Source organism: Primulina eburnea, chromosome 14 (genome assembly GCF_022965805.1).
Source record: "Primulina eburnea isolate SZY01 chromosome 14, ASM2296580v1, whole genome shotgun sequence".
In the NCBI taxonomy this organism is placed as follows: Eukaryota; Viridiplantae; Streptophyta; class Magnoliopsida; order Lamiales; family Gesneriaceae; genus Primulina; species Primulina eburnea.
This window is the reverse complement of record NC_133114.1, coordinates 4,264,322-4,387,744: the sequence shown is the minus strand read 5'-3', so window position 1 is coordinate 4,387,744 and position 123,423 is coordinate 4,264,322. Positions and strand designations below refer to the sequence as shown.

At 34.8% G+C, this 123,423-nt stretch overlaps 7 protein-coding genes and 1 long non-coding RNA gene across 15 annotated transcripts; 4 read left to right on the top strand and 4 right to left on the bottom strand.

Annotated features, from left to right (window-relative positions):
- Positions 1-7,474: 7,474 nt before the first annotated feature.
- On the bottom strand, positions 7,475-19,617 carry LOC140813124 (protein DETOXIFICATION 47, chloroplastic-like). 4 transcript variants are annotated; one of them, XM_073171558.1, is made up of 4 exons: positions 19,097-19,617; positions 18,753-18,787; positions 18,509-18,564; positions 7,475-7,740 (listed from the first exon to the last, which is right to left on the bottom strand). In XM_073171558.1, exons 1-4 carry the CDS (start codon positions 19,225-19,227, stop codon positions 7,639-7,641), a joined length of 324 nt encoding a protein of 107 aa, XP_073027659.1. In that variant the 5' UTR covers positions 19,228-19,617; the 3' UTR covers positions 7,475-7,638. The 4 variants fall into 4 exon arrangements, 2 of the variants coding, with proteins under 2 accessions (XP_073027659.1, XP_073027660.1); XM_073171559.1 differs by lacking the exon at positions 18,753-18,787; XR_012113837.1 differs by lacking the exon at positions 7,475-7,740 and having other exon boundaries at positions 17,759-18,564; positions 18,753-18,923.
- Positions 19,618-47,344: 27,727 nt separating this feature from the next.
- On the bottom strand, positions 47,345-49,885 carry LOC140811107 (uncharacterized). Its single transcript, XM_073168982.1, has 3 exons — positions 49,732-49,885; positions 48,685-49,528; positions 47,345-47,867 (listed from the first exon to the last, which is right to left on the bottom strand). Exons 1-3 carry the CDS (start codon positions 49,883-49,885, stop codon positions 47,345-47,347), a joined length of 1,521 nt encoding a protein of 506 aa, XP_073025083.1.
- Positions 49,886-52,097: 2,212 nt separating this feature from the next.
- Positions 52,098-58,333, top strand: LOC140812438 (squalene synthase-like). Of its 2 annotated transcripts, none has more exons than XM_073170702.1 (15): positions 52,098-52,287; positions 52,559-52,764; positions 53,377-53,419; positions 53,544-53,633; positions 54,568-54,643; positions 55,114-55,183; positions 55,596-55,739; positions 55,824-55,928; positions 56,066-56,212; positions 56,417-56,492; positions 57,036-57,124; positions 57,536-57,627; positions 57,704-57,749; positions 57,836-57,905; positions 57,995-58,333. In XM_073170702.1, coding segments are annotated over exons 2-15 (1,245 nt in total). In that variant the 5' UTR covers positions 52,098-52,287; positions 52,559-52,569; the 3' UTR covers positions 57,997-58,333. The 2 variants fall into 2 exon arrangements, with proteins under 2 accessions (XP_073026803.1, XP_073026804.1); XM_073170703.1 differs by having other exon boundaries at positions 52,139-52,287; positions 52,562-52,764.
- Positions 58,334-68,832: 10,499 nt separating this feature from the next.
- LOC140812800 (subtilisin-like protease SBT3.6) lies at positions 68,833-72,614 on the top strand. Of its 2 annotated transcripts, none has more exons than XM_073171164.1 (11): positions 68,833-68,983; positions 69,270-69,361; positions 69,524-69,621; positions 69,706-69,858; positions 69,933-70,044; positions 70,136-70,679; positions 70,847-70,944; positions 71,020-71,259; positions 71,335-71,449; positions 71,532-71,757; positions 72,013-72,614. In XM_073171164.1, the coding sequence occupies exons 2-11, from the start codon at positions 69,285-69,287 to the stop codon at positions 72,567-72,569; spliced, it is 2,220 nt and encodes a 739-aa protein (XP_073027265.1). In that variant the 5' UTR covers positions 68,833-68,983; positions 69,270-69,284; the 3' UTR covers positions 72,570-72,614. The 2 variants fall into 2 exon arrangements, with proteins under 2 accessions (XP_073027265.1, XP_073027264.1); XM_073171163.1 differs by having other exon boundaries at positions 68,841-69,088.
- A 6,734-nt stretch (positions 72,615-79,348) lies between these two features.
- LOC140812501 (GATA transcription factor 7-like) lies at positions 79,349-80,949 on the top strand. Its single transcript, XM_073170777.1, has 2 exons — positions 79,349-79,825; positions 79,936-80,949. The coding sequence occupies exons 1-2, from the start codon at positions 79,523-79,525 to the stop codon at positions 80,614-80,616; spliced, it is 984 nt and encodes a 327-aa protein (XP_073026878.1). The 5' UTR covers positions 79,349-79,522; the 3' UTR covers positions 80,617-80,949.
- A 3,752-nt stretch (positions 80,950-84,701) lies between these two features.
- LOC140813273 (uncharacterized) lies at positions 84,702-89,261 on the bottom strand. Of its 2 annotated transcripts, XR_012113874.1 has the most exons (4): positions 89,176-89,261; positions 86,003-86,906; positions 85,681-85,800; positions 84,702-85,334 (listed from the first exon to the last, which is right to left on the bottom strand). It is a non-coding gene; the product is annotated as an uncharacterized lncRNA (long non-coding RNA). The 2 variants fall into 2 exon arrangements; XR_012113873.1 differs by lacking the exon at positions 89,176-89,261 and having other exon boundaries at positions 86,003-88,294.
- Positions 89,262-99,604: 10,343 nt separating this feature from the next.
- On the top strand, positions 99,605-102,373 carry LOC140811660 (fructose-bisphosphate aldolase 1, chloroplastic). Its single transcript, XM_073169690.1, has 6 exons — positions 99,605-99,872; positions 100,106-100,375; positions 100,595-100,704; positions 100,791-100,881; positions 101,319-101,588; positions 101,852-102,373. The coding sequence occupies exons 1-6, from the start codon at positions 99,690-99,692 to the stop codon at positions 102,128-102,130; spliced, it is 1,203 nt and encodes a 400-aa protein (XP_073025791.1). The 5' UTR covers positions 99,605-99,689; the 3' UTR covers positions 102,131-102,373.
- Positions 102,374-103,771: 1,398 nt separating this feature from the next.
- Positions 103,772-106,124, bottom strand: LOC140812480 (B-box zinc finger protein 19-like). Of its 2 annotated transcripts, XM_073170747.1 has the most exons (6): positions 105,963-106,124; positions 105,247-105,343; positions 105,043-105,158; positions 104,525-104,725; positions 104,313-104,400; positions 103,772-104,035 (listed from the first exon to the last, which is right to left on the bottom strand). In XM_073170747.1, the coding sequence occupies exons 1-6, from the start codon at positions 106,053-106,055 to the stop codon at positions 104,031-104,033; spliced, it is 600 nt and encodes a 199-aa protein (XP_073026848.1). In that variant the 5' UTR covers positions 106,056-106,124; the 3' UTR covers positions 103,772-104,030. The 2 variants fall into 2 exon arrangements, with proteins under 2 accessions (XP_073026848.1, XP_073026849.1); XM_073170748.1 differs by lacking the exon at positions 104,313-104,400.
- Positions 106,125-123,423: the final 17,299 nt, after the last annotated feature.

Sequence of the window (123,423 nt, the reverse complement as noted above, 5' to 3'; positions counted from 1 at the left end):
AGCTATTTTTCTTGGAAAAAAAATTAAATTAATTGAAACAAAAAAGTGTTAGTATTTTTAGTGGTTTTGTTTGGTTTAGGTTTTGGATTTGATTGAGGAATCTTAAAATTTTAAATTTCTTTTGTAGCATGAGTTGTTGGATTGCTTGGTGAATTAAATTGGCATACAAACTATAGAAAATTACGAGGTCATTTTCAACTATAAAATCTGTTTTAGTACAAATTTTATATTAAAAATATTGTGATTTCTGCACCAAGTACAACGTTCATCTCTAACACATTTAATTTTCTTTTTTATTTTACATATATTAATTATTAGAGTGGGTCTCATGTGAGACCGTCTCACGGATCATAATCTGTGAGACGGGTCAACCCTACTCATATTCACAATAAAAAGTAATACTTTTAGCATAAAAAGTAATACATTTTCATGGGTGACCCAAATAAAAATCCGTCTCACAAAATACGACTCGTGAGACCGTCTCATATAAGTTTTTGCCTAATTATTATATCTTATTTAATATATTTTTGTTGGTTACTCATGTTATGATAAATTGTTTTAAATATTTGGATATTTTTCTATAATGTTTAATTTACTAATTTTTATATTTTTTTATTATTGTTCTCGACAATATATTAAATATCCATAATTTACTCAAAATAATTCAAATTTGAGAAATACAACTATGAACGGTAATATGATGCTTGGAAATGGTATGAATATATAATCTTTCGACGGGTACAAAGATAAAGATGAATTGAAATACACGATGGGACGAGGATGAAGATAAATATGATAGATGAAGATAGAGACCGATGATATGTAATCATACTCAAACTCGGTCTATTGTCGTCCCTAATCTGGCTCATGTGAAACCACTAAGTGGCACTAAAGCACCCTTAGAGAATATATATATATATATATATATATATATATATATATATATATATATATATATATATATATATATATATATATATATATATATATATATATATGAAAACGAGAGGATCCCTGTCGAAAGGCCGCTATATCAAATAGTGACTTGAACCACTTTATATTTTAAAAAATTTAATTATTATTTTTGAATAAACAATAAATTAAAATAATAATATTATTAGTAATAACAATTTAATAAAGTAATACTGAAAATAAAAATAACAATAGTGAATTGTCTATTAATTAATATTTCTACATTATTCATATTATTATGATTAATTTATTTTTGCTACTCTTTTTAGAACCAAATGGTTTATAGATTATTCATTATTTTTCTTTCTCAAGTTTTTTATGCTACTTGGTAGTTTTACCGGATCAAAATGCTACAAAAAAAAAAAAAAAAAAAAAAAAAATCATTTCATAAACTAATATATCCTATAAAATTAAGTCTTCTTAATAATATTTTTATTTGGCCCAAATAGTTGCAAAGTTTTACCTTTGAACCCATATTTTATGAACAAAATTTTATGTGATACGATCAGAACTCAATTTTATGGCTCTGCTATCATTCAATAGACTAAACATATCAATCTGATAATCTGCAAATATCAATGCAATAAATAAAGTATATGATTTTGAGAAACTCAAGTCAAATCTAACTCGAGTTGTGCAATCCTGAATCAACATTTATTTATACATTTATCTTCTCGATCTGACGAAGACGATGTCTTGTATTCCAATCTGTCCATACCCAGTCTGGCAATTACAATCGCATAAATACAATATCAGTATATAATTCGATTCAAAACTTGTTCTGATCAATACTCAAATCATTACGTAATCTGATCAATGTTAATCGACATATGGTACAACAATACAATCTGAAGCAATACCGAATCTGATCAATATAAATCAACTGATGTTTCGACGGCATAACAATACAGTTTCGATAACCCCGTCAATCTCAACATCGCAAGTATAGTACCAGAACTCATAATCAGTATCAGTACAATTCATACTTTCAATATCTGTACATTCAAGATCAGTAACAACACCACTCTGATATCAAATCCCAACCAATATCTTTAAAAAATCATAACAATTGTATAAACCATCTATTCGTCAATCTGACTTCAATTATACAATGTCTACTGTAGCAGAAACACTATATCTGATTCATATTCCATTCTGACAATATCATAATTTCAACTCATGTCTAAACGTAACAAAACTTACGTCCAGTTGTAGCTGTCGTCGCTAGGAACTCAATACTGTAATCGGATTCAAAAGCAGACGGGCGGATTTCACGTAACTCACGATTCTTCGTATGGAACTTGAAGCTTCCCTCGGCTCTTTCTTTCCTTCATTCTGATGGATTTGCATGTAGGTATAATATATATATATATATATATATATATATATATATATATATATATATATATATATACACGTTCCTTAGGTAGGAGGCAAGTGGCGTCGTGCATGTTCTGCACGTTGCGCGCATATGCGCGACCTTGTTCGCGCATATGCGCCGGTAGTTGACCAGCATCTTCTGTTGGCTCGTGCATATGCGCCATCTACGTCGCGCATATGCGCCGATCATTCTTGATGTTCCGCGCATGTGCGCGCATTCAATTCGCGCATGTGCGCGCATGGTTCTGTCTTCCTCGCGCATGTGCGCCCAACACGTCGCGCATGTGCGCCAATCCTACTCTTCACACATAATGTGATTTCTTCTTTCAGCTCTCCCGATCTGATCCGTTCTCTCTATAATCATATCCATTATCACCAAGAGATTATAATAATCATCGCCAATTTATTTCGGATTAACAAGATAAATTTCTCGGGCCTTACACATATGAAAATAAAGTAGATTATTTATTAAATAGCTAGATAATAATAACAACAAATATTACTACTTTAATAGAAGCATCACTAAAAAAATATGTCTAATAAAATGTTGATTAGGGACGACAATTTCTTTTGAATTCGACGGATAATCTAATATTCGAATTGAATGAAGGAGGATATAGATGTGATTTTTTTATCTGATTAAATAAATGAATAATCGAGTTTTTTGGGTACAAGAATGGATGAGGATCTTAAAAAATCACACTCCCGACTCAAATACTTGATTAAATTAATATATATGTGATTTTTCGACTATGATGTTAATTTTAATATGTTTTTGTTGAATGATACTAGTTGAATAAAATGAAGAAAATTGTTAGTTTAGAGTTGTTGCTATTTTTGTTGGTTACTCATGTTATGATAAATTGTTTTAAATATTTGGATATTTTTCCATAATGTTTAATTTGTTAATTTTTATATTTTTTCATTATTGTTCTCGACAATATATTAAATATCCATAATTTACTAAAAACAATTCAAATTTGAGAAAATATAGCTATAAATGGTAATATGATGCTTGGAAATGGTATGAATATATAATACTTCTACAGGTACAAGGATAAAGATTAATTGAAATACACGATAGGACGACGATGAAGACGAATATGATAAACGAAAATAAAGACCGATGAGATGTAATCATACCCAAACTCGGCTTATTGTCGTCTCTAATCTGACTCATGTGAAACCACTAAATGGCACTAGAGCACCCTTAGAGAAACTAAAAAGCTAATAAATCTCAAATTTCCAAAAAAATAACTGAAAACTCCCCTGTGAAAATTTGTCATATTGTTTCACATAAAATGACAGAAAACACTTGCAAGCTCTTTAATAAAATATTTGTTGACGAGTTACTTTCTTCTTTGTTCATACATTAATACAGGGTTTTATGCGAAAATATTTTTAAAAAAATTATAATATTTTATATATATATATATATATATATATATATATATATATATATATATATATATACAGGGTTTTATGCGAAAATATTTTTTAAAAAAATTATAATATTTTATATATATATATATATATATATATATATATATATATATATATATATATATATATATATATATATATATATATGAAAACCAGAGGATCCCTGTCGAAAGGCCGCTATATGAAATAGTGACTTGAACCACTTGATATTTTAAAAAATTTAATTATTATTTTTGAATAAACAATAAAAATAAAATAATAATATTATTAGTAATAACAATTTAATAAAGTAATACTGAAAATAAAAATAATAATAGTGAATTGTCTATTAATTAATATTTCTACATTATTCATATTATTATGATTAATCTATTTTTGCTACTCTTTTTAGAACCAAATGGTTTATAGATTTTTCATTATTTTTCTCAACTGTTTTATGCTACTTGGTAGTTCCACCGGAGCATAATGCTACAAAAAAAATATCATTTCATAAACTAATATATCCTATAAAATTAAGTCTTCTTAATAATATTTTTATTAGGCCCTAATAATTGCAAAGTTTTACCTTTGAACCCATATTTTAAAAACAAAATTTTCTGTGAGACTATCTAACAAATCAATTTTGTGAGACGAATATTATATTGACAAAAATTTGTGTGAGACGGTCTCACAAGTCGTGTTTTGTAAGACGTATATCTTATTTGGGTAACCCATGAAAAAATATTATTTTTTATGCTAAGAGTATTACTTTTTATTGTGAATATCAGTAGGGTTGATCTGTCTCACATATAAAGATTCGTGAGACCGTCTCACAATAGACCTACTCCATTATATTTTGGTCACATATTCAAAAATATTACTTATTGTTGTAAATATGAACATTATTAACATGTTTTACAGATAACTATTCATCATACCGTCCCATACAAGATCTATTATATTTAACTATGTGATAGGGGCATAGCAACAACAATAATATTGAATTAGATCACATCCCCAGCAAGGTAAGGGCGACAAGTTTGTAAAAAAAAAAGGTGAGAGGTAATAATGAGTTGATAATTGGTATTTGGGAGCCTATGTTTTCACCAAGTAGCTCAAAACTAAGTACCTAACATGATTCTAGTATGGAAAGTTAGGTATATTTATTACGGATCACACGTACGAGCATATTAGTACTTCTGCCTGCATTTAATTTAATTTGTTGTTGATAAGTGTTTTTTTTTTTAAAAAAATTAGAGATCATGTTAAAATTGAAAACTATATTTTGAATTATATTTTATAAGTTTTTTTTTAAAAAAATTGATGTTCTATACTGAATTTACAGATGAGAAATTATATGCTTATTTAAATTCAAATAATATTTAGATAGTTGTATATGCTTTAAATAAAATAAAATAAAATAATTTTTGGAATTAAATAAAAAAGCAAACCATAACACCGAAGTTAACTTATATAATAAGCTTATGTTTAATAATATAACAACGTAGCGTATACATATATGCGTGTGGGTGTATATGTGTGTAATTTTGAAAATTGGTATTTAATTTATCACGAAATGCCATTAAGATTTTAATGATTTATTATTGGCAAAAACTTGTGTGAGATGGTCTCACGGGTCATATTTTGTTAAACGGATATCTTATTTAGGTCATCGACATCTATCAAAAAATATTAATTTTTATGTTAAAAATATTATTTTTTATTGTGAATATAGGAAGATTTGACAGATCTCACAAATCTTTATTTGTGAGACCGTCTCACAAGAAATCTACTATTTATTAATAACTTGTTTTGATTACTCGACACTTTTTATTGAATAAAATATTATAAACTAACTCAATTTGTATCACCGCATTTCAAGCATAGTTGCATCAACCGACTGATCTCATCGACATAAAATTGAAAAGAGACTCTTTATTCATACACGCAAATGCATGAATTCCCAGACTCTAGATTATAACTCTGACAAAAATTTAAGTATTATAATATTACACACAGCACAATACACACATACCTTTGTTCAATAATTTTTCCAATTTACTCTTCTTTTTCCTCAAAATTGTTTTGGTGTACCGTTTTCTTGCAATCAAGGCTCAACAGAAGTTTTAAAATTTTGTTTAGACGGTCAAAAAATTAGTGGTGTCGTAAGATCAAAAAGCATTCATAGAACATTTAGATTTGATTTACTTTTGTATTTAAGGATGCTGAACATTAAATCAGTTTGCGATTAGTGGAGATGATTCATCTTGTAAATCTCCTAGAACTTTCTTCAACCTTCTAATCAAGTGTAAGATCAGATATTTTGTTCCTCGTATAGATTGCACTAGACATCCACACGAAAATTGCGTTGAGATTTAGATCGTCGGAATTTCAGAAATCCGACGACGGCTTTCGGTGGCGTTGGGAAGTCTCGGCCGTGAGAGTTGTTTCCCAAGGTGGCCGATAGTTTTAGCGAAGGAATTTTTGTGGAAAAACTTATATGTAAATATTTGATTTTGAGTTCGACTCGAAATACTCGAACATATTCGTGAGATACTCGAAAATAAAGATTCAGAATATTTTTATATAATATATATATGAATTCGAATTTGATAATTTCAAATTAAAATCAACTATGTTTTGAATCAACTCGATTCGTATCTAGCACAACTTGGTCCCCTCCACACTCATAAGATTCATATGATTTTTTCAAGAGATGTTATCATGTATTATTATATTTCTATATATATAAAAAAAATCAAATGGTGGATGAGTAGAAGGCAAGAATAGATCCCAATTAATGATTGAGACTGAGCAAAGAGACCAAAGAGCACATGTCACTTTGCCTTCTTCTTCTTTTTTTTTTTTTGCTTATGATAGAATGGTCCTATCTGCACTCCATCTACACACATTCACTCACTCAATAATGAAAAAGTGGTCATAAGTCAATAGAGTAAGGCTGGAGGCTCAATTTATTTATTAATTAATTACCCTTTTCTTTTCCCTCAATGAGCGTGAGCTTCCAAAGAGTTAGCTGCTGTTGTTTACTCAATGGTCCTTTTTACACTCCACATGATTCTCATTTGTGACAAAGGGAAAGTCTTCCTCCTTCATTAAGGATATTTAATGTTATGGTCATACTAATTTAGCTCTTTAAAATACAATAAATTGGGTTTCGATTAAGTGCCAACAATGTCTCGGGGTTCGGTCTCATTCTTAGCAAAGTGGTCTCTCCATAAGTTATGATAAAGGGGCCAGGGGTAGAGTAGGAGGGAGCAACCTCTTAAATGAACAATTATTAAAATTGAAGTTCTGTTTGGTCCACTTCATTTTGGGGGTTCAAGAAAATGTTGTTGTCATTTCTTGTTTATTGAGCCCAGTTAATGGACAAGGGCCCGGCTTATAAGTTGTCAGAGCCCATTATAGAAAAAGGTTAAAATTTCCTCAACTAAGCTCCATTTTAGTAAAAAAAAAAAACAAAAAAAAAACAAAAAAGCTCAATTTTTGTCTGCACTCCTGTATTGGTAATTGTCTTACCAACTGCCATTACTTTCTTGGCTTGATGACGGACGTGAGTAATAAAGATTGTCACGTTCTGAGATCGCGGTTAGTTGACAATGACGTCGTTTCAAAATCACATAATTTATAAACAACAAGCCTCTTGGCTTGATGACGGACGTGAGTAATAAAGATTGTCACGTTCTGAGATCGCGGTTAGTTGACAATGACGTTGTTTCAAAATCACATAATTTATAAACAACAAGCCTCGTAGTAATCAAAATAACCAGTCTATTTCATAATTAAATAATCGTCTTTACAATGCTATTGAAACGAAATGCGAAACCGTAAAACCTGATAATATAACTAAAATACAGAATAACAAGACTGATCTTGGATTGAATTGGTTTCATCATCATCTCCAAAAATATTCTTGTTCTTCTTCCTCAATTTGGTCTTTGTTCTTATCTGAAGGGAGGAAGTAAGTGATGAGTATTTGGAGAAATACCCAGTAAATAGATGCCGATCGATCATAGTTGATAACAAATTCGTATATTATTTGAAGACAGATAGCATGTTCAAATCATATCATATCAACTCAAACAAATGTCACTGATAATCATCTTATTTTACACGGCTAACTGATCAGTACCCTAAGTTATATCCTCTAAGGAAGCGATGTCATGTATCTGTTATTTTATCTCACCGCATTAGGGTCATATCAAATCAAAGCACACGTCGGAATTTCCCGACCATTTCAAATATGAATCATAACAGTGCCTTCAAAAATATCTTCTCAAACATGCTTTCAAATATCATTTAACAAATCAAAAGAATAACATATGTCGATCAATTTCAAAACATACATACTTCTTTTTGTACAAAATGGACACAATTATGAATACCAAGCATGTCATTTTATATTTATAGCAAATAGTACACTTATGAAATGCGAGTGCACATAAAAGCATAGCAAAAATCCACTTAATTGAGAAATTGTTCCGAAAATCTTGAAATGAACAATTTGGAGTTTGACGCCAAAAACCAGTAACCTTGAAAAAAATGTTTGCACCTAATTGAACCGTTGGATCGATCTGAAACTTCGATATGTTGCTCAAAACACATATAGGTGTATTCTGAACGATGGAGATCAGATTTGGATGTTTAAAACGATGAGAAAATTTTTCTGAATTTGGGTACCCGAAAATTGATAGCAACTTGTAGTGGTATGTGGTGTGATTTCTCTAGCATTTGGCCACTATTTATAGGGTTGGTAAAGCATCTCACCACATGCCATGATCCCATGTTTGTTCATCCACTAAGCCACAACTCCATGAAACCATATCCCTTAAGCCAGGATCCCATGATTATTCATCAACTAAGCCACATTTTATGCCACTAAACCATGTTGATTTTCAAGGTCTTCACATCCCTCCCTTCTTATTGGAATTTTCGCTCTTGAAGCTTGAGTTCTTTTGCGTTTCAAAGAGGTAAGGGTATTGCTTGCACATGTTCTCTTCAAGTTCTCGAGTATCTTCTCTTTCGGTGTGATTAGACCATTGTACTTTGACATATGGAATGGTTCGTCGCCTAAGTACTTGGTGCTTGGTGTCCACAATTCGAATAGAAACTTCTTCGTACTTTAATTCTTCATTCAAGTTTCCTTCGATTAGAAGTGGTCCAACTTCAAGAATATGACTTGGATCCGGAATATATCTTCTCAGTTGCGAAACATGGAATACATTGTGAATTCTTGACATATCGGGTGGAAGTGCTAATCTGTAAGCAAATGTTCCCACTTTCTCTAGAATTTCAAAAGGTCCAACATATCTGGGATTCAGATTTCCAGCCTTATTGAATCGGATTACACCTTTCATGGGTGACACTTTCACATATGCCTTTTCGTCCACTTCAAATTCCACGTGTCTTTTTTTTCAGGTCAGCCCAGCTTTTCTATCGATCTTGTGCAGTTTTTAGTCTCTCCTTGATCATAGTAACTTTATCCACTGTTTCTTGGATCAGTTCGGGTCCAACGATATCTTTTTCTCCTACTTCATCCCAATATAGTGGTGATCGATACTTCCGTCCATACAGAGCTTCGTACGGTGCCATTCCAATACTACAGTGATAACTATTATTGTCAGCGAACTCGATTAAGAGCAAATGTTCACTCCAATTACCACTGAAGTCTAGAGCACATGCTCTCAGCACGTCCTCAAGAGTTTGTATTGTCCTCTCAGTTTGGCCATCATTTTGAGGGTGCTATGTCGTACTAAGAGTAACTTTAGTCCCCATAGCTTGTTGAAAGCTCTTCAAAAAACGAGATGCAAACCTAGGATCTCTATCTGATAGTATGCTAGCTGGAACTCCATGTAATCGTACGATATTATTCATGTATAAGGTGGTCAGTTTATCCATATTATAGTTCATGCAGACATGTAAGAAGTGCGCAGATTTCGTGAGTTTGTCTACAATTACCCATATTCCATCATGACCTTGTCTCGACTTTGGTAAACCGACTACAAAATCCATTGAAATATATTCTCATTTCTATTCTGGGATTTCTAATGGTTAAAGAAGTCCCATATGTCTCTGGTGCTCAGTTTTGACTTGTTGACACACGTGACACTTAGAGACAAACATTGCAATGTTCTTCTTAATTCCACTCCACCAGAGGTTTTTCTTCAAATCTCTGTACATTTTGGTACTGGTAGGGTGAACTGAAAATTTTGACTTGTGTGCCTCAGACATCACTTCTTGTCGAAGATTTTCAACTCTATTGTCATCTGTCTGGAGATTCGATGATTTTCCTTCTTCAGCTTGTTGTTTCCATTTCACCAAAGCGGATTCTCAATCTTGACTTATCTTGACCATTTCTCGGAGGCATGGTTGTGCTGAAAGTGATGCTAGGATTACTTTGCTTATATCATTCCGACTCAAAGCGTCGGTTACCTTGTTTGCCTTACCCGGATGATAGCTTATCGTCAAGTCGTAATCCTTCAGGAGTTCAATCCATCATCTCTACCGCATATTTAGTTCTTTTTGAGTGAACAAATATTTGAGGCTTTGATTAGCAGTGAAAATCTCACACTTGGCTCCATAAAGATAATGCCTCCAAATTTTTAGTGCGAACACAACTGCAGCTAGTTCGAGGTCATGCGTCAGATAGGTTTGCTCATATGGTTTTAGTTGTCTTGAAGCATAGGCAATTACTCTCCCATCTTGCATGAGCACACATCCTAAACCTCTTTTTGATACATCACTGTGGATGGTGAAATCTTTTCCTTCAGTTGGCAATACCAATACCTGAGTAGAGGTAAGTTTCTTCTTCAAAGTTTCGAAGCTTTACTCACATTCTTCGCTATATTGAAACTTAGAGTTCTTTTGGGTGAGTTTAGTGAGAGATATGACTATTGAAGATTTTGAAACAACGTCGGTGTCAACTAACCTCGGTCTCGGAGCGTGAGATTTAAGTAGTATCAGAGCCACTAGGTTCATAATCCAGGTGGGATTCTCCCGAAAAAAATGTGAGATTTCACATAGTGAAAGAAAAGTCTAATGTACTCCCCTCTGAAACGATCCAACGAATAACATTCATGCGAAGTCTTCTTCGCAAAGACCGAAGCCTTATTTCGGCCAAATTCCATCGTTTAGGCCTCCAAAATCGCGTTTTTGATATTTTTGGTACTAATCGTGAGGCCAATAACTACTTATAAAAAACTTGAAATCCAATTCCGTCAACGGTTACGTAATACTCCTTACTAAAGCTCAAAATCCATATAAATTTTTTCCGAACTTTTTATTGTGGGAAATTTTCTCGAAAAATCTCTCCTCACTCGTACCTTCTATCAAAATAATGTTTTTATCATTATTGATCTCTTTCTATTGTGCTAAGCCTTTCCATTTGTTTTATTTCAGGAAACGGCTCCCCGTACTCGTGCTGGAATACCCCAACGTATGCGCGACCTTGCTCTCAGCGAACACGATATTGCGATGACGAACCTTAGAGCTCAACTCTATGAAGAGAAACAAGAACACCAAGGGCAATTGTTGGCCAAAGACTTGGCATATGAAGACTTGAACAAGGAGAAACAAGAGTTAAAAGAACTCAAGTACCATCTTCAGGCTGACGTACAGAGGGTCGCATACTATCTCAACTCAGAAGAAATACAATATTAGATGACCAGGAACAAACTAGAGGCTTCCCAGACAATAGTCCATGAACTGCACGGATTACGTGAGCAAATGCTAAAGGAAGCCCAGACATTCTAGGCCCAAATTCAACAGATTATGCTGACAGAAAACGAACGCCGTCAGCAAGATGAAGTAACCATCCAAGAGCTACAGAGTTCAGTGCAGGCCTTGACTACTCAAAACAACTAGCTGCACAACCATGTTAATCATCTTCAGGATGCGTTGGCCAACTTGGTTGAGGATCCTGAGGAAGAGCCTGAATAAGAGCTTATGGAAGATGAAGAGGTGGGAGATAGAGAAATTTTAGACGATTAGACTAGATCCTGACATCGTACTCTTGTAATAAGGATTTATAGTACGTTTGCTTTCTTCTATATTTTCTTCCCTTTTGCGCTCCCTAAAACTTTGATTTGTATTTCTTGCCCTTGTTTGAATCAATAAAAAGTTTATTTGGTTTAATCATTTGTCGATTTCATTAATTTCATGTTTGAACCACTCGAATTTTGGTATCATTATGGACTCATTTATATATGTTAGCAAACAAATATGTTAGAAACTCGGACGCTTGTAGGACATGGACGGAAGACCCGTACGCAACAACCGCAACCCGCGCTATGGAAATTGCAACAACAATCAGAATAACGAGGACAACAATGGAAATCAACCTCCACCACCATCACCAGGATTGGGCCTAAGTCAAGCTGACTTAATGGCCATAACAACTATTGTGGACACCACAATCCAAGGGCTGGGAAACACAAACCCCAATGGCAATCCGCCACCACCACCAGGACCTCCAGCACATGAGGTCAAGTATCACTATGAGTCTCTCCGAAAAAATCGAGCTCAAACATTTAAATGAGACCCGGACCCCGAAGTTGCCCAAAATTGGCTCAAAAATATAGAGACCCAACTCCGCTTACTCGAGATTCCCAATGAGTTCAAGATAGATGTGGTGACACCATTTTTAGAGGAAAAAATAGCCAAATGGTGGGAGACCGTCTCACCAACTATGACAGCAACCGGACCAATTACATGGTAGCAGTTCCGAGAGGTATTCTTGAAACAGTACTACCCAGCTGAAGTGAGATTACAGAAGTTGAGTGAGTTCGAAAATTTCACACAAACTTTGGATATGTCTGTGGTGGAGTGTACTTCAAAGTTCAATTCCCTTGGAACCTATGCACCCACTATCATGACTGATGATACCTAGAAGATGCATTGGTTCAAGCGTGGTATGAGTAGCCGCTACGGGAAGCAGATAATAAGGATTCAAGTTTCTTGACTTTGCCATATTAAACAAATTCTTCTTGGTTTGGAGCCCGTAGTTTGACATTCTTCATGCGGCAATCTACTAATGCATGATTCTTTGATAGCCAATTCATTACTAGAATGACGTCGAACTCCACCATGTTTAGTTGAATCAATTCAGCTTGAAATAGGTGCTCCTTAATACAGATCTTACAATCTCTGTGCACCCTATGTGTTTCAATTGTCTTACTAGTGGGAGTTGCTACTCTAAAGGGTTCGAGAAATATCTCAGTTATAAGCCTTGATTTCTTATTGAACCTCTTAGATATGAAGAAATGAGTGGCACCACAATCAAACAATACATAAACCGACATTTCATTGATTAGAATGGTACATGCCACCACATCGTTCGTGTCATCCACTTCTTCCCGAGTCATCGCAAACACACGTGCATTGAGCTTATTCTCCTTCGGCTTGTTGGGGGTAGTATCAGTATTTGACCATGTCCCTTTCTTAGGCTCGGGAAAATCAGCAATTCGATGTCACAACTTCTCACAATTGAAACATGCACCAGACTTCCTACGACATTCCTCAGAATGGATGTTATTGTAGATGGGACATATCTTGACCTCTTGGTAGGTTGGGCTGGACGAAGTGCGAATGATCCGCTGGTATGGTTTGGTCTTTTGAATGGTTGTTTCCCTTGAGACGATTAGCCAGTTACAGATCGCTTATTCTTATTCTCGTCCTCCCGGCGCTTAATGTCCGTCTAGGCTCTTATTGTCGCGCCCATCAGATCAACAAAGCCCGTGGGTTGGTAAACTGCTAAAGTTGACTAGATACGGCTACTCAGACCACGCTTGAACCGATGCATCTTCAAAATATCATCAGCCATGATAGTAGGTGCATAGGTTCCAAGGGAATTCAAGTTTGAAGTATACTCCACCGTAGACATATCCAAAGTTTGTGTGAAATTTTCGAACTCACTCAACTTCTGTAAACTCACTTCAGCTGGGTAGTACTCTTTCAGGAATACCTCTCAGAATTGTTGTCATGTAATTGGTCTGGTTGCTGTCATAGCTGGTGAGACGGTCTCCCACCATTTGACTGCTTTTTCCTCTAAAAATGGTGTCACCACATCCATCTTGAACTCGTTGGGAATCTCGAGTAAGAGGCGTTGTGTCTCGATATTTTTGAGCCAATTTTGGGCAACTTCGGGGTCCGGGTCTCCTTTTAATGTTTGAGCTCGATTCTTTCGGAGAGACTCATAGTGATACTTGACCTCATGTGCTAAAGGTCCTAGTGGCGGAGGCGGATTGTCATTGACGTTTGTGTTTCCCAACCTTTGGATTGTGGCCACAATAGTTGCTATGGCCATTAAGTCAGCTTGACTTAGGCCCAATCCTGGTGGTGGTGGTGGGGGTTGATTTCCTTCTTTGTCGTTGTTATTCCATTTGTTGTTGCGATTTCCAAAGCGCGGGTTGCGGTTGTTGCATACAGATCTTCCGTCCATCTCCTACAATTGTACAAGTTTCTAAGATATTTGTTTGCTAACATATATAAATGAGTCAATAATGATCACGAAATTCGAGTGGTTCGAACATGAAATTAATGAAATCGACAAATGATTAAACCGAATAAACTTTTTATTGATTCAAACAAGGGCAAGAAATACAAATCAAAGTTTTAGGAAGCGCAAAAGGGAAGAAAATGTAGAAGAAAGCAAAAGGACTATAAATCCTTATTACAAGAGTACGATGTCAGGATCTAGTCTAATCGTCTAAAATTTCGCCATCTCCCACCGCTTCATCTTCCATAAGATCTTCTTCAGGCTCTTCCTCAAGATCCTCAACCAAGTTGGCCAACGCATCCTGAAGATGATTAACATGGTTGTGCAACTGGTTGTTTTGAGTAGTCAAGGCCTGCACTGAACTCTATAGCTCTTGGATGGTTGCCTCATCTTGCTGATGGTGTTCGTTTTCTGTCAGCATAATCTGTTGAATTTGGCCTACAGTGCCCAGGCTTTTTTTAGCATTTTCTGATGTAATCCGTGCAGTTCATGGACTATTGTCTGGGAAGCCTCTAGTTTGTTCTTGGTCATCTCATGATGTATTTCTTCTGAGTTGAGATAGTATGCAACCCTCTGTACGTCAGCCTGAAGATGGTCCTTGAGTTCTTTTAACTCTTTTTTCTCCTTGTTCAAGTCTTCATATGCCAAGTCTTTGGCCAACAATTGCTCTTGGTGTTCTTGTTTCTCTTCATAGAGTTGAGCTCTAAGGTTCGTCATCGCAATATCGTGTTCGCTGAGAGCAAGGTCGCGTTTTATCATTATTGATCTCTTTCTATTGTGTTAAGCCTTTCCATTTGTTTTATTTCAGGAAATGGCTCCCCGTACTCGTGCTTTAGTAAGGAGTATTACATAACCGTTGACGGAATTGAATTTCGAGTTTTCTATAAGAAGTTATTGGTCTCACGATTATTATCAGCAATGGAAAAAACGCGATTTTTGAGGCCTAAACGATGGAATTTGACCGAAATAAATCTTCGGTCTTTGCGAAGAGGATTTCACATGAATGTTGTTCGTTGGATCATTTCAGAGGGGAGTGCATTAGACTTTTCTATCACTATGTGAAATCTCACATTTTTTTTCGGTAGAATCCAGTTGGATTATAACCTTTCGGCTCTGATACCACTTAAATGTCACGTCTCGAGATCGGGGTTAGTTGACACCGACGTTGTTTCAAAATCACACAAGTTATAAAAAAAAGCCTCGTAGTAATCAAAATAACCAGGCTATTTCAGAATTAAATAATCGTATTTACAATGCTATTAAAACGAAATGCGGAAGCCTAAAATATGATAATATAACAAAAATACATAATAACAAGACTGATCTTAGATTGAATTTGCTTCATCACCATCTCCAAAAATATGCTTGTTCTTCTGGTCTTTGTTCTTATCTGAGGGGATGAAGTAAAGGATGTGAAGGATCGAGTGTGCTAGTGCTTTTGTAGGCATTTCGAACACTATATTCTCCAATGAGCTGCAATAGCTCGTGTTCTAAAAATGTTAACACCGATGAATTAAATCGAGTTTGGTTTAAAATCAAGCGGAAGAAACTCGAAATAATCATTGATGAAGAAGACTGTTATATTAGAAAACATTTTAACTCATGCAAACTGAATAACTGAAAAGGGATAGATTAGTTTTTGCATTCATCAGTTCAGTTATGGTGACAACTGAACTGACGGATACTCTAACTGATCCAAATAGTTTGAAAACGAAGGTTAATCAGTTAAATACACAATATATGTTTATGGATGTTCAGAGACTTCAACTGCTCTTACGTCACCCCTTCTACCTTAACGGGTAGGATCCACTAGAAGACTTTGATTTATACAACACCTTGTACAAACCCACTCAGCTAGGACTTACACTACTGCCTAAACTGAACTTCTAGCTACGACTGAAGGCAGCACCTTCCAGCCAACACTTCTTTAACGTCTATGTGTCAAAGACTACATACACGAGTTTAACGTCTTTGTGCAAGACTATATTTAAGTGGTGGTGATAGTGTTTGTGTGTCTGAGAACTGAACAATATGTTCTCACATACTAAGTTGATAACACGTTGGAGTGTCCCTCTGAGCTGATTGCTTCTGAAAGCTGATGTGCAATGTGCGTGCTCTTTCTTTTCTCTCGTATTTGCGTTGAAGCTTTTTGTCTCTGTATATTGAGTCTTCACTGATCTTCTCTTTATATAGGTGGGAAAACTGATCGTACAGTGAAACTCAATTATTGTATCAGTTGCATCTTGCATTCGTTTCTTGGACTTTGTGTCTCGACTTTCCGACCGCCCTTCTGAAACTTTTTGTCTTTAATGCTCTGATGCAAAGTTCATTATTGTCCTTTGACTGGACAATTACTTTGTACCTTTGTGTATAGCTGGAATCCACTGAAAGAGTTTGTCGTCATCTACAACTAAAAGATTCTGACTGATGCTCTGAACTGGTCAGCCGAACTGATCTTCAGTTGGGCTGGTGAAATCAGTTGACTCGTCAGTTGAACTGATTTCACTCTCGTTTAGTTGAACTGATTTCACTCTCGTTCAGTTGAACTGATCAGCTAGGTTTCTTCATTAGTTGAACACTGCTTCGGCTGGCCAGAATTCTGAGGTTCTCCTGCTGAACCACCTATCAACTAGACAATCAGCTGGACTGCTCAATTGACGTAACAATTAGACTGATTCAGTTTGTGCGATCCGTTGGGTCTTCAGTTTGCGATGTAAACAGCTCGTAACTGATCCTAGCTTCTGCATACTAAGGTAGATTATTAGTAACACAAAATAACAAATTTTGTTAACATCAAATCAAGATTGCGAACTTGAAAAATTCTAACAGAATGAGTATTTCGAGAAATACTCAGTAAATAGGGGCTGATCGATCATAGTTAATAACAAACTCGTATATTATTTGAAGACAGATAGCATGTTCAAATCATATCATATCAATTCAAACAAATAGCACTAATAATCATCTTATTTTACATGGCTAACTGGTCAGTTCCTTAAGTTATATTCTGTAAGGGGTGAGGCCATATTATCGGTTATTATATCACACCGCATCATGGCCATATCAAATCAAAGCAAACATCGGAATTTCCTGACCATTTCAAATATGAATCATAACAGTGCCTTCAAAAATATTTTCCTCGAACATGATTTCAAATATCATTTAACAAATCGAAGGAATAACAAATCTTCATCCGTGTCGTTGACATTTTTAGGGTTAACCAGTCGAATACATTTTGAACATGGTGAAAACACGTTTGACATTTTTTTGGCTTTTTTTTAAATCACTGCCCTGATGTTGTATATTGTATATATTTACATAAATATGTATATATATTTCTACAATATATTTATATAAATATTTATATCTCTAAATTTTTTAATTTTTAATACTATATATATATATATATATATATATATATATATATATATATATATATATATATATATATATATTTTAATAATTGTTGTATCCTAGTCGTATCGTGTCTTATATTTTTAAAATTTGTTGTATCATCATATCTCTATCGTATTCGATACGATACCCGTATCCATGCAACATAGCCTATCATACACACAACTTATTTTCCCAAAACATTTGCCAAATAAAGCATTCCTCCAGAACTCCCAAAACATCACCAAACAAGGACATTTTAGAGACATTAACAAACAAATGACTTCGGAAATATCAGTTAAGTCGTCACTACGTGGTCCTATATCGACTGAGCTTGCAAAAAACTTATTTGTAAATAACTCTATTGCAGAATATCTTGCTTGAACTACAACGAAAATTAAAGTGACAATCAAAAGTATTTCAACAGGTAAAACAAAGAGCTCAAAGAAAAATTTGACTATGCAGGACTCTACATCCTAAAGCCTTCATAATGTTGCTCTCCATGGTACCCCTTCCATCACCAAAACCACAATGAGACTACACATTAAATTGATCTTACATTTTTATGCTTAGAAAGTAACTGCAAGGGAAATATTTGACTCTTTTTTTTTTCTTTTTCGTAATTGAGAGGTTAATATCAGTATCACAACTATGATATCAGAATTACATGAACCCATGCCCCCGTCCTACAGAACACAAAGTACTCAGTCCAAAAGGACCAAACCTTAAAAAAAACAAATACAAAACAACTGTAATAACAGTTCATTTAGAACTCCTCTGATACTCAGTGCATCAACAAAATATTCAATCTGATCACCGAAAATATACCTGAACGTAAGTATTTGCTGCACTTATGATATCTGCATTAGTTGCCCCAGCAAACCCTGAACATTTATGTACATAAGCCAAATGCAATGCGAAACCACAGTAAAACAAGAAGGAAAAATGCTACTATATTAAAAGTATATAAAATCTAAAAAATTTGATAAATAGCCTCATTCAATCGACAGATCTGTTTAGCAAGAGATGTAGCAACCAAGTTGGAAGTAACAATCGAAAGGAACATGAAGACGTAGCAAGTATAATATCCAAACAATGTCCCCCGTCCTGCAGACACAAGAAACCAACCATGGAACTTCGATTGGCAATAGAAACTGGCCTATATGTATGCTGATAAACCCTCCACCCCTAAATTAAATGCACGTAAATCACCTGCCACTTTTTAAGGCTGAGAGATTTTTCCCTGCTATGGTTAAAAATTTGAAACAGACTTCGACAACTAAATTTCATACTCGAGAGCTCCATAATATCAAATTCGTCGAATGCAGCAAAGTACTTAAAACTGCCAACAATCAAACACGAACATCAGAAGCGGAGGAGTAGCAAACACGAACAAGGAAGGCAGAGTTTGCATACCTAAAGCAGCAAGCTCGATAGAGCTGCCTTGGCCAATAACAGCAGTAACAATCAAACACATCAACCGGCCACCAATCCAAAGTCCAACCGCCGGTCCAGAGAACCTGACGGTTTCCATCAACTGATTCCATAACCGGCGGTGCGGGTTTGGAATTTCATCCTCAATATCATCTCCGCTCTGATGTACGTCCCTCCTCCCAATCCTGGCTTTATCAGGTTCAAGGACAGTAATCTTGAACTGGATTTTAAAAAATCTCCATTTCAACTTATATTCACTAAAATCAAAGTCTAAACTTTGGAGAGAGATTTTTTCGATCCTCGTCCATATTTTTGATTTTTTCCAAAATTATCATCCCTAAATATTTGAATCCTCGTGAAAAAAATTATCATCCCTAAATGGAAATAATGGATGTTTTGAAAAAAATTATCATCCCTAAATGGAAAAAAAATTATCATCACACTTTTTTTTGAAACCTTAATCTAGAGATAGGGAAGAGATCGAACCTTGGTCATTTTTATGGGATCTACTCAATCAAACTTTTGAATCTCTAAATTTGTAAATATTTTATAAAAGTTCAATGATATTCAAAATAAACATTAATAAACTTTTAAAATTTCAAGAGATATTCAACATGGATTTTTAAAAACTCTATAAAAATTTATATATATTCAAATATTCAATAAACTTTTAATAATTTCATGATAATCATTAAAATACAAATATTAAACCATAAAGTTCAATTATAAATTGTCAAATATTTTCTTTAGTTCAACTCAAAGATTTAGATAGATTGTTAAAACTTCTAACTCATACACAACATCTTTCTTTCACCTCAAATAACTTATTTCTCTTCTCATCTGTCTCTATCACTCTCTCTAATTTGAAAATATTTCTCTATATATATTTTAATTTTTTATTTTCAGAATTTTCATTTTTTAGCTGATTGTTTTTTAATATTTTTTATTTTAATATCATAAGAAATTTCTAGTTCTAGATTTTTTTTTATTTTAAATTTATGATTTTTACGAATGAATATAATATTTAATAATAATAAAAGATGATCCAAAAAAATAATAACACTTAATTCTTATTAGTTGAATAGTCTCGCACAAACATGATAAAAAATAAAATAAAAATTAAGATTTTAATCTATAATTCATAAAAAAAATTATGATATAACTGACTAAACAATTTTTTTCCTTTGTTGTTTAAAAATTAAATTTTATTTATTTCTTTTATGAATTCTAATTTTAAAATTCTAAAAGGTTTATAAATTAGAATTATGAATTTGTAATAAAATTATTACACTATAAATAAGAAAATCATAAAATTGTATTGGCTCATAGAATTGAAAATAATAATACTTTTTTAATAAATAATATTAATTAATTTTATTAACTTTTTGACTAACAACTGATTTGTTTAAATTATTTGTAGTATTTTTAATTAATCTATAAACTACAATATTTTTATAAAAAATTATATTCACATAATGATAAATAATATTATTTTTACATGAATATATATAATGAATTTAAACACAATATTACATATTAATATATGTATGCATTTTTTAAAATTTACAAACATACATATAATCCACATACTCATATACATGTAATGTTTAAATTATTTAATTTTAAAATAAGTAAATGTATTTACTAATATACATTTTAAAAAATATTTCAAACTTAATATTTTATATATGCCAATTAATTATTAGTTCAAAAAAATTAATAAAAAAATATTATGTAATAATTAGGTACAAAATTTTATAATTTTTTTTTAATAAAACTCTGTAAAAATCTTGCAAAAAAATCTACTTGAATATACTGAAATCTGTTTGTAAATATGTGAGATTCTGTAACAGTCAATAAAAATCTATTAAATACATAAAAGTCTGTTATTTAAAAAAGTCATTAAAAGTTATCAAAACTCTGGATTTAATAAACCTCACTTATATAGCCATCCAAATTTTTGCGTTGAACTAAAGACAAATTTTGATAATTTGTAATTTTACTTTAGGTTTTAATGTTTATATGATAATGAATTACACGTAGTTATTAAAAGTCTATTGAAAATTTGATTTTTTTTTTAGAATTTTATAGAATCTTTAAAAGTCAATATCGAATATCATCTGATTTTTTAGAATTATATAAAAGTCTATTTTGAATTTCACTATACTTGTAGTGCCCAAATTCGGTACACGTATAACCCATGCATTTATTTAATTAGTAAATCATTTAATTAATTTTAAAATGAGTTTTAAGCCATGCATGGTTTATTCGAATGCATTATTTTAAATTATTTATATTTAAGTGATGCACGTTAAAATATTTTTCGAGTTTCATATTTCAGGCGATTATTCGAGGCGAGATCGAGGAAAAGACCCGGCGACGATTTGTGGCAATTTCAAAAGGTGATATTTTATTTTAAGTTAAAGATGAGACATTTTAAATAATTTATTTAGTTTTAGCATTTTAAAACCTTATTTATGTATTTAGTAATTTAAGAGTTTATAACTTTTAAAATTAGTGTGTAATTATTTTAAATGATGAGTTTGATTAAAGTAGTGTGTGTTAACTTTTAATTAGTTAATTTAGCACTATTTTATCCTAATTAAAAACCAACACACACGTTACACACACTCACACACACTTACATGTTTTTACACATACTAAAACACACAACACACCCTACACACCTTATTTTTTCAGATTTTAAAAGAGAGAAAAACCTAGGGTTCCCCAATCAAAACAGCCGCCCATTTTTCCTTTGTTCCCCAGCAAGTTTTCGGCGATTTTATTGCAAGATAATCGAGCCACCGTCGTCCCGGATCAACCTCGCTTCTATATCCGCTTCGGTAACGCCGTTTCGGTAACGTTTTGATATGAATCCTCGTACGAATGAAAGGCAAGCACGAATATAGAAATCGCACCCTCAATTCAATAACAAACAAGGAACGATTATTTTGTCCCGATCTTTTGAAACAAGTAAAAATTTGTGATATTCACCTCTAAGTTATTTAACTTAGCAACAAATATCAACGATAAAACAATTGAATCAAGAACGAACCTTCAAAGAAATAACACTCGCACTCAAATTTTTTTTTCACTCAAATTTGATAATTCTTTCAAAGGTGTGCTCAATCTTTTATATATATATATATATATATATATATATATATATATATTTATCAAACTAACAAGATTCAACTTGTGAACACTTGCAACTGTCTCACTTGGATTGCACAACAACAAGAACGATAGAATAACACTGAAACAAATATTTTTTTTTTTCGATTATTCTGGATTATCAAATGACAAAGGATGATAGAAATAACGTAGATCTTAAAATAGAACAAAGGATAACACAAAACTGAAACAGAATGAATTTTTGTTTTTGTTTTTGATAGATATGACGATAGAAAAAAAATACCACAGATCTGATAACAGAACAGAGGATAGTCAGATCTGAAAATAACAACAAAGATAACTTACTTGAATTCAATGAGCCAAAGCTCCGATACCAAATGATATGAATCCTCGTACGAATGAAAGGCAAGCACGAATATAGAAATCGCACCCTCAATTCAATAACAAACAAGGAACGATTATTTTGTCCCGATCTTTTGAAACAAGTAAAAATTTGTGATATTCACCTCTAAGTTATTTAACTTAGCAACAAATATCAACGATAAAACAATTGAATCAAGAACGAACCTTCAAAGAAATAACACTCGCACTCAAATTTTTTTTTCACTCAAATTTGATAATTCTTTCAAAGGTGTGCTCAATCTTTATATATATATATATATATATATATATATATATATATATATATATATATATATATATATATATATATATATATATATTTTTATCAAACTAACAAGATTCAACTTGTGAACACTTGAAACTGTCTCACTTGGATTGCACAACAACAAGAACGATAGAATAACACTGAAACAAATATTTTTTTTTTTTTGAAAATTTTTTTTTTTCCGAGACTGTACCGCACCCGCGGTCCAGTCTGCAGCGCACCCGCGGTCCTTTGGCGCACTTCCGTGTCAAAGTTGCTAATTAGCTCATTTAAGCTTTTCACACTACTTTTCTTGTATTTTAATGATTATATAATGCATGTATTATTGTTGAACGGATTACTATTGAAGATATATGAAATTGTATTGAGTTCTCTCAATCTTGCAAGGCTTGTGCTTTGTGTTTACTAAAAATCAAACTTATCAAAGATTTAATCTTTGTGGCGTTTGTCGATTGTTTCTCGCTCGGATTGTCATAGGCTTGTTCTTTGAAGGTTCGTTCTTGATTCAATTGTTTTATCGTTGATATTTGTTGCTAAGTTAAATAACTTAGAGGTGAATATCACAAATTTTTACTTGTTTCAAAAGATAGGGACAAAATAATCGTTCCTTGTTTGTTATTGAATTGAGGGTGCGATTTCTATATTCGTGCTTGCCTTTCATTCGTACGAGGATTCATATCACGTTTGATATCAAAAGGCACGTATATTCTGTTCTTGATGCATTGATCATGTCATATTATGCATGCGTTGTTATTTATGCGTAAAGCCATGTTTATGTTGTGTAGAAGTTTGAGCAATCATGTTTAAATCGCTTTTGAAACCCTCTTTAGATCTGAAATTTGCGTTTTTACTGTTCTGGTTCTAACTGCGATTTTTCAGTCGAGATTTCGAGAAAACTTTCCACTACAAAATTGTAAAAAATTTTGATGCCTTCGATTTGATATAAAATTCGAGATTTTTGGATGAAAATTGAGTGAGTTATGGCGTTTTTCGTGGGACTGCTCAAACTGCGACTTTTACGAAAATTGTGTTCTTGAAGTTATTTGTTGCAGGCTTCGTTGGGAATCAACGGGTGATTGTTGCTGCGTCTAGGTATGATCGGTATGATGTTGGGTCGTTATTTATCATGTCGTTCGGTGTTGATAGGCACTAGAATGCACAAGAAGTCGTAGGAACCAATTGGTGTCAATTGCCGCGTTTTCTCAAATTGTATGTGTCGTAGGGGAACATCGTTGTTTGGGTGTTTGTACGAGTTTAGGCCGATGCTATGGTGTCTTAGGAGGTGTCTTGAAGTATCGTTTCATAGCAATTCGGGTTGATTGAGAAGAATGAACTATTATGTCAAGCTTTCACGCAGGTTTCGACTTCCAGTGTCTAGCCGGACCCCCACACGGACCCTGTCACGGGGTCCGTGCCCTTTGTCCACCCGAAATGTCTTTTTCCAGAGACTAGACGGACCCCTACACCCCCTACACGGACCCTTACAAGGGGTCCGTGCCTTTGTTTAATTCCGGAGTGCATTTTTCCAGAGTCTACGTGGACCCCCACACGGACCCTGGCACGGGGTCCGTGTCCACCCTTCCTTTCGAGCCTTCACACCCGAGTCTACACGGACCCCTACACGGAGGTAGGCACGGGGTCCGTGTCCTTCATATTTGGGAAAATATTATAGCATGCTTTTAGGTTCGATGTCATGGTTTAGTGCAAGGGTTATCAAGGTCGGGTCATGGGAAATTATGGAATGTCCTAAGAAATGATTGAGCGGGAGAGTAAGTATTGTATTTACGTCTAAGTTATGCAAGTTACGTATGTGAATTCACGTTAGTATGAGCAGCAACGGCCCCGATTGAAGTCCAACGAATCCCTCAACGCCAAGTAAGTATGTTGACGTGCAAAGAAAATATTTTAAGTTTTTGGAGGTATGCTAAATGTCTTGTGACCAAATTATGTTAGGATTAGAAAGCGTTAAATTATGAACGGGGACCAATCCGCCCGTTAAATTATGAACGGGTTAGATCGTGGTTGGAAAGCGTTAAATTATGATCGGGGACCAACCAGCCTGTTAAATTATGAACGGGGATCTCATGTATGTGGCTGTGGATACGTCCTTGTCAGCCCAATACTGTGGTTTGTCTGATCAGACATTTATTATGTTATGAGTCACTTGCTTTGAAACATGCCTCTACGCAAAATGTTGAAGTTACGTGTGTTCTAGTATGCAGTATGTTTATGACAAGTTTTCACGTTATGGCACGTCTATGTTATGTACGTATGTTCAAGTTTTAGTATGTAAATTCAAGTTCAAGTATGTATGTTCTATTTTAAAGTTGCATGCGGTTTTATTATGTAGTACTCGTTATTTCCCAGTTTATACGTGTTGAGTCTTTAGACTCACTAGACTTGATCGATGCAGGTGAGTATGTTGATGAGGAGACAAGAGGTGGCGACCAAGGGGCAGGTTTGGACTGAGCGGGAGGCTAGACCCGAGGATCGCCCACGCTATTTTAACATTTTTATGCAAGTTGAAAATACTCTGATTTTATGTTGGATGTGAGATGCTTTGAGAAAACTTTACTTTTAACAAGATTTATATTGTGAATGGATGATGTAGTGACGACCGTATTGATTTTATTTTCGTATTTAAGAAAATTTTAATTTTTCCGCAAATTTTAAATAGTAAAAAGTACGGTTCGTTACAATACTTCTATCGAGTATGCAGAATTATTGATTGAATATATTTATATTTTTATTTTTTGAATTGCAATACATTTATACTTTTAAAACCTACAAAAGTAATTAAAAATCATTTTGAATATCCATATAAAATTTGTAACTAATAATGATAATGGTCGATTTTAAAATTTAAATCTTATAACAAGTCAAAATAAACATTTCATTATTCTCTTAATAAAGATAATTATTACGTACTAAAATTTCAATTATTTTTAATTCATAATAACAACTAGTCACTATGCAAATTAACACAATAGTTGCGGGTATTACGAATAAATGCGGCTAACATGTTATATTATGTAACATAATACAAAAATACTATAGTATATTGCATATCTAATACAAATTTATATATAATCAACATAGCTTGTGGTTACATACTCCATCATCGATTTGAACTTTAATAAAATTTCAAAAAATAAACTAATCGCCAAGGCAAAATACCATCTCAACCTATAACAACCCAATAGTTTTGGGCTCCAATAAAGAAACAACTAAATGAGCAGCCCACCAAGCCACAAAAATATTTTTTGACCCAAACAATCACCAACACACAACATAAAACTTATATATTATTGTAAGTATTTGTTTGAAGTCATATTTCAGGACAGAAGACAACTGTAAAAGATGAGATAATAGGGGAATGAGAATGATGATACCAAATTTCATTTACTCGGAGTTCGGTTTGGAGAGAAATATTACCCTTGATGGTTGGTCGAGACGAAGCATTCCGAGCAGAAACGTTCTGATCGGGAGATGCCAACTGAATGTGACTGCAGGGCCGGCTCTAAGGGTAGGCGCCCTAGGCAGACGCCTAGGGCCTCTCTTTTTGTTAGGGCCTCTAATATAATTAGGGCTTTAGTTTTGGGCTTTTAATTATCAGTTTTTATGTGATATTTGTATATTTAATTTTAAAAAAAATTATATAAAACATTCACCTAAACAAATAGTCTAGGGCCTCCAAATTTCTGAAAACGGCCCTGTGTGACTGAGCTGAGACAAACAAACGTTAGAGGGCGCTGAAAATGCTCCCGATGTAGTCTTTCTGTTGCTTAAGTCAGTTAAGAGAGCAAATTTAAGTGTGCGAGTATAGTAGTCTTAGTGATAGCAGTATGTATGTAACAACGAGGAATATCTATATTTATAAAGGAATGAGCTATGTATTTTGTATGGAAAGAACTCTATTCAATTCCATGAGATGATACGACATGTCCCAAAATAATTCCAGAAGTAATCATGTAATGACATTTTTCCCAATTTAAAATAAGACATTTTTTCTCGCATCTTTTTAAAACTTTTTCCAAATTTTCAAGACAATTATCAAATGTATTCCCAAAGACAGTTAAATCATTCATGAAAATTTCCAAACAATTTTCAACCATGTTGCAAAAAATGCTTAGTATACATCTTTGAAATGTTGCTGGGGCATTGCATAATCCAAATGGCATCCTTCTAAATGCAAGACAACACTACAAACTTAATTTTAACTACCTACAAAGATAATTTTACATTTTTGCCCTTTTATTATTTAAATAAATATATAATTTTATCCACCAAATTAATTGTGTGTTTTTCTATCTACCAAAATATTAGTACCTATTATGTGGTTTCAGATACTTGATTTTGTTATTTGAATACATCAAATGTGTAAAAAAAAATACTATATTTTCGAAAAATCACCATAAATTCAGTAGTTGTTGGTTTTCATTAAAAATACATTATGATGACTTATTCATGTCATTTTATTTTAAAAAAATATAATTCATCAATCATCATTAAAATAAGATTAAGTACTTATTTTGACATACAAAATATCTATTTTTAAGTTTCAGATACTTAATTTGGCTCTTTAAATACTCCAAATATGTAAGAAAATACCGGATCTTGAACGATCACCATAAATTCAGTCATGGTTTGTCTTTTCATGAAATGTGTATTTGGATGACATATTCATCTAATTTAATATTTCTTTGTAAAAAAAAAATCAAATTCCCAACTGAGCATGTAAATTTTAAAGTACTTAGTTTTACGTGAGAAATTCTTATTTTCAGTTTGTAAATACTTGATTCGTAAATGAGATACTCACAATATGTATTAAAATACTGGATATTCGAATAGACAACGTAAATTCATCAAGTATTGGTATTTCAATGAAAAATGCATTTGGATGACATATTAATCTCATTTAATATTTTTTTGTTAAAAAAACAAATTCTCAAATAAGTATGCAAATTTTAAAGTACTTAGTTTTACTTGAGAAGTACCTAATTTGAGTTCGCAAATACTTGATTTTGTAAATGAGATACTCACAATATGTATTAAAATATTGGATATTCGAATAAGCAACGTAAGTTCTCCAAGTGTTGGTATTTTCATGAAATATGCATGCATTTGGATGAGAAGTACCTAATTTGAGATTGCAAATACTCGATTTGGTATAAGAGATACTCATAATATTTAATAGAGTATTGGATATTCAAATATGCAACATAAGTTCACCAAGTGTTGTGTAAGGCCCGAGAATTTGATTATCGTAATCTGAAATGATTTGAGTATAATTACCGTAATCTGAGATTAATCTGAAATGATTTATTGATTAATCAAGGTAATTATAGACGGAACGGACTGGACCGGGAAAGGTGAGGAAAGATGCAAAATATATGTGCAAGGAGGTGTGCTCGCGCACATGCGTGACGGGAGGCGCGAGCCAATGCGCGGAGTGGACAGAAGACCCCGCGCATATGCGCGGCGTGTGGGCGCGCATATGCGCGAGGTGTCCAGTAGCCTAGTGGAGTGCTCGGCGCATATGCGCGATGTGAACGGCGCATATGCGCGAGCAGGGCAGTAGGTTCGGCGCACATTCGCGATGAAAGGCGCGCATATGTGCGAGAGATGCCGAGACACACGCGCCAAGAAATTGTGTCTCGCGCATATGCGCCGAAAGATGTCGCGCATATGCGCGAGACGTGTTTCCTAAAGGAACGAGCCACGGTTCCTTGAGCATGCATGGGATATATATATATATATATATATATATATATATGTGTGTGTATTACTTCGATTATTCCTTCAGAAACTGATAGAAGGAGCACCGAGGAATTTCGTGAAAATCCTTACGCCTTTTTCCACTTAGATTGTGATTTATGAACGATCCGTCCGTCTGATTTCTAATCCGATTTTAGTACTAAGTTCCTATCGACGCAGGCTATAACTGGACGTAAGTTTTGTTACGTTTAGACATAATTTGAAATTATGATATTGTCAGAATTGAATAAGATTCATATATGATGTTCTTGTAATGTTAGACATCATAGAATCAAAGTCAGATTGAAGAAAGGACTGATTATGGAATTGTTATGATCTTTGGAATCAATTTGACTGAGATTTCATATCAAATTTGTATTGTTATTGAGATTATGAGTTGAACTGATACTGATTATGAGTTCTGGTATTATATCTGTGATGTTGGGACTGACGGGGTTATCGAGACTGTATTGTTATGCCGTCAAAACATCAGTTGATTGATATTGATCAGTTTCAGTAGTGACTTTGATTATATCGGGATATTATCGATATGAATTAAATTGTATATGATCCGATATGGATCAGTTTATGTTTTGATTTGAGTAGTGATCAGAACAGATTCTGAATTGAGTTGTTTATTGATATTATATCTGTTCGGTATTGTTATTGTAAGGCCCGAGATAATAAAGATGATATTATTTTAATCCGAGAGTATATAATTGGAAACTTTTGGAGTGTTGAATTATATTACAAGATGTTTGCAATTATTTAGGATTGAAATTGAATTAAAAAGAGTTTTGAGGACCAATTTACAAATAGTGAAAAGTTGAGGGACTAAAGTGCAATTAATGGGATTTGAGTGGACACTTGTCTTGCCATGCTTGAGTGATATATATAAGTTTCAATTTCTTTCAATTGTCCAGAGAAGAATCGAGAAAGCTTAAAGGAATTTGTCAAGTTTTCTTTCAAGCTTTAAATTGGGATTTTGAATGATCCGTTTATCAGAATTTAAATCCAGACACAGTACCGTACTCCTCTCGACGAGAGCTACAACTGGACGTAAGTTTTATTGAGTTCGGTTATCATTTGAAAAGATGATGTTGTAGGAATTTGATATAATTCATATATGATGTTTTTGACATGTTAGACATCGTAGAACCGAAGTCAGATCAGGAAACAGATTGATTCTGGAATTGTTATGATTTTTCAGATTATATTAATTGAAATTGAATAGATTTGGATTATAGACTGATTACAAATCGTATCGAAATGGGTTATGATTTGTAATTAATATCTGGTGATATGGTATTGACGGGAATACTGAGATTGTGCCGTTATGCCGCTGATTTGAGTTAATTCAGATTAATCAGATTCAGAGTTGAATTGAGAATGAAATATTGATATTATGATTCTCGATATATCGTTTCAGATTTAAAGAGACAGTCTTGAGTTCAGAACTGATATTGATATTGTGCCTATTTTATATTGTCATTTCCAGATTGAGAATGGACCGAGATAGAGTCGGGACTTCTTCTTCTTCTGAGCGAGAAGATAAAGGTATAAATTAATGTTGAGTTGGGATTGCACAACTCGAGGGAGGTTTGACTCGAGTTTCCCTAAATCACATACTTTACCTTATTGCATTGATATTTGCATTAAGTTGATTGATGTACTTGTTCTCTTGATATTAGATGACAGGTATTAGACGAGTTATATCTTGTGACAGAAGTGCCGGATAGTGGTGGTATCGCCACGGCACATTGCACGATGTCTCAAGATAGGATATTGGCGATAGAGCTACAGTCCTTGACGGTTAGGTCAGGACACTGGATGTTTGGTTATATCGAGTAATGGAATCTATTACGGAATTCGATATAGGAACACCATATTTGGTTATATCGAGTAAAGGGTATTGGAATTCTTCTATTACGGAATTCGATATAGGAATACCAGGGCACTGGTTATATCGAGTAATAGAGATTATGGTTCCATCCTTTACGGAATTCGATATAGGAATACCACATCTGGAAACCGGGATCCCTAGACTAGGATTGAGTCTAGTCTAAAACGTAGAGTCACGAGCTTGAGTGACAGTTATATTGATTGATATTGATTGATGTTGATTATGTTCCTGAATATGGTTCATGTCCTTTTATGTTCCTGATATTGGTACATATTTAGAATAGAAGTTATTCTTGAGATTGATTATGTTCCTGATATTGGTACATGTTTAGAATAGGAATTATTCTTGATATTGATTTATGTTCCTGATATTGGTACATGCCGAGAATAGGATTTATTCTAGATATTGAATTATGTTCCTGATTAGGGTACATATTTAGAATATGATTTATTCTTGTTATTGATTTATATCATGATGTTGAGATAGGATATGATTTTTGTTATATGCTCTTATATGATTTATATGATTGCATGTATACATGATTTATACTGGGATATTTATATTTCACTGGAGTTATCCGGCTGTTGTCTTGTTTGTATGTGTGCATGGCAACAGGTGGGCTAGAATCAGGGTCGTGAAGAGAATGAGGCTGGACTAGATAGCGTGGAGATCCGGGCTTCAGAAGCAACTTAGGATTCAGTACTGATATGTAGTTGAACCTAGTTGAATTATGGTAGATCCTACAATAATTGTATATTATGTATGTTATGTAATTTGAATTTAATTACATTATGTTTCCGCTGTGTATTTTAGAAAAAAAAAAAAAAATTTAGACCATGTTTATTATGAATGATTAAATATTCCTAAAGATGATTAAGGAATGGATTAGCGTCCGGGTCCCCACAGTTATTACCAGATTGAGAATGGACAGAGGTGAATTCGAGACTTCGTCTTCGTCAGAGCAGGAAGATAAAGGTATAAGTCAATATGGTATTGGGAGATCGACTTGAGTCAATTTAGACTTGAGTTTCCCTAAATCACATACTTTATTTTATTGCATTGATATTTGCATGTATTTGATTGATATACTTGTTTTCTTGATATATAGATAGCAGGTATCCGATTACTTGTTCTCTTGATATATAGACAGCAAGTATTAGTCGAATAATCTTATGACAGAAGTGCCTAATAGTGGTGGTGTCGCCACGGGCACATTGCACGATGTCATGAGATAGTATGTTGGCAGTAGTGCCATAGTCTGTCACCGGATAATTGGCTGTCGATGTGGATAGAATTGGGTTTCTTCTATTACTGTTGATCGATGTCGTATCGGTGTTGATAGAATTGGAGCTTCTTCTATTACTGGTGATCGATATTATATCGGTGTGGATAGAATGAGAGTTCCTTCTATTACTGGTGATCGATACCATATCGGTGTGGATAGAATCAGACCTTTTTCTATTACTGGTGATCGATACCTTATCGACGTGGATATAACTGTAGTCTTTTCTATTACTGTTGGTCGATATAGGAATGCCAACTTCTGGAAAATCGGGATCCCTAGACTAGGATTGAGTCTAGTCTAAATTGTGCAGCTACGAGGATTGTCGACAGTTGATATTAGTTATGTTTCAGATTTTGATACTGAGTATTGTCACCTGTTACATGCTTTATATTGTTTATATGATTGCATGTTCGTTGATTTATACTGGGATTATATTCTCACCGGAATTATCCGGCTGTTGTCTTTTCTGTATGTGTACTTGACAACAGGTGGGACAGGTTCGGGGTCAAGAAGAGAACGAGGCTGGACTAGATAGCGTGGAGATCCGGGCTTTGAAGCAACTTAGGATTCAACACTGATATGTAGTTGAACCTAGTTGAATTCTTGTAGATAACACAGGATTATATGTCTATGTTTAATATGTAATTTGAGGTACATTACATTACGTTTCCGCTTTGCATTTAAAAAAAAAAAATTAGACCATGTTTATATTAATTGATTAATTAGTCCCAATGATGATTTAGAACATGATTAACGTCCGGGTCCCCACATGTTGGCTTTCCGTTGAAGATTCGTTTGGATGACATATTTATCTCATTTAATATATTTTCTGTAAAAGAAAATCTCAAATAAGCATGAAAATTTTAAAATACTTAGTTTTACTTGAGAAGTACATAATTTCATATTTCAAATACTTGATTTAATACATGAGATACTCATAATATGTAATATAATATTGGATATTCGAATATGCAACGTAAGTTCACCAAGTGTTGGTATTTCTGTGGAAAATGCATTTGGATGACATATTTATCTCATTTAATATTTTTTTGTAAAAAAAAAACCAAATCCTTAAATAAGCGTGAATATTTAAAAATACTTAATTTTACTTGAGAAGTACCTAATGTCATATTGCAAATACTTGATTTGGTACACGAGATACTCATAATATGTAATAGACTACTGGATATTCGAATATGCAACGTAAGTTCACAAAGTATTGGTCTTTCCATGAAAGATGCATTTGGATTACATATTCATCTTATTTAATATTTTTTTGGTAAAAAATATTCTCAAATAAGTATGAAAATTTTAAAGTACTTACTTTTACCTGAGAAGTATCTAATTTGAGTTTGCAAATACTTAAATTCGTAAATGAGATACTCACAATATGTATTAAATACTGGATATTCGAATATGCAATCTTTTCATGAAAAATTTATTAGGATACTTATTCATGTCATTTAAATAAACAAACATAGTTCATTGTTCATTATTGACTAATTGGGAGATACATTATGAATATAGTAAATGAGCTTGGAGTTTGCACTTGAAGTATAGCTATCGATTCTAAGATTAAATATTTATAAAATACTCATCAATATGAATTTACAATGCTTTTGATATTCATTGAATGATTTATTTGACAATTATACTTATTTGACATAATACTTATTGGTAATTATTCATTATACTTATTACTATTTTTTTCTTTATACTTATGAGTATTAATTTATAATACCATTAATATTCATTCACAATACTTGTTGGTATTCATTAAATGACAAGGAAATACTTCGTTGTATATCATCTTCATTAGTATTCATTCATAATATTTATTGGTAATCATTCATTATATGTATCAATATTCTTTCATTATACTTATTATCAAATTTGAGTTTTAAAAGTGTAAAATCAATTATCAGTTGAATCCAATTATGTAATACTTGTAACAATTTAGGTATCACATTTTTATTTCACGGATCTCATCATCAAAGGCCACTCAATATTGACTTCAAATTATATATTTTGACATCATCAAATAATCGAATTTGAGTATTTAAATAGTGAAATCAAGTATTTGTGAATTCGTATTAGGTATTATTTGTATTAATTTAGGTATCACATTTTTACTTCACGAATGTCATCACCAAAGACCACTGAATATTAACTTCAAACTATATAATTTGACATCCTCAAATAGTTGGATATAAGAATTTAAGGAGTAAAATCAAGTATTTGCGAACTTGCATTAGATACTCTTTGTACCAATTTAGCCACCATATTTTAACTTTACCAATTTAGATACTCTTCGTATCAATGCATCTTCCATGGAAAGATCAACACTTGGTGATCTTACGTTGTTTATTCGAATATCCAGTATTCTAATACATATTGTGATTAACTTATTCAAGATATAAAGTATTTGCAAACTCAAATTAGATACTTCTAAAATAAAACTAAGTATTTTAAAATTTCAATACTTAGTTGAGAATTTGTTTTTGTTTTTGTTTTTGTTTTTTGTTTTTACAAAAAAAAAAAAATTAAATGAGATGAATATGTCATCCAAATGCATCTTCCAAGAAACGATAAACACTTGGTGAGCTTACGTTCCATATTCGAATATCCAGTATTCTATTACATATTATGAGTATCTCTCTCATATACTAAATCAAATATTTTTAATCTCAAATTAGGCACTTCTCAAATAAAAATATGTACTTTAGAATTTCTATGCTTAGTTGGGAATTTTTTTTTCTTTTATAATTTTTTTTAAATGAGATAAATATGTCATTCAAATACTTATTATATGGAAATATCAATACTTGGTGAACTTACTTTGCCTATTCGAATATCCAGTATTTTAATACATATTGTGAGTATTTCCTTTACGAAATTAAGTATTTGCAAACTCAAATTAGGTACTTCTCAAGTAAAAATAGTACTTTAAAATTTTCATGCTTAGTTGAAAATTTGGTTTTATATAAAAAAAAAAAATTAAATGAGATGAATATATCATCCAAATGTATATTCCATAAAAATACCAACACTTTGTGAAATTACGTTGCTTATTCGAATATCCAGTATTTTAGTACATATTGTGAGTATCTCATTTACGAAATCAAGTATTTGATCAAATTAAGTACTTCTCATTTAGGGAGTAAAATTAAGTACTGGTAGACTCAAATAGATACTTTTTGTACTAATTTAGACATCACATTTTAATTTCAAAAATGACACATCAAAAGTCACTCAATATTACTTGAAACTATATTCTTTTATATCCCAAAATAATCAAATTTGAGTATTAAAAAGATAAAAATCAAGTATATATGAAATCAAATTAGGTACTATTTGTACCAATTTAGGTAGCACGTTTTATATTCACAAATATTATCATCAAAGAACATTCAATGTTATCTTCAAACTATATATTTTTACATACTCAATCGAATTTGAGTATTTAAATGGTAAAATCAAGTATTTTGGACTCGAATTATGTATTATTTGTATTAATTTAAGTATCACATTTTTATTTCACGAATATCATCATCGGTGTCAATTAATATTAACTTCAAATTATATTTAGGCATCCTCAAATTATTGTATATGAGTATTTACGGGATAAAATCACGTATTTATAGACTCTAATTAGATACTCTTTGTACCAATTTAAGTATCACATTTTAATTTCACAAATGACACAATCAAAAGTCACTCAATATTACTTGAAACTTAAGTATTTTATTACACATTTGAAGTATTCAAATAGCCAAATCAAATATTTGGAACCCCAAAATAAGTATTTTATCGATCAAAATAAGATCTTTTCTAATTCAACAATGAGTGAGAAACTATGTTTTTTTAAAAAAATTAGATGACATGAATAAGTAATCTTAATGCATTTTCAATGAAAAGACCAACAATTTTTGAATTTATTGTGATAGCTCGAAGATCCAATATTTTCTTACACATTTGGATTATTCAAATAGTCAAATCAAGCATTTGAAACTCCAAAATAGGTATTTTGTAGGTCAAAATAAATACTTAATTTTATTTCAAGATGAGTGATGACCTATGTTTTTTCTAAAAAAATAAAATGACATCAATAAGTCATCCTAATACATTTTTCATGAAAAGACTAACAATAACAGAATATATGGTGAATGCTCGAAAATATAGTATTTTCTTATATATTTGTAGTATTCAAAGAGCGAAATCAAGTATCTGAAACCCCATAATAGGTACTTTATATATCAAAATAAGTATATACTTTTATTCCATGATAATTGAGAAACAAATTTTTTATAAAATTATATTTTAAATGGAGAAGATACATGTAATTTTTGTGACTAAAATAATATATTTATTTAAATAATAAAAGGTAAAAATGTAACTTTTGCTTTGTGAGGAGTTGAAACTAAAAGCATAGATTTGTCATGTACTGATTTCTAAAATAATATGACTAGGTACTGATTTTTAATTGAAAGATGGGCAGATGTATTTTTTTTGGAATTTACCGATAAATTAATCTCATTGTTATGTGAGTCTGAGATGATTTAAAATATAATTTTTTTTAAATTTTGAAATATTTAATTTTTATTCAATTAAAAACTGAAATTGACAACAAATAAAAAGTTACACATAATTAAAATATAAAAACTTACAGAAAAAACACATGAAATAAAATTATTTTTTTAAAAGACAATCCCCCCCACTTCTTTCTTTTTTGTTTACAATGTTTATTAATTATTTAAAAATTTATTGTTAATTTTTTTTTATTAATTATTTGAATTCTTTAAATATTTAAAAAAACAAAAAATGTGTACAAGAGCACTTCACCACGTGGAGTATCCGGGCGGGGCCATATACACCATCGTGCGAGGATTGCTTCATCGTGTGGGCGTCATCGCCCCTTTGTACACCGTGGAATCCGTATCGGTAGTCTTTAATCTATGTTATTAATTTTTCATCTCTTCAAAAGTGTGAGATCCACGAACCACATAATAATTATATTAACACTTTTTCATTATCAATACACCATCATATCCATTTAACATGAACTTTCATTAATTATGGGTCTCACTGTCTACTTATTCATCTTTTTTTATTTTATATTAATTAAATATATTTCTAATTTTGTTTAAAAATTTACAATAAATATTATTTAAAATAAATAGTATTATTATTTTAAAAATAACTTAATTTCAATATTGATTAAAATATTATTAATAAATATGAAAAGCACCTGGGCTCTTTGCTATCGTTATTTAAACTTATAAATTATAATTATTTAAAATAACATAATATTATTGATTTATAATTAATTAATATTTAATAGTTTTATCGATTATTTTACAAGTTTTATTTATTTAAATTTAAAAAATTATTATAAATTTGAATAAAGCGTACAACATAGTATTTATAGTGAATAAATTATAATTTTTTCTTATGTAAATTTTTTTAAAATTAAATGAAAGAACCGTTTGACTTTTTTTAAAAATAATTTTTTTGGTTGAAATGCAACGGCTCCTTCCAACCATTGGTAACATTTTTATATATTTTTTTAAAAACTAAAGTATTGACTCTTTTCATAATAAAGTACAATTTTTTAAATGGAGAAATAAACAGTTTTTTAAAAAAATCATGGATGTATGCGTATGCAGTCCATAGAAATATGTGTGTATAGTTTATAGAAAAAAATGATGTAATAAACAGGTTTTTAAAAATTAAAATAAAAGTTTTCAATTTTTTTTTTGAAAAATATGGTTTTCAATTTATAAAATTGAGGTAATGGGAAAGAAAAAAGAATTAAGAGAACGTAAAATATAGAGTTGGATAGCTAATTAAAAATATAAACAATGTTGAATTTTTAAAAAAAAAAAATTCATAGGACAGTGTGTAATGAGACACAACACGCTCTCCTAACGACCGTGTGATGCACGCGCCAGACGTTTGTGTCTGGCACGTGTTTTCAAATGATCTTTTATCTTCTTTTTTTTTTTAAGTTATGTGAATTAACGAGATTAATTCAGTTGAATTTTTATATTGATATGGTAGCCAAGATTAATAATCTATATATCCACATTAGTACATGCATATTAATTGGTGCTAATAATTAACTATTAATGCACCAGTGTGGGTGCTCTTAGATATATCCCTCTATTCTTATCCATACATACAAAAATCTTCTTTTTATTATAAATGTGAATAATTTCAATGATTCTTTCAAAAGAATTTCACGCCTTAACTTATAAGGTTTTAAATTTCTTAGATGTAGTATTTTTTTATCTTACAATTCCATTATAATTTTTATATAGAGAAATTTTTATTTAATATTAAAAAATTGAAATTAAAACTAGTAAGCCAATAATAGCCATTTAAAATAATTTCTGTCTTTAAAAATATGTGCTAATTATAAATGAGAAAATTAATGTATAAAAACAATTTGAAAAGGCCAAGAACAAAAAAAAAAAAAAAAAACCCATGTCGTGTAGGCAATTGATTTGATGTATCAATTGGGCTTATTCTAGTTGAATTGGGTTCGGTGGGATTGCATTAAATGACAAATCGTAGTTTTAGTATAATATATTTATTTATTTTCAATCTTAATATGTTATTTTTTATGATAATTTTAATCATTTTTTATCATAACAACGATTTTCTGTCATCGGAGTAGTGTCAATATGACATCGACGTGATGCGTCACTTCAATATTTACCCGAAAAAATAGATATAAAACTAAATTTAAATTTTTTTAAAGATATTGCATTAAAACTCAATATTACATCGATACGATGTGTCGAATCAGTGTTCCAACAAAAAAATTATATTTCAAAAATTTTAAAAATATCGAATTAAAACTCAACATGACATTGACATGACGTGACATTTTACATTAGTTTGAAGACGATTACTGTTTAGTTTCAAAACGATCACTGTACCTATATCATAGGTTTTTTAACGAAACTTTATTAAACATAAAGTGTTGACTACGGGTTGTGTCACGGGTAATCAAATGCAAGTATTGGCCATTTTTGACAATATGAACAAATAGACGTCAACCTTATGTGCTTGGAAAAGTTTTAGAAAATGAAATTTGTTCGGTCATGAATTTGAAGTATAACCTTATTAATTTTTAACTTTATTTTAATTTTTTCAGTATGTTTGAAGATCATTTTGAAAAATAAAAAATCAAGAAATTCCATGATTTTTTGAAAAAAAATCTAAATAATGGTATATTCTTTTTTTTGAAGGAAATTTTATTAAGCATGTAAAGAGCTACAGCCCTCATCCAAATGTTCAATCAAACAATGCGGAATATCGAAAAAAGTAGAAGGACTAGCATATAAATGAGCCGCTCGGGCCAAGGCATGGGCAGCTTCATTTGCTTGTCTATAAACGAACTGAATCGAGAGCGATACTCCCTGATTTAGATGAGCTTTGCATCGGCGCACAATAGATCCAAATTCCGTATCATCGTCGGTCGGATTTTTTATGGCATCAACGACATTTTTGGCGTCAAGCTCGAAAATCACATTTCCAAGCTCCATATCCTTGATCCAGGTAATAGCATGGAATAGCGCAAGAGCTTCGCATTCCTTAACAGTAGGAGTTCCGGCAATGTGGTGCATGCGGCATCCGATAAACTCCCCATTTTCGTCCCGCAGCACACTACTAAGTCCAAAGCTGCTGCTCGAAGTGAACATCGCAGCATCTGTATTGCACTTTAGGTAGGAAGCAGGAGGTTTATGCCATTCCTTGCAGCTAGTAGCAGCGCTGGTGGAGTTGTGGTGATCTAATTTTTTTTTGTCCTGTGCTTGCAACCAATCATATAAACTCTGCATTGCAAAATGCACCACCTGTGAAGGTGTGCTTTGTTGATTATTCCATAATTTATCATTCCTTTGTCTCCATAAGCTCCATAATATCATAGCAACTTTGCCCATTTCTTTTGCAGTTTGCGTGTTTAGCATCATAAATAAGAAGTCTACGAAGCTTTCAGCTTGATTTGAGCAAGAGTTAATGCTTGACACAAATTTGGTTTCACTCCAACAGCTTTGGGCAAAAGGGCATGTAATGAATATATGCCAAGTATTCTCAATAGCACCTGCACATTGAACACATGTAAGAGGAACGTGGATACCTTTACGTTGAAGACTTGCTCGAACCGGGAGACAGTTTCTGGTTGCCCTCCAAAGATAGTGTTTTACTTTAGGTGGGACTTGTAAATTCCAAAGCTTTCCCCAATCTCCTGCCACGCCATTTTCCTCACTCAAAGTGGTAGTGTCCAAGCAAGCCCAATATCCTGACTTAACAGTATACTTTCCAGTCTTGCTATAATGCCATACCCAAGAATCTGGACAGTTGGTGTCCTGCAGCGGAATTTGCAATATTGCTTTGACATCTCGATTATTAAACAATTCATGTAATAATCCAATGTTCCATTGTTGGTGATCTGAACACATCAAATCCGATACTCTAAGCCCTTCCATGTTAGAGAATTTAGGCGATTGTATTCTGAAATTTGTATCATCTCGTAGCCAAGGATCATTCCAGACATTAATATTAGATCCATTTCCTATCTTCCATCGGCACCCAATCCTCAACAATGATTGAGAACTCCAGATACTTTTCCAAGCAAAACTTGGATTATGGCCCAGTTGGGCTGAGAGAAAATCCCCTCGAGGGAAATATCTAGCTTTGAAGATTCTACTGGCGAGCGTATCTGGGCTGGAAATAAAGGACCAGCCTTGCTTCCCTATCATTGCAAGATTGAAGATGTGGAGATTTCTGAATCCAATACCACCTTTCTCTTTCCTGACACTCAATCTATCCCATGATAGCCAATTTATGCATCTTTGGTTTGTTCTCTTCGTTCCCCACCAGAAAGAGTTTAACATCCTCTGGATTTCCTCTGATAGGGACACCGGCAGCAGAAACACACTCATGCAATACGATGGTATAGCTTGGGCCACAGATTTTATAAGAATTTCGCGGCCCGCCTTGGTGAGTGGTTTGCCCCTCCAAGATTGAATGCGTGACCAAATCCTCTCTTTTAGGTAGCTGAATATAGCTTTTTTCCTTCGGCCAATCAGTGATGGCAATCCAAGATATCTCCCAGTATCTAGCGCCGATGTCACCTGAAGAATTGATGAAATAGCATTTTTTGTATCAAGGTGGACATTTCCACTATAGAAGATACCTGATTTACCAAAGTTAATGGCTTGCCCAGATGCCTCTTGGTATACATTAAGTATATCCCGCATTGTTCGAGCTTCATCAGTTGTGGATCGAATGAAAAAGAAGCTATCGTCTGCAAATAGGAGGTGAGACACCGTTGATGCTCCTCGACATATCTTGTAGCCATGAAGCATTCCAATAATGGTATATTCTTTGATACCACTAATTAATTTGTTTGATAAATAACTCAATTCCACATTATAAACATATGGAAAACTAAAAATCGGATTAAAATAAAATAATATGCGAAATGATTCTTCGTCTCAATACCACTAATACAAAAACTCGTGTGAGACGGTCTCACGAGTCTTATTTTGTGAGACGGATATTTTATTTAGGTCATTCATGAAAAATATTACTTTTTATTGTGAATATCGGTAGGGTTGACCCGTCTGACATATAAAAATTCGTGAGACCGTCTCACATATAAAAATTCTCGAGACCGTCTCACAAAACATCGACACTACGGCTAAATAATATGTTTGGTAGGTGAAAATTATTAAAGAAATACATTTAGGCAGAATCCATTACTATAGGGGTTGGCCGTCGTCGGCAAGATTGAACAAACATTTTGCACGAAATTTCATTCGAGAAAGTCGTCAATTTTTTTTAAAAAAAGTCATTTTTGAAGTGGGATATAAAACAAAATATTAGGATTAAATTGACCCAATTCCCTTAAATTTGTTATTTTGACCCAATTAACAAAATAATATTAAGTCCGACCGCTGGTCTCGTCTCACGATTCAAACGAAAGAATTATGATGAGATAATAGCACACAAAGAAGAAGTTCCCTCCAACTCAAAGTACCTAATAGCTAGTTTTTTCCAATATTTTGTAGTAGGGACGTAGTCAAAAAATATTTTAATCCTGGGACGTGGGGGAACATTTTTTGGAAGAATATTGAGATGAGAACAAACCTGACCTCTGAGCCAACGAAGGTGGTGGGGGGAACAACAGGTTTCACGTGAAATTCTCAACCAGTAGGAGATTAGCAGCTCTCATCCTCTTGTTTCCAATTTTGGGGACGGCTGTGAAAGAAAACCTTTGAAAATGGGCTAAAAATTGAAAATGCAAGGCTAAAAAAAAAAACAAAATTCAATTCATATTCCTCACTAGGCCAAAAAATATAGACTAGGTTGGAGCCCACCCTACCGTCCTGTTTTATAGCATCAAATAGCCCTAGAGTATGAAGACTCGAGTAAATAATGATTGATTACTGAAATCTTTATGAGACTGATTTACAGATCAATTTTTTGAGACGAATATCAGAATCGATCTAACTTATGAAAAATATTATTTTTATGTCAAAAATATCTATTTTCATTACAAATATAAACCGTGTCGACAAATCCAACTAATATACGTATGTGACACTAGACATAAGCATAAATAACTCGTCCAAATGGCAAACCAAGTTCTTTGTCACCTCGGAAATTTTCAAACTCGAGAATATGTGGTGTGTATCGGAACATCCCTTTAAAAATCATGAGGAAAAATCTCCTTCGGCACTATATAGCTTGGGATGTTTTGGATAATACTTGAATCTATTGTATTGTCCAAATATACATATAAAATTGAGATAATCTAATAAAAAATGGAATAAAAACTATTGTGATTTTTACTCACACGCTCCTATACTATTAATTAAATTTAAACCCACAAAATAACTATTTCTTGTATTTTGGTGGATAGTTTTTATGATTTCGAAAATACTCGATTCATTATTAGATTTCATATTCAACATTTGTCTTTTCATCATATATTCTCAAATATCATTTTAATTTAGAAACTCCATAACTTTCACTTTACATTTTTTTTAAAAAAAAACTACTACATCTTCATTTTCTATAGACCACACACATCGCGTGTATATCACGATCCGATAATATATATGTGTACGTATGTGTAAGTAATAAAAAAAACAACAAAGAGTGTGAATGATGATAAGTAAATGACGGAGAAAAAAATGAAATGGGCGATGTGTGAAGCCCGCGTGGACATAAAATTTGTGGGTATTGATAATTGAAAAGGCGTCAAATTGTTGGTGGGAAACGAATTGCGCTGCTTTTTGTTTGGTTCACATTTGAGTTGAATAATGTTCAAAAATAGATATAAAAAGAGAAGTACGTTTTTTGTGAGACGGTCTCTCAAATTTTTATCAGTGAGACGGGTCAAAACTACCGATATTCACAATAAAAAATAATACTCTGTGATGGATCGTTTGTGTTAGCGCTTTCGAAGGCATTTCGCACATAACAATCTTCAATGAGCTTCAATAGCTCGTGTTCTAAAAATATTAACACCGATGAATTAAATCGAGTTTGGTTTTAAAACAAGCGAAAGAAACTCGAAGTAATCCTTCGTAAAGAAAATTGAAATGTTAGAAAATATTTTAACTTGTGTAAATTGACTAACTGAAAGAACACATATTAGTTTTTGCATTATTGTATTTCAGTTATGGTAACAACTGAACACACGAATACTCTAACTAATCAAAACAATTTTAAAGCGATAGTTAATCAGTTAAATACACAAGATATGTTTACGGATGTTCGGAAACTTCAACTACTCCTACGTCACCCTTTCTATCTCCACGGATATGATACATTAGAAGACTTTGATTTATACAACTACGTGTACAAGCCCACTCAGCTAGGACTTATCTACTGCCTAAACTGCTACGACTAAAAACAACACTTTCAGTCAACACTTATTTAACGTCTATGTGAGAAAGATTACATACAAAAGTTTAACGTCTTTGTGCAAAGACTGTATTTGGGTGGTTTTGAGAGTGAATGTGTGTGAGAACTGAACAGAAACGTTCTCACACACTGATGGATAAAAAGCTTCTAAACTAAGCAGATATCATGATGAACAATTCCCTCTGGGCTTAAATGCTTCGATAATCTAATTTGCAACTGAGCGTGCTCTTCTATGTTTTTCTTTTTACTCTCAAGAATGTCTCACCACTCTATGCCGAGTCTTCACTGATCTTCTCTTTATATAGCCGAAAAAGGCTAATCGTACAGTGAGACTCATAAATTGTATCTGTTGCATTTGAATCGTCTTCTTGGACTATGTGTCTCGTATTTTTGACTGTCCATCTGAAGCGTTTTGTCTTTAATGCTCTGATGCAACATCCATTATTGTCCTTTGATTAGACAATGGCTTTGTACCTTCTCGCACAGCTGGAATCCACTCAAAGGAATCTATCATCGTCCATAACTGAAGGATTCTAACTGATGCTTCGAGCTGGTCAGTTTGAACTGATCTTTCAGTTGGGATGGTGAAATCAGTTGACTCGTCAGTTGAACTGATTTCACACTCGTTCAGTTGGATTGATCAGCTGGATTTCTTCATCAGTTGAACACTCTTTCAGCTGGCCAAGCTTATGAGGTTTTCATGCTAAACTACCTATCAACTTTTTCAATCAGCTGTACTGCTCAAATGACATAGCCAGTTGAACTGATTCATTTTGAGCGATCAGTCGGGTCTTCAATTTTGCGATGTAAACAACTCGTAGGTGATCCTAGATGCTGCACAATTAAGGTAGATCATTAGTAACACAATTAGCAAGTTTTGTTACCATCAAAATCAAGATTGCGAACTTGAAAAGTTCCAATACTCTTAGCATAAAAAATGTAATACTTTTTCATGGATGATCAAAATAAGAGATCCGTCCGTATCACACAAGTTTTTGTCTAAAAAAAGTTGGTATGTTGTGAGACGGTGTTACGAATTTAAATTTATGAGATGTTCGGGTCGACTCGATCTATAATTATTATAAAAATAATCTTTTTTATAAGTTGGTCAGAGCGAGTTAGGAAATGAAGAAGATAACAATACTGAAGAAACGTGTTGTGGGAAAGATGATGTATTCTCTATATCTACAAATGAATCAATAAAAACGTATTTATATACAATTGATAAGAATAAAAGTAAATGAATAAAAGTGGGATAAGTTCTCAATATATTATAACAATATAACATAATTCATCTCTCCTATCTTCCGGAAGCATCCCAAGATGAGATCCTCTACAATCAAGTGCATGGTGCATGACATCACTTGACTTCCCCCCGCAAGCTCATCAGGGGATTTAAATCAATGCAGAAGTTGAGTCGTAACTGATGAAAAGCAACCGAGGATAAAGGTTTAGTTAGAATGTCAGTTGTTTGATCAATCGAGGGCACATGTTGAACATTTAGAGTGTTAGATAGAACCTTCTCTCGTACAAAATATAGATCAAGTTCAATGTGCTTGGATTTGGAGTGAAGCACAGGATTGGCACAGAGAGATATAATACTAAGATTATCACACCATAGGATTGGAGATTTGTGCAGAGGAATGTGCAACTCAGTGAGCAAGGACTTGAGCCATATTAATTCAGAGGTGGCATTTGCTAAGCAGCGATATTCAGCCTCTGTACTGGAGCGTGATACAACGGGCTGTTTCTTAGAGCACCAAGTAATAGGAGAGCGTCCTAGAAACCAGCAGAAGCTCGAGGTAGAGCGACGATCGTCTGGATCATTGGCCCAATCTGCATCACAATAACTCGAGAGAGATAGGTGTGTAGAAGTAGTAAGCTGAAGTCCAAAGTTCATCGTGCCATTTAAGTAACAAGGAATTCGCTTGACTGTCTTCCATTGCAGATGAAGAGGAGCTTGCATGAATTGACACACTTTATTCACACTATAAGAAATATCTGGACGTGTAATGGTCAAATATTGTAGAGCACCCACTGTACTCCGATAAAGTGTGACATTGTCAAAGATATCCCCTTCTCGAGAAGATAGTTTGAGACCAGATACCATTGGAGTTGGAAGAGGTTTGGCATTATCCATTTTGGTTCGAGCAATAAGATCATGAATGTACTTAGTTTGGGACATAACCATGATGTCCTTTGTTGGCCGAGAGACCTCAATGCCCAAAAAATAGGAAAGCTCACCCAAGTGTTTTAAGGAGAATTTGGCATGCAGCCGAGAAATCAGATCTTGAATTTGCGGATTATCAGTTCCTGTTATAATAATGTCATTAACGTAGAAAAGCACATAAATTATGTAAGATGATGCATATCGAATAAACAAAGATGCATCCGCCTTGGATTGAACAAAACCAATGATCTGAAGGACGTTTTTGATGCGATTCTTCAAACACGAAAAGCAAACGCGCCCAAAATCCGAGTCACGCCCTCGATTCGATGGAATAAAGAAACGGTTGTGTTTTCCCGATCTTTGAAACAAGTAATTGATAGGTGTGATAATCGCCTCTAGATCACGCGGTCTAGCAACAATTAATCAACGAGAGAAACAATCGCGTTTCAAGAGAACCTCCAAAGAACCCGCCCTTGGCAACCCTCGTGAAAATCGATCGACAAACGCCACAAAAGATAAATCTTTTGATAAGTTTGATTTGATACAACGCAAAAGTTATAACGAAACTTAAGCTTGTGTTGAGAGAATTCTCAAAGGAATTTTCATAAACTCAATAATGAACAAAAGTTGAATTGTTTACATGGTATTCTAGCTTATATATAGGTAACAAAACCCTAAATATAAAAGATTGCACATTTAAAGATATTAAATCTACTTGCCAAAATAATTAAAACTCTAACCAAAATAATTAAAACTCTAATTTAAGAAAAATATTCTCTCCAATTCGTAAAGGACACGAACCCCGTGTAGGCCTCCGGGTGAGGGTCCGTGTAGGCTCTGTAAATCTCAATCTCGAATGTATGAGACACGGACCCCGTGTACAGGTCCGTGTACACGTCTGTGTAGCCTCGGTCAGCTTCTACTTGATTGTGATGCAACCCGAACCCTTCGAGCCTTGTTTCCAAGCTTTCATTGTTTGGATAAAGGGCAACATTCAACATTTTCAAGCGTCCTCTCGGGATTGGTTCTTGGAACGCATAGTGGCTGGCTAGATTCACATCAGTTTTTGAGTTTGTCAAACCAATCACGTGGTGCTTTTTTGAGGCCATATATGGCTTTATTGAGACGGCACACAAGCGGCAATCCAGATTGAAGACACTCAAACCCAGGAGGCTGCTGCATAAAAATTGTTTCTTGAAAAGGAAGGCATTGTTGACGTCTAATTGTTGTAAAGACCATCTCTTGGATAGAGCAATAGTAAGAACAATCCGAATTGTTGTTGGCTTAATGACATGGCTAAATGTTTCAGTATAGTAAAGCCCAGCTGTTTGAGAGTAGCCTTTATCTACAAGGCGGGCTTTATATCAAGCCACAGAACCATCAGCAAGAGTTTTGACTTTAAAGACCCATTTATAGCCAATAATGGAAGCATCGACAGCGGCAGGAACCAAAGACCATGTCTGATTTTGAATCAAGGCATGGTACTCAGATCGCATGGCTTGATGCCATTCAGAATGAAAGAGTGCGTCATGCAGAGACAGAGGTTCATGAACATTGAGAAGTTGAGTAGCATACACCTTAGGCTTATAAATGCCATCTTTGGACCGAGTAAGAATTGGATGGACATTCACAGGAGATGGTTCAGATGGCTGAGGGATAATAGAAGGAGAGGCAGAAACGTCAAAAGGGGCAGGAGAAGTAGTGTCAGTAGTTGTCGAGGGTGTGAGATGCTGTGGTGAAATTTCTACAGAAGATGGAGGAATGGATGGTAAATTAGCTTGTGGAATGGAAGGGAGAAGTAGAGGAGAACGGGAGTGGCCAATAGGAAAAGAGGGGGGTGATGAAAGGGATGCAAAAGGGAATGAAAGTTCATCAAACTTGACATGCCTTGAGACATAAATGCGGCCATTAGTACTTAAACACTTATATCCCTTATGATGAGGACTATATCCCAATAATGTGCAAGGTTGAGATCTGAACTCAAGTTTATGAGAATTTTATGGTCGAAGCTATGGAAAACAACGACACCCGAATACTCTGAGGAGTGAATAATCAGGAGTAGTCTTGGTGAGACTGGTAAGAGGGACGACCCCATGTGTTGCTGTGGTGAGAAGTCTATTTATGAGATAAACAGTCGTGGCAAAGGCATCATCCCAAAAGCTGAGAGGCATGTGGGCATGAGCAAGAAGGGATAGGCCCATATCAACAATGTGTTAGTGTTTTCTCTCAACGACTCCATTTTGTTCGGAAGTATGGGGGCAAGTACGACGATGTACAATGCCGAAGTGTTGAAAGAAAGAAACAAGAGGTCGAAATTCCCCTCCCCAATCAGTTTGTATGGCTTTAATTTTAGTGTCAAATTGAAGTTCAACTTGAGTTTTGAATTGAATAAAAATACGAAATACCTCAGATTTTGTCTTGAGAAAGAAAATCCACGTAAATCTACTATATGCATCAACAAAACTAATATAGTAGCTATACCCATTGGTGGATGTGGTGTGAGCCGGGCCCCATACATCGGAGTAAATCATTTGTAATGGTTTAATATAGCTTGTATTAGAGGAGTGAAAACTGTAAGCGATGACTTTTTCCAAGTTCACATGAGGAGCAAAAACTGAAATTGTCATTCTTTGAAAGAGAAACATTACAATATTATAAGATTGTCTTTACAGTAGCTAAATTTGGATGTCCTAATCTATTGTGCCAGTGGTTAAGTGTGTAAGATGTTAATGTGGGAAGACCCTGGAGCACTTGATTGGAAGAGAGGTGAACTGAAGAAGGCTGGTCTACGAAGCAAGCTGGTGCAGAGGATGAGAGAGGGACAGATTTTCCAAGAGAGAATCGATAGAGTCCTTCATGCAACATGCCTTTAAGGAGTAGTTTCCCTGTTGTGCGATCCTTCACAGTACAAAAGGTAGGGTGAAATTCAAAGAAAACACTATTGTCTGAAGCAAATTTGCTAACACTAATTAAATTTTTGGTGATAAGAGGGACTCGAAGGAGTCTATTTAAATGAAGAGCACGAGATGATAAAGAAGAAAACAATTGAGAATTTCCAATGTGGGTGATAGGCAAACATGTTCCATCTCGCATATGAATTTTACCTCCACCGCTATACTCAGATCCAAAGGATAAATTGGAGATGTCATTTGTGACATGATGCGAAGTACCAGAATCTGGAAACCACCATTCATCAGGGACTACCTCAGATTGTGTCATGGCCGCAGCAGCTGTAGGATTTTGGTTGAGGAACGGACGAACATGTTGAGCAGCAGCTGTAGGATTTTGATTGAACACAGGCTGGTGTTGTTTGTGAGAAAGGACAAATTTCTTGTCAAACCTGTAGAAACATTTCTCAGCTACATGACCAATGTTGCCACATATTTGACATGAAGGACGATTGTTGGTGTTTCCAGACCAACCCTTTCTACCACCATGATGAGATCGTCCATAACCACGACCTCTTCGATTGAACTGTCCCTGTGAGTGAGAGTAGTTGTGATTCTTTGTTTGAGATGCAGTGGTGTAGTTGACTGTGGGTGGGATTCCTTCAGCATTAATTGTGTATGACTCAATTCAGCCTTCATGGGAGAGTAGTAGAGCTCCCACTTCGGAAGAGGACATCGCTTCAATGCGAGATGTCCCATGTACCACAACAGAGTCGTATTCCATACCTACTCCTCCAAGGAGATAGAGTATCTGATGTCTTCAGACATTAAATGGCCACAAGATGCTAAAGTATCCACAATACTCTTCATCTTGCTAAGGTAATCCTTCATGCTGAGATTTCCCTTCTTCAAAGTCTGCAATTGAAGCTTGTATTGCATTGTGCGAGCTTTGGATCGAGTAGCAAAAAGAGTGGAGATCCTTTTCCAGATTTGAGCTGATGTGTGGCAACCAACCATTTGACCTTAAACTCCTTTGGTCATGGAAGCTAATAGGAAGGAGAAGAGAAGTTGATCTTGTCTATGCCATGAGACATATGCCGGATTCAGTCTTTCCAGATGATCGTCATTGAAAACGATTTTGGGTGGAGCGGAAGACGATTCATCAATGAAAAACTCAAGACCCAGACCAAGAATGCCAACCAAAATTTGAAGATTCCAGAGCAAAAAATTCTCATCATTGAGCTTGACGGAATTAATCTGATTTGCTGGGTATATCGTTAAAGGGTTGGTGGAAGGATTAGTGAACATGGCAAAGCTTGACATAAGGTTTGAAGAGGCTTTCACCATTAGCTCTGATACCGAATTAGGAAATGAAGAAGATAACAATACTGAAGAAACGTGTCGTGGGAAAGATGATGTATTCTCTATATCCACAAATGAATCAATACAAACGTATTTATATACAATTGATAAGAATAACAATATAACAGAATTCATCTCTCCTATCTTCGAGAAGCATCTCAAAATGAGATCCTCTACAATCAAGTGCATGGTGCATGACATCACTTGACTGAGCGGACATATGTATCACAAAATTGACCAAATGGTCTCTTAAAAATTGTTTTGATATAAGTTTATGTTATGATGTTATAGTTTGTTAGCTATATTTATCCATCCTAACATCTTTTTCTTTGCCGGAATAAGATGATACGGGTGAGTCGGTAAAATTAGTGGTTAAAATTTATCCTTTACTCAATTTAATTATATATATTAATTCAAATTTGCATGACTATATATTTTTTAGAAGGTTCTATTGTGTGTGGCGATTTACCTTAATTTCCTATGTTTCTATAATTACTATATTTTAGAAAAGAAACAATTTTTTTTTTTAAATTCTAATTTCAGTATAGTCAGAAATTTCATTTACGTTGAAGAAAATACAACAGTGGAAATTTTGAATACGGGGATATGATTGATTCATACTTTTATTCGATAATTATAATTATTATTAAATTACTTATATATTTACGTGGACAGCAATTATTTAGATCTTGAAAATAAATTAGAATAATAATTATATTGAGAAATGTAAAAAATTAACACCACTTTTGTGACGAGTTTCTTATAAGTCTCTTGTGAGACGGTCTCACGAATCTTTATCTGTGAGACGAGTCAACTCTATCGATATTCACAACAAAAAGTAATATTTTTCATAGATGATCCAAATAAGAGATCCGTCTCACAAAATACGACCCACGAGACCGTCTCACATAAATTTTTATCCACACCAAATCTATAAAAAAATATTTTTTTTTCAAAATTATTATATTTCACTTTAAATACGAAGTCAAATCTATCTTTTTATAAATATAGATAAAAACTAGAGAGGTCAATGGGGCGGGTATGAGGTGGATTTGGCTAAACCCAAGACCCTCCCTATGAAAAAAACTTTAACCCATTACCCACCCTACCCCGGTTAAATATTCTTCGGATCCACCCGACCTCGAATACGAAACGGGGTCGGGTAGACCCGTGAGACCCGAATTTTTTTAAAATAAAAAAGTAATATTTCTTCTCACATGACTAAATTATGAAACAGACAAGCCTCTAAATACAAAATTGTGGAAAATTAATTCATGTTTTCAACCACATTTAATAATAACAAACAAAGTATTTTCACAATATAAAAAATTACATAAAAAAGAGTTACTAGCTCTCCAAAAAAATCTTGACATCCCCAAAAATAAATTATAACATAATTTAAACAGATCAATATAAAATCAGCGAGTAGGCAATATTTAAGTCTAATAAGATGAGGACCAACTATTCTTCCATTATTATTAAAAGCATATTCAAATGCAACAGTTGACATAAGAATAGCTAAAATCGTTATGGTCAAGGTGATCTACTAAAAAAATAAAAATTAATAAAACTAAAACCCTAAAATATTTATATCTACATATATGGGGCGAGTATGTAGCGGATATTATAGAACCCATGACCCGCCCTATATCCAGACGGGTCTGAAAAATTAGACACGAGACCCATCTCATGACCCATTTAGTATACTCAAATTCACCCCATACACACGGATCCATTGTGGATCTGAGTAAAAACCGGACCTATTGATATCGCTAATAAAAATTTAATAGGAGAAACGAAATGATTATTATTAATTTTTTGTTTTTGAAAGTGGCCACGTAGACATGTGTGTGTGTGTGTGAGAAAATGAGGCAGTGCGAGGTCCTTTACCAACTTTATTCCATCAATGCCATTGATTATATCAAATATATATCATGGACCGACGAATTCGCTATTTCAATAGCTTCATTGTTGCGTCCTATTTTCGATCATCACGCACCATAAATTCTCTAAAGATTTGCATTTGCCAGAACAGACCGCTTTCAAACCCGACGAAGGTACGGAATGCACTTAATTTGAGTGATTTTTGCTTGAAGATCTTGCTTGGAAATTCAGATCTTTTTGTTCTGAATCCATGCTGTTTTATTTGGTTAAAGTTTCAGACAAAATGATTGAGAATCATATTTGGATACCCTGATTTTTGAAATCTGGAATCGGATTGAAGGATGTCCATTCGTTATGTGTTTTTTGGATTGATATATGATTTGTAGAGAGGTTGGAATTTGGTTTTGTTTTTTTGTTTTTTGGTTTTAAATTGTTGTTGAGCAGCAGGGGTAAAAATGGGGAGTCTGCGTGCAATTTGGCAGCATCCGGACGATTTATATCCGTTGGTGAAGCTGAAGTTGGCGGCTAGGAATGCGGAGAAGCAGATTCCGTCGGAGCCGCACTGGGGATTTTGCTACTCTATGCTTCACAAAGTTTCGAGGAGTTTTGCTCTCGTTATTCAGCAGCTAGATACCGATCTTCGTGATGCAGTAAGTTTAGTTGATTTATCTTTTCCTGTTGCGTTATTTTGGTTGAAATTTTGCCAGGTGTTGATATCGTTGTGGATTTTTTGTTGAGAAGGCTCTGTTAAGTTTTTAGTCTTAGCATTATATTTTTGTGTGAATGCCTTGAAAACAAAATTTTCCAAAAGTTAGACTAGAATAGCCTGTCCAACAATAATGTAAGCCGAGACCTGTAAAAATATGAATGAAATTAATATCCGAGGAGGATACGATGCTTGGGGGATTGTGGGCAAAAAAGAACCCAAATCATTGCCAAAACCAACTTCATCAAATTTTAAGTTATAGTCAATCAATTTTCGATTTTAAAAGGAATTGAGCTAACTTGTGATGTCTTGATTAGGATTTTTTTTTTATAATAGGCTGTCACTGAACTATGGTCAGATGCTAATACCAGGTAGAACTGTAGAAGCATCTAAAGATTTGGTTCTTGATTAACACTAACAAGTTGGTAACAAAAATTACAACTAGATTAAATGAATTGTGATCATAACGAAAGGGCTAATATTTTGGTTTTGTTTTATTCTCTAGTTATTTTTGAAGTCAATTGGCTAATCAAGCAAATAACATGGAATTTTGCAGATATGCATCTTCTATTTGGTTCTCCGAGCTCTTGATACTGTTGGTAAGATTTCTATTGGGTAGCGTATTTTTTTTACAGTTTTCGTTCTAATGCTGGTAAAATATTTCATTTTAAATTTTCGATTCCCAAATAACCACCTTAATGATTAATTTGATTAATATGACAGAGGATGATACGAGCATAGCAACAGAGGTTAAAGTACCAATTTTGATGTCTTTTCACCGTCACATATACGACCGTGAATGGCATTTTTCATGTGAGTTTTCGAGTTCTGGCATTTGATCTACTTCATGTTATTACTATCAAGGGCTCTTATTTCATTCCTTTAAGGACAGTGTTTGGGATCATCTTAATTTGTACCTTCTCTTTGTTGTTAATATGTATATGCTATAGTTAAGTCTGACGAGGCTTCACTTTCTTGTCGGTCACTTTGACAAACGTTGTTATAGCTGCTGGTCCTGAAGTAATGAAGGAAATAAAAACTTGATATACTTGCATTCACCAACTATCCTTCTTAAAGTAAACCGTATGCTGTTAAAAGAATGAGCATTTGGTCTGAATATAGTTGTTACAACTTAGAGCACCTGCTAAGACATTTTGGTCATAATTCTTGACATTGTAAACTAACGCAGACTTGGATTTTTTCTACGGACACATTACCTGCTTTGATTGGTAAATGGGACACCTATAATTCCTTTTGTTTACCGTAGATTTTTTTCTGTTATCATTATGTTAAAGTCGAATGAGATACCATCATCCTTGTACCAATCTCCCACTTTATGACTACAATAGTTCGGTCTTTTATTGTAATCTTCATCAAAATGACAATAGAAGCATTTATCAAACATTGAGTGTCCTAGTCACGACAAAGTAGAGAAAGATATATGATCAAAATTAATGGGGCAGGAGTGAGCAGTATTCTTTCTAGCTGCTGCTATAGTAGTACGAAGCATCAGATTGCTCAAAAAGTATTATATAAATTCCCACCATTTTCAAATTACTCGTGCAAGAGTTGGTTACTCTTCAAATGATGCCGAATCTCATTTTTGAGATAGACACTCTATTTCCGCTGACTGCTTTGGTCACCTTCATTATTTCGAACATGAGGGACATCCTGATGAATTCTTCTCTGTTATCTAAACTCCACTGGATTCATTAAATTTCTAAGCCATCCTTGTATGTCCTCTCAGGTGGGACTAAGGACTACAAAGTTCTCATGGATGAGTTCCATCATCTAACGACGGCCTTCCTGGAGCTTGGAAGCAGGTAAACCTCTTCACTGACATCATTGCTCATGTAGCAGTATGTCTATTTTTTCTTGAAATGTGTGTACAATTTATTTGGCATTCAATGAATTGAACTAGGAAACTAAATTTATGTTAATACTATATGCTTTTTCCAAACAATATTTCTACTAGTGGACGAGATTGAGTAGAGCATTACATTTGAACTAGATTGTGGAGAGAGAACCTGGAAGCAAAATAATTAAAATTAGCCAGGAAATTGGACTCTGCACACTAGTTGTAGAGATTGGAAATAATCTGAATTCTGCTGGTGATGGTCGATTTTTTTCAATTCCACAATCTCCTCATAAAATCATGCTTCATTTCTTATGTGATGCCACACTTCTGATTGTTGATGCTTGGCATTGTTAACTTGAATTGTTTTGGTTCACAACTAGTTCAATGTGTAAAATGATGCTTTTTGTGAATGAAAAGTTTTATTCTCTTTTGCAGTTATCAAGAGGCTATTGAGGATATTACCTTGAGAATGGGTGCAGGAATGGCAAAATTTATATGCAAAGAGGTAGCTATTCACACTCGTGTTGGTTGTATTAGTGCTTTGTAATTTTGGGTTACTTGTCGTTTGGCCAAGTCTTCAATAGAATCTAGAATATACTAATATTATCTTTGCTTGTCTCTGTACTCGACTACTTTTTCAAAACTGTTACTCATCAACAAAGAAGTGATGTCATGGAACCTAGCATGTCACTTAAAAGCTTTGCTCGTGTATGTGATTGACAATGTTTTCTAATCTGTTATTCATCAGGAAGTACAGATGTCAGCTTATGGATTCTAGATCTCTTAGCAACAGTACTATCTACTTATTACCTTTCGTTTTGCCATTGGCGAAATAATAAATATGAAATATCCTGGAGTCCTATGCGTGGAACGACAAGCATCAAATTGAGTTCATAACAATTTTTCACTCTTCCCAGGTAGAAACAGTAGATGATTATGATGAATATTGTCACTATGTGGCTGGACTAGTTGGATTAGGATTGTCAAAGCTTTTCCATGCTTCAGGAAAAGAAGATCTTGCTTCAGATGCGCTCTCGAACTCAATGGGTTTATTTCTTCAGGTAATGTTAGCAAAATCAATGTTTTACTTTTCTCTCCCATTCGATACTCATGATACTTGCCTTGTTTCTTTGCGGTAAGTACAGAAAACAAATATTATCAGGGATTATCTGGAGGATATCAATGAGATTCCCAAATCAAGAATGTTTTGGCCTCGCCAAATTTGGAATAAATATGTTAACAAACTCGAGGTACTTTTTTCCTTGCTTCATGCCTTCCTTATCTCAATACTGTAATTCATTTCAGAAGTTAAGTTGCTTCACAGTTGTGGATTTAATTGTAACCCAATAAAATCAAATTCAGTATCTGCTGTTTGGATTTCTTTCAGGATTTAAAATATGAAGACAATTCAGTTAAGGCAGTGCAGTGCCTGAATGACATGGTCACAAATGCTTTATCACATGTTGAAGACTGCCTGAAGTACATGTCTGCTTTGCGGGATCCAGCAATCTTTCGATTTTGTTCAATTCCACAGGTACACATGTTAATGCATCGTTTTAAATATTTTCTCAAATAAACCATAGTTCTGTTGTCTAGAACATTAAAAAATATTACTTCCTGTGAATAACTTGCATGGCTAATGTCATCCCAACATCCATGAGTGGTTCTGGCTTGCATTCAAATTTATATTGTAAAATCTCAGAAGGTACATTTGATTTGGCTTTATTAATATCCACAGGTAATGGCAATAGGGACTCTAGCTTTGTGCTACAACAACATTCAAGTATTCAGAGGTGTTGTGAAAATGAGACGTGGTCAGTTGATTTCTCTCAATCTGATCTTCTTTCACGGACAAGATGGTTTGTGTTTATTTCTTCTTTCCATTCTTGTCTGCGTAACGCAGTCATGAGATTGAGAAACTGAGTTTGTTGCAAGTGGAGGTACATATGTAATATGCAAAGTGGCAAAATCAATTATTTGGTCACGAAAACATCAATCTGTACCTGAAAATGATTTGTGTTGGCCTGCGATTATACTAATGACCAGTCTTTTCACTCCTGCTTTTGCTTCTCAATGTTCTTGACCTTGAAAATAGCTCACAAGCTGAAAAGCTTCCTAAACTATCGACCGTTTTGTCAGTAACCAGCCACACAGAATTTAACTTTAAGTGCAATATGTGAATTTATGCTATATCCAAATGTGGCTGTTTCTGACGAAATAACTTGACCAAAGTTCAGGTTGCATTTGGCTTTACTTTATATTTCTGCCAGCTTCTTGAAATGATGTGCTGTTTTCATTTAATTCTGTTTTTAATCTACAAAAGATACCATGTTTTTTGTTTTCCTGTTCTTGCCTAGGTCTTACTGCCAAAGTTATTGACCGAACTAAGGCCATGCCGGATGTGTATGGAGCCTTTTATGATTTCTCTCGTATGCTAAAATTTAAGGTAAGAAACTTCATCTATACGAGTATAACACTCCTGATTATAGAGTCATGCAACAGGTTTCATGGCAAAAGTTTAAGCATAATTTACTGTAAACTGGCATCAATTAATTTACCTACAAATATTTCTGCATCAAATTGAGTAGATCAAGGTTTTGAAACATTCAAAATTTCATCAGCAAGTTTCTGTTTCAGATTTTTATGTTCATAGTTAATCTGTCATATTCTATAAGCTTTTCATGCACAGTTTACACTTTGGAATTTTTGTTCGAAATGTGTACACATAATAGACAACTATAAAAGTCTTGAAATTAAAATTATTTAATGACGCTGTCGAATGTTGACTTTTTTCCCTTTGCCTGCGTTATCGTTTCCCTTCATACATCACAAATGGGCTGTTTTCTGAAACTTCTAGATGGATGACAATGATCCTAATGCTAGAAAGACAAAAGACAGCTTAGAAGTGATCTTGAAAATATGCATGGATTCGGGAACCATAAACAAAAGGTTGTTTAGCTTTTTAGTTTTTTTCTTCCAGAATTTTATTGTTGACTTGAGATAATGCTTCTTGTTTTTTCACCAGGAAATCTTATGTGATCCAGAGCAAGCCCCAATATAATACTGCTACGGTTAGCTTCAAATTCCTTTTCTTCTGTTTCAATCGAAACAGACTCCTCCCATCTCATAAATTTCTAGTCATGATTATTTCTTGCAGTTTGTTATCATCTTTATCGCACTGGCCATTCTTGTATCATACTTATCTGCAACTCGATCCACTGCTGTCTGTAAGTGTTTCCATCCAAGATATAGTAGTTTTTAGTCATTGCAATAGAACATGGTTTCCAATTCCCATGGCGTTCTTCATAAAATGCAGGAATCTCTTGTTATAAATAAGTAGCTGTAGAAAGAAACTTATCCCTGTTGTCCTGAAGACCAGGATGATGTTTCAAGTTCATCCCTTGTGCTAACTTAGCGAGTCGCTGAAGTTTTCTGCTGTGTTTTGCTTTCTGGTATGTATGTTAACATAAGCCGAGAAAGCTATTAAATATGTTTGCTATAAACCCAAATGATGAGAATTATGTTATCTTGTATTTAGTGTTTCGTTTTGTCATCTCAAGCAATTTTCATGTCCATGTATCATTATATTTTTTTTTTGAGGATAACGACTGAATGAGTTGTTAAATGAAATGACTTTAGTCTTTATTTTGATAAATCTGACGATTAAACTTATATTAAAACTAAACACAGCTCCTCAAAAATAATATCAATCGAAAAAAGTTGTTTATTCTCCAGTTGCCGAGCATATGTACTTCTTCTCCTTCATTTGCGATTTCGACTTGTGAATGTTTTTCTAAAATTTTTTTGGTGGCAAATTAACTAGTCTAGACAGCTAAGAGCTTGGCTTTTGATAGCATACTTCATGCATTTTTTTGTCTTCTTTTTTTGGGAGCAACTTAGGCCATGTGTTCGTGTAAATCATGTACGCGTGAAATTGTGGTAAAACATGCTTTTGTCAAAGAACTAGTGGCAATAAAAAAATTGGAAGTGCAGATGTTTCGATTAATCCTCGGTATTCAACGAACTACGCATTTTGAGGTGGCGTCAAAAAAGATGAAAAGACTGCTAAAATTTAATCTTGGCATTTGGCTTCGAGTTCTATAAAGTGAAATGTCACATTGACGTTGCGGTAAACTTTTAAATTCATGTTGACTTTATGAATAACTAGTATCCATTCCACTCAATGCGTGCATATTCAAAAAAAAAAAATCTTGTATAAGAAATATAAAATTTGATTAAAATATATTTTTTATAGATTAGTTTTATATGAATTTTTTTATTATAATAATTTTAAAATGGGAGGTTATACGATAATTTGAATTTGGATAAGATTTGGACTAGATTCAAACATACTTGTGTGTGGATAAATTTACGATAATATATTTTTCCGTGAATAATGATTGTTAAAGAAAAACAAAATGTCGACTTTATTCTTTGTATGTATCATGATTAGGGCATCTCCAATCATAAACCTCATTACCAGGTTTATTCTGCGTCACATCACTGCCACATCAAAAGTTAAAAGACAAAAACTTGTGTGAGACGATCTTACGGATCGTATTTGTGAGACGGATCTCTTATTTGGGTCACCCATGAAAAAATATTACTTTTTATGCTAAGGGTATTACTTTTTATTGTGAATATGGGTAAGGTTGACCCGTCTCACATATTATGATCTGTGAGACGGTCTCACATGAGACCCACTCAAGTTAAAAACCTCATTATTTTTAAACCTTTCCACCACAATCATAAACCCAAAAACACAATTTTTGTAGACCCCACTATCAAATCACACATTCATCTACTCATTTTAATTTACTATCTTTATTTTTTACTTTCACTTATATATTTGACTAAATATATATTTATCCTAATCAATTTAATTTTCTAAAGTATTTAATTAATCATACATTTTTTTGATAATTTAGCAAATTTGAAAAATTTATAAAAAAAAATAAAATAAAAATATCATTGAAATTTTATTGAGAACTTCAATAAAAACCAGTACAAACAATTCACAAAATAAAATATAAAAGACAATTAATTTTTGACGTAACTTGCCCATATGTGTTCAACCAAGTCAGCTCGAAGTTGATGATGTATTTCCCTATCACGTAGATTGCAATTTCTCTTGATGTATTCATTAAATTCTCCAATCGCACTGTGGATTATGTCTGGAGACGTATCATCGATGTGCTCATCCGACCAATTGGGTGATGTATCTCCCTCATCCTCAACTATCATGTTGTGCAAAATAATACATGTATACGTGATATCTTTCAAGTTATTCCTGTACCAAAATCTCCCTGGACCTTTGATTATTGCCCAACGAGATTGTAGAACCCCGAATGCCCGGTCGACATCCTTTCGTACAGCCTCCTGCATTTCTTTAAACTTCTTTCTTTTAGGGTCCTGAGGGCATGGGAAGCTCTTGACAAAAGCTGTCCACTCCAGATAGATTCCATCTGTTAAGTAGTATCCTTGTGTATATTGTGTGCCATTTACCGTGAAATTTATCTAGGGTGCATTTCCTTGCAGCACATAATTGAACAAAGGTGATTGGTTAAGCATGTTGATATCATTATTTGATCTTGCAACACCAAACAAAGCATGCCAAATCCATAAGTCTGCAGACGCAACCGCCTCAAGCATGATTGTAGGGACTCCATGGTCACCTCGTGTAAACTGACATTTCCAAGCGACCTGGCAATTTTTCCATTCCCAATGAATGCAATCAAGGCTACCCAACATACCGGGGAATCTGTGTCTCTGCAAGTGCATTTCAACCAAATGTTTTTTATCATCAGCACTGGGCCTTCGAAGGTATCGCTCATCAAATATTTCAATCACACATCGACAAAATTTGAACAAGCAATCGATGGCCGTTGTTTCAGCAACCCGTAAGTACTCATCATAATGATCTGCAGGGCCTCCATATGCCAGTTGACGGATAGCAACTGTGCATTTTTGAAGTGGTGAAAAGCCTTTTTTTGACGTTGCATCGACTCTCCAGTGAAAATATTCATCATGACTTTCATTGCATTGACTATGCGCAAGAATAACTCTCGTTGCATCCGAAAACGTCGGCGAAATACTTCGTTGCTCCATACCGGTTGTTCTGTGAAGTAATCATTCACAAGACGAGCGTGTGAAGCTGTGCTGTCCCGTTCCACATATTTTCTCCTCTTCGATCCACCAAAAGAACTTTGTGCTGCCCCGAGAAGCATATGCTGTTGCTGGAGTATCATTTTCATCGTTTGTTCATCTGTGTCATCATTCATCGCCACTTCAAAGAAGTCATCATCACTATCGGTGGTAGAGAATGAGTTGTGATCTGTGGACATATTTTCCATATACGAATGTATCAATGTTTTGTAGTATAAGGATGTGAAGTCTGCCCTTGATTATATAGACTATTCTTTAATGTCTATATATTGTTGTCCTCAACATCAATAAATAATATATTTCAGCATCGGATGCTTTTTTTTATGATAAAGGAAAGTATATAGCCTATTCTTTAATATCTACCTATTGTTGTCCTCAACATCAATAAATATTATATTTTCAGCATCGGATGCCTTTTTTTATGAAAAAGTAAAGTATTGTGTGGCAAATCAATGTCAGATTCGGATTGATTTCTCTGAACAAACAACAGCTGTAACCAACTAGGAGATTGTAATCCAATAAAAAAAAAGCTATGGATTTTAATTATTAATAACATTAATTATTATATTATATTAATTTCAGCATCAGATGCCTTTTTTTATGCAAAGTAAAGTATTGTGTGTCAAATCAATGTCAGATTCGAATTTCTTTCTCTGAACAAACAACAGATGTAACCAACTAGGAGATTGTAATCCGATAAAAGCACAAACAACAAATAAAAAGCACAGACAATAATTTAGAACATAACATTACATTATTTAAAAATAAAAAGTACAAAAAACAAGAAGGCACGAGCAAATTTAAAGCACAAACAACAAATAAAAAGCATAGACAACAACAAGATACAACCACATAAAAAAAATAAAAGAAGATAAGAATAAAAAACAGGTAAGAAAAATTAAACTACTAAATGCCCCATTTCTTTTTAATTTCGTCACACATATGAACGTGAATACGAAGTTGCTCTTGTGTCATTGCAGTAGTATCTTTCATAAGGATTTGATATTCACGTGTTCGGTTGTGAGATCTGATTTCCTCCAATTTTTGTTGCGTGTAGGCAGTAAATTCCTCCATATTTTGTCAATGCGTTCTTTCAACTCTTCGTATGCTGCTAATTTGTTTTTTCCCTTTCTTTTTGCCACTTTTTGCCCAATTGGTCGACTGCAACTTCGCTCTTCATCTTCGTCAACACTCATATCTGGATTTGAATAGGATGTGTATTCCTCTGAAGCAGAAGTTTTTTTCTTCTTCATTCTGCGATGATCGATTGATTGTGGAGCAAACTTCTGGCACTCTGCAAGAATCCTCCACACATGCTCATACTTGAACGGTTTGTTTTTGTTCTTTGGCTCAGTCATCCACTCTTCATGCGCCTTTACAAGTATATCAGCGTCGTTGCAACCACTTCCCCATTGAATATGAACTTTATTGTATATTCCATTAAACAACGACGTCATTTTTTGCATATAGTAGAAATGTGATTTCAATGGTTGCCATCGTCTCTCAATAGTTTTGGCAGGTCGATTTTTGTTGTACTCCACTGCGATCCTAGCCCACATTTGTTCCATCTTCTGAGAATTACCAATTTTAGGATCAGTGCTAATACAGACTCATGACATTGCAAGGACCTCCTCTTCTCCGAGTGACCAAGAAACCTTTTTTGGTTGTGGTGCATGGTCCTCATTGCCTGAATCTGTGTCCTTATCAAGGATAATATTCTCAAGTTCAACTGGCGATGAATGTGGTGGCAAATGAGATCTGGGTACAGAAATAGGCGTCATGGATTCTTTCTCTGTGACAGTTCCCTCTGTACTAGTCCTTCTTGATTCGTCTGAACCAAAACCCGCTGCTATAGGAGGAGGAATTCCATAAGGAGGTGGTGGCATGAAAGGATATTGAAAAAATTCCAGTGGGTACATTAAAACCAGAGCTCCCTGGCTATTATTCAGATTCATTGGTAAATTTGGGGAATATTGAAAATTATGAGGGCGGATATTTAGATTGTCCGAAGATGAATTATCTTGTGAGTTGGAAGAACCCAACAAATTTATCCAATATTGATGGTAATTTTTATCAATATGTGGATAACAAGAAATAAAATGTAATTGTGTAAATTGAAAGAAAAATGATAGTGTTGGGTAGAGAATGAGACTATGCCTATTTATTGCCAAAAATGGAATAATTATTATTTTTATTATTTTTTAAATGAAATAAAAAAATTTATGCAAAAAAAAAAAGAATCGAAATGCATGCAAAAAAGAATGCACAATTATATGAGTTTGTGTGGGTCATATATCAAACTAAAGAAATAAAAAAAAAACAACTTTTTATATTGTGGTGGGACCCACACAATAAACATGGTTTAAAACCATGGACCATGTTTATCCTATAAACCTTGAACCTACAATTCTCAATGTAATGTTTTTTGTTTGGTAAGGTTTATTTTATAAACCTCATGCCATGAACCTCCCATTGGAGATGCTCTTAGGGGTGTAAACAAACCAAATTGGGCTGACTATGACGAAAATTTGAAGGCTCCAATTAGTTTTCTTCGAGTTCGAATTCGTTTCGAATTAAAGCTTAAGTTAGAGTTCGGATTGAATCAGACGAACATGTTCGCAAACTTTTCGAACTATTGTTCGAAAATAAGTACTCGAAAGATTCGAAATTTATTTATTTATTATAAAATTATATTATATTAATAAAATATTAATGTTCATGAGCTGCTTGCGAACTATCGAACAAAATCATTTGTGTTCGAGTTCAACTCGAAAAAAATTCAAACATGTTCAAGTTCGACTCGAATTCGATAAACTCGAATACAAATCATTTTTTTTTTTCAATCGCGAACTGGCTCAATTTATTTACACCCCTAATCATGAGGTAACTTTTTAATCATATATATTTCGTTGAATAAATTAAGTCCTTTCACTATATTTTGACAATCAAATCAGGTCATTCTCATTTAAATCGTGTAATTAAACAAACAATATTATTGTTAATGTTTATTATTAGGAGGTTAAAAAATATTTCGTGACGTGCATGTGTGTTTAACAACATAATTATATAAAATTTAAAAATGATATTAATAACTTAATTACATGATTTTTGTAATAATTTTTTATGTTGTTGGTAGTATGATTATTTATTAAAAATATAAAAGTACAAATAAAGATAAAGAAATATTTTATTAGAATATAATAGTTATATATTAAATATATTAGTATCCTATGATATAGGTGACGCGTACATACATATTAAATTTTTTGTGTTAAATAATATTTGTGTAAACTTCTAGACATTATATTAAAATATAAAAATCACAAAATATTTTTATAATAGTTTTTTATGTTAGATTTAATAAAAGATAAAGAATTCCTGATAAGATGATGACTCTATTCAGTTAGTATGAGGTGTTTTCGTATTATATAATATAATAATATATATAATATATTACTAAATTGGCTTTTATGAAATTTTTTTACGTTAAAATATAATATGTTTATAATATGAGAAAATCGGAATTTACTGACACTAAGCTCATCAAACCTTCCTTAACAAAAGGATATCGAAACTTTAGCCCAATAAAAATGATGAAAAAAGAGACGCACATTTATATATTTTAAGAAAAAAATTTGTGTGAGACGGTCTCTCGATCGTATTTTATGAGACGAATCTCTTATTTGGGTCATCCATGAAAATTATTAATTTTTATGCAAGAGTATTACTTTCTAGTATGAATATCGATAGAGTTGACCCATCTCACAGATAAAGATTCGTGAGATCGTCTCACAAGAGACTTACTCTTATTTTAAAAGCAAAAGACTGCTACCTACCATTTCTTTCCATTTTTATCACAAACTTAAATGAAAGTAATCTCATATTGGCACAATCTCAAAATGGCAGATACCCGAAAATAATAATTACATGGAAATTATTATTCACGTCATAACTAACTTGAGATTTTTTGTTTTTGAACACTTGGAGTAAACAATATTCCACACATTTTTCTAAGAAAATAGAAAGACATCTTATATTGGGATCCAAAGAATAAAATTTATAGTTACCAGTAATTCTATGCACTTGTAAAGTTGGTTTATTGTGAACAACTATTTTTAGAATTAAATTAATATATAGACTAAAAAAAGGATATAAATATAAAATATTTATAGTTTGTTTTGATAGTGTGTAAATTTTTGCATAAATAATTTAGCAAGCATATTAAATGTATGTGTTTGTAATTTGTTTGTAAGATGAATGTATTATTATAAATTTAAGAGCAGGTTTTTTTTACATAATATTAATAGTATTGTATAAATAGTTGGAGTATTGTTTTATTGTATTCAGACGTAGCAAAAGTTTAATTTTTTTTTTTTACAGTAAAAACTTTGTTCAGCGTCGTATGATTTAAACAATTCATATGGTTTTTAGATTTGATTTACTTTTGTGTTTAAGAATATTGAACACCAACTCAGTTAGAGATTATCAACTTTTGATAACTTGTATTTAATAAACACAACATTTCAATCCATCCATAATTATCCTTGAATCGATTCTATATTTCTATTCTTTAAAAATCTCATGTTGTATTTTCATTCTTAAAAATATATGTTATAATTAAATAATTATCAACTATTGATAATATATGATATGGTGTAATTAAATATTATTTAATTACTTAGTCAATTAACTAATTTTAGACTCCTTCTGTAATATTCATTAGAATCTTATATAGTAATCATGAATTCTCAATTATTATTAAATTATTATATTCTAGATTAACTAATTAAATAATTATGGACTCATTACAATCTCGATCGACGATCAAACATCGCCGATATATGGATGGTATAAATCTCGTTCATATAATTAAAATTAAAATTTTTGAAGGTCAAAATTTTTCGATGTTCCATTTTTTTGCAATTGCCAGTTTTGTGGACTCTTTCATTAAATTTGGCAGTTGTACTCTCTTCACTTACTGTACGCCAACAACTTAATATTTTTACAAGCACTATCAGTGATATCTAGGGGATCATGAGGCAATTATACTGGACGCTCTATTTATAATCTGATGGTAGCAATCAGAGTTGAGTAATGAAATTCTTGATCAATGTGTTCATAAAAAGAATGAGACTAGTTAGTGTAAGTCCGAATAAGAATAAATGTTATTCTGAATCACATGAAGTTGGGAACCAATGGCTATCTGTATCTCTGAACCATTGAGGGTCACACAAGTATCATATTTTGTATTCTCATTGAGATAGACAAGTTCAAGGAGTTGAATTTGACGACTATAGTTTGATGGAGATCAAAGTTTATAAGAGAATTTCTCGTATTTGAAGTTGTGGAATTTAGCTCAAATGTTAACTAAATAAGATAGTGAAACTGTCTGTTTTGATGAAAGAATTCACAAAACTGGCATTGTCAAAAATGGATCAGGGGAAATTTTGATATTCGAAAATTTCAATTTTCATTATATCAACAAGATTTGTACATTCGGTACATCGGCACTATCTGATTATCGATCGTAGTTATAATGGGTTCATAATTGTTAATTTAGAATCAACTAATTAAATAATAATGTTAGTAGTAGTGACTACTATATGTATATGATTATCATTGAATATTCTAGAAGGGTCTATAATTGATTAACAATTGATTAAGAAATTAAATAATGGTTATCGAATTTTACATATATGTCTATACATATACATATGAATATATGTATGTATGTATGTGTGTGTGTATGTGTTTATATATATATAAACAAGATTTGACTTTGCATGATATATAAAACATGAGAATTTTAATTAATTAAAATAGAAATCCTAATGAGATTTTGATTATAAAGCTTAATAGGAGAAGGAATTCTGCTGTGACCAGGAATCAAAGTCTACAGATATTTTATTAAGGGTTATATGAAATAATAAAAGTTTTACACATAGATTTTGGCAGAGAAAGTTTTGTCCACCCTCTATCCTCAAGAAAAGCGACCGACCCCAATTTTTCACAGGAAAATTTCACGGCCACTTCCACGATTACATCACGCCAGGATCTATGAAATTCCGGCGATCCAATCTCGAAAAAAAAATTATTTAAGATCTCTAGTGCGATCTAAACAAGTAATCCAATATTCGATCATGGATCTGATTAGAAAATCAAAGAGGAGATCCGTTCGTAGAGATTTACAAGAAGTGCTATATGCACTTAAAAATCGGAACAATCGAAGCTGATGTTAAATATGCAAAAGTAAATAAACTAAACACCCTATGAATGTTATAAATCATACGGCGTCCAAAGAACATTTGAAACGTCGAAATTAAAACTTTTAAACTTCTGTTACTCCTTAGATGAGAGAAAACAGTATTCCAATAATGATTAGCATACAGTATGATCCCTTCAACTTATGTATCCCGATCAAATCCGCATTCGTTGGTACATCGCAAATGAATTCGATAATGATGTGATGTATCTTTGAGCAATAATGGTGGCATAACATGTGTAACTAAGGAAATTCATTTCCATGATGCACATGTTTTAATCTGACCAGAGATTTCTTGCACTATTAACTCATCAGATCACATAAGATATTCACACCCGTGAGTGAGAGGTGAATCTCTAACTATAACGCATTGGCACATACGTTTTTCACCAAACATCACCACCTGATGACCCTCAATATAGTCGATAAACGGATCAAAGTGCATGTTAATACGTAGTCTCCATGTTACCCCGGGTCTAAGGACTAATTGTTTACAACCATAACCGCATATTATTCCACTCGATAAATGATAACCCCTTGGAAAGTCCGATGGATGATTTATTAGTGTCCATCAAATGAGCATCCATCTATATAAATAGACATCTTCATGCCCTTTCTAATGAAACATTACATTTACATAATAGATATTAGCCTCAAACTTGAGCAACATTTATCCTCGTTTTAGGCAACGGAATCGACTAAGAATATATTAAAAATATACAATACATTTCCTACAAAATTCATGATCCATTAAACTGATGGACTCCATGGTACTTATAATTCAAAAACTTTATTTATGCAACTTGCATTAGTATACATATAAAATAAATGTCATAATTGAATAAAATTGTTAAATATTATTAAAATGAATTTTTTTATATATAAATTTAATAAAACTCAAGTCACAAACTGATTTGTTGAAGACCTACTCTATCTTAAATATGATAATTAGAATTAAATATGATAATTAGAAACATTTCAAAAGTGGCATAAATAAAGCCAATAATTATCCAAGATATTACAAGATCTTCATAGAAAGTAACATTTGGCGATTTCTCACTTCAGAAGAAACAGTGGAAGTCGATCAAAGTGTCTTCATAAAGCATTAATTAAATATCAAAAATCAAAATAAAAAAAATAAATAAAGTAAAAAAAAAAAAAAAGTAACTCAGGCACTAAGTTAGTGGAAGTGACGTCAGCATCTCCACTCCAACTGAAATCCCATTTTCGTTCCACGGAAAACATGAAGTCACTAACTTTAGGCGGTCTTCTCTCCTCAGTAATGGCCAACCCACTCTCAGTGATGTCCCAACGCTACTTGTTTAGTTTGCAAGCTTTTACTTTCACTACATCTGTATTGACCAAGCGTTTATCGGTTTATCAAAAACTAAGTTGAAGTAAGGACGTAATTTCATTTTTTTAAATCATATAATAATTTAAACATAACACTTTGATTGTTTTCTTTTGACACCAGAGCAAATATACACCCCATCGTATATGTACCATAGGACTTATTGAACTTTCATCGCTTGTATCGATGATTCAACTTCATTCTTTTAAATCATACAACAATCCAAATATCGTGTTTCAATTGTTTATTACACAAAAAAGATATATGTACAGCCTACAGGTATGTTTTATTTTTAATTATATATATAATTTTATTTATTTTTAAATTTGAGTAGTGACCGGCTTACTCAACTTCACGTACTTTTGATAGTGTGAAATGTCTCGACATTACTGGTTGCGAGACAAATGGGAGATCCTGTTTAGCAACAGTTATCACCACTAAAAGTTCAAATGGAACAACCAAGATTTTCCAAGAACTGTACGTCGCAGTTAGTTGGGCAGTAGGTGTATTTAAATGCTTCGCTTCAAGTTAGTGCTGAGTTCAATATGGCTGTTCATTGGGTTTGTGTCGTTCTTTTCTTTGTCACCTACCAACTTTGTTGCTTTGCTGCCGAAGGTGCAGTTTCCAGCAATGTGAGTTCCTGTTTCTTAAAAAAATGTACAAATTAATGGTCATGGATATGAATTGGTTGCTAACATAGGCATAGGCATAGGCATAAGCATAGGCATCATCATGTCAATTATGGTGTACGAGAATGTCGTAATTCGAGCTCGAAGATTGAGAATTTCCTTGGTTATATATATATATGTGTAGGTTCACATTGTTTATATGGGAGATAGGCAGCATGATGAGCCTCATCTTGTTGAAAATTCTCACCATGAACTTCTCTCAGGCATTCTCGAAAGGTATATATAATCCTATTCAGTCCGTTTTTTAGTTTCCAACTAACTTTGTTCTTTTCTACTTCTTCACAGTGTTGAATTACGTTGCAGCTCGGCGCTGTGTTGCATTTGATTTTCAAGAAAAGTTTGAAATCAATAGAATTATTTCATGTTAACTTTTTGTAGCAAAGAAGCAGCAAGTGAATCAATTTTGTACAGCTACAAACATGGATTCTCTGGATTTGCTGCAGTCTTGAGTCCATCCCAGGCCAAAACTATTGCAGGTTATGGGATTCCTAGTTTAAATTGTGCAGTTCAATGTCTTTTTTACTTCTTTGACTACCATTTACGTAACTTGTGAATTTCAGGTTTGCCTGGTGTTGTTAGTGTCATTCCTAACAGTATTCTTCATCTGCACACGACTCGAAGTTGGGATTTTCTGCACGTAAATCATTTAAATGGTGGGATTCTAGTAAAATCTCGGTCAGGGAGTGGCTCTATCATTGGTGTTCTTGATTCTGGTAAGAACGAACAAGTAAAATCTTGTGAAGTGTTTTGTAAATATAAGTTTGATTCGTCAGTTACTTTAGAGCAGGAATATGGCCTGAGTCGGAAAGCTTTAAAGACGATGAAATGGAACCAGTTCCATCACGTTGGAAAGGCAAATGCCAGGTTGGAGAAGAGTTTGATCATTCGAAATGCAACGGGTAAACCTTTTGTCTAAAATAGATAAAGGGATTCACATTGCTATCATGACTCAATGAAGATTGGAATTTGAAATATGGTGTCTATTCACAGGAAAATCATCGGTGCCCGTTGGTATGTTAAAGGTTACAAGGCCGAATTAGGAGAGCTGATCACAGAAAATGGCACGGAGTTTATGTCCCCTCGAGATGCATCAGGCCATGGGACACACACGTCATCCATTGCAGCTGGTTCTTTGGTTAAAAACGTGAGTTTTTTGGGATTAGGACATGGGATGGCTAGAGGGGGTGCCCCATCTGCTCGGCTGGCTATGTACAAAGTGTGTTGGGCGACGGGTGGATGCAGCTCGGCTGATCTTCTTGCTGCACTGGACGATGCAATACACGATGGAGTGGATGTTATTTCGATGTCATTGGGTTTAGCGCCACCCCTTTCGAGTTACTTTAACGACGTTGTGTCTGTAGGCTCATTCCATGCTGTGGCTAGTGGGATCCCTGTCATCTGCTCGGGTGGAAATAGCGGTCCATTTCCTGAGACGGTCGTCAATACTGCTCCGTGGATGATAACAGTTGCTGCAAGCACCATTGATAGAGCTTTTCCAGTAGCATTAACCATCGGAAATAATCAAACATTTGTGGTACTTATTCCACTAGTTTATAGATTTACCTGTTGTCATGAGTGACAATTATATGAACTTGAAGGAAGGAGCGGAGCGGAAACGTGTACTATAATTCAAAACATTCGAGTTTTACCATTACGACAACAATCTATATTGTTTCTAAGTCCTTGCACTTTTATATACAGGGTCAATCTTTGTTCATAAGCAAGGATCTTGACAAGTTCTATCCTATTGTGTATGGAGAAGACATCGCAGCAACAGGTGCTGATGAAGATGATGCAAGGTAAAGTATTTTCAAATTGAGTTGCACGCCTTCCAGAAAAGAAAAAATGAGTTGCATGTATCAAATTGATAACAGAAGTTGCGCTTCTGGATCGTTGAATGCAACTCTAGCCAAGGGAAAAGTCATTCTTTGTTTTGAATCACGAAGCCAAAGGTTTGTTTCCACTGCTGAAAGTTCTGTACATGAAGTCGAGGGCGTCGGGATCGTTTTTGCAAGGTTTCTGACTAAAGATGTGAGCCTATGCTTGGAAGTTCCTTGTGCCCAAGTGGACTTCACAATAGGAACTTCCATACTCTCCTACATAGCATCAACTAGGTAACAACCTTTTTTTTCGAGGGCTCTTTAATCCTCGTGTTCACAAATAAGAGAAGATTTTCAATCTTGAAACAGAAATCCTGTTATAAAATATAATGCTCCAAAGACAGCAGTAGGGCAGCAGGTGTCCCCTAATGTTGCACTCTTTTCTTCTAGAGGGCCAAGTTCTCTCTCCCCGTCTGTGCTTAAGGTAACCAAAAAAGGTCTCATTTGAACTTTTTTTACAACTATATACGACACATATTTTAAGGTCGAAGTCTAATATCCCACAGCCTGATATTGCTGCTCCTGGAGTTAACATTCTCGCCTCGTGGTCTGCTGCTCAAGCAGCTCAACCATACGATGACATCAAGAAAAACAAACTTTCTCCGTTTCACTTCAAATTCGAATCGGGAACTTCCATGTCCTGCCCCCATGTATCTGCCATTGTGGCTCTTATTAAGGCCATCCATCCTAAGTGGAGTCCTGCTGCAATTAAGTCTGCCCTCATCACAACAGGTAAAGGAAATATCACTACTTCGATCGTTATGTTTAGGCCACATGATGATTTAATGGTTAAATTTGTCATGTCCTTGTTTATCTTGCCCTTTTTCTTACACGAAAAGGTCGGTAATTTAGACCTTTGAGACTAATATGAATGTTTCTGTAGGGATTAACATTTCCCCTTTACAAGCATTTTTCTATTTCTTTCTTTACTCATTATTGAATAAACTTATGTGATTTTTCCATTTTTCTTCACATGTATATATGCAGCCTTGTCAACTGACGAATATGGCCAGCCAGCGGTTGCGGAAGGATCTCCATACAAACAAGCCGACCCCTTCGATTATGGTGGTGGCCATATCGATCCCAACAAAGCCATCGATCCCGGTCTAATATATGACACAGACACGGGTGACTACACTCGATTCCTATGTGCCATGGGCTATAATGCCTCCTCAATCACCCCATTTACCAGAACCAAAACTGCTTGCCCGAAAACGTCGAACTTCCTGGCGAACTTTAATCTGCCTTCTGTCACCATTCCTGAGCTGAAAAGGGGTGTCACTGTATCGAGAACCGTGACGAATGTGGGCTCCGTTTCGTCAGTTTACGTTGCTAGGATCAAGGCTCCACCTGGTACACATGTGATAGTGGAACCTGGGATTCTTAAGTTTTGTTCAACAGTGAAGAAGATCAAGTTTAAGGTGACATTTTGGCCTAATTTGAGCGTTCAAGGAGTCTACTCGTTTGGAAGTTTGGTATGGGATGATGGATTTCATCATGTTAGGATCCCATTGATTGTTCGATCTGTTCTTGAAGAATACTAATTTAATTTTGTTGTTTTAATCGAGATATATGACTTTGTTAAAATATATCAATTTCTTTTCCCAAAACAACCATTACGTCTTTATCCTTATTTTAATGGTTAAGTTTTTTGTGAGACGATTTCACAAATTTATAACCGGTTAACACAATCCATATACGTAGTTAAAAGCAATAGTTTTTGACATAAAAATAATACATTCTCATAAGAGTTTTTTAAACGACATGACCAAAAAAAAAAATCAAATAAAAAAGTTAGGAACCAACAAATATAGAATAATATATAACTGTCAAGAGTCTACAATCCCAAGAGAAAAATATTGAGAGTATAAATTGTTCAACAACAAAAAAAAAACCCATGAATTTCTATTTTTTTATAGTACCACCGTTTTGGTATATTATATTTCACCAAAATACTATACATTTTACTTGAATATTTTTAGTTTGTTTATTTTTTCAAATGATATCACTTATATTGAATTAAAAAATATATAGTAGAAAGATACGATATTTTGAAATTAAATGACCTTTAGATTTATCCAATCTCAAATCCCAATGCAATTCTTTCGAAAATAATTCAGGCAATTGGTTGACAAACGGTTAGACATATTTATATTTCATATATATACAAATACCCTTTGAATCTTGAGAAGTCCTCCATCAAGATAATGTAATTTATGCATGTGTAGGTTTTTTATGAGACGATTTCATGAATCTTTATCTGTGAGATGAGTCAACCCTACCGATATTCACAATAAAAAGTAATACTCTTAGCATAAAAAGTAATATTTTTTCATGGATGACCCAAATAAGATATTCGTCTCACAAAATACGACTCGTGACATCATCTCACATAAGTTTTTGCCTAAAAGACCCATATCCAACCTAGAATTCCAAAATAATTTGATTCATCTAAATAATTAATCTTATAAACTTATATTGTAACTATTAAAATAAATAAATATAAAATTAGATTTTAATTTTAAATTTAAGAAATATAATATTTAAAATCAACGGCACCAACACATTAGTTTGTTTAGATATGTAGCGTTGAAACTCCTCTAAAATTAGATAAAATATTCTCTCGAATCCAATTACATATCTTTTGTCGTAAAATCAATTTATGTATTAACGAAATAATCATACATGGTATGATTGTATATACGATTATTTTGTTACTTTTTTCTCGTGTTTTTAGATTGATATACGAGAGTGTTTTTATACTCTTCATCCATGTTAAGTAATATAGTCGATGAAAATCTAGAGCACTGTTTTAATTCCGGCAGAGCAATGTATAGCGGACACCATTCCTAACTTGAAGAAGATGCTCGGTCGGAGGCAAAATCAAGTATCAAATGGTACTAGATTTGGAGTTTGGCCTAACTAGCTAGATTTAAGACTTTTTATTTGTCTGCTAGTTTCTTATAAACCATTTGCATAGCTCTTTGTCAAACGAAAACCGACAAAATATTTTTATTATTATTACTGTTTATATGTAAATTTTGTATGAAAAAACTTCTATTTGAATCACCTATAAAAATTATTACTTTTATGTCAAAATTAGTACTTTTTATCGTAAATATGAGCATGATTGATTTGTCTCACGAATAAAGATTTAAACACCGTTGAATTAAATTGAGTTTGGTTTTAAACCAAGTGAAAAATACTCGAATTAATCATTCGTTGAGAAAGCTGACCAGTTTAAAACTTTTGTGTAAACTGATTAACTGAAATACGGGGATCAATTCTTGCTTGTACAGTTCAGCTATGGTGAGAACTGAACTGATATCAGCTCGAACTGATCAAATCAGTTTAAAACAATAGTTAAACAGTTAAAAACACAATATATGTTTTCGATTGTTCGGATACTTCAAGCGCTCTTATGTCATCCCTTCTCCCACATCTGGTAGGTTCCACTAGAAGACTTTTATTTATACAACACCTTGTATAAATCCACTCAGTTTAGGGCTTACGCTACTTGCCTAACTGAACTCCTAGCCTGGACTGAAGGCAACAACAACACTTGTTTAACATCTAGGTGTTAAGACTACATACACAAGTTTATTGTCTTTGTGCAAGAATCACTCAAATAATATTTACAGTTCAACTCTCTTGTATATGCTTGAGTGATAGTGTGTGTGTGAACTGATCTATGAATACAATACGAAAGTGTTCTCACACACTGAAGGAATTGTGCTTCTAATTTAAGCTGATAAAATGTTGATGTGTTCCCTCAAATCTGGGTTGATTGCTTCTTGTAAGCTGATATGCATTATGCATGCCCTATCTTCCTCTCCTTTATGTTCTTCACACACACTTGTTGATGGTCTGGATCTCATATTTATAGAGTCAATGTGAGCGTTCACCAAAACTCGTCAATTATGTTCATTACAGTTTGAATCCATTCCTCGAAATTTGTGTCTTGTCCTTTCTGAAAACTTTTCTGGAACGTCTCGACTTTAAGCTCTGTTGCAACGTTCATTATTGTATTTTGATCGTACAGTTGCTTTTATACCTTTGTACACAGCTGGATTCTATTTAGATAAGCTTTTCGTGTTATGCAAACTGATCGGCTCCTAACTGATGCTATGAACTGGTCTTGAACTGGTGTGGTGAAATCAGTTGGCTCGTCAGCTAAACTGATTTCACTGATTCAGTTGAACTGGTCATCTGGACTTTTCATCAGTTGAACTCTTCATGAGCTGGCAGGGCTTCTGAAGGTCTTCTGCTGAACCACCTATCAGCTGAATAATAAGTTGAACTGGTTTTTGATATTTCAGTTAGATTGGTTCAGTTTGGGCAATCAATTTGTGTCTCGATAGCTTCATTTTGACTCGGTAACTGATCAGTTCGTAGTCTGATTGATTTCAGCTTTCTGCGCACTTAGATAAATTCGTTAGAAACAAAATAACTTTTGTTAACATCAAAATCAATATGGCGAACATGAAATATTCAACATATTAGTTTTAAATAATTAAACATGACACTTGTCCAATAATATGTTGGTCAATTGATTGTATTAGTTGATTTATATTTAATCATGATATTAAAGATATACAACAAATAAATAAATGGTAAATTCTTTAAAAACAATTATCAGCGGCATAAGACTTACTGCCATGTGTGTTCAAATTACATTTCTTTTTTCTTTTTTTGCATATTATACACGAATATTACGAATTGGAACCACAGGCCTCCTGCCGGCTGCGAGTAATATCAAGTTTCCTAAAATTAAAACAGGTGTCGAGTTCTAGATCGACCCACAACATGTTCGCCCAACTATTTTGATAATATTTTTTTGCATTTTATCCAACTATGAGATTATCACCGTCGTTGTACCTCAATTTTGTGTTTTTCGTGCTAGAAAAAATGGTTTAATTTTATGTATGTTTTTGAATCAGTAATTGCAAGGGAAAAAAAAGTGATGATCTTGCTCATGGTAGTGTCAAAGATGCAAATTCATGTTTTTGGTAGGAATGTAAATGAGCCGAGCCGAACAGTATCAGGCTCGGGCTCGGCTCGTTAAATTATTTGCTCGGCTCGGGCTCGTTACGAGCCTTTGGTTTGAAGCTCGGGCTTGGCTCGTTCGGAAGTTATAAAGCTCGGGCTCGGCTCGAGCTCGGCTCGTTAATGACTCGTTTATCTTGTTTAATGAGCCTGGCTCGGGTTCGGCTCGTTAAACAAGCTCGTTAAGCGAGCTCGTTTCTGCTCCGAATCCAACTCCAAACCACAAAGTTATGCAGAAGTGGCATTCAATGAAAGAATCTTCAAATCTACGTTCATTTCCAATTCAATATACCCTTATTACAATACAGCAGAAATGCCTTATTTGAAGAAGAGTTCCAGCAGATCATATGTCAATGGTGTCACGATCTACCTAAACGAGCCGAGCTCGAGCCCGAGCTCGTGAACCACTTAAACGACCCGAGCTCGAGCTCGAGCTCTCGAGCCAGCTAAACGAGCCGATCTCAATTTTGAGCTCACGAACCTATTATCGAACATGTTCACGAGCTAACGAGCCGAACATCATTAATCTCAAGCTCGGCTCAACAAAATTGTCGAGCCCAAAATAAGGCTCGGGCTCGGCTCGATAAGCTTAACGAACAGCCCGAACGAGCTTTTTAACGAACCGAGATCCGAATAACTCGAGAAAAGTTCGGTTCATTTACATCCATAGTTTTTGGCTTACATATTTTCAAGGCGTGATTTCTAAATTAGTTCCATGATCAGGGAAAGGCAATTAGAGAAGATACAATTTCTAGAGACAACTTCTCGTTTGTCAGTTGTCTTACATTGATTTGAATGTATAGATTTGGACGATTCCTTTTTTTTTTTTGAGTTAGTTTGTGAGATTGAGTTAGGTCTGAATCTCAATCTTAACATGATATCATAACTCAGGTTCTATCGTTTTGTGTTGGTGATATCGTTGTTGGGCCACCCAATCTGTCCATATTTGGGTAATTTGTAAACTTCACGCTCCATATATTCATTTCTAGCATGAGAGGGTGTGATAGTTTCTCAAATCGATTGGATAAAATCTATGAGAATTGCATATATGTACTTTGATAATCTTCTTTTCTTAAATTAACTTATGAAGTTGAGTTAGTTCTAATTTCAATATTTAACGTCGCCTTCCAATTTTTTTTTAATAAATAACACTTTAATTTATTTTATAAAAATTTGTTTTCTATCTCCACAACATAATAATCAGTTGCAAACACTACACAAATCATAAAAAATCAAATTTCTCGGACAAAATTATAAATAAAATCGAACATACACTTTACCTTTAATGCCTATATTTTTTTTTTTAAAAAAAAAACTTCTAAAAATTGGGAAATTTTCAACTCAAAGATAATATTTATTTAATATAAAGGAGGTGAGTTGAGATTAGATTAAGTAATTGCGACGTGTGCAAAATGTTGCAGCCAGCCAGCACCAGCGCATCGCGCGTGACCAAAGCCGGCATATTCTATGTCACGCGCTCCGACAGCGTGTGAGAAACATATTAATTTAGGTACACATCCTCTTTCAACAATGACTTTCGTTTCTTCTTCCCGAACGAAACGTGAGTTCGAATTCATTTATATAGAATAAAATTAGAGCGTAAAATTAAATTATATACATATTAAAATATTTATTTATAATTGACACTCCTCTTGAAAAAATATAATCTCTATTATTATTTTTTCAAAAATTTATTTTTTTTAAAAAAAATTTATTTTCATATTTTGTAAGATTCTTTTTATTAAATAAAATATATGGCAAATGAAATTTATAAATAGGAGAAAAACAATTATTGCGGAAGAAAATTTTTGGAAGACGAAAGTAAAAGAGAGTAAAGGAGAAAGAATAATTCATTTATATAGAATATAAATGACATAAAATAGAGCATAAATTATATTACATACATACGAAAATATTTATTTATAAATGACACTCCTCTTGAAAAAATATAATCTACCCAAGAAATGAACACGATGAATATAAAATTTATGGTATATTTTTTTATATATAAATATAAATTTGTTTAGTGGTGTTTTTGCATATTTAAAAGTTTCAAAACATATATATATATATATATTATCGAATAAAGAAAATAACAATAAGGTTGTGAATTTGACTGCAAAATAATGATTTATCAACAAAATATAAATTTAAACGAATTCCATTTGATGGCAGCCAAACAATCGAGTGAAAGCGTGTAGAATATCGGAAACGACCAAAAGGGGGCGGCGCTATGAATTTCCTCATGTTTCTAATTTATTTTCTTTTCTTTTTTTCATGTCATTATTAACTATCGATATTCTTGTTTATTTGAGTAAGTTTTTTGTGAGACGATCTCATAAATTTTTATCTATGAGACGGATAAATCATACTGATATTTACAATAAAAAATAATACTCTTAGCATACAAAAGTAATATTTTTTCATGGATGACTCAAATAAAGTATTTGTCTCGCAAATACGACCCGTAAGATCATCTCATACAAATTTTTGCTTATTTTCTTTTACCATACTTTTACGGTCGTTTTGCTAATATAAATTTGGTTAAAATTTTAAATTCACGAGATTTGAGGTATCTTTATTACATATAATATGACAAAAATTTGTGTGAGACGGTCTTTCAGGTCGTATTTTGTGAGATAAATCTGTTATTTGAGTCATTCATGAAAAAATATTATTTTTTATTATAAGAGTATTGCTTTTTATTGTGAATATCTGTATGGTTGACCCGTCTCACAGGTAAAATTTAGTACTTTTTATTATGAATATCTGTATGATTGACCCGTCTCACAGATAAAAATTAGTGAGACCGTCTCACAAGAGACATTTTCTTAATCAAAAACATGTTTTATTCCCGAAATCATGCATATCTTTATCTTTATTTTACGTGAAGAACATGTACGCTATTGAATTTATTTTCCACTTTTGATCTATTTGATTCGTTAAATAGCATAAATAATAATATTTAAAAATAAATCATTTATATATAAAAAAAAAAAGTATTCCGTACGCTATTTAGCAAAACATAGCATGCATGATATCATACTCAAATTATGTATTTTTCCATTAAATAAAAACATATTTAATAAAAACACTAATAATACTAAAAAGTGAATAACGTAATAAAGGTTGGTAATGACAATTAAGACAAGAAACGCGGTTAAGGCAAGGCATCGCACGTTTACCAGTCAACGTCGAAGAAACTTTCTCAAACAAAGCCAACCTTGTCCATTTCTTTCCATGCAAATACTGATACTGGTCAGCCAGACCACGCATGAAAAATCTCGTGAAGCACCCCAACCCCACCCCCCACATAAATTAACTCAGTTAATGCACAATTAAATACCATTTCCCATCTGTTCGGCTTCATATTCTTCCTCTTTTTTCTTCTTCTGGAAGAGAATAATATTTTCTTTGATTTTGCTTGTTGGTTGATTTTGGTGTGAGTAGTATGGAGTGCATTGAAGCAAGAGCTTTGAAGTCGAGTTTCCTCTCTCAAATGGGTGTGAAGAACAGTTCCCAGGTCGATGATGTGTGGCGTTTGGCTGCTATCAACACCGTTGCGTCAGATGATTTCCCCTTTGAGGACCTCCTTAACCTTGATTTCTCCGAGAAAGAGCTGCAGGAGGGATGTTTTTTTATGGCAGAAGATGAGGAAAAAGCCTCGCAGGAGACGAATTCTAATGAATTTTCCTCCATTTTTTCCGGCGCCGATGAGTTTGATAGCTTTTCTGCCGGGGAACTTTCTCTTCCGGTAATTAGTCAAACTTCCCCATGTATATTTAGATATTATGTGTGTGTATGGAGAAAAAAGAAAGGACTTTTTTTTTTTTTAATTCTATGTTTGAAATTTTGTTGTTGCAGGTTGAAGATTTGGAGAACCTGGAGTGGTTGTCGCAATTCGTGGATGATTCTGCACCTGGGCTCTCACTGGTATCCCCCGCCGGGAGTTTCATGGCGAAAACCGAAGCAGCCAGGGTGGCGAAGCGGGTGGACCATCTGAGCAAATCGGTTCCGAAAACCAGGAATCCGTGTTTTCCGACGGATGTGTCCAGGAAACCGAGGAGCAAACGGTCCAAGGAGAACGGGCGGCCCTGGTCCCTGGCTTCTCCGGCGCTTAGCTCCGACGAGTCGTCTTCTGTATCGTCCTGCTCTTCCGGTTCAACATCCATGCCTCTTTTTGTGTTCACGAACCCGGTTCAGGACTTGGAGTTGTCCTCCTCCGTGGAAAAACCGCCGGTGAAGAAGCAGAAGATTAAAAAGGAAACCGCCGGGGGCTTCGTAACCGGCCGGCGGTGTACACACTGTCTGGTGCAGAAGACTCCTCAGTGGCGAGCCGGCCCATTGGGTCCGAAAACGCTGTGCAATGCTTGTGGTGTCCGGTTCAAGTCTGGCAGGCTTTTTCCAGAGTATAGGCCCGCCTGCAGCCCGACTTTCTCGCTGGACATCCACTCCAACAGTCACCGGAAAGTTTTGGAGATGCGGCGGAGAAAGGATGCGCATACGGCGGCGGTGGCGGAACAGGAACTGATAGCGAATGTTTGACGGGTAGATTAGTTCTAATTTTGAACCGGTTTCTGGGTAAACCGGTGGTGGTCCAAACGAACAATTTTGGCGTGGAAGGTGGTATGGTAGGTAGGCCTCTAGGCTTAGAATTGAATTATTTAGGGGGATTTATGAATTTAGGTTTTTATTTAATTTTACATATATATATTTTTTTTCTGTAGCTCATTCATTTGCAGTTTCTAATATAATATAATTAAAAAATAATCCTAAAAATACAACAAAAACATCGTAAATGACATTTACGACAATTATATCATGATATTTTGTATTGAATTTTCACGAGATTGTGATAAATAGAATTTTTGTGTTGAATTTTCTTTGTCGAAAGAATTGCACAAATTTGGTTCTACATATATCATTAAGGCAAAAACTTGTGTGAGACGGTCATACGGATCGTATTTGTGAGACGAATCTTTTAATTGGATCACCAATTAAAAAGTATTACTTTTTATGCTAAGAGCATTACTTTTATTGTGAATATGGGTAGGATTGACTCGTCTAACAGATTATGATCCGTAAGACGGTCTCACATGAGACTCACTCTATCATTAATAATTACCTTTTAAAAAAAACGATGATAATTATTTACCTATTTGGATAACTAATTATATATAAACATACAATCAAATATTTTCTTTTAAAAAAAAATCAGAACACAAAATTTGAAGTCAAACATTACATATCGTTGGTTTTTTAATATTAAATATGAAATTAAGAGGATAATATCTAATACAGCCACCATTTAATGTTTTAATGATGGAGTTGACTATCACCATAATTATCAATATTATTTTAAAAAATATATAGAATAAAATAAATTTAAATTTCGATTATAATTAATAATTAGATTTTTTTTTTCAATAAATTAATTAGATAGTCGCCGCTAATTTTGGTATATTGTATTTACTTTGAAAAGTCCTTAGGAGCGAGTTGAAAATTCCAAAGTGGTTGAACAAACTTTTGTTAGAAAAATTTAAAAGGACAAATAATACAAATAATCGTGGGCCCCCGAGCCCATCTTGCCATGTGGTGGTGGGTTGGAGCCCACTATTGTTGAGACTTGTGTGGTCTTCTCCACTTGTATTTTTTTTGTTTCTCTTGTAAATTTCCATGTTAGAAAATAATCTAAAATAAATACATCAAGTCAATCTACTTGTTAAAAAATAAAAATCAAACAACACTTCGTGGATGTGTCCATTACCTCTGGCACATCCATAGCCCAAATGGAAGACATACTCAGCACGAGCTCAAGTATTCTCCTATAAATACCAGGTTCAGATGTATAACTGATTTTTTTACTATATTATTTTTCAGTATCACTCTTAGCTGCTCTCCACTTATATCCACAGTCTCTAACTTGAGCGTCGGAGGGGCTCGTCGGGACACCCTCCCGGCCCCTTTCTAATGGTTTTATTTGTGATTTCAGGCTCAGGGCAATTCTGAAACCTGCGACTGAACTAGTGACACTTGTTGGAATTAGATCTTAAATTTTCCGTGAATATCAATATGTTTCTATATTTTTGTCCCTTTTTTGACTTAAACAGTCGATAAGTTTCATTCCGGCAACTTCTTACACCTCTCCTATCCTGTTTTTTATTTGCAAGAAATTTTACGAATGGCTTGATTCATAGTATCGTCGAAGATTAAAGAAAAATAAATACGAATTTTCGACATAACATGGAAAATACATAATAATAATATCATAAAACAACAACTAGGCACATGTCAATGGCGTGCAATGCACTATTTCAAGTCTTTCGAGTGGGCGATGAGTCGGAACAACTATTTCTCTCGTGGAATGAAATGACCTTTCAAGATTTGATAATGGGATGCCATATATACCCTTTTTTTTTTTTTTTTGTAATAATGGCCACTCCTATATATTTGAAATAGACATCGATAAAAATAAATTGTTGGCATTTGAGATAAGGGGGGGTTGGGGTGGTTCAACTGTTTGTGGCAAATTGAATTAACTATATGGCAAGTGCCCCTACCCTTTCAATTAAAAATTGGATCAATTATTGGTGGTGTGGCGTATAAAGTTGCACTGAAGCATGGGATGTAGGAGGGGTGAAAACGGCTACATCTCTATTTTTTTTTTGGGGTTAATTAATTACCATAAAGTATTTAAAGATTATTAAATAATAATAAGTATCTTCTTCATATCAAGTTATTTAACATAAAAGATTGGGAGAATATTTACTTTTATGTAATCTAATAAATGTTGGATCAGTTTTATTGGTATGAGCTTATATGTGAATGATTATATGTTGGGGTTGTCTTGTAAGTTAAGTCTAAAATAAAGTGATCGACTAAAGTTTCGAGGTTGTGAGTTTTTAATGTGTAGAGACATAAATGTAATTTCTGTTTTATGATGGGCTGAAATAGAAATATCAGAATGGGTCATGGTCCCCAGATCAAGCAGATCACGTTATCTATTCCTTCCCCTATTAATAAAATAGTTCAGTCTCAAGAAAAGAGCGTGCAGAAGATCAAAACGCGTTATAAAAAATTCAAGATTATAGATTCAGATATGCTTCCGCTCAAGTTATTCAATCAAAATTTTAATGATTTAACAAGATAGATTATGCGACTTACGGGTTTTCTGCAACAATAAAATCTCACTTCTTGGCATCACATGTTGTGTGGACTTGTACTAAAGTTCACGCCTAGAGATACTTAATGATGCCGAAAGAGTGGACAGGAGATTCGTTATTGGGAAAGTTAAGGATAGGTTTTAAGTTAATGATATCAAATTAGAGATAATTAATTTTTAATGTTGTGTCATAATTACTTTGGCTTTTCTGGAAGTGTCCGTCGTCGGACTAAATCTTTTTTGTATACTTAAATTGTGTGAATGGTAGTGCCAAAGGTAGTGCAAGTGATATGATTTTGGAAGGTGCTGTCCGGATGCGTCAGGAAATACGTTATGTTTATGTAGTAAATCTGTGAAGTTTGTTGGGATAAAATTTCACTCTGTTGTTTTTTTAAAATTATTGAAATCAATTTATTTCGATTATATTTTTATTGTTCAAAATCTTAAATATGTATCTTATTTATGGGTATGTCCCTTATGAGACGATCTCACGAATCTTTATATGTAAGACATGTCAACCTTACCGATATTCATAATAAAAAGTATATTATTAGCATAAAAAGTAATAATTTTTCATGGATAACATAAATAAGATATCTGTCTCACAAAATACGACCCGTGAAACCGTCTCACACAAATTTTTGTCATTATTTATTTACATGTTAGCCATATAAAATAGAATGAATTTCAAATACCTTAATTATTGGATTAACTTGAAATTCATCATAATTAACATGAAACACTATATAAATATACAAATGATATATTTGAAATTTATAGTTTTTTTTTTATCTAAAACGGCAAAAATATTTTGAATATATTTAAAATCTATTGATATGAAATTCGTTGATATAAATGCAACTTTAGCGAATTTCAAATCTGTGTCGTACAAAATCAGTTAAAATTGAAATTGAAATTTATTTCCCATGTTGAATTCATATCTTTTTCTCCAAATAGAACCTAGGGCCGTAAACAAATCGAATCGAATCGAATTTTATGAAATTTTCAGTATTTGAGCTCGAGTTCGAATTCTAATAAACATATTCGAAGCTCGATTCGAAACTCGAACTTTTATTATTTTCGATTCGAACTCGATTCGAACTGAAGCTCGAGTTCGAATTCGATTCGAACTCGAATAATATTATATATATTATAATATTATATACAATATGTTATATATAATATTATTATATATATATATATATTTAATAATATTTTATTTATTTTTTAAATATAATGCTAAAGTTCGCGAACAATCGAACAATATAATTTTAGTTCGAATTCGATTCGAAAAATATTCGAACATGTTCGAGTTCGGCTCGAATTCGATAATTTCGAATTCAAACCAAATATTATTCGAACCGGTTCGAAAAGTTCGTGAACGTGTTCGATTCATTTACACCCCTAATAGAACCTCAGTGAATTCACAGGAGCGCATTGTTCTTGGAATTTGTGAGTACCATCCGTTCTCTCTTTTTTTTTTCGCTATACATTCATTGAAAAGTAATTCTGTAGTATTTGAAACTCGTTCGCATACAATTCCTAAAGCATTAAAGCTCCTAAGCAGATATTGAGTTGTATCAAACCAGACAGGACTTGACTTGATTGACTAACGTGTCTCTTACTTTTCATTTATTTTGGTTATATACACAAATAGGAGTAGAAACCTGAATGTTTGGTGCAGTCCAACCATATTCCCGGGTTTCAGCTAGAGAACTCTGACTAGAAACCTGCAGAACTGACTGGACCATGGTGTAAGGATGGCGATTCATCTGTACAGCATGTGGTACACTTTAAATGGTTGCCTGAAGATGCAGAGAATCTGCTGAGCCCACCAGTATTCCCTGTGGAGGCATAGGCAGTGTTGGTTTAAAATTAGCGCTACAATGAACAGCGGAATGAGGCTCAATATCTGGTAAAACTGCAGTAGGAGATGGAACTACTCCCTTAACAGTTAACACCAGGCGATTGAATTGCTCCAGAGGGAAGATCACCATTTTCTCTGGTTCAACCTGCATTACCCAGTGCAGGGATAGGACATGAAATGTTTGTAACAGCGTTCCCAGTCCGTTCTTCCAAGTATCTTAATTTCGTATAAAGCCTGATAGATATAAGATATGCACTCTTAACATACCAACTCAGATTTTTGTTAAATCTTGAAGTGTCTCTACCTAAAAAGCAATATTGACATCGAAAACAAGCCATTCAAAAACACCAAGGTAACTTTGTCTCCTAAGCATAGATTGACGTGACCGAGACTAGGGATGAATGAACCGTGCTCTGAAAATTTTGCCGTGTTTGCAAACTTACAGCATCACATGATAGATATTTAGTTCAAACAAATGTCTGCATTGAATTTGTATTTTTTTTTGGGGGGAGGGGGTGTGGTTGCTTGGCATCCCGCGAATGTAGGCAATTTTCTGTAAGAGAAAGGCGCTGCCAATCACCTCAGTGAACTATTGATTTGAGATTGAGTCAACTTTTAATCTTGTCTAGATTTAGTATCTCAACCAGAGTGTCCGTACTCCTTTTGCAAATCTTTTATGGATCCCTTGCTTTGCTTGTGCCTGCATACAAAATACAAAAGAAAACCAATTTTTATTTCTATCGTTAAGTGGTTGGTGGAGGAAGAGCAGGAAGGTCCCCAGCGATGATCACGACGATAACAGTAGGAAAAAGCTCCTTACGAGCTTAAAGAAAACACATTCTGAGAATCAGTTATATTACTAAAAAAATATTTTATTTCAATCACCAAAAGAAACTTCTTACCAACAACTTGCACCAGTGCTTTTGAGGACTACCAGAAATCCGTTTCTCACAAACATTCCTGCTACTTTATCATGAAAAGTTTGAACATCTTCAAGGAGATCCTCCATCAACTTTCTATGCAGGAACATCAAGCTCATGTTGTGCATGTCAATTGCTGCATAATTATCAAGATTTAACCAAGGTCCCCGAATGCCTATTTTGCGTGTTTTTCTTCTCCCAGCTTTCGCACCCTTGGTCAGGTGGTCATCATTGCCATCAACATCTTGCTGGTTATTTTCAATTTCAGTAACACTTTCATTTTGCTCATCTCTGCTAGGAAAATGAAAGTCAATAAGTTTTTAACATTTCAAAATGTCCAACTCGAGGTTTCCCAAATATAATTTCAAGTCTTGCATCACATAAAGTTTGACTCTTCCGATATGGATCACGAAGATTGTTTCTTTTAATATACTCAAACAAAAGACAATGCACATCAAATTGAGACAGTTCTGATATGTCAGCCATTTTTCATGTGAGAAACAATTTCAAGTAGCTCCTTGGACGCCCACTCAGAGCTTCCAGCAGATGAAAGAACTTTGTCTCCAGTTACATCACCTGCACTCACCAATTCCTTTCTTTGGTGAGTGATTTTGGTTTCTTCTCCAATTTTCTTCTTTTAGCTTTGCTAGTACTTAATTTCCCAATAGAAATGTCTGAACCAGACACTTGGTCATTCTCGCCAGCTTGTGCTTCAGATGATTCTTGTTTTAAGTAGACTAGAAAACAAATTTGATCCCTTACATGAACTATTAGCCTTTGCCCCTTCTACTGATGAAAGTGACGGCTTAGATTTTAATTGGATACAGTCATCCTTGAAGAGATACCCCCATCCACCCCAGTCATCGAAACCTATTTGGTTTTGAATCTGTAGAGAAGGTCATAGCAAGGTGATAAGAGTATAATCCAACGGCAGCTAACGAAGTTCAAAATCACAATCACATGACTAATTATTTAAATTCAAAAGAAGATCATCTTCCAGATACCATATTGGTATCACGTGTAACAAACAATCACACTCATAATTGACTAGCAAGAGATTAATATTCTCCTCCCATAAGTGTGACCCAACTCATATTTGCATGTAATGATAAATAACTACCAAAAATGTTTCTAGCCAAGTTGGCAGGCAAAAGATATAACTGAATGTGAAGTAACTTCAGAAATGCTAGGAAGTAAAATTCAAAGCCAAAAGGACAAAAGATCACATGTTCAAATAAATAAGCAGTTTGTACAGAACTTCCAATTCAATCCACACTTAGAAATTGTATGATGTGATAAAACCTTTCACAGAACTTTGAATAGTATAGATAGGGGCCCCAATAAAAACCAAAGACGATTCTGCCAACGCTTTAGAAAATTGTGCTTAAAAACCTATACTGTCAATCGTGAGTCAATGCATCATTGAAACCAAACCACACAAAGAAATAGAAAGGGTGAAGAAAGACCAAAGAAGCACATACAGTTCTATTACAGTTCCCTGTTCATTATTTTCAATTAGCGTTACAGTTCTATTACAGATCTCACAAAAGCCTTTATTTCCTCGAACACATGAGATAACCACATCTTTACTGCATCTCTTGCACAAGGAGAATGTACATGTGTAAAACATAAAAACAGCATTCTTCTCACAAATGCTACACATATGCCAGCCTTAGAACAAGCCAAAAAAAGGTAGTTGTACAAGACGGTAAGATAATATTTGACATAATTGATGTTAGAACCAGCTAAGGAGCAGTCTTAAATGTAACATCATCGCACTTTCTAAGGTATTGAATTTACTTGTTCACCTGATTTGTACTTGGTAGTACTGGTGAAACTTATATAAGTTTTTTAAAATATAAAAAACTTATATTTATTTAAGAGTTCTTTATAAAATTTGAATGCATGTTTTTGCTTTTAAATTGGACTTTTGCAAATATTGTCATATCACTATAGCTTAGTAAATCTCCTTATTGTTGAGATCGTTTGTCTGTTTCTGGATAAGAAATATTTGATGTTGCTCATGTTGGCATATAACTTAAATTTCAATCTTTAATGCATGGTCTTCTAATTGTTTATGTGTTCAAGCCACACTTTTCAAATAGTTAACACCGTGTCTCCACTCTCATTTCCACTCTTAATCGCCATGCTAGACAATATCTAGTAGTGGTGAAAATGACCCTATACTACCACTAACAATCCAAGCTATGCTGCACGGAGACCTTAAAAAATATTCTGAAGTATCGGATACTAATACGACACGGACACGGATACGACACGTATATACGGAAAAATCCGTGTCGTTGACTTTTTTAGGTATGACCACTCGGAAACGTTGTGGACACGACGATGACACACAGCGGTTTCGGCCAAAAAAAAATAATTTTTTTTATTTTTTCTTTTTAGACCACTACTTTGAAGACGTACATTGTATACGTTTACATAAATATGTATATATATTTCTACAATATATTTTTATAAATATTTATATTTCTACAATTTTTAATACTAAATATATATATATATATATATATATATATATTATATCTCTACAATTTTTAATTTTTAATATTAAATTTAAATATATATAATATTTATATATTTTTTAATAGTTGTCGTATCCTAGCCGTATCGTGTCTCATGCTTTCAAAATTTTCCGTACCGTATTCGATATGATACTCGTCCCTGTATACATGCATCCATGCAACATAGAATCAAAGTAAATAAAGCAGATTTTATGTTATTATTCGAATATAATATAAAATAATTTACATGAAATAGTAAAATATGCTACGTGTTGAATCTGCATGGGAAATCGCAAATTTAAGTGGGATGCACACAAAAGAAATGTGGACTTCAAAAAAAGATTTCTCAAGTGTGAATCTAAAAATTAAGAAAACGAATACACGTAATTATTAGACGTATGTACATTCAGATTAAAAGGGAAAAACCAACAAGCCCATGCTTACATGGAAGTTCACTATTTGTAATAATTAAACCAAAACCTTAATCATTTTATATGAATAACATCATTACATGGAATTAACAGCATGATGGCTGCTTAAGCAATAATCAGGTAAAATGTTCTAAAGCATCCATCAACAGATACATCAACTTATTAATGTTTTTTTGTGGCGACATAGAGAAATACATACCACAGTTCCACCGACCCATAGCCCTGAAAAATGTCCCATCTCGATCAACAAAGTATGGATGATAGGCCTTCGGGCAACCTCTGGGAATTAAAGGAAGAAACTTCATTGATTAGCAACATGAAAACATATGATTCCGTTATCTCATATATTTCCATTCCAATATTTTCGGCAGGAAACTCCTCATCTGTTACTGCCACATCCCTGTTTTCTGAGGCGATGACAGGCTCAACTGGCTTGAAATCCTTTACCATATCCTTACCAATGTCCTTTTCCTCCACCATCTTCATTTCAGACATTAATTTCTCCTCAACAGACACTTTTTCGTTATCAGCAAGCTTATCTCTCAGATTAGTACCACTGGATTCAAGAACAAGCTCATCTTCACTGACATCAACCAAATTTGTGTTCACTTCAGTTATTGGCTCCATCTCTATAATAACCTCAGTGATGGGTGTCTGTTTAAGCTCCCGTTTTGTACGTGTGATAGGATAAGTAAATGATTAATAATTAGAATAATTAAAAAATGAGATATATGGATTAATACTATGGTTGGATAAATAACATGTTTGATATGATTTTAAAATGATGGATTAATTTTGTAAATTTTATTGTAATAATCAAATTACCCCAAATGCTAATTAAATATATATGTTTAAAATAATTGGATAGATAATTAAATATTTATAATTATAATTTACATTTATTAAAATTAATTTAAATCATTAAAAAAATAAATTAGAATTGAAAAAATATTTATTTTCATAAAAAATTAATTAACAAGATTATAAATTTATAAAAATTTAATTTAAGATAGATTTGTATTAATTTAATTTTTTTTAAATGATTAAAATAATTAAAATATATGAAATTAATTTATAAAAAATATAATAAAAATTTAAATATTATATTAATTATTAAATTTTTACTAATTTTAATTTTCATATTATATTGAAAAAAATAATTCAAGGGTATTATGGTCAATATACAATCTTATGATGATCACTATTCAAAAATTATTAATTATCACACCTTTTGATGAGTGATATTTAATCACATAAATAACATTAATAGTGTGTGCTTTCAATCATAATCAAAGGCTTATAGATTAATAAAAAAACAAACCAAACGCGAGATAAGAAAATGATTATTAAATAATCATTTCCTTATCATGACTATCAAACATAGCTTTAGTTAGAAAGAGATCGACTTTTTCCTCTTTAATGCCAGAGGATTTCTCAGCTATCCCAGCTTCTAAATAGTTTCTATAAAGTAAACCTTCTCCTCGCCATCCTCATCACCCACCACCTCCAAATCATTTTCGAATTTCCCACTGTCCGCCAAATAAACCTGAGCTCCCACTTCTTCAACCTTCTCTTCCTCGCTAAGCTGCCAGCAATTCATCACCTCTTAGCAACTCTGAAAATGTCGGTGCTTCATCTGCATCATCAACCGCCTCGACTTCGGAATTAGCTATGATCATAAATTGTTCCTCTGCTACCATTTAAAGTTTAAAGTCCATCGAAATCAATCCTCTCTTGCATCTACTTGCGGCTCATAAAACAGCACCAAATTCCCTTTTAAGTTTATATATTTCATATTTCCAACCTGTAAATAGCTGTAGGTAGACTTGTATAAAACAATTTCTTTTCCCTCTTTCTCATTACGAAAGAATGGATGAATGAATCTCTGATTTCCATTCTCTCTCTCTGTTACTTCTAATATGGTATCAGAGCATATTCTTTCCGCTAACTTCCATCTCCGATCATTCACCGCTGCAAATCGGAATTATCTCTGATCAATTTTGGTTGCCTCACTGCTGAAAATCGGAAGTATCTCTGATCAAATTTGGTTTCCTCTGCTTTGCCAGTGGAGATTTGTTTTCGTGCGTATCAATGGCTCCACATTCAATTGATCCTCAAATTTCTTCATCTACCAGATCCGCCATTGATGACCCGCTCAGTCCCTACTTCCTTCATCACAGCGACAACCCTGGTAGTATTACACTAGTCTCTCAAAACTTAACAGGTGATAACTATGCATCTTGGAGTCGTGCGATGTTGATCGCATTATCCGTCAAAAACAAGTTAGGATTTATTGATGGTTCGATATCTAAGCCTAATGCATCGAATGTTCCTCTTCTGAATGGCTGGATTAGAAACAATAATGTGGTCATTTCTTGGATCCTCAATTCAGTTACCAAGGAAATCTCGGCCAGCATGATGTTTTTTGAATCCGCACATGATATTTGGATCGATCTTAAAGAAAGATTTCAACAAAGCAATGGCCCTCGCATTTTCCAATTGCGACGAGAATTGATTAATCTTACTCAAGGTCAGAATTCAGTGAGTATTTTTTTCACAAAGCTGAAAACATTATGGGATGAATTAAGTAATTTTCGTCCGACTTGCACATGTGGTCTATGCTCTTGTGGGGGTACGAAAGAACTTCATGATTTCTATCATTCTGAATATGTGATGACATTTTTGTTGGGCCTTAATGACACCTATACTCAAATCAGGGGTCAGATCCTCCTATTGGATCCTTTACCCCCCATTAATAAGGTATTTTCTTTGATTCTTCAAGAAGAACGTCAACGCACAATGGGTGCTTCTAGTGTTGTCCCACTTGACATACCCAATAATCTGGCTCTTGTTGTCAAAAATCACAATCCCATACAGAGTAATCATCACATTGAGGATCTGAACAAGTTGAAGTATAGGAAGAAAGAAAGGCCATACTGCACCCACTGTCAGATCCATGGACATACTGTCGACACATGCTTCAAAATTCATGGTTATCCTCCAGGGTATAAATCAACACCAAAGTATCACCCTGACCCCATCCCACCAGCTCACAGTGCTAAGGTCAATCAAGTGGCCCAACATTCTTTGCATACCACCACTGCAGCTTCTCCAAATTTTTTCCATTCACTCAATCCTGAGCAATACCAACAGCTGATGCATATGTTTTCTACACATCTAACTACTACTGTCGATCCACCATCAAAGCTAGATATGGCCTCTTCATCTACAATAACAGGTACTTGTCTCTCTGCCACTTTAGCATCAAATATGCTACATTCTAAGGTCTGGGTTCTGGACTCCGGGGCATCCAGTCGCATATGTAATTCATACGAGGCATTTCTGGAGCTGAAACCACTAGACGGCTCTACGGTAACATTGCCAAATCACACCGTCATTTCTGTACAATCATATGGTGACATTTACTTAAGCTCTCATATTACCCTGCGGAAGCTCTTTACATTCCAGATTTTAAATTCAACTTACTGTCTGTAAGTGCTCTCACACTTGATTCAAACTTTACCGTTACCTTTCACCAAGATCATGTCTCAATTCAGGAGACATGCACCAAGAAGATGATTGGCAAGGGTAAGAAATTAGGAGGCTTATACGTCCTGGATAATTCAAGCCTCATTCCTCCATCCGTGACTTTTATCAACCACGTCTCTGCAACCTTATGGCACCATCGACTTGGACACATTTCTTTCAAGCGGCTCGAGAAACTGAAGGATCGATTAAAGTGTCAGTTTCCTAAACATTGTATTGCTGCTCCATGTGATGTGTGTCCTTTAGCTAAGCAAAGACGTCTTTCTTTTACTTCAAATAATCACTTGTCTGAGAAACCTTTTGATCTGATACATTGTGATATATGGGGTCCTTTCCATTTACCATCTTATTTGGGTCATCGTTACTTTGTTACACTGGTGGACGATTGTACTCGGTTTACTTGGACGTTTCTTCTTTGCAATAAAAATGATGTAGCAGTGGTTATTCCAAGATTTTTAACTATGATTGAGGCACAGTTCCACACCAATATCAAACAATTTCGCTCTGATAATGCTCCCGAGTTAAAGTTCTCTGAATTTTTCCACGAAAAAGGCGTCATCCATCAATTTTCGTGTGTCGATCGACCTCAGGACCGAAATATAATTTCAAGTCTTGCATCACATAAAGGTTGACACTTCCGACGTGGATCACGAAGTTTGTTTCTTTTAAAATACTCAAACAAAAGACAATGCACATCAAATTGAGACAGTTCTGATATGTCAGCCATTTTTCATGTGAGAAACAATTTCAAGTAGCTCCTTGGACGCCCACTCAGAGCTTCCAGCAGATGAAAGAACTTTGTCTCCAGTTACATCCTTCCACCTGGACAACCGCCATCACCACCTGGGACTCTACAGCCACATCATTATCCAAACCACCCATTTCTCCAACTTCATCAGCCACAGCCTCTGAAAAAACCATTCCATTTCGTTCCCCAACAAATATCAAATAACAATCGCCCGATTCCGTCAGAAACTCTCATTCCTCGGAATTTTTTGCATCACCAGTTTCAAAAGTTTCCCTCTCCAAATCCGATTCATGGGATCTTTTCAAGTTACATAAACGTCATCATCTTCCTCCATGGGAATCCAGTCCTCCCTTTGTTGGTCCCACGTGCGGAATTTGAGATAATAAAACCCGAAAATAAAGAATAAACTGGACACCGAGATTTACGTGGAAAACCCCTAAAAATTATTAGGGTAAAAACCACGGGCAAGATGAAAAGAATTCCACTATAATATTTTGTGGTGTACAACTCACTCACTGTGTTTCCAAAGAGAACACACACTCTCTTAATACAGGAGAACAAAACACCTCACAAATATTATAGAACCAAGCACTCAAATGCTTATAAGATGAGAGAAAACTCGAAGAAGGGATGATTTCAGAATGAAGAGGGGAGCTCTATTTATAGAGCCCCTTGACCGTGTGAACACGCGTTTTATACGCGTAAAACCCATCTTCCGTCTTCTGAAATAATCAGTCAAATTTGCCAGCCTGTACCACACGTTTTTATTTTCAACAAATTCATGCAATAAATGATATGGTCCTGCCGACATTTCTCCCACTTGGAGATTTGATTGAGAATCAAACACATCTCCACACATCCTTTCAATCTTGCCATTCCCTGCTGCTTACGTTTCCGCTAGACCACTTGAGGATCTACACCACTCAAACTTTTCAGTGTTCACTGGCTTGGTCAGAAAATCAGCTATGTTTTCTTTCGTATGGATCTTCTGCATATCCACGCTTCCTTCTTCTACTACTTCCCGCACAAAGTGAAATTGTACTCCAATGTGTTTCGTCCTGGAATGAAAGGCTGGATTCCTTGCGATGTGCAAGGCACTCTGACTGTCACAAAACAAAGAAACATTCTCTTGTTTGTGCCCGATCTCCTCCAATAACCTTTTAGTTCATATTGCCTCCTTGCAAGCTTGAGTAGCTGCCATGTATTCTGCCTCTGTTGTAGATAACGCCACAACTGTCTGCAGTTTTGAAACCCAGCTTACTGCTCCTCCTACAAGCGTAAACACATAACCAGTAGTAGATTTCCTCTTATCAGGATCACCTGCATAATCTGAATCGACATAGCCCCTGAGTGTAAAATCTGATCCTCCATAACATAATGCAGCATTCGAGGTACCCTTAATGTATCGAAGGATCCTCTTAACAGTGCTCCAATGCTCTCGTCCAGGATTCGCCATATACCGACTAACTGCTCCCACTGCTTGAGCAATGTCCGGTCTTGTACAGATCATAGCGAACATCAAACTTCCCACTGCTGATGCATATGATACTCGAGACATCTCCATCCTCTTGCTTCACTGCTAGGACACATCTCGGAGGATAACTTGAAGTTAACAGGAAGAGGGGTCCAAATTGGCTTACTATCTTGCATGTTGAAGCGTTGCAAGACTTTCTTCAAATAATTTTTCTGGGAAAGCCAAATCTTTCTGTTACTTCTGTCTCGGTGAACTTGCATCCCTAGAATCTTGTTTGCTGGTCCCCAGTCCTTCATATCAAATTCCCTAGCCAACTGTGCCTTCAATCCTTGGACCTGATCTTTGTTGGGGCCTGCTACCAACATGTCGTCCACATACAACAGCAAAATGATATAATCATCACCAGACCTCTTGAAATACGTACAAGGGTCTGCACTCAGTCTGTTGTATCCAAGGCTCATAATATAGGAATCAAATCTCTTGTACCAACACCTCGGCGCCTGTTTGAGACCGTACAGAGATTTCTTCAACCTGCAAACCAAGTTCTCTTTGCCTATTTCTGCAAAACCTTCTGACTGGAGCATATAGATTTCTTCTTCAAGATCTCCATGAAGAAATGCCGTTTTCACATCTAGCTGTTCTAGATGTAGGTCAAACACCGCACACAATGCCAACACCACTCTGACTGTTGTAAGTCGAACCACAAGAGAAAATATCTCATTGAAGTCGATGCCTTCTTTCTGAGCATATCCTTTTACCACCAATCTAGCACGATACCGCTCCACTTGGTTATTGCCATCACGCTTGATCTTATAGACCCATCTGTTTCCAATGGCTTTCCTCCCTTGTGGTAGTGTAACAAGATCCCAAGTTTTATTCCTGTCTAATGCCTCCAACTCTTCTTGCATTGCTATCATCCACAAGGATACATCCGAGCTTTGAGTAGCTTCGTGAAAACTCGATGGCTCACCATCCTCTGATAATAGACAATATGCAATGTTGCTTTCAGTGACATAATCTGAAAGCCAACCTGGTGGTCTATTGTCTCGAGTTGACTGCCTCACATTGTAAACTTCAGACTCAACTTGTTCTTGTTCTTCGTGCTCTGGTACTGCTTCACAAAAAACTTGACCTTCGTCTGTCTTATTTTCTACCTGAAAAATAGTAGTTTCTGAATTCTGTGTTCCTTTGTCTCCCTTTACTTTATCTTCCTCGAAGATAACATCCCTACTGATGACAAGCTTGTGAACAGTAGGATCCCACAAGCGAAACCCCTTTACTCCATCAGCATAACCCAAGAAGATACATTTTCTGGATTTTGAATCCAACTTTGATCTTTCTTGCTCATTGTACAAAACGTACACCGGACTTCCAAATGTATGCAAATGAGAATAATATGTCGGCTTCTCGGTCCACATCTCCATCGGAGTCTTTAGATCAATCGCCACTGAAGGAGAACGATTGATAATATAACAAGCGGTTTTAACTGCTTCCGCCCAAAATGACTTTTCTAGACCTGCAGTCCTCAACATAGCTCTTGTTCTGTCCAACAAGGTCATGTTCATCCGCTCCGCCACTCCATTCTGTTGAGGTGTGTAAGCCGCTGTGAACTGTCTCTTGATGCCCTCATGTTGACAATATGCATCAAACTCGTCACTGGTATATTCTCCTCCATTGTCAGTCCTCAGACACTTGATTTTCTTTTTAGAATCAAGTTCAACCCGTGCTTTGAAATCTTTGAAGATCTGGAAAACATCTGATTTTTTCTTGATTGGATACACCCAACATCTCCTAGAGAAATCATCAATGAACGAGACAAAGTATCTCGCTCCTCCTAGGGATACAACCGGTGCTCTCCAAACATCCGAATGAATCAGCTCTAATATGCTTTTGCTCCTGGCAGTAGAAGTGCCAAACTTTAATCTGTGTTGTTTACTGGTAACACAGTGCTCACAAAAGGGTAGTGACACTTTTGTAAGTCCCGGCAGCAGCTTCCGTTCTGAGAGAATTTTCAACCCCCGTTCTGACATATGCCCGAGCTTTCTATGCCATAACACTGTTAATTCTTCTCCTGAACCAATTGATGCAACAGCTAGTTCTGCCTCTTTGTGTGTTTCTCCCAAAAGTACATACAGATTTGCAGCAACCTTTTCCGCCTTCATAACCACAAGCGCCCCCTTCACAATTTTCATGATCCCGTTCTCGATCCGAGTTTTGCACCCGATGTCATCCAATTGTCCCAAGGACAAAAGATTTTTCGTCAGTCCTTTCACATGTCGTACCTCCTCTATGGTGCGAATGGTGCCATCAAATATTTTAATTTTGATAGTACCGACCCCAGCGATTTCCAAGGCATGATCATTTCCCATGAATACAGATCCTCCTGAGACTGGTTCATAATGATCAAACCATTCTCTCCGAGACGTCATATGCTACGTCGCTCCTGAATCCATTATCCATGTGTCACAAAATTTGTGCCTGCCTTCCACAACTGTTGCTGCTTCGCTGAATAATATTTCACTACTGCCTGAAGTACTGGCCACATTTCCTTGAGAACTTTTATCGATACTCGTACACTCTCTCTTGAAGTGCCCTTTACCGCCGCATTTGAAGCAGTAAATATTTTTCTTCTTACTTCTCGACTTTGATCTACCTCGCCTTTGGCTCCCACTGGAGTCACGGTCCATAAATCTTCCTCTTATCATCGGCAAAGCCTCTGCCTGCTTTGAAGTTACCAAGCTGTCTTCCTTATTCTTGCGCCGACTTTCTCTTCCGAGAACCGCAGTTAAGACATCGTCGAATCTTAGAAAGCCCATAAGAATATTGTTGGTAATATTAATGATAAGTTGATCGTATGAATCTGGTAGACTTTGAAGTAGAAGCTCTGCACGTTCATTTTCCCCTATTTTATGCCCCATGGAAGTGAGTTGGGCAAATAGAGTATTTAGTGTGTTGATATGGTCGGTCATCGATGAAGATTCCGCCATCCGAAGAGTATAAAGCCTTCTCTTTAGGAAAATCATATTGTGTAGCGACTTGACCTCGTACATCTTTGTTAGAGTATCCCAGATAACTTTGGCTGTTTTTATCTCAGAGATACTTGACAAAACTTCGTCTGCTATAGCCAAGTGTAAATTGGCAACAGCGTTATCATTCATCTCATTCCACTTTCCATCATCTGTAATCTCCACCGGTCTATCTCCAATAGCCGCCAAGCAATTTTCTTTTCTTAAAACTGCTTGTATCTTTATTTTCCACAACATAAAATTGATTCCGTTGAACTTTGCTATCTCGTACCTTCCCGCCATTATGTCTACAACAATTTTAGTAGACTGGACAAAATAATCCCGCCTTAAATAAAAAATCTCGAAAAATCTTTTCTGATGTGGAAGATCAGTCTAGGCTGCAACTACAGAGCATACTCAGAATTTTAAGAAATTTTAAACCAAGGCTCTGATACCACTTGTTGGTCCCACGTGTGGAATTTGAGATAATAAAACCCGAAAATAAAGAATAAACTGGACACCGAGATTTACGTGGAAAACCCTAAAAATTATTAGGGTAAAAACCACGGGCAAGATGAAAAGAATTCCACTATAATATTTTGTGGTGTACAACTCACTCACTGTGTTTCCAAAGAGAACACACACACTCTTAATACAGGAGAACAAAACACCTCACAAATATTATAGAACTAAGCACTCAAATGCTTATAAGATGAGAGAAAACTCGAAGAAGGGATGATTTCAGAATGAAGAGGGGAGCTCTATTTATAGAACCCCTTGACCGTGTGAACACGCATTTTATACGCGTAAAACCCATCTTCCGTCTTCTGAAATAATCAGTCAAATTTGCCAGCATGTACCACACGTTTTTATTTTCAACAAATTCATGTAATAAATGATATGGTCCTGCCGACATCCTTTTCTCTCATAACCCTATGTGCACAGAAATCTTTGACGGAGGTTTTCGGAGAGAATTGGGAAGGAACGGTATGAACATATCGTAAGATTACACCATTAATATCAATATTAATAATTAATAAAATTAAAAGCCAAATTTGTTTTTATGTAAAACGGGCTTCCAACTTGTTGGTCCTATATAAATGGGCCTGAAAAGTTTAGAAGTATTGTAGGATTTATTGCATTTCTTTTGGCCCAACGTGTTGTTTTAAGTTCATAATTGAAGCCCATTATGCTAACACTATCAACAAATTTGTCCAAATAGCTGTATAATTTATTTCATGAAGAGGTGGCAGATAAGTATAATATATAATCAAATCATCATTGATTCTTTTTTTGAGTGATTTAACTAATAATAGATGATAGCTCTTCTCAAATAAATAAATTTACATTTTATATTCATTATTTGATTTCATTTGTCATTATTTGTCTCGTGGAATAAGATAATAAACGACATACTAAACGTGGATAACTACATATAATCGTACATCCGGAGCTACCTATCGTATTCCGAATCCAATGGTTTAATAAACTCCCTACAAGTCATATGGTGCAACAAGACTCATTCTCTTGTCTAAAACGACATTAGTATCTGAGAAAATACATAAACATAATTCAAATATGTAAAAAGAACTAGATTTTATTAAATCAAATAACCCCATCAATTGTTCTTAATATTTTCAAGGCTATAATTATTCCATCAATTTCGACCACATGCCAAACAATAAAATGAAATAAAATAGACAAACTTTATCATCCACGTGGAAACCCGTGATTGGTCCATCAATAACAACCTCAAATTAGACATCTTTTGGAACTACACCCTCTTACACAGTAGTATTTGTGTGTGTGGTAAAGAGAGTGAGTGAAAGTGGGATAAGCTTTTAAATAATCGCTCGCCTTAGCTTCTTCTTATAAGCACAAAAATATAACCAAAAAAACATTCATTCACACCAAAAAAAAAAATAAAAATACACATAGCAATGGCCTCTGCATCATTCCTCAAGTCATCTCCAATCTTGGACAAGTCTGAATTTGTCAAGGGCCAACCCCTTCTGCGGCAGTCTTCATCCTCGGCTGTTCGGTTGTGCCACCCGAGAGCCGCCTCCGCATCTCCTCTTACCGTTCGAGCTTCTTCTTATGTCGATGAGCTAGTCAAGACCGCAGTACGTACTGAATTTCAATTTTTTAAAAAAAATAAAACAAACTTTGGGATTAGGCCTAGCTTGGAACTAGGTGTATAAATAACATGTATCGAAATTTTAACTATTATATAAGAAAATATGACTTTTAAGTGAAGAAAACCAATTATATGAGTTAGACAAATGAAATATAATTTCATTATCGACTTATTAACTAATTGGAAATTTGACAATGTCAATAAACCATGGTGTTGTAGAAAACTATTGCGTCACCAGGGCGTGGAATCCTAGCCATGGATGAGTCAAATGCCACATGCGGTAAGCGTTTGGCATCAATCGGGCTGGAGAACACCGAGGCTAACCGCCAAGCCTACCGCACCCTCCTTCTCTCCGCCCCTGGCCTTGGCCAATACATCTCCGGTGCCATCCTCTTCGAGGAGACTCTATACCAATCCACAGTCGATGGCAAGAAAATGGTGGATGTTCTTGTCGAGCAGAACATTGTCCCTGGGATCAAAGTTGACAAGGTAACTAATAAAAACCAGCGAATCCATGCGTTTTAACTGATTCTTGAATCTTGGTAATAGCTAAAACATGCGAAGCTATGAAGTTTTGATGACTAATCTTAAAGACATGTAAAATTATACCTGTTCCTGGTTGGTAGTTTAATTCTACATATATAATTTGTTAATATCCATATAAATGATTCTTGAAACTTGATAAGCAAAAGGATTGGACTGAGGCAGGGTTTGGTTCCGCTAGCTGGTTCAAATGACGAGTCATGGTGCCAAGGTCTTGACGGCCTTGCTTCTCGCTCTGCTGCTTACTATCAGCAGGGTGCTCGTTTTGCCAAATGGTGAGTACGATTATCACATGAATTTGGATGAACCCCTTTTGTGCTTATGATGTAAAACGTATCGATTTCGCTGTTTCTTGAATCAGGCGTACTGTTGTGAGCATTCCCAATGGTCCATCTGCCTTGGCTGTGAAGGAGGCTGCCTGGGGCCTGGCACGTTATGCTGCTATATCTCAGGTATCACGCTATATGGTTCACCTTGAATACATAGTGGATTTTGAAACTAAAATTCATGGCTCACGAGAATAACTGATTTGCTTTCAATTCACATGCATAATTATTCCTAAATCCATGTATCAATATCTCACTGTGTTTGTTGAGGATGAATTGTCTGTCTTGTCCTGTGTTTTGCCGCAACTGCGGCATATATTGTCAGTATCTGATCCACCGATAAAAAATGATGTACCACAGTTGATTGACACTAAACAAAAATGCTATCTATTACCATCAAACAACGATCATAACAGTGTAAAGATTATTTAATTAGCATGAAAATCAAGACAAACTCATCAAAGAGCGGTACCTTTGAGATGGTTCTAGAGCTAGAATATTTTACAAGAAAAACTTGTGACGAAAACTGACGTTTATTTGATTGTGATGGTCGAACTTGTTAGGATTCAGGATTGGTCCCAATTGTGGAGCCAGAAATCTTGCTAGATGGAGAACATGGAATTGAGAGGACTTTTGAGGTTGCACTTAAAGTTTGGGCAGAGGTGTTTTTCTACTTAGCAGAGAACAATGTTACGTTTGAAGGAATCCTCCTTAAACCAAGCATGGTTACTCCTGGTGCTGAATGCAAAGACAGGGCCACGCCTGAGCAAGTTGCAGACTACACTCTTAAGCTCCTCCGCAAGAGAATCCCCCCTTCCGTCCCTGGAATCATGGCAAGTATTCAAGCTCGTATCGATTATGGTTTATGTTTTGCATGGTATAATGCATTGATTCCCTTTCCCCATTTGGTTATCCTACAACACCCCTTCTTCTTTAAAGATTTGATTTGGTGTCACTAAAAAAGCTTGTAACTGTTTAACCACAGGCACTCATTCTACACTATTGTATAGGGTGTAATTAGATAGCTTCAGACTCAAAAAATATGTTATTTGAGCTTATCGAGCTAATGTGTTTCTTGTTTCGATATCTTGGGCAGTTTTTGTCAGGTGGGCAATCTGAGGTAGAAGCAACCTTGAACTTGAATGCAATGAACCAAGCTCCAAACCCTTGGCATGTGTCGTTCTCCTATGCCAGGGCCCTCCAAAACACATGCCTCAAGACATGGGGAGGACTCCCAGAGAATGTGAAGGCAGCTCAGGCTGCTCTGCTCGTGAGAGCCAAGGCTAACTCTCTGGCTCAGCTCGGAAAATACACCGGTGAGGGGGAATCTGAGGAAGCCAAGCAAGGAATGTTTGTCAAAGGGTATAGCTACTAAGCATACTGCACTGTCGAAGAAAATGGTCTATAGATTGACGTGGGAAAATGTTTTTGTTTAGTTTATTATAAAATTATGCTCTTGAGAAATAGTTAGCTTGCTGGATTAAAAGGATGGTGGATATTTTTCTTTTTGGGTCAAAACTGTAGTTTGAGTATTTTTGCAAGTGTGTGAGAATTTCTACTCATGAAGAATTGGTATCCTTTCAAAAGTGATGGCACGCATACGACGCGTCCAGTTATCCGTTGAAACTTTTATATCTTAATCTTTTAACTTCAATTCAGAGTTCAGTTTTTTTGAATGAAATCAATTTTTGCACCTGTATTTGTCAGATTCTTGAATTCAATTGCCGTTTAGGTTGCGTTTGAATGGAAAATTTTCGATTTGATATTTGATTGAAATATTTCAAATAATGCCATATTGAGATGAATTTTGAGATCCACAACAATCATTGAAAAAATAACTCCAGAGAATTTGAAGTTGGAATAATGCCATATTGAGATGATTTTCGAGATCCACAACAATCATTCAAAAAATAACTACAGAGAATTTGAAATTCATTCCAACATGTATCAATCAAAATAAACTAATGTATTTATTATTATAGATTTAAAATCTATAACTTCGAGTCCATTAATCCAAATCTAAATAGATTGGTAAAGAACGAGAATGAGTAGATAAAATGTTGTGTGGACTTTAAGAACTGTCAGTTGGAGGATCCGATATCTGACCCGAATAGAAGAGAGTATGGAAGGATTTTTAGATCCGATTAAATAATTGGGTAATCGGGTATGGGGATTTTCGGGTTCGAGTATGGAGGCGGGTTTGATATAATCCGACCCACGTCCGACCCGAATACCCGTTTAAATTAATATATAAATATATATATATGTATGTATATATGTATATATAGTAATTATATTTATTTATATTAAAGATTCATTTTCTCAAATCCAAGTAAATCGATACTTTTTTTTTCTCTCTTCCCTTTCACTTTCACTTTTACGTTTCAAGGTTGTACCGCTCTTTTATTTTTCATTCAATTTTTCATCTTCTTCATTGGTAAGTTTATTTCATGTTTGACTTTTAAAATTGAAAAATAATTTTTTTGTTAAATTACGTACTTTTGTTCAACTAACATAAATAATTTTAATATTTTCTATAAAGTTTACTTTGCAAATTTTTATCAATAATAATTTTTCTTATTGTTCATTTAAATAATTTTTTAAATATTCATAACTTTATTGAAACAATTTAAATTTGAAAAAATTCAATTGTATATGATAACAGGGTATTTGGGTAAGGTATGAGTATCCGATAATCCGATGGGTATGAAAATGAGGATGAAATTCAATACCCGATAGGTATGGAGATGAGTATGGGGATGAGTTTAATAAATGGGTATATGGATGGATGTATCAAATCCGATACATACCCTATCCATTGCCATCTCTAAATATAATATATAGAGCTTACATATTTTTCATTTTGGGTGGGTCCATTGTCAGTAATCGCCATCAGTTGAGTCTGAGTGTCCAAGATAAACTAAAGATTTCTCCACTTCTTTAAACAGTTAATCAATATCCAGCAATTTGCCTTAGAAAAGCCCAAATGTAAATATAAAGTTACAGGAAACCAATGTTCAAAAATGAGAAAATTTATCTGAGAAACTTTATTGGTAACTGTAATGTTTCTAAGGGTCTTTTAATTTACAGCAGATAACTATGGCACAAACTTCTACACCAGTAACTGCAGAATGCAAATAGTTGCAGAAAATGCACTTCACAATGTTTCCCAGTATATGTAGCTAACCGCAGTTTTCAACATGTTTAACCATGAAAAATGGCCACGGGGACCATTGCTTTGATTCCATTGCTAATTCCACCTCAAACAGTGTTCGTCAAGCTGCACATAGCAGAAGCACGAAAAGGGAAGAAGTGAAAATTTCAAATTGTCAAAAGGATTTATCAAAACATACTAAAAGCAGAACATTTACAAGTGTTCTGTGAATTAATGGACAGTAGAAATCAATTGTTATTTAGCCACAGAAGTTAACATGAGACATGAAGATCGTGTTTCCATGGTAATGTTTTTTTCACAAGAACTCAAATTACCAATCTCGCAAAAGGTTCATAAAGCATCACAGTATGACTGATACGTATTGACTTTGCTTTCAGTATACCTCCATTATTCTCAGGCTCCCTTTTGAATGATCCGTCTACAATATTTTCAGGTTCATGGTGATTGTTAAACAAATTATTCACTTGTTCCTGAGAAATAAATCGAAAAGGAAGATAATTTGCGTATTACTTCACTACACTTTAGAGTCATTAAACCATGCTGCTTGAAGTGTAGTTTCTGAGACACGACAAAGGTTCCGGTTAAAAATAAAACCTGAATAGTTGAAGCTCTTCCATGCACCCTTTGAGGCCTGGCATTGAGATCAATCAATTTGTTCTCCATTTTTCCATTACAATCAATGTTGTTAACCATTATAGGATTAGGAGAAACATGAGTAGACTCTTTCTTAGCTTGAACAATATTTCCTCTGACCGCTCCTGACTCGTCTAAACTTTCTGGTTTATCCCCCGGAAACTGCAAAGAAACATAGACGTAGAACCAAATGTCATTACTCATGTTCAACTATCACAAAAAAGAGAACGAGTATCTTTAGGTGAATTGCATTTGGCCCCATGTAATATTCCAAATTAGCTAAAAAAACCTAAGCTCGAGTTATCGAGGGCAAGAGAAACAAAAGAATGCATAAATAGAAACATCATTAAAGCACATACGGTTTTCGGAAACACTAAAATCAAAACTTTTACGCTTTTTTCCCAGTTTTTGCGGATTTTGAATATGTCATAGAGGGGCCAGATGCATTTTACCCAGTGTCCACAACTACATCCACAAACCTCAGCTCTCTGTCTCAGAAGGAGATATCTTTCATGGGTTCTTTTACCACCGACATGGACAATCATATCGCATTGCAGACACAGGGAACTTCCATCGACCTCACAATAGAAGAAAGCTACATACAGAGGCTCAGGAAGTATTCTTCAAAACGGGTTGCCACCTTTCAAAAAAGAAGAGGAAAGAGAAAGATATGACCAGCATACCAGGTGCATTTTCACATATGTCACAACGTGGGACTTCACTGGGCTCAGCAAGACCAACTCGTACATGTCTGCTCGCAAGCTTGTTACACATATGGACCTGCCATACAACGTTAGCACAATAGGTTCGGGCCACTTTAATTCAGTCCAGTTTATGTTTCACTGCAAGTACTTAGACGGTAGATCCAATGAGCAAATTCATAATATGGACTAACATAGATCAAGGAACACGAGAAAGAAGGAAATACAATCTTCTCCCCATAATGTTACTGGCCATCTTTCGCCACGGAGTACATTTGACTATATTGAGAGCCCAAGTTTAAACAAGCACTTTATTCCACTCTAGAGCCAAGGCCAACATGAAAAGTAACTAAAGAAACCAAGACCATCGTCCAATATTAAAAACAAGAAATTAGCACACAACTCAAAATGGGCAATGAAACAAAAGCATGCAGTACAGCGTTTGACATTTCATGAATCAAAACAAGAATTTAAGATAGAATGATACACAAACACATATCAAGCAATTCAACAAAGAAGTATCATAATCTCAGTGTAGATAAATAGATAATAGCATACAATTTCTATCCCAACAATATTTTAGAAAAATCTCGAAAGTATTTCAGAAACAACTGCAAATCTCCCAATTTCCCATCTTCAAATAAAAGACACAAAAATAAAATAGTCTACCCGCGAAATAACTGTAACAGGCGCAATACCTTATCATCACAAGCACGACAAAGCGCCGCCTCATCCGCCGAGCAGAATAGAATCGCCGCCGCACTCTCACAGACGTCGCACAGTGTTCTCATTTCGAATTCATACAACTCTTCTTCTATATCGATTTAACAAATTTCAACAATCTTTCAGTTTATAGCACTCTGCTACACATCAAGTCAAACAGAGAATATATCAAACACGCAAATCCATTAATGGATTATACACGCAGTAGAATTCATTGTGCACGAAGAATAATACTTATAAGAGATCGATGCATAGGAAGAGTTACACCGTCAGTGTTCTTACCAGGTGCGGCGGCTGGAGACGCACGGCTGTGGGGTGCGTCGGAGATCGAATGATAACGGAGTTGGGGGCTATTATATGCTAGCATGCCGGTGCACAGTAACATCATTGTGTGACTTGAAGCGTGTGAATTTTGGAGTATTGTTCCTAAACTGCCCTCAGGTTTTATTATTTAATTAATGCAATCCCCAGTTTCATACAAGAATTTATATTTTATTTATATAATAAAATATAATATGATATATTATATTATATTATTTAGAATAAACTCATTATATCTACTAATTAATAACATGAGCTAGACATTTTTATGAGGACAGCAAAAAAATTAATCATTGAATTGAAAAAACCTGGAATCATATGGTACACATATTTATATTTTATTAAAATACAAATTAATTTTCAAACTACAACACGTATTACTTCGTATTTTTTTTAAAAAAAAAATACAGCACATTATTTACACAATAATTTCGAAATTTTATACAAATTTTCAAATATAAACTTAAAATCCTATGATGAATATTTATATATAAAAAAAAAACCAAATGTACATGCACATAACACATACATAATATTACTCGTGCTTATATATAAACACATACGAACACATGTTGTAATGATTATGGGGTATTAGGCTGAATCAACATATGCATCGACTTATACTCATACTGGTCATGAGTCGTTAGAATGATCCAATCTATATAATTTGGAATACATTTATTTTAAATATAATTTATTTTTATGTAAATGATTTAAAAAAAAAATAAAAAAAATATGAGGGACCCATACTCCACCCCACCAACCCATCAATGACAAAATTTTGGGGAAAGGGGGAGGGTTGACAACGGACCACCAATTGCCCCACCTACGCTTCGTGTCTGCTGGCTTATAAAAGTATTTCCATTTTGTTTAAGTTTAAATTATGGGAAATTGATTTTCAGTCCCCAGTTGTCGATTTTCTTTGTGATCAGTTCTTGAATACTTTTTTAGTACCACATTTCCACATGAAGTATACCACATTTCTACATGAAGTGTACCACATTTTGTATGACATAGTACCACAATTTTGTGGGTAGGGGTGAACCCAATGAAATGTTTTGATTCGGATTTTTCACCAACTTCCCCTTTAAATTATCATATAATATTAATTTTAAAAATTATTACAAAAACCATCAATTTTTATAATATTAATAAATTATTTATGTTTACCAGCAACAGAAGTCTCCTAGAAACGACTTCATTAAATGTTAGTCGGATTTTGATATATATATATATATATATATATATATATATATATATATATATATATATATATATATATATATATATATATAATATTGATCGTATACACAAATTGCATGTTTATATAATTATTATTTTTTTATTGAACTCCAGCTTCTTTTATTTTTTTAATTGTTTTCAAGTTATTCAGCGTAATTATTTAAAACTATTTATTTATTTAATTTAAAATATGTTGTTTTCATTTTTATTGGATAAATTATCAAATAAATAATTTTTAAATTAATTAAAAATAAGTATGATAATTGTAATTTTGAAGCGACCACACCAAAATAGTTACTTTAAGGTGATCTCTTATTATAAATAAAATAGCATAAAAGTATATGTGATCGAATTTTTAATTCTTTATTCAATAAAAATAATCAATATTACTGTATTATTGCGCAAAAGTGCTCTATAGTTTTTAAAACTTTTATATCATTTATTTATATTTTGTTCACATGGACATAACAATTAATCTTCCCAACTCTACACAATATTTGAATTGAACTTTAACCATCACAATTATATTCTATCCAAATTTTATCAAAGGAAGAAGTTTGTTTTAATCACAACCAAATCTAATTACAAGCAAATCTAACTAGTCAATATTCACAACTGTCAAAATTGAAATCACAAAAACTCTTGTGAGAAGCTCTCACAGATCAACTTCGTAGATAAGAGTATTATTATTTATTGTGAATATCAGTGAGATTGACTCGTCTCACAGACAAAGATTCATGAGATCGTCTCGAAAATCGAATGACGAGAAAAGGGGTCCGCACAAGTGAACGAGCGGTTTATAAAGGATTTGGGCTGATGGCAATGGTTGGTTTGGTCTACAAAACTACAGCTGGAATATAATATATATAATAATAATACTCCAAATCTATCAATGAAACATGAAAAGTCAAGAGATTTTTTAGTGATCGTTCGCAGCCACAGATTTGAAAAGCTACGTTTGTGTGGGATGAAAGCAACCTTCGAACCATTTTCATCCACAAACTTCATTTTCTTTCATCTCCGCCAATTTTTTTTCCCTATCTCCATGGGTCTTCACTTTTGTCCTTTCAACCAAAACATTACATGGTTTTATTTGCCTTACTAGTAGTGAAGTAACTGACTAGCCACAGTACTGCAATCCAAGTGTTCTCGAGTTCAAATTCGAATTCGAGTTCGAATAGAATATGTTAGGTCGAATTATTGAAGCTCGATTTATAAAATTTAAAATATATTATTTGCTATTAACTTCACCACAGAACTTAAATTGGTATGGATCCAAAATGGCTTTACAAAATAACAGAAAGATGGAGGAACGATATATGGACTTATATACCGATCCAGCGCTTGATCGCTAAAACATGTGTCGAATTCGATCGCTTGTGACTTATCTGATACAAAAGTTTTAAATTTGGAAACAATGTCTCAAGTTCAAGATTCAATTATATATATATATATATATATATATATATATATATATATATATCATGCTCAAATTTGGGTCCGAGCAGTGAGAATTTTGTAACGTCCCTGCAAAGAATTGTCAACGACGCCATGATATATATAGGAAGCTTTGTAATTTTGTAAACGCTTCTATCATCGTCATTAGACACTTCCAGATTTTAAATGGAGCCACAAAAATTTATATTGAGGAAAATTAAATATTTTGTGATGTAATTTTCAAAATTTTCTTATTTCAGTCTGTTAACGATAAATTTTCATTTTTAATCTTGTAAATTACAATTTTTTTTTTTTTTTTTGGTTATGTTGATAGAAGAGTTGATGTTAACAATTTTTGAGTTTGAGTCTAACTTTTAAAAAAGACCCCTCAATCATTATATCTGTTCATATTCTTTTAGTTCCATAACAATTTTTTTTAAAATTAAATCAATACAATAAAGATAATATAAAAAAGTAAACAAATAAAAATATCAATTATGCTCAAAATAATCATTAAAAATAACTTGCCTTATAATTTCAGAGATGAAAGTACTAATCAAAGTGTTCAGTTGTTTCTTTCTCAATTGATAAGATAATCAATTCATTAAATATTTCTTGACTCTTGTGCCGTGATTCATCGGATAAAAGTTTTGATGAGTTCTAACTTTGAAAAACTTGGTTTTGTACTTGCTACTTTGATCAAGAGAATCAATAAGATTTTATAAGCAGTGTGAGTAGAGCGAAGAGAGCGGAGACGAGTCTGATTAGACAATTGGGAAGGTTGTGTGCAATGCAACCCCAGACACAGCGATCTCCTCTCCGATTTCATCGCGGTAGCACGAGTGGAAAGCAGGATTTGCTGAAAGCTCGAAAGAAGCCCTTCAAGAAGTTAGGAAGTGGTTCATCTAGCTCCAGCGGTTCTAGTCCGAGTTATACTGGAACCTATTGCAGAGTTTGTGGCGGGAGACACCTCACGGAGCAATGCCGGGGAGTAACTGGTAGGTGCAATATCTGTAAACAACAAGGACATTTTGCTAAAGCTTGTCCACAGAGAGGTCCCCGAAGATTTCAGGGAGCAGAATCATCTGGTGGTAGGGATCGAGGAACAGAACCAGGACACCCTTGATGATACAGTGACATGTACTGACTTTTATGATTGTATTGCATATGTATTGATATATACGAATGCATTCTTGATGTTATCTTTGACTGAGTTGCATTGATATATGTTATACCTGTTGGGTCTGTGCTACTGTAGTATTGACCTTTATACCTTATGGGGGAAAAGAATTGATATCAGTGAATTCTGTGACATATTATATACTACAGTAAGCTGAGAATGAACACGAGTTAAATTGTGTTGTACTTGTGTTGCCTGATTCGGATTACGTTATTGATATGGATATATCGAACAAGTACAGAGTTATTTTAGATTCTTGCCAGGAGATGATAAGATTTGAACCTGAAATGGCCAAGGAATGAAGGATATACGGTAAGGAATTTGGATTTTAAATTCCTTGATATCCGTATTAGATCTAATTTGATGATTATCGAAAGGAATGGAGTTATTCCTTTATGTTCGTGGATGACTAAAATGGAGTCTATCACGGATTTATTTACTAGTAGCAGGAAGTTTGCTATAGTCTTGTAGATGAGATTTCAGGTTTGTCCTGTATCAGGGAGAGTGATTTCAGCCTTGATTTGATTCCAGGTATTGGTTTCATTTTAGAATTTCTTATAGACTGATACTGATTGAATTGAGAGGATTGAGATATCAATTGAAAGATTTACTGCCTGAAGAGTAGAGTTACATCTGATTATATGTTTCTCGGTAAAATACTTCAGTTCTGTTTATGAGTTGATAAATCCTGTGTTCAGAAGTGTTCTGATGATTTTATGCTCGGTTTATCTATGACATTTTGATATATTCGTAGCATATGATTGATTGAACTGAACAGTTGAAATGGTATTGAATATTCTGGGAACTGAGATTGTTGTATACAGAATTGTTCGGACATGAATCGGGATTGTAACAGATTGTATTTAGAGTCTGTGATATCTGAAGATAGTATACTGACTGATTGTAGCACGTTGAGACCGTGATCAGTAGCTGAGAACGACATTGAATATAGCAGAATTTTCGAAATGTCAGAAATTGCGTTCTATGCAGTTATTAGATCAGTATTGCGTATTGATATTCTGAATCTGATCCGATATTGTTATCATTCTAAGTCCGTGTTTGATACCGATTGTTATGAACCGTTGAGCTTGTATACAGTTCAGTCGAGTCAGAACTGATTTTGAAGATTAAAACAGTTCAGAAGTTTGATCAGACTGTCCAGAACTTGATTTTGATAGTCAGAACCGAATACCAGGTAGGTATTTTTCTTTAATTTATATTATTAGCTGATTTGTTTGTGTCAGATATTCGAATTTGAAATGACAGGTATTGTCAGATGCACACAGTAGTAGATTCAGTATTATTCTGGTTACAGGAAATGTATGATAATTCGAATAGACAGTTTTGATATAAACAGATGAAATCAGTTATGTCAGAATTTGTATTGAAATGTCTAAATCGCTGACAGATGAAGACTGAAAGAGAGAAACTTTTAGATTAATGATCGTGATTATTGATTTCTAAATAGAAATGGGAGTACATTTCTATGGATTGTGGACGACACTACTGTAATCTTGCCAAGATAGTGATCGTAATTGAACGATTGTTCAAATCTGCATAGGTTATATTGTACAGGATGACGTACAAATATGACTAGTTGACTGAGAGGTATGTCAGCCACGAGAGTCAGATTGTATTAAATGCCAAAGTTGATTTTATCAGACTGTGATTTTCGTTTGATTTTGTACTTTTGGCAGAATGTATATCATGAACTAACCAGTTCTGACAATCTTCAAATGTCTCAATACCACTCAAAATCGGCGGCTGAAATAACTCAAATTCTTTCATCTTTTCTTCTAACTGAGTTTCTGATACATCTCTCTATTCAGACGAAGTACTGCCCTTTTCTGAAATTCTTCGAGGCGGTATATCTGATAATCAAACCGGTTAGTACATACTCTATACAATCTGTCTCAGCCCTCCTCTGATCATATACCTCTGATTCAGACTCGGTTCTGATCCAAGCTTACCAATTACATGCTGCAATCAACTCAGATAACAAACAACATGTAATAGGGAAAACAATAAATCATGCTAGCACACACAATGTAGTCAACATTGAAATAAATCTCATGCTAGCAATCACATGCAAGGACAAAAAAATTCAATCTACCCCGCTCATTCTCTTCTATCTCAGTCTACAGAATCTACGGCTCTAGAACCTACTGTTCTGGAACCTAATGCTCTGATACCACCTGTTGTGGGGACCCGGACGCTGATCTTTTTCTTAATTTTATTTGGGATTTAATTATCAGTTCTGATAAACAGGGTCTAAAATTTTTTCTTTTTAAAATGTATCTGCGGAAGGTAATGGAATCTAAATAATATACATATCGGTATAAAAGTACAATAATGTACAACAGTCTTTCAATTAATCTAAGGTTCAACTACTAAAGTTCAAGTAATGAAACCAACTCTATCCAAGTCCGGAATCACCACGCTATCTAGTCCAGCCTCTTTCTCATCTTGACCCCGATCCTTCCCCACCTGTTGTCATGCACACATACAAAACAAGACAACAGCCGGATAATTCCGGTGAGAATAAATCCCAGTATAAAACATGGTAAACATGCATATACACATAATAATTCATGAAACATGCTGTCATGAAGAAATTAAAACAATAGTAATAGATTTCATGATCTATGAAATCTAATCTAACCAAACATGCATCTCAATCAGATAAATATGCACATACACAATCTAAATCATAAAACATGCTATCATGACTGAAGGCAATAACAATGGGTTCCATAATCTATGAATCCCATTCATATAAACATGCAGTTCTAGTCAAATCATGTCTAGACTCGACTCAACTATAACTCTAGGGATCCCGTGATGAATAAGACGTCAATGCCTGTTACCTACTCAACCGATCGTGGTAACCGTACGTCTTATTCCTAGACTTCGGTCCGAGCTGTATCAACGGCTGGCAATAGGAGTAATACCTGCTCCTAAGTTGAGATACACCGAACGTCTAGAAGTCTGACAATGACTGTCAAGACTTTCCTATCTTAAATGCAATGAATAACAATCTGTAAACAAAGCATAATCAGGTAACAATATAAACAATAATCTAGTATGTGATTTTATTGGGAAACTCAAATTAATCTTATTTGAGTTATGCTTCCCGAATATCACATGAATTATACCTTTGTCGTCCCGGTCTGACGAAGACGATGACCTGTATCCAACTCTGTCCATCTCGAATCTGAAATGACAATATCAAATACTCTGTATCAATGAATAACTCAATACATAATCTGTTCTGACCAATACTCAAATCAGTATACAATCTGATCAATATCTGAACAAGATACAATCTAATTCATGTCATCGACATTACAATACTATCTGAATAATTACAGAGTCTGATCAATCTCAATCAATACTGAATCTGATCAATATCAATCAACTGATGTTTCGACGGTATAATAATACAATTCTGAATAACCCCGTCAATCTGAACATCACAAATATAATACTGAACTCATAATCTGTGCCCACATAATTCATACTCTGAATATTAACACAATTCTGATATAAAATCTCAGTTAAATCAACTCCAAAAATCATAACAATTACAGAAACAATCTGTTCTTTAATCTGACTTCAATTCTATAATGTCTACGGTAGCAGAAACACCATATCTGAATCATATTCAATTCTAACAATATCATAAATTCAAATCTTGTCTAAACGTAACAAAACTTACGTCCTTGTGTAGCTCTAGTCGAGAGGAACACGATACTGCGTTCGGATTTAAATTCGGACGGGCGGATTTCTCGCAAATCCCAATTCTTTGCGTTGAAGAAGACTTGATTCTTTCCCCACGATTTCGTCTCCTTTCTGATGCATTCTAAGGGAAATTCGATTGGTATATATATATATATATATATATATATATATATATATATATATATATATACTCCATCTCGCATGCAAGACAAGTGGCTTATTCTTCTTACTGCACGTCTCTCGCTAGGGCGAGCACAAATTTCCGCTCGGGCGAGTAACTCTCGGCCCTCGCCAGTTTAAGCAGTCTCGCTCGGGCGAGCACAAACTTCCGCCCGGGCGAGTAACTCTTGGCCTTCTTCTCCGAGGCATTCGCGCTCGGACGGTTAAAAACTTCCGCCCGGGCGCGCCATCTTCGCCCAACAATTTAGTCCTCTCAATTTATTCTCAAGATGGTCCGGTTATAATCACATCAATTCATAATAATTAAATTATCACAGATTAGGATAATCAAATCCTCGGGCATTACATATTGTACAATGAAAACTGCGGATTTCCTGCGTATGGGAATGATATTGCGGTGATACTTGAGATTAGATTTGATAAGATCAGAAATCTGATAAGGAAAAAAAATGAAACTGATTCAGAAGAAAATGGAAACAACTCAGAATTAATAGACTAAATATGCTAACGTCGGACGATGATTGTTAGTATTTGAAGCCGAAGATTGAATATATCTTGGATTGGGATTAACAGATAATGATATTGATTGTTATGAGTTGTTGATTGGTATATACGGATGTTGTATATTCATGGTTCTGAGGTTGATTCTATCACGAGTGATTTCATTGATATGAAAGCATTGTAATTTCTGTAAGTCTCCTTCTTATATCTGATTTGAGATATGATATGATTATCGAGACACGAGTGAATTGCTTGTGATTTCGAGGACGAAATCATATCTTAGAAGGGGAGAAATGTAATGACCGAGATTTAATGACTGTAATCAGACGTTGATTAACTGTCAGAATTGTGATTAGCAAATATCACAGGAGCCAAATAAGACATGAGAGGTGAAGCCGGGCGTCGGTACATTATAAGCTAAGATGTTGGACAGAACATCTGGCGCCCGAGCGGTAGAAAAGAACCGCCCGAGCGCCAATGCACCATATTTATAAAGTTTGGGCAGAACGTATGGCGCCCGAGCGGTAAAGAATTACCGCCCGAGCGCCAATGGATAATAAGCGTGGTCTCGGACAGAAGGCTTCGCGCCCGAGCGGTACTTTCTTACCGCCCGAGCACGAGGCATGCGAAACAAGAATTTGACATTTGGCCTCTTGCATGCAACGTGTATATATATATGTATATATGTAAGGACCGTGTATCGTATTATCGTAAATCCTGTGTGATTATCGATAATTAATGGAATTGTCATGTAATTATGTATTTGATGTATATCATGACAATGGAATTGAGAAACAAATATTGTATATGAATTGATGTGGTATGAATTTGATTTGAAAGGCCGGACGCCAATAAGTACAAAATCAAACAGTCTGTACAGAACATGTGGCGCCCGAGCGGTAGAAAATTACCGCCCGAGCGCCAGGGTATCTGAAATGAGTATTCGGGCAGAACACCCCGCGCCCGAGCGGTAATATTTGACCGCCCGAGCGTGGTATAAAGATTTCTCGGGGACAGAACATGCCGCGCCCGAGCGGCAATATGTGACCGCCCGAGCGCGGTGTATTTGAAGTCCGGGGGCAGAATGTCTCGCGCTCGGGCACGAGAATTCTACCGCCCGAGCGCGAGAGGCGGTGGGATGAGGATAAATTCTTCTTTCCTTTTTCCTCCGTCAGATAATTTCAGAGAATTCGAGAGACGCGAAGGAATTTTGATTTCTTTCTTCCAAATCGACTTTGAAACGCTGTCTAAACGCAAAACAAATTATATATTTGTAATCTGCGCGTTGAGGGCTTCAGACTGAGGTAATTTTCTTTTGATTTCAGCAGCTTGAAATATTAAAGTGCTGGAATATCTTGTATTTGAAGTTGAATTTCTGATATGTAGTAGAATAACCGACAAGAAACTTGTATTCGAAGTCGGAATTAAATTATGATATGATTTTGATTTGATATGAATTTTTGAAGTTTCAAATGATTTGAAACTCATATTAATGATTTTGGAGTATGTTATTGATTGAAATGAGTATGTAATTGATGTAGATAAAGCGTTATATCAATATCTTCAGGTTACATCAATTGGAAACGAAGAATTGAGGTATGTTGCGACCGGGTAACATACGACAGGTATCTGTATTATATGATATATGTCGGTTTGATTGGATTGATTGGATTGGAATACGTGTCTATGAGCCTATTTGATGATTTGATGTGGCATACATGACATTGAAATTTGAGTATCGATGTACAAAATAAATGTTTTGTTAACACACATCATTTTATGCATACATCGATACATGACATGCACGTTGAGCTATGATCTTTGGATACCCTGATATGATTGGATTGGATTCCGGGGTTTGTGAACACAATCGCTATGCCGGTATTATATGACCCGTAAAGCATAGACAATGATGGCCCCATATGATTGGATATGAGATGTGGGATTGATGGCGCTTCGTCGACGCTATCATATGTGTATTCCCATATCGGCCGGTGTGCCAGCTCGAGCATTGATTTGATTTGATAGCGATTCAATTGATTCTGACATGTGCTCAGTGGATAGGCATTTGACCTGATACCTCCACGACATACATGCATTGCATACCATATATCATTGTTTAGATATCTGTGGTATATATGATTGGTTGTTCCATACGGAGCTTTGCTCACCCCCAAGGGGGGCTGTTGTTGTCTTTGTGTGTGGACAATGGCAGGTACTCCAGGATATCAGGAGACCGGAGAGGGTACTTCTGGTGGGAGCCACAGCTTGGGCTGAGGTTTTATGTTTATGTCTGATTCCCAGTATATATGTATATGTATCTATATACCGGGGCATGTCCTGAGGATATGAGATGTTTGTATGTGATTGATTACGTGTGGGCGTGTTTATGATTTGAATTTAGATACTATTTTTAGTATTTAAATATCAGAAGAGATATTTTGGGCTCATTGTAAAGAAATTTTAAACCCGTTTCCCGCTGTGATTAATTAAACCCTAATCAGATTGCATTGTAATAACGATTAGGAGTTAAGGACCCCACACTAGATGGTATCAGAGCATAGCTGGGAATGCTCTATTGAGTCTTATGTACACTTGAATAGGCACAAATGAATTGTGCGTATGTGTTTGCCTTATTTGTATTACTTGCTCTTATGTGATTTGATTTGAGTAAGTATCTGATGAGATTGATGATATGAGATGATGATATGAGATGATGAGATTATGAAATTGATATGAAATTGTGATATTCATCTTTTGATTTGTAGATGGATCACACAAATGAAACTGCGAGTAGCAGTACTGAGAGGATTGTTGGGCAATTTGAAGGATTGTCCATGGATGTTGTGATGGCTCGATTCCAGGATCTGAAACCACCGAGGTTCTTTGGCACTGAGAGTGCTGAAAGAGCTGAGGCCTGGCTGAAGGATATCGAGCACTTGTTTAATATTGTTGAGTATTCCAAGGCTCGGAGACTGAAACTTGCTTTGTATCAGCTGAAAGACCGAGCTAAATCTTGGTGGGAAGCCGCTGAGATTGGATTGAAAGAGGCTGGGACTGAAGTCACATGGGATGTGTTCAAGGCCCAGTTCTTGGAGCAGTATTCCCCTCCTTCTTATTATACTGCTCAGGAGAATGAATTCAATAATCTGCAGCAGGGAACGATGTCTGTTGCAAAGTATGCTTCTAAATTTTCTACTTTGCTGAAGTATGCACCTCACGTAGCTGGGAATGCGAGGGCAAAATATAACAGGTTTGTAAATGGTTTAAATCATGCTTTATACACATATGTTGTTTCTGGATTGCCTACCAGCTACGCAGAGGCAGTTGAACGAGCTAAGGCAGCCGAGGCTGGACTTAGGCGGGGAGGTCCACAGTATACTCCTCCACCACCGGTGTCAGCTCAGCAGCCTACTTTGCGACCGAGGGGTAAGAAGTTCAAGAAGACTGGCTCTGCTTCTTCGTCTTCTTCAAGTTCGAGATGATCACAGCGAGGGAGTCCTGTGATTGCTCCCTACTGTAGTCATTGTGGAGGCAAACATACTATCGAGCAGTGTCGAGGTATGTCTGGTACTTGTTATCAATGTGGGCAGGAAGGCCATTTCTCTCGAGTATGTCCGAACAGGGGTACGACTTCTGCTCAACCCCAGCCAGGATTTAGAGGTGGCCCTAGTATGATGAGACCTGATGTTCCTGTTCCATCTTTTCAGCAGTCGAGTGCCCCACGATATCGAGGACCGGGTGGTCAGAGTGCCCAAGTTCCTCCTCAAGTGAGAGTGTATGCCATGACTGAGGATCAGGCAAGAGAAGCTCCTGGTGGTGTGATTGCAGGTATTTGCACGCTTTGCGATTATCCTGCACGTGTTTTATTTGATACAGGAGCATCTCATTCATTCATATCTCATGCATTTGTTGCATCTCACGATATTGAGTGTACCCCGTTGTATGATACTTTGTCGATAGCCACGCCAGCAGGGAAGATTATTTTGTTTGAGAAAGTTGTGCATAATTGTGTATTAATATATGAGGATAATGTGATATTTCTGAGTTTGATTGTCCTCCCTATGCACGACTTTGATTGTATTGTTGGCATGGATATCTTGATGAAAAATCGAGCTACTGTTGATTGTTGTCATGGAGTGGTTCGATTTCGACCGATTGATGGACCCAAGTGGAATTTTTATGGCAAGGGTTCCCAAGCCAAAATTCCATTGGTATCTTCCTTGGAAATGTCTCGATTGTTGACTAGCGGAGATGAGGGTTATCTTATCTACGCTATTGATATTTCGAAGAAGGAGTCTTCTTTATCTGAGATTTCTGTTGCAAAAGAGTTTCCGGATGTATTTCCCGATGAGATTCCTGATTTTCCTCCTCATCGAGAAGTTGAGTTTAGTATTGATCTTGTGCCGGGGACTGCACCTATTTCGAAAGCTCCCTATCGCATGGCACTCCTGGAATTGAAAGAATTGAAAGAACAATTACAGGATCTTCTCGATAAGGGATATATTCGACCGAGTGTATCACCTTGGGGAGCTCCAGTTTTATTTGTTCGGAAGAAAGATGGTACGATGCGAATGTTTATCGACTATAGGCAACTGAATCGAGCTACTGTGAAAAACAAGTACACACTTCCGCGTATTGATGATTTGTTTGATCAGCTTCAGGGTACTTCTGTTTACTCGAAGATTGATCTTCGTTCTGGGTATCATCAAGTACGAGTTCGAGACGAAGATGTGCCCAAAACTGCTTTTCGTACGAGGTATGGCCACTATGAATTCCTGGTTATGCCTTTTGGTCTTACGAATGCTCCTGCTGTCTTTATGGATTTAATGAATCGTGTCTTCCGTGATTATCTAGACCGATTCGTTATTGTTTTTATTGATGATATTCTTGTGTACTCGAAATCGAAAAAGGAGCATGCTGAACATTTGAGACTGGTACTTCAAACTCTTTGTACTAGTCATTTGTATGCCAAATTGTCCAAATGCGAATTCTGGATGGACAAAGTGGTATTTCTGAGCCACGTCATTTCGAGACATGGCATATCTGTTGATCCTACGAAGGTCGAAGCTGTATTGAATTGGCCGAGACCTACGAATGTTCCTGAGATCCGTAGCTTCATGGGTTTAGCTAGATATTATCGTCGTTTTATTGAAGGATTTTCGAAAATAGCTAAACCGATTACTCCACTGACACAGAAGAATCAGCGATTCATTTGGTCAGATGAATGTGAAGCTAGTTTTCTTGAATTGAAGACGAGATTGACCACAGCACATGTGCTTACTATTCCCTCAGGTACCAGAGGATTTGTGGTTTGTACAGATGCGTCTGGTAAAGGGTTGGGCTGTGTTCTGATGCAACATGGCAAAGTGGTTGCTTATGCGTCTCGTCAATTGAAATCTCATGAAACTCGTTATCCTGTTCATGATCTCGAATTGGCCGCCATTGTGTTCGCTTTGAAGATTTGGCGTCATTATTTGTACGGAGAAAAGTTTGTTATATATTCAGATCATAAAAGTCTGAAATATCTCTTTTCTCAATCTGATTTGAATATGAGGCAACGCAGGTGGATGGATCTCCTGAAGGATTTTGATTGTGAGATTCAATATCACCCTGGATCGGTGAATGTTACTGCGGATGCCCTGAGCCGTAAAGTTCATGATTCTGTTCTAGCTTCTGTTTGTGTCGCCAAGGTACATGAGGATATTTGTACTTCTGGTTGGGCTTTTCACTCGAACTGGAATTCTGTCACTGTTTCAGCATTGCAAATTGAGCCGAATTTGATATCGAAAATACGAAAGGCCCAACGAAGCGATGCTCAGATCCAAAAGTCGAAAGAACTAGTATCTGCTGGACATCAGTCTGGATTTCAGATTTCTTCTGATGGTTCTTTACGACTTAATGGTCGGCTGATAGTTCCTGATGACTCTGATTTGAGATCTGCCCTTCTTCGAGAAGCGCATTGTAGCAAATACAGTATTCACCCTGGAGGTCGGAAGATGTATTTGACATTGAGACCTCAATTCTGGTGGAGACGTATGAAGAAGGACATTGCTGAATTTATTTCGAAATGTCTTGTCTGCCAGCAAGTGAAAGCCGAGAGAATGAAACCGGGGGGATTGCTCCATAGTCTTGAAATCCCGAAATGGAATTGGGAACATATTGCTATGGATTTTGTGACTCATTTGCCTCGTTCGCCCAGGGGCTGTGATGCTATTTGGGTGATTATTGATCGACTTTCGAAATCTGCACATTTTATTCCGTATGAGCGGACTTATCCTTATAAGAGAATGGCCCGTTTATACATTGAGAATGTTGTGAGACTGCATGGTGTGCCAGTCTCATTTGTATCTGACCGTGATCCCAGATTTGCCTCTAAATTCTGGGGTAGTTTCCAGGAAGCGATGGGTACGCGTTTGGCTATGAGTACTGCTTATCATCCTCAAACTGATGGCCAGACTGAGCGTACGATTCAGACTCTAGAGGATATGTTACGTGCGATTGTGATGGACTTTAGAATGGGATGGCAAGATGCCTTACCATTGGTTGAATTTTCTTATAATAATAGCTTTCAGACGAGTATCGGTATGGCACCGTTTGAAGCTCTATATGGGAGACGATGTAGATCACCGTTATTCTGGGATGAGATTGGTGAGAGACAATTGACTGGACCTGAAATGATACAGGAAATGAACGATAAGGTTCAGTTGATTCGGCAGCGGATGAAAGCTGCTCAGGATCGTCAAACGAGTTATGCGAATAAACGACGACGACCCTTAGAATTCCAGAAAGGTGACAGAGTATTTTTGAAAATATCTCCCTTTAGAGGCACTGTTCGATTTGGCATGCGAGGAAAGTTATCTCCTCGATATGTTGGTCCATACGAGATTCTTGATCGAGTTGGTGATCTTGCGTATCGATTGGCATTGCCACCAGCTCTATCTGCCATTCACGATGTGTGTCATGTTTCTATGCTGAGGAAATATGAACCAGATCCGTCACATGTACTTGCACCTGATGAGGTTGAACTTGATCCTTCTCTTTCCTATGTTGAACAACCTGTTCGCATTATGGATCGAAAGGAAAAGATATTGAGAAACAAATCGATTCCTCTAGTACGATTGCAATGGACACGACATGGTGTTGAAGAATCGACGTGGGAGTTGGAAAGCAAAATGCGAGATGTATATCCGCATTTATTTGATGATGATCCATCTATTCCATTGTATTCGATGTATTCTGATCCTTATTCTGATTATAGCTTTGATATGTACTATAACTGGTAACATATATATGGTTGCCCATGTGTTGTATATAGTGATGTTTGAGATTTCGAGGACGAAATCTTTTAAGAGAGGGAGAAATGTAAGGACCGTGTATCGTATTATCGTAAATCCTGTGTGATTATCGATAATTAATGGAATTGTCATGTGATTATGTATTTGATGTATATCATGACAATGGAATTGAGAAACAAATATTGTATATGAATTGATGTGGTATGAATTTGATTTGAAAGGTCGGACGCCAATAAGTACAAAATCAAACAGTCTGTACAGAACATGTGGCGCCCGAGCGGTAGAAAATTACCGCCCGAGCGCCAGGGTATCTGAAATGAGTATTCGGGCAGAACACCCCGCGCCCGAGCGGTAATATTTGACCGCCCGAGCGCTGGTATAAAGATTTCTCGGGGACAGAACATGCCGCGCCCGAGCGGCAATATGTGACCGCCCGAGAGCGGTGTATTTGAAGTCCAGGGGGCAGAATGTCTCGCGCTCGGGCGCGAGAATTCTACCGCCCGAGCGCGAGAGGCGGTGGGATGAGGATAAATTATTCTTTCCTTTTTCCTCCGTCAGATAATTTCAGAGAATTCGAGAGACGCGAAGGAATTTTGATTTCTTTCTTCCAAATCGACTTTGAAACGCCATCTAAACGCAAAACAAATTATATATTTGTAATCTACGCGTTGAGGGCTTCAGACTGAGGTAATTTTCTTCTGATTTCAGCAGCTTGAAATATTAAAGTGCTGGAATAGCTTGTATTTGAAGTTGAATTTCTGATATGTAGTAGAATAACCGACAAGAAACTTGTATTCGAAGTCGGAATTAAATTCATGATATGATTTTGATTTGATATGAATTTTTGAAGTTTCAAATGATATTTGAAACTCATATTAATGATTTTGGAGTATGTTATTGATTGAAATGAGTATGTAATTGATGTAGATAAAGCGTTATATCAATATCTTCAGGCTACATCAATTGGAAACGAAGAATTGAGGTATGTTGCGACCGGGTAACATACGACAGGTATCTGTATTATATGATATATGTCGGTTTGATTGGATTGATTGGATTGGAATACGTGTCTATGTGCCTATTTGATGATTTGATGTGGCATACATGACATTGAGATTTGAGTATCGATGTACAAAATAAATGTTTTGTTAACACACATCATTTTATGCATACATCGATACATGACATTCACGTTGAGCTATGATCCTTGGATACCCTGATATGATTGGATTGGATTCCGGGGTTTGTGAACACAATCGCTATGCCGGTATTATATGACCCGTAAAGCATAGACAATTGTGGCCCCATATGATTGGATATGAGATGTGGGATTGATGGCGCTTCGTCGACGCTATCATATGTGTATTCCCATATCGGCCGGTGTGCCAGCTCGAGCATTGATTTGATTTGATAGCGATTCAATTGATTCTGACATGTGCTCAGTGGATGGGCATTTGACCTGATACCTCCACGACATACATGCATTGCATACCATATATCATTGTTTAGATATCTGTGGTATATTTGATTGGTTGT

What these genes read in the sequence shown, in the direction of transcription:
- LOC140813124 (XM_073171558.1), bottom strand. Translation starts at nt 19,227, where the DNA reads ATGGAATCAGTTGATGGAAACCGTCAGGTTCTCTGGACCGGCGGTTGG. An exon ending in TATCGAGCTTGCTGCTTTAG is followed by an intron (nt 18,788 to 19,096) that starts GTATGCAAACTC and finishes TTGTGTCTGCAG; the next exon opens with GACGGGGGACATTGTTTGGA. An exon ending in TTGGATATTATACTTGCTAC is followed by an intron (nt 18,565 to 18,752) that starts GTCTTCATGTTC and finishes ATAAATGTTCAG; the next exon opens with GGTTTGCTGGGGCAACTAAT.
- LOC140811107 (XM_073168982.1), bottom strand. Translation starts at nt 49,885, where the DNA reads ATGGTTGGTTGCCACACATCAGCTCAAATCTGGAAAAGGATCTCCACT. An exon ending in TTACCTTAGCAAGATGAAGA is followed by an intron (nt 49,529 to 49,731) that starts GTATTGTGGATA and finishes TTAATGCTGAAG; the next exon opens with GAATCCCACCCACAGTCAAC. An exon ending in TCTTACACACTTAACCACTG is followed by an intron (nt 47,868 to 48,684) that starts GCACAATAGATT and finishes TTATGTCTCAAG; the next exon opens with GCATGTCAAGTTTGATGAAC.
- LOC140812438 (XM_073170702.1), top strand. Translation starts at nt 52,570, where the DNA reads ATGGGGAGTCTGCGTGCAATTTGGCAGCATCCGGACGATTTATATCCG. An exon ending in CCGTGAATGGCATTTTTCAT is followed by an intron (nt 53,634 to 54,567) that starts GTGAGTTTTCGA and finishes ATGTCCTCTCAG; the next exon opens with GTGGGACTAAGGACTACAAA. An exon ending in AATATGTTAACAAACTCGAG is followed by an intron (nt 55,929 to 56,065) that starts GTACTTTTTTCC and finishes GATTTCTTTCAG; the next exon opens with GATTTAAAATATGAAGACAA.
- LOC140812800 (XM_073171163.1), top strand. Translation starts at nt 69,002, where the DNA reads ATGGCTGTTCATTGGGTTTGTGTCGTTCTTTTCTTTGTCACCTACCAA. An exon ending in GATCATTCGAAATGCAACGG is followed by an intron (nt 70,045 to 70,135) that starts GTAAACCTTTTG and finishes GTCTATTCACAG; the next exon opens with GAAAATCATCGGTGCCCGTT. An exon ending in GAAATAATCAAACATTTGTG is followed by an intron (nt 70,680 to 70,846) that starts GTACTTATTCCA and finishes TTTTATATACAG; the next exon opens with GGTCAATCTTTGTTCATAAG.
- LOC140812501 (XM_073170777.1), top strand. Translation starts at nt 79,523, where the DNA reads ATGGAGTGCATTGAAGCAAGAGCTTTGAAGTCGAGTTTCCTCTCTCAA. An exon ending in CCGGGGAACTTTCTCTTCCG is followed by an intron (nt 79,826 to 79,935) that starts GTAATTAGTCAA and finishes TTGTTGTTGCAG; the next exon opens with GTTGAAGATTTGGAGAACCT.
- LOC140811660 (XM_073169690.1), top strand. Translation starts at nt 99,690, where the DNA reads ATGGCCTCTGCATCATTCCTCAAGTCATCTCCAATCTTGGACAAGTCT. An exon ending in CTGGGATCAAAGTTGACAAG is followed by an intron (nt 100,376 to 100,594) that starts GTAACTAATAAA and finishes GGACTGAGGCAG; the next exon opens with GGTTTGGTTCCGCTAGCTGG. An exon ending in GTTATGCTGCTATATCTCAG is followed by an intron (nt 100,882 to 101,318) that starts GTATCACGCTAT and finishes CGAACTTGTTAG; the next exon opens with GATTCAGGATTGGTCCCAAT.
- LOC140812480 (XM_073170747.1), bottom strand. Translation starts at nt 106,055, where the DNA reads ATGAGAACACTGTGCGACGTCTGTGAGAGTGCGGCGGCGATTCTATTC. An exon ending in TTCTGAGACAGAGAGCTGAG is followed by an intron (nt 104,726 to 105,042) that starts GTTTGTGGATGT and finishes GTTTCTTTGCAG; the next exon opens with TTTCCGGGGGATAAACCAGA. An exon ending in GAAGAGCTTCAACTATTCAG is followed by an intron (nt 104,401 to 104,524) that starts GTTTTATTTTTA and finishes TTTATTTCTCAG; the next exon opens with GAACAAGTGAATAATTTGTT.